Source organism: Esox lucius, chromosome 8, assembly GCF_011004845.1.
Source record: "Esox lucius isolate fEsoLuc1 chromosome 8, fEsoLuc1.pri, whole genome shotgun sequence".
Lineage (NCBI taxonomy): Eukaryota > Metazoa > Chordata > Actinopteri > Esociformes > Esocidae > Esox > Esox lucius.
Window position 1 is genome coordinate 36,963,280 of NC_047576.1, and position 144,179 is coordinate 37,107,458.

Below are 144,179 nucleotides of genomic sequence, written 5' to 3' on the forward strand. Positions count from 1 at the left end.
ACACTGAGTTTCATCTTGTAGAGAAATTAGGCTAAATAACAGTTATGTAAGCTGACCTTCAAGATGGTGTGAATTGTTTTGATTTGCAATAAGGTATTTGATCCTTTATGTGAAACAATGGTGAATTTGATTGTAGTTCTGATACAACACAATCAGATGTAATTTATATAGCAACTGTGATCTGGTTAAATGAACTGAGAATTGTCCATGAACTACTCTTTGAGAGTGGTACTTCAATGTAAGCAAACTATCTTAACTGATGAGTTATTGGAACAGTAATGGGGAATTCTGTTCTTCTGTTCTTTGTGTTGGTTGTTAAACCAACTATAGAAAATAGTGGAATTGTTATTTTGCTACACTAGCAGAACAGAAGCACCAGAGATGTTAATGTTTTAACGATACTGTTATTGATTACAACTGTTCTAATCTATTTTGACAAAGGAAGTAGAGAGATATTGGAAATATAGGGTTTAGTGTTTGATAGTGTGTGATTCTAATGTATCAGCGAGATGCAACAAGCTAACGTAATGGACATATGTGATGGAGACACTGCTGAGAGAGGAACCTGGGGTCGACGACACACGCAACAGGAGTGTGAAAGCTGTCTACCAACTCCCATTGAAGGCCTGCTGTACGACATCAATGCCTGGAGACTGGGTAGTCATCAAGGACTGCAAGAGAAAGCACTGGAGCAAGCCACGCTGGTTGGGTCCATACCAAGTTCAACTGGTCACTCAGTCTGCGGCCAAAGTTGCTGAACAGCATACACTGTAAGAAGGCTCCATGATTAGAAGATACAGCGAAAGAATAGGTAAATTGAAGTTACCTAAGGGTGGCGTGGGTTGTGGTGCTAGTAACCAACAACTCCAACACATCCTGCGACCATGGAGCCAGAGAGACAAGGACCATGGAACTCCTTCAGGAGGTCTGGAGGAATAAGATGCACCATCGGGTGCCTGCTGCTTTTTAAGTATTATCATCGTCATACCGATAGTGTGGATTTCTAAACCGCACTGTGATGATCATGGACAGATTGTAAATATGACACCTAATGAAGCAAGGAAAGAGACATTTGTACACCATGAGAAGAGGCCCGAACCACAGATACAGACTTTGTTAATCTCTTGTGACATGATGAGCTGCCCCCCGGATGGGGATTGCTATGTACTGACAAGCCCAGTGTTGAAGGATAATGAGTGGTATTGGACTCACCTGAATACAGGAGGGAACTCTATGTTCCCCTCACACCATTTTTCCAACCATGTGAATAGGTGATGTTATGATGTGTTTATTGTACTGTTAACATTTCCAAACCACTAGGAGTAATCCAGGATTACTGATGTTTCAGTACCAATGGGGGTACCACCACTTGCAGATCACCCGACTTCCCTAAAGGTAGACCCGCTATGATATGTCTCTTAACAGTTGCACGTACTACTGTAGTTCCTACTCCTGCACCACGTCGTTCTGAACCAGGTAGAGTAAGGAGAGCACTGTTAGAGCCAGACAACATAGCCCTTAGGGTAAAGGTTGACTATGCAAAACACAAGAACATGACTAATTGTTGGATTTGCCAAAACATACCAACATCTTCACGGTCTCCTATGTTAACCCCTAACCCATTTTCAGTAGCAGACTGGCAGGCATATGGTTGGACGGATGTGGCAGCACAAATGATGCCGCCAGATAGGGACTGTTATTCCCCGTCAGCTATTCCTGACAGGCAGAGCGGGGCTAACATTGGATTTGGTCTATATGGTAATGGTCCAGGGGCAGAACATCTGTGATGACTTAGGAAGTACATCTAATTGGCATGAGAGGACTTTGTAACAGTGATACATTGAAGGATGCATTCAGTAATATGTGTTTACGCACTCACGTGTCGATGCTGCATATGCCATACTGTCAATATGTCACCTGAAATCATTTCCTTTGACCTATGATTTTAACATAAAAGATTTTGTTGTACTATGTTATAATTCAGTATAATGAAAATGTGTGATCTTGGAGTTTATACAAAGGTAATCGTCTAGAAGAATGTAAATGAGGATCCAGACATTTCAGATTTGTTCCGTTCTATAATCATTAAGGGTAATAATATTGACTGGGTCATGTTGTTAAAGAGTACTGGTTTGTTGCATTCTACATCCTAATGAGTGAACTGTTTAAGGTTTGATACCAAGGTTTGACATGGTATCAAAGAGGATGGAATGTTATGGAAATTTTGAACTAAGGTGCATTTGAGAAATGTCTGTCTTTCTATTGACTGGTATGTAAGTCTGTACTTTGATTGTGACACACATGACTGTATAATATCAGAGGATTTTTAGGTATTTGGGCCATGTCCTCCTGCCTAGAAGAAGGATGTATTCTTTGTCGTCATATACATGTATGAATGAGTTACTAGTTAAAGATACCGAGAGGGGTCTGGTGTTTGAATAGGAGACATCCTTGACTGGCACGGGTGGATTAGAGGGGTACTCGTAAATCTGTATAACCCTTTAGTGTCTCTGTTGACTATCCAGACATTGTGTCTCCTCAGGAGTTGAGCAGGATAAGGTCGGGGGACAGCCCGCCCTTTGGGTAAACTCTTGTGACAAGACCGATGGCAGCATCTTCACCCCTTTTCTATGTAATAAATACGGATTGTTCATGTATGGAGTTAAAGACACCTCAGACGATTATGTGTGTGTAAGCGGTTGACGCGTCTCTCATAATAGTCTCTGTGCATAATAATTAATTAAACAGTTATAATGTACAAAGATAATTTTGTCTCTGTGTCCCTTACTCCGAGTGTCGATACATTGGAATTTCCATCACACCTGTTAGCACTAGTAACAGTCCCATGCTATCTTTGCAGTGCGATTATTGCAGGATTTTAAGCAGTTCTCTGTTTGTGGAATTGGTTTCTGTGTAACTGTCTGGGCGACATTCGAGGAAGATGTCTAGTTTTTTTTTCGACAGTAGTGGAATTGAACCCCTATGTCTCCTCGTATGACCTGTATTGTAGGTAGGGGAGATTCGGTCCCTGTGGGTTAGCAGTGAGACTTGTATTGAATTCCAGCGACATAGGGGCTGTTGCCGACAGCTAACCGGAGTTGTGAGGTAAACTGTTACGCATTCGTGTGTTAGGGCATTACCACTTGTTAAACTCAGGGGCCCTCAAAGTGTCACGGCTTCGGAAGGAAAAGGAGGAGAAGGAGGCCGAGGCAAGACTTCTTTGTGTTTTCTTTTAATAAATGTGAAAAAACAAAGGCAAAGCACAACAATGCTCCTTACAAAAGCGAGACAATTTACACACAAAGACAGGGGAAGCAGAGGGAACATATATACTGGGGGGAATGATGAGGATGAGAACCAGGTGCGCTAAACAAGACACAGATGAAATGCATAATGAGATGGGCAGTGGTGTCAGAAGGCTGGTGACGTCGAACGCTGGAGCCCGTGAAGCAGCAGAGGGCGCAGTTGTCACACAAAGAACTTGTCGGGCTAGATGTCCCCCAATTTTAGAGGCTCTAAGATGGAGTAGGGGATACTCCTGTATATAATGGTTTTCGGAAAATTTGATTGTCAATATCTGGTTGTGGTCAACCTAGTAAATGCATTTTTCCTTTTTGGTATTCCCTGTGCACAAGGGTTCCGATTGGCTGCATTTTGTATTCCTTGGTGGAATATTTGTATATTTGATCGAGATTGTTGTTAACCTGCAAGTTTTGAATTCGCCAGGTTTTGCTTTGTTTGCTGTACACTTGGGTGAATGCATTCATTGCATCGTTAATGTGATTCTTCGGCGAGGCCCACTCTTTCAGCTTTTGCCTAAGTGCCGTCTCCGCGGAATTGAAACTTGCCTTCTAGCGTTGTGCTGGTGGCTGGCACAAGTGGAGGTATTTGCCTGATAACTTAGGATTCTATACGAGAAGGATGTCCTAAATTTAATCAGAGGGATATATTGGAAATTGATACAATGATGCTTTCCTAATTTGGTGAAATATGGTCTTGTGGTTTCATTATAAAAGGTATTTTGTTTCTCTCTCCTTGTATGGAGTAGAATGAAGTACCACATGGCGATGGTCTTTAACGTTAAGTAAATGTTCATGAAGACTGGGTTCGCATCTAATATAGTCATAGCCTGCAACAAAGTAACATTTTGAATTGGGTTAGGTTAAGTAGTTCCACTTTGTTTGTATTTACACTGATAACTGGGATAATACTTGGGTTTTAAGACCAACACTGGATACTCCTTATTGAAGTTTAAATTCTGAACTGGTAAATTGTCTGATGCACAAATTCGGGGGGCTTGTAACAGTGTTTACAGGTCTCGTTGGAGTATCCTGGGGATCACTCCCTGATTGTTCCTTGATTTTAGTGACATCATGCATCTGTTTTCTGTTAACTTGGTTTATCTTGACAGTTCTTTTCCCCTGCAGTTACTGTGTTGATAAGATAAGCAGTTTATTTTACCAACAGCAACGATATCAGATGAGTGGGGTAATAACTCTGCACCATCAATTAACGTAGGATATCGGCTAAGTTGTAAGCATGACGTCTCCTACTAAAGACAGTCTGAAGACCATGTCATGTTTTTTTGTGGAAACTCCAGTTTCATGAAAATTTTAAACAATCCATTTGGCCTTTATGGCCTACCAGAAATTGGTAAAGTCCTGGGCTCCAGGAAGTGGGGCAGACCCCCTGGAATGGCCTCTACCACCCTTTCCCATTTCCTCAAAGTGGCGTATTACTACGGATTCAATTTGAGTGTTCTGATTGGTCTCACCTGTGGTAATTTCCCCAACATGAGTATATTCAGCTTTGGGATAATCAAATGTTAAGTGCAAGTTAACTGTATTTTCCTCTCAATAGCTTTCATGTTGGAATGTATGGTTTTACAACCAACTTGTAGTGATGGTAGAGACCTGGAGTCATCCCCCATTGTTAATGTTTAGTACACTCTTGGTGTCGATGCGTGAAATATGCATGGAAGTTGTGATTTTGGTTTTGGCTGACCGCCACTATTTAGAATGAAATAGCCATGCATCAAAGTTGGAAAAATTCCCTAAACTTTAGGAGGTTAATTGAGACATGATGTTTGTGTTGTTACAATGAAGTTTGGCAATTGCCAGTGGAAATGCAAATGTATATATGCTAATTTGGGAGTTGTTTCACTAGGTAAGACAACTTTTTCAATAGGTTATATGGTTTAAAATTCCCTCACACAAGCGACCATGTGGCACATTTACTGAATTAATGTTCGATTCGTCCCTAATATCGATTTTCTTTTTTTCATGTCCATCCTGCAATGGTTCTGCTTTCACGCATGGAGTCATTTTCCATTGACTCTGTCGTGCAAGCAGGGGGGGAATGTATGAAATGATTATCTATGATGTCAAATACTTGAAGAGTTCAAAGCGAATTGGATAGGTACTTAAAAGAGTTACATGAAGAATTAGATTTTTCTTTTTGCATAGTTATAACAGAAAATTGGCATCTGTTAAAATCAGCATCCCTTAGTGTCCATTCACAGTGTTTGTCTAATTTGGGTTTTTGGAAAAAGTTTGTTTGATGTAAAATCTAACATGGTTATGGTTGAGTAGAATACATCTTACCATTTTGATTTGGTTTATCTAAGAAATAACTAATTTGTTGGAATGAATAGTGACTATGAGAATGTGACTGTTTGTTTGTTTGATATTTGATTAGAAGTAATCATATTAATCTCATGCATTATGGAATAAGTGGGTAAAAAGGTGCAGGGAGCACATTTAGTTATTCCTTACATGTTTACTAAGGTTTGACATGTTTTAATTGAAACTGAGAAAGTAATTCTGCATCAAGTTTTATTCTAGAAAACCAAGTTGAGAAGTTTTACATGCAGTTTTAAAGGCGTCTAAATTGTAAAGACAGGTACAGACCCCCTGGAGTGCTCAACTAACTCAACTAACTGGGGGGCTGCTTGAAATGGGTTTTTGACTCATTTTAACTCCTTATAGAAAAACTGATTACTGATGACATTATCAAAATTGGGTATTCTAATTCGGCTACATTGAATACTTTGTGTTCATTATTCTGGTTTTGACTTGAAGGAACCGGAAATGTAAATTCCATGTTACATATTCAATGACTCTTCATTTTTTTGTAGACATGTATACCTATGTACTTAATTTCTGTCAGTAGTTAATGTAGGGTAGTACTGTAGTACAGGGGACACCAAACTTAGGCCAGCGGGCCGACTCAGGCCCGCCAACCCCCTTTGACCGGCCCCCCAGCCCCTCTGCCCCCCACTACTTGAACCGGCCCTATGAGGCAATCCCCAAAAGTCGTCATGGCCTATTTTTTTTTATTACTTTTTGGAAAATAATAACATGTCTGCATGTTATTATTAAACAGAGTTTTCAAAGAACAGTGGACCAACGATTATTTATTTGTTCAGTGTAAGGACCGTGCAGTTTGTATTATATGTAAAGAAAGTGTGGCGGTTTTCAAAGAATATAATCTGCGTCGTCACCACGAAACACGCCACAAAGAGTATACTAGCCTGCGAGGGCAAGTAAGAGAAGACAGGATTCAGAGGATGAAAGGCGGACCGGCTGCACAACAGAATGTATTCCTTCGCCAAACAAAGGTCAACCAGGGTGCTAGTGTACTGATGGGGACTTGGTTAAAGAACGCATGCTTGCTGTGGCCGAGGAGGTGTGTCCCGATAAGAAGGATGTGGTCAACGCGGTGAGTCTCTCCGCACCTACTATGACCAGGCAAATCGAACATTTGGGGGAAAACGTGTATGACCAGCTGAATAAGAAAGCGTCAGAATTCAAGTTTTTTGCTTTGGCCATGGATGAGAGCAATGACGTGCAGGACACAGCACAACTTCTCATTTTTATTTGTGGAGTTAGCGCAAGCTTTTAAGTGTCTGAGGAGCTGGCAGCTCTAAAAAGTCTCAAAGGTACTACGACAGGAGAGGATATTTTTCTCCAAGTGTGCAAAACAATGGAAGAGTTGGGTCTACACTGGTCTAAATTGGCCAGCATCACTAGGGATGGCGCACCTAGTATGGTTGGCACAACAAGGGGGCTAGTAGGGCACTTGAACAGCGAATTCGAGGAACGAGATCTCACCCCCCCACTACAAGTCCACTGTCTGATTCACCAGCAAGCACTATGCTGCAATGTTTTGAAATGGGCGTCAGTAATGAAGGTGGTTGTGCACTGTGTCAACTACATCCGAAAACATGGGCTGAAACACAGACAGTTCCAGGCCTTTCTCTCCAAGCTTGAGTGTGCCTACGAGGATGTGCTGTACTACACAGAAGTACGATGGTTAAGCCGAGGCAGAGTGTTGTGCCGTTTCTATAAGCTGCTACCCCAACACCTTCCTGCAGTCTAAAGGTGAAACGGTACATGAGCTGACCGAGCCAGAATGGAAATGGGACCTCGCGTTTTTAACTGATGTGACTGAAATGTTGAACCACCTTAACTTGCAGCTCCAAGGGAAGCTAATCAGTAACATGTATTCCCACATCAAAGCGTTCAAGGTCAAACTAGTGCTGCTTGTGCGACAGGTCCAAAAGCTGGACTTCACACATCTCCCTGCCACCCAAAGCTACTGCGCTTAGAAACCAGCTGTCCCGTTCCCAGTCGAAAATGCAAGGATGCACTGGAAATGTTGCAGGGAGAGTTCAGTGCGCGATTCCGTGAGCTTCATGTCAACGGTAAATTAATACGCTTGTTCCAGAACCCCTTTGCTGCCGACAAATGATGCCTTCCCTCTCTTCAGTTTGAACTAGCCGAGTTGCAGAATTGTGATATCCTTAAAGACGCGTTCAGCCTGACAGTCTCATTGAGTTCTATGCTGCACTCCCAGAGGAAACCTACCCAAACATCAAACAGCATGCAATGAAGATGTCCACAGTTTTTGGCAGCACCTACATCTGTGAGCAAACCTTTTCCCGCATGAAGCAAACCAAGATTCCAACAAGGAACAGACTTACAGATAAACACTTGCATCAGACATTGAGACTGGCTACCACTAGACTGCAACCAGACATTGAACTTATCACCAGCCTGAAGCAAGCACACAGTTCACACTGATACGGTAAGCACACTGATTTACTGATTTTAATTATAAATAAGAAATATGCAATAAGGTTAATTTATTAAACATTAGTTACTGTATTAACTAACATGAACTAACAATGAGCAATACATTTGTTACAGTGTTTATTAATCTTTGTTAATGTTACAAATAAAGCTGTTCATTGTTTGTTCATGTTAGTTCACAGTGCATTAACTCATGTTAACAAGATTTTAATAAAGTATAAGTAAATGTTGAAATTAACATTAACAAAGATGAATAAATGCTGTTTAAGTGCAGTTCATTGTAAAGTGTTTTTGCTACATATTTTGTAAAATGATGTCACAGAAAAAAGCAGACAACAGCACGTCTTGCCATTTACTGAATATGGTGCTTCTTGTCCCCTCCAAGAACTGCCACCTTAACGTGGTGGAGGGGTTTGAGTACCCGAGTGACCCTAGGAGCTATGTTGTCTGGGGCTATATGCCCCTGGTAGGGTCTCCCAAGGCAAACAGGTCTTAGGCGACGGGTCAGACTAAGAGCGGTTCAAACCCCCCTTAATGAAGAACAACATTATGAGTACCGTGACGTCGCCCGGTATGGCGCAGCCGGGGCCCCACCCTGGAGCCAGGCCCGAGGTTGGGGCTCGTATGCGAGCGCCTGGTGGGCCGCCCTCCCGTGGGCTCACCACCCACAGGAGGGACCATAAGGGGCCGGTGCGAAGAGGATCGGGCGGCAGTCGAAGGCAGGGGCCTAGACAACCCGATCTCTGGACACGGAAACTAGCTCTAGGGACGTGGAATGTCACCTCGCTGGCGGGGAAGGAGTTAGTGCGTGAGGTTGAGAGGTTCCGATTAGAGGTAGTCGGGATCACCTCTACGCACGGCTTGGGCTCTGGAACCACACTCCTTGAGAGAGGATGGACTCTTCACCACTCTGGAGTTGCCCATGGTGAGAGGCGGCGGGCTGGTGTGGGTTTGCTTATAGCTCCCCAGCTCTGCCGCCATGTGTTGGAGTTTACCCCGGTGAACGAGAGGGTCGTTTCCCTGCGCCTACGGGTCGGGGATAGGTCTCTCACTGTTGTTTGTGCCTACGGGCCGAACGGCAGTGCAGAGTACCCGACCTTCTTGTAGTCTCTGGGAGGGGTGCTGGAAAGTGCTCCGACTTGTTCTACTGGGGGACTTCAACGCCCACGTGGGCAGCGACAGTGACACCTGGAGGGGCGTGATTGGGAGGAACGGACCCCCTGATCTGAACCCGAGTGGTGTTCAGTTATTGGACTTCTGTGCTAGTCACAGTTTGTCCATAACGAACACCATGTTCAAGCATAAGGGTGTCCATCAGTGCACGTGGCACCAGGACACCCTAGGCCGCAGGTCGATGATCGACTTTGTTGTCGTCTCCTCTGACCTGCGGCCGTATGTCTTGGACACTCGGGTGAAGAGAGGGGCGGAGCTGTCAACTGATCACCACCTGGTGGTGAGTTGGATCCGATGGCGGGGGAGAAAGCTGGACAGACTCGGCAGGCCCAAGCGTACTGTAAGGGTCTGCTGGGAACGTCTGGCCGAGTCTCCTGTCAGAGAGATCTTTAACTCCCACCTCCGGCAGAGCTTCGACTGGATCCCGAGGGAGGTTGGAGATATTGAGTCCGAGTGGACCATGTTCTCCACCGCCATTGTCGAAGCGGCCGCTCGGAGCTGTGGCCATAAGGTCTCCGGTGCCTGTCGAGGCGGCAATCCCCGAACCCGGTGGTGGACACCGGAAGTAAGGGATGCCGTCAAGCTGAAGAAGGAGTCCTATCAGGCCTGGTTGGCTTGTGGGACTCCTGACGCAGCTGACGGGTACCGACAGGCCAAGCGGGCTGCAGCCCGGGTGGTTGTGGAGGCAAAAACTCGGGCCTGGGAGGAGTTCGGTGAGGCCATGGAGAAGGACTGTCGGCTGGCCTCGAAGAGATTCTGGCAAACCATCCGGCGCCTCAGGAGAGGGAAACAGTGCCCTACCAACGCTGTTTACAGTAGAGGTGGGCAGCTGTTGACCTCAACTGAGGATGTCGTCGGGCGGTGGAAGGAATACTTCGAGGATCTCCTCAATCCCGCTGTCACTTCTTCCATTGAGGAAGCAGAGGATGAGGGCTCAGAGGTGGACTCGTCCATCACCCGGGCTGAAGTCACTGAGGTGGTCAAGAAACTCCTCGGTGGCAAGGCACCGGGGGTGGATGAGATCCGCCCTGAGTACCTCAAGTCTCTGGATGTTGTGGGGCTGTCTTGGTTGACACGCCTGTGCAACATCGCGTGGCGGTCGGGGACAGTGCCTCTGGGATGGCAGACCGGGGTGGTGGTCCCTCTTTTTAAGAAGGGGGACCGGAGGGTGTGTTCCAACTATAGGGGGATCACACTTCTCAGCCTCCCCGGGAAAGTCTATGCCAGGGTACTGGAGAGGAGAATACGGCCGATAGTAGAACCTCGGATTCAGGAGGAACAGTGTGGTTTTCGTCCGGGCCGTGGAACACTGGACCAGCTCTATACGCTCTACGGGGTGTTGGAGGGTTCATGGGAGTTTGCCCAACCAATCCACATGTGTTTTGTGGATTTGGAGAAGGCATTCGACTGTGTCCATCGCGGCATCTTGTGGAGGGTGCTTGGGGAATATGGGGTCCTGGGTCCTTTGCTAAGGGCTGTCAGGTCCCTGTACAACCGAAGCAGGAGCTTGGTCCGCATTGCCGGCAGTAAGTCAGACTTGTTCCCAGTGCATGTTGGACTCCGGCAGGGCTGCCCTTTGTCACCGGTTCTGTTCGTAATTTTTATGGACAGAATTTCTAGGCGCAGCCAGGGGCCGGAGGGTGTCAGGTTTGGGGACCACACAATTTCGTCTCTGCTTTTTGCAGATGATGTTGTCGTGTTGGCCCCTTCTAACCAGGACCTTCAGCATGCGCTGGGACGGTTTGCAGCCGAGTGTGAAGCGGTGGGGATGAAAATCAGTACCTCCAAATCCGAGGCCATGGTCCTCAGTCGGAAAAGGGTGGCTTGCCCGCTTCAGGTTGGTGGAGAGTGCCTGCCTCAAGTGGAGGAGTTTAAGTATCTAGGGGTCTTGTTCACGAGTGAGGGAAGGATGGAACGGGAGATTGACAGACGGATCGGTGCAGCTTCTGCAGTAATGCAGTCGATGTATCGGTCTGTCGTGGTGAAGAAAGAGCTGAGCCGCAAGGCGAAGCTCTCGATTTACCAGTCAATCTACGTTCCTACTCTCACCTATGGTCATGAGCTTTGGGTCATGACCGAAAGGACAAGATCCCGGATACAGGCGGCCGAAATGAGCTTTCTCCGCAGGGTGGCCGGGCGATCCCTTAGAGATAGGGTGAGAAGCTCGGTCACCCGGGAGGAGCTCAGAGTAGAGCCGCTGCTCCTCCACATCGAGAGGGGTCAGCTGAGGTGGCTTGGGCATCTTTTTCGGATGCCTCCGGAACGCCTTCCTGGGAAGGTGTTCCGGTCCCGTCCCACCGGGAGGAGACCCCGGGGAAGACCTAGGACACGCTGGAGGGACTATGTCTCCCGGCTGGCCTGGGAACGCCTCGGTGTCCGCCCGGAAGAGCTAGAGGGAAGTCTGGGCATCCCTGCTTAGACTGCTGCCCCCGCGACCCGGCCCCGGATAAGCGGAAGAAGATGGATGGATGGATGCACAGTACATCATTAGCTTGTTGCATCTCGCTGATACATTAGAACCACACACTATCAAAAACTCAAACCCTATATTTCCAATATTTCTCTACTTCTTTTCTCCAAATAGATTAGAACAGTTGAAATCAATAATAGTATCGTTAAAACATTAACATCTCTGGTGCTTCTGTTCTGCTAGTGTAGCAAAATAACAATTCCACTCTTTTCTATAGTTGATTTAACAACCAACACAAAGGACAGAAGAACACAATTTCACATTTCTCATTACTGTTCCAAAAACTCATCAGTTAAGATAGTTTGCTACCACTCTCTAAGAGCAGTTCATGAACAATTCTCAGTTCACCTATATCATTTACATCTGATTGTGTTGTATCGGAACTACAATCAAATTTACCATTGTTTCACATAAAGGATCAAATACCTTATTTCAAATCAAACATTTCACACCATCTTGAAGGTCAGCTAACATAACTGTTATTTTGCTTAATTTCTCTACAAGATTAAACTCAGTGTGAATGTCTCCAAGTCTCTTCTTATTATCCTAGCACATCAAACACACTCTGAAATCCTGTCATAAATCATGACCCCCCCTTTTTACTCCTTTACCACCACAGGGCTCTCCCTGGAGTGGGGGGTGGTTTACTAACCTAAGGATAACAGACCCTGGTCTTGGAGGATTGTCACCTTATCACTAAGGGACACTTTTGTTATCTTGAAAAACCCCAGGCATTGACAATAGTAAATCCTCATCATTCACCTCAAAGAAACCTCTGTTAACCATTAACTTTCCAAAGATTGCCTACTAGGACAGAACTTAAATTAGTATTAGAATACCCAATTTTGATAATGTCTGTTTTTCTTCTAAAGAGTCCAAACAAGTTAAAATCCATCTCAAACTGTGTTTTGTGTCAGTGAGTGGAGTGCTCCAGTGGGTCTGTACCTCTCTTTATGCAATTTAGACTATGTAAGACTTCTCAACTTGGTTTTCCAGAAATATAACTTCATGCAGAATTATTTTCTCAATATCAATTAAACCATGGCAAAATTTTGTAAACATGTAAGGAATAACAAAATGTGCTCCCTGCACGTTTTTACCCACTTGTTCCATAATGCATGAGATTAATATGATTACTTCTAATCAAATATTAAACTAACTGAACAGTAACACACCCATCAAATTAGTTATTGCTTAGCTAAACCATTTCAAAATGACAAGATGTATTCTACTCAACCATAACCATGTTAGATTTCAAATAAAACATACATTTCAAAAACCCAATTTGACAAACTAGATTATTCACGTAACTTCTTTAAGTACCTATTTAATTTGCTTTGAACTCTAAGTTCAACTCTTTTCCACTATAGATAATCATTTCATACAATCCCCCCCTTGCTTTCAAGACAGAAAATGACTTCAAGCTTGAAAGCAGAACCATTACAGGACCGAAATCAAAAAGTTAATCGATAGTTGGGAGGAATCTAACATACATCCAGTAAACGTCGCAAACTGAATATCCAACCAAACCAACCGAAAATAAGAAAAACAAAGGAAATAAAAACTGTACCACACACACGGTCGCTCGTGTGAAGGAACTCCCAAATTAGCATATCAAAATTTGCATTTACACAGGCAACGGCCAAACTAATTTGAGACCAACAAACATCATGACTCAATTTACCTCCTAAACTCTAGGGAATTTTCTCAATTTTAGATGTAAGTCTACGTCATTCAAAATAGTGGCGGACTGCCAAAATTGCTACTTCCATGTATAAGTCATGCAAAGACATCAAATTTGTTCTAGCAATTAACAATTTTGGATGACTCAAGGTCTCCACCCTTACTACAATTTGATTCGAAATCATAAATGTAAACATTAAAGCAACCAAAAGGAAAACTTATTCTGCTTTCACTTAATGTTTTATCATCCCAAAACTCAACATGCTTGTGTTGGTAAAATTACCACGTGTGAGAACAGGCTGAACACTCGAATTTAACCCTTAGTAATATGCTACCTTGATATAATGTTAAGGGTGGCGGAAGCCATCCCAGTGGACCTGCCCACCCTTCCTGAAGCTCTGAGCTCCACACATATATGGTAAGCCATTTGCAAGGCCAAATGTTCGTTTATGGTCCCCAGACCATCCTCCCAATTTAGCCTACATCGTTCGTTAACTGAAGATTTTAGATTTAGAGTCCAACCTATCTAATATTTTCACAGTTTGTAAAAATGTACTTATCATTATCTATTCAACAAGTCAACATTATGGTGGAAATTAAGAAACTCTTAAGAATGGCAATCCAGGCAGAAAACATATGTATGACGTCACTATAATCAAGGTACAATAAGTAATCCAAAGGAAATTCAATGTAGCCTTAAACACCTTTACATCAATACCCTATTTGTTCACTAATGTACCATTCCAGAATTCAAATTCCATGAACGAGTATCATGCGTTGGTTTTAAAAACACAAGTATTATCCCAGTTATCGTTAGAAAACACCTTTATTTAACCAAACTCAATTTAGCATTTAAAATAGGACGTCTAATTTTACGGGTTTATTTAAACTGAGAATAAACTGGCTTTGACTATTTGGGGAATAAACGGGCCGTAGTCATTTTACCCTCTTTTGCAGGCTATGACTATATTTGCTGAATCCAGTCTTCAATGGAAACAGCATGTTATCTTAATACTAAAACTTTCGTTATGGTCTGCATCCCACTCCATACAAGGAGAGAGAAAACACTATTTTAACCCCTCATTACGAAACCATATTTTACCAAATCACAGAATCATCATTATACCAATTTCTAAGCTATCCCTCTAATTATATTTATGCCATTATTTTTTTAAACTCCTAAATTAGCAGGCTAACACTCCCACGTGTGCCAGCCATCAGGCAAATTCAATTTCAACACAAAGGCAAAGGCCAAAAGAGTAGGCCTCGCATAATAACCATGTTAACAATGCAATGTTAGCGTTCGCCCAAACGCACTCCAAACAAGACGAAACATTGCGATTACAAAACTTCCAAGTTAACACCAACCTCGGTAAACGAGATCCAATATTCTATCAAGGAATATACAATGCAGCCAATCGGATCCCTCGTGCACAGGGAATACCAAAATGGACAAAAGCATTTACTAGACCGACCACAACCAGACAATGACAAATGCCTGTGACTCGGGCCATAACAAACACAAGTGGCGCGTGCATATACAACTTCTGTAGCATACTGATCCAAACCATAAGCTGACTAACAATTGCGGCAATTTTACAGGAGCCTTCTACAGGCACTGAAAGTATGAGATCCAATCTCAATTGCATATTTAAGTCCAACCTAAATTGCAGATGTTCAAGCAGTCCAACCGCTTATAATCCAGCACTAATCGCAACGCAATAGGTTAGCAGCATAGGAATGGTTGTCAGGCCTAACTACAGTCGCTATTAACCAAAACACCACACTTCACAAACACACATACAGGAGCACGCTATACTCCATCACGCAGTCCAACTGCTGCACGGGAATTGGTGTCAGGACATGGAACAAAAACGACATGTTTCTAACTACAGCCGCCCTGACTGCAATACTCAAAAAAACTTCTAGTCACCATACTTACTCAAATCCATCTATCAATTTCTACAAAACCATCAAATCATCAACCACATTGTTTACTAAAGCATATGAAAACTGTATTAAGGGATAATCTCACCGGTTGATGCTCCCTCTGGTCCCCTGTCTGACCGTCCGCACCCCTCCCTCAGGCGGTTCAGCGTTCCTGCGTGTTCCCGTTGAATCACTCGCGGCAAGGCCAAAGAGATTACGGGTGTGTACACCTGGTGTGTACAACTCCCCACTTTTGGAACTTTTCTTGAAACTCGTAGACATGCTCAACACTTCCAAAGCGGAGCAGAAAACGGCCTCCAGCGGCCCACAGCATTTCCACGTTCACAACGAAAAAGTCCACAGAGCTTGGCCACGTTATGACTCCAACGATGCAGTGTCCCGAGCGGGCCTCCAAGGAGACCCACCTATCGGTCCAGCTGAACTCCGCGGGGTGGGGTGACGGGCGATCAGAGGAGAACGAGCCATCTAACCTGAGCAAAAAAAAAAACTACAACACAGATCAATATACTCCACACTGTCTACACACCGTAGCCTACGCTTTCCAAACACCTTTTCATACGTTACCACGGCCATCTACCTCCAATCAGCCCGACAGGCCGCGCATCCATCACCGAATGAAAACGCCAGTCGCCGGAAAACCTAATAACACTCCAAGAAACATTGTTCACATGTCCAAACACCATATACGTCAGTGATAATTTTTGCCGGTCCAGCGTAAACACGAGAGACCGGCAAAGATTTACTGTCGCACGTCCCCATGTTTCAGATTTACCCAGTAAATCTAATTTATACTCAACCAACCAGAAAGCGAAGTCAAGCTCGTCAGCCCACAAATGAGATTTTAAAAAGGTCCAACCTTTTACTGCAGATTTTAAACTATAAAGTCCAACTTTAAGTCTTTAGACCGTATTGCGTTCTTGCCTCCAAATTCAATTTCCGCAGGAAACCTGTACTGATCAAGCACGAGTCACAGCTCCCGTCAGGCACTCTATCTCAGCCCATCAAAGGATAAGCCTTTTCTGGACGATACTAGAATTCCAGAGCTTTCTCTGGCCGTGCACGGTTAACCTGTTAGGAAAGGGACTCAAACCGATCAGGATTAGGATCCCGGACGTGCCCCCAAATTGTGATGGCAATTTCTAAAATCCAAAGTTCTATGAAAATGGTAGGTAAGACAAGAGAAATCAATTACGCAATAAACGGTTTTAATCTTGCTTGCAAGGAGAAAGTATACAGGTTACAAAGTAACGGTGGATAGTTTCTAAATAAAAACATCATTTCGACAGTATTTATTACATAGGAAAAAGGGGTGTGGTAAGATGCTGCCATCTGTTTCATGTCAATCAAACACCTTTCCCTTTGTTCTATCACACACGTCAAATGCTATCTTCCCCCACCTTATCCTTCCTGCAATAATGTTTACCCAAAGGGGCCAACTGACCTTACTGCCCCCTTGCTGTATCTTCTCCTATCCTGTCCTAAAACCCATTGATCTGCATCTGGACAGACAATAGATGCCCCCTATGCAAATACCAGATCCCACACATTCCTGTACCTATCTTAACAGTGGGACTCCATCCTTTATACAGTCAGAATACATTGTATAAGAAATTTCCACAACAAAGTCTATGTCATTCAAAATAGGGGCGGACTGCCAAAATTGCTACTTCCATGTATAAGTCATGCAAAGACATCAAATTTGTTCTCAGCAATGAACAATGTTGGTTGACTTAAGGTCTCCACCCTTACAACAATTTGATTCGAAATCATAAATGTAAACATTAAAGCCAGTGAGAGGAAAACTTATTTAGCTTTCACTTAATGTCTGATTAACCCAAAACTGAATATGCTTGTGTTGGTAAAATTACCACGGGTGAGAACAGGCTGAACACTCGAATTCAACCCATAGTAATATGCTACCTTGATATAATGTTAAGGGTGGCGGAAGCCATCCCAGTGGACCTGCCCACCGTTCCTGAAGCTCTGAGCTCCACACATATATGGTGAGCCATTTAACAAGGCCAAATGTTTGTTTATGGTCTTCAGACTATACTATCAATTTAGCCTACATCGTTCGTTAACTGAAGATTCAGATGTGGTGTCCAACCCATCCTATAGTTTCACATTTCATTAAAAAATACATCTGCTTATCAATATCTACACAACAAGTCAACAGAAAACAGACATATGACTTCACTAAAATCAAGGAACAATCAGTGAGTGAACCCCATTATACCCCAGGCTAGAACTCTAAACGCAGACACATCAATCAACCCCATGTATCAGTTTACCAGGCTAGAATTTATAAAGCCAGTAACGGGCATCAGGCATAGGCCCTAAAACACAAGAATTAACCCAGGTATCATTGGAAATACAAATAAGAGAAACCACATTATTTAACCAAACTCAATTTAGCATTTAAAAAATAGGTCATCTAATTTTGTGGGGAGTAAACTTGCTTTGGCTGTGTAACCCTCTTCATAGGCCATGACTATATTGGATTCATATGCGGCCCTCATGGAGCACAGCGTGTCTCCTTAACGTTCAAGTCTATCACCAGGTGGATTCTTCATTCTACCACTTATACAATATATAAGGAGAGCGAAAACACAATACGATAGCCCTTTGTAAGACAACCATGAGACTATTTTACCAGATTAGAAAATCACTGTACCAAATTGTAATTCATCACTAGGTTTCAGACTACCCACTCGTGCTAGAGAACAGCTCAGCACACAACAGTCGGCTACCACATGGTGAGCCTTCCTTAAGGCCTACCTACATCGTCGTCAGACCCCCCTTGAGGCCTTACGGTTTTAAACATTATCATCAACGCAATAAATACGTTTGACTCAAAATTACATACGTACACTTGACAAAGCACAACTAAACAGGTTATTTCTTGAATACCTCTTAAAACATGGTCAAGCATGACAGAACAAACCAGGCTATTTCGAATGCCTATTAAAACATGCTATATAACATTCAAGTGCTTCTCAAACTACATGTAATGTTCAATTAAATAAGCTTGGCAGTTACCGAGGAAGGTGATCAGGTTTCCTTGATATGTTCCATTTAATGGTTAAGCACGGTACATTTTAGGAAATAAACATTTAAGAAAATCAATGATTATGAAAGCACACCTCAGTTTCTAGTATCGTCAAAGATTCCAGAGACCCCATCTTGAGACTACTGTCGTTCCCATAGTGTACCAAATTAGAGAAGCAGCATTATACCAATTACCAATCTATCCCATTTATTAAATTTAAGACAGTACTTTCGCATACACCCCAGTGGACACCAAACAAAGCAAAACCTTGCGATTTCAAAACTTCCAAGGTAACAACAACCTTGAACAAATACACATATCCCACCAAGGAACATACAATGCAGCCAATCGGAACCCCCGTGCACAGGGATTACCAAAATGGACAAATGCATTTACTAGATGATGACCACAAACAGATAATGACAAATGCCCAGTACTCGGGCCATAACCACATACAGAACAAAGACAATTGGCGCGCGCATACAAAACGTCAGTAGCATAACTACTGATCCAAACCATAAGCTGACCAATTTACAGGAGCAATCCCTACTCCCTTACAGGCACTGAAAGTATGAGATCCAATCTCAATTGCATATTTAAGTCCAACCTAAATTGCAGATGGTCAAGCAGTCCAACCGCTTATAATCCAGCACTAATCGCAACGCAATAGGTTAGCTGCATAGGAATGGTTGTCAGGCCTAACTACAGTCGCTATTAACCAAAACACCACACTTCAACATCCAAAACCATTATATACAGGAGCACGCTATACTCCATCACGCAGTCCAACTGCTGCACGGGAATGGGTGTCAGGACACGGAACAAAAACGACATGTTTCTAACTACAGCCGCCCTGACTGCAATACTCCAAAAAAACTTCTAGTCACCATACTTTCTCAAATCCATCTATCAACTTCCACAAAACCATCAAATCTGACTTACAAAAACAACCACATTGTTTACTAAAGCACATGAAAACTGTATTAAGGAACAATCTCACCGGTTGATGCTCCCTCTGGTCCCCTGTCTGACCGTCCGCACCCCTCTCTTAGGTGGTTCAGCGTTCCTGCGTGTTCCTGTTGGATCGCTCATGGCGAGGCCAAAGAGAAACCGAACTTTGGTCTCAGCCGCAAACACCGGAGATTACGGATATGTACACCTGGTGTGTACAACTCCCCCCTTATGGAACTTTTCTTGACTCAAACAACGAAAAGGCCCATAGAACTTGGCCACGTCGACTGTACGACTCCAACGATGCAGTCGCCGGGAAGGATAGGACCATGTATCGGTCCGGCTGAACTCCACGGGGTGGGGTTATGGGCGATCAGAGGAGAACGAGCCATCGAACCTGAGCAAAAAAAAAACTACAACACAGATTAATATACTCCACACAAACTTTCCCAAAGCTTTCCATCACTCCACACCGTCTACACACCGTAGCCTACGCCTTCCACCTGCAACTCCCATACGTTACCACGTCCATCCACCTCCAAGCAGACCGACAGGCCGTGCATCCATCACCGAACGAAAAAGCCAGTCGCGAAAAACCTAATAACACTCAAAGAACAATTGTCCACATGTCCAAACAACATAAACAGAAACACCGTCCCCGAAAACTTACCACAACGCTTACCCAACATCAAAAGCAGCAAAAAAAACAAACGCAGCGAAACAAACTCTATGTTCAAGTGAGATGTTCAAGGCCCTAAACTTGTCTGCAGAATTTAAATGTGCCCTAACACATACACTTGCGCCCTAACGCAAAAAGGAGCCCTAACCCCAAGTATACTCGCGCCCTAACGCAAAAAGGAGCCCTAACCCCAAGTATACACACGCCCTAACGCAAAAAGGAGCCCTAACCCCAAGTATACTCGCGCCCTAACGCAAAAAAGGAGCCCTAACCCCAAGTATACACGCGCCCTAACGCAAAAAGAAAGTGTCCTTACCTCCCGAGTTCGAAATTTAAGTCCGGGTACCTGTACTGCGGAATCCCAAAAAGTACGAGACCACAGGATCAGTAACCGAGGACGAGCACCCAAATTGTGATGGTAATTCCATGTATCGACACTCGGAGTAAGGGACACAGAGACAAAGTTCTCTTTGTACATTATTTTATTAATTATTATGCACAGAGACTATTATGAGAGACGCGTCAACCGCTTACACAAACATAATCGTCTGAGGAGCCTCTAACTCAATATAGATCATTCAACCATATATATCACATAGGAAAAAGGGGTGTGGTAAGATGCTGCCATCTGTCTCATGTCAATCAAACACCTTTCCCTTTGTTCTATCACACAAGTCAAATGCTATCTTCCCCCACCTTATCCTTCCTGCTATAATGTTTACTGTAGTGTTTACCCAAAGGGGCCAACTGACCTTACTCTCCCTGTTGTATATCTTCTCCTATCTTGTCCTGGAACCCATTGATCTGCATCTGGACAGACAATAGATGCCCCCTATGCAAATACCAGATCCCCCACATTCCTCTACCTATCTTAACAGTGGGACTCAGTCCTTTACTCAGTGAGAATACATTGTATAAAGAAATTTCCACAACAGTAAACAGGCCCTCAGCCATCCGTATGTGGTGTCAGCAAACACACCAGTGAACTTATTGGGGAAAGACTTGTTGATAAAACTGGGGGCTAATATCTTATGTTCTCCAGATGGACTAACTGTCACGTTACCAGACGGGACATCGGCGGTGTGCGGACCTGAAACCACACGCAAAGGGCAGTACCTGGTACAACCGGTAAAGGGTGAAATAGCGGAGATATACTGGGGACTATTGACACCGGAAAAGCCGGACAAACAGGGTATTTTGTCCCAGTACTTCAAGTGGAGGCCGTGGATCTCCCTCCGCGAGCCGTACTTTCCTCCGCCAGACCCCCCACATGTAACCCTATTTTATGATCGGCAGGGCGATGAGGTGTATAGAGAGGGGTTTGGGGATGTAGTGTGTGGGGACACGTGGCAGGTCGGGTCTAAATTCATATATGTAGGCCCTGAAGGGGTAGCGGCAGATGTACAGTTGACAGAGGATCGGGATCAGTGGTACATGATGGCGGAGGAGTCCGTCCCGCATGTGTCACTGGCCCTGCATCCTAAACACCAAGCAAAAGACCTGGGGCCCATGGTTAAAAGGGCGGTCGAATGCACTGATTGGACACTCACTCAGGCGCCAAACGTATTGAACTCACACAGCTGTAAGACGTAAAAATGGTTCACCTGCATTGACCTGGCTAATGTTTTTTCTGTCTCCCACTAGAAGAGGAACTTCGTGATATTTTTTCTTTCACACATAGGGGTCGACAATGGCGATACACGAGACTACCACAGGGGTTCGCGCTTTCCTGTGGCATATTCAACCAGGTACTGAGAGAAGCACTGCAGGGATGCTGCCTGCCGACAGGGGTAACTTTGGTCCAGTACGTAGATGACCTGCTGCTGGCGGCCCGGACGGTGGCCGCCTGCATCCAAGCTACAATGACGGTCCTCACCAGACTGGCTGAGAAAGGGTTCAAGGTGTCAAAAGAAAAGCTACAGCTGGTAAGGACGCAGGTCTCCTTTCTGGGCAGAGTAATCTCGCAGAAGGGAGCGGGGCTTTCCCCAGCTCACCGCACAACTATCCTCCACCATCCTAAACCCACTACTGTTCAGGAAATGCTATCATTCCTGGGGCTCACGGGGTACAGCCGCAATTACATCCCAAACAATTCAGGGCTCACAGAGCCACTTAGAGCGCTAGTTAAAGAGCAGGGAATGCGTAAACTTAAAGCCACTCTCAATTGGACTTGCCCGGCCGACCAGGCCTTCATTTTGCTGAAACAACAACTAGCCACCGCAGCTGATCTGGCCATACCCGACTACACAAAACCCTTTTTTCTAGATGTTTCTGAAACAGGTCAAGTCATGAACGGGGTCCTGTTTCAGAAAAAAGGGGGAGAAGGCCCTGAGAGAGACGAGCTAGTGAGACATCAAAAGGGGGCTTCCCCACAAGAGAAAACAATTTGGCAACAGAGAGGAGCAACAGAGACGAGCGGGCTCTGGAGAGGGCCAGACGGTAGAGTAATACTTCCACCAGCCATGCGGGGAGATAAATTTGCAGAAGCCCACGGGTTGGGCCAGGTAGGGCCAGCACAGATGTTGAGGAACTTGTGCCATTGGTGGCACCCGTTTATGGTAGACATGGTACGTAACTACACTAGGACATGCACCATCTGCACACACCACATCCCAAAACCGACGCTCAAACCTGAGATGTGGGCGTTCCCCATGACGACGAGACCTGGACAAGAGATAGTGATAGACTACACGGACATGGGGGAAACTGTACGGGGGTGCCGTTACATGTGTGTGTGGACATGTTCACAGGGTGGCCAGAAGCCTGGCCGGCAAGAAGGGAGGACAGTCAGACAGTGATCAAGTGTTTAGGGAACCAGTACATTCCCAGACACGGCTTCCCAGAGAAAATCAGGTCAGACAAGGGGACTCACTTTAAGAACAGTGATTTACAGAAGGTAGAGAGCTTATTGGGCCTAAAACATGCTTTTGGCACTGTGTACCATCCACAGTCCCAGGGAAAGGTAGAAAGGATGAACCAAAACTTAAAAAACAAGTTGGCTAAGATATGTGCACAGACTAAATTGAACTGGGTGGATGCACTGCCACTGGCACTCATGACGATTCGATGCTCGTTAAATCAGACCACTGGGTTCACCCCATACGAGCTGCTGACGGGGAAAAGTGGCCCAAAGATCACAGAGTGTATTTTGATGAATTGCGAGCTCTCGTTTCAGAATTCACCAATAGAGTCGGAGAACGGAGGGACCTGCACCCGCTGGACCAGAACCTGCCCCAGGCGGAGTGGGTGTTGCTGAAGGTCATCAAGCGAAAGTGGTCGGAGCCAAGGTGGACGGGTCCTCATCAGGTGGTGGAGAGAACGAGTCATGCGGTCCGCCTGAGGGACAAAGGAGAGACCTGGTACCAGTGGAGCCAGTGTACACTAGCGCAGAAGCCAGGGAGGTCGCTAACGGACCTCATCCAAACCGGGAAGGAGGAGCTTTCACCAGTGTGGACGGAAGGAGGACCAGCACCAGCCGGACCGGTGCCAGGAGCGGACCCCAGGACACGGCGGGACTACGAGCGAGTGAAGGAGACAAAGGACGGCGTCAGGGGAATAGACTCTTATGGGAAGGAACTGAAGAATACTGTAACAAAAGGGGGTATAGGACACCGAGTGGCTACCACTCGTACCAAGATGACAGGGTCACAGAGAAAGGTCTGAGGAGATGAGAATAGAATGAAGTGGTACATGGACATTGGTGGAATAATGATATGTGTGTTGTGTGTTGTTAAGGTCTTCATTCCCCCAGCGAAGAGGTTTGTGACCCCATCTGAGGACACCTGTTTGAGGAAATTAGAGGGTATTGAATTGGACTATGTCAAGGGGTCACATACGAGCATTCTGGGATAAATAATCCGCTGGAGGAATGGATGATCTCGATGTTCGGCCAGTGGAGAGGTTTGATAATGTCTGTTCTTTTATCGCTTGCTACATTTGGTGCTATAATGGTTACTTGTGGGTGTTGTTGTATCCCATGCATAAGAGGGCTTGCCATGAGAAGGTTCCAGGACCGCCACCAGGGATGCTGATGCCTCTACTGGAGCAGCATGACCCGGGAGAACTGGAGCTTGGCGAATAAGGGTGATCTCTCTGGGGAGAGATCAAAAGGGGGAATTGTAGATGTATTGATTGTATGAGTTAGTGAACTGTTGTAAGCTGTTATAACCAATGTAGATGTATTGATTGTATAAGTTAGTGAACTGTTGTAAGCTGTTGTAACCAATGAAACAAAATATTAATTGTTTGTAATATGAGCTGAAACTGAAGGTGCAAGTACGAGAATAGGAAACCCTGTTCAAGCGGTTGCCGGGGAGAGAAAGATTTAGTATGTCTGTCTTTTGAGAAACAGGTCACAGGTCAGAGACACACACACATAGTCGGACAGACAACACAGAAACCACAAGGGGGGCAAGGGGATACTTGCAGTTATCCTATAAGGAATAGAACTGGGAACTGGACCAATAGCACACTTGCTTTGTAACTTAACGCCTCTATCTTTTGGGCGTAGTCCATCCATCTTCTTCCGCTTATCCGGGGCCGGGTCGCGGGGGCAGCAGTCTAAGCAGGGATGCCCAGACTTCCCTCTCCCCAGACACTTCCTCTAGCTCTTCCAGGGGGACACCGAGGCGTTCCCTGGCCAGCCGGGAGACATAGTCCCTCCAGCGTGTCCTAGGTCTTCCCTGGGGTCTCCTCCCGGTGGGACGGGACCGGAACATCTTCCCAGGAAGGCGTTCCGGAGGCATCCGGAACAGATGCCCAAGCCACCTCAGCTGACCCCTCTCGATGTGGAGGAGCAGCGGCTCTACTCTGAGCTCCTCCCGGGTGACCGAGCTTCTCACCCTATCTCTAAGGGATCGCCCAGCCACCCTGCGGAGAAAGGCCGCCCTCATTTCGGCCGCCTGTATCCGGGATCTTGTCCTTTCGGTCATGACCCAAAGCTCATGACCATAGGTGAGAGTAGGAACGTAGATTGACTGGTAAATCGAGAGCTTCACCTTGCGGCTCAGCTCTTTCTTCACCAAAACAGACTGATACATCGACTGCATTACTGCAGAAGCTGCACCGATCCGTCTGTCAATCTCCCGTTCCATCCTTCCCTCACTCGTGAACAAGACCCCTAGATACTTAAACTCCTCCACTTGAGGCAGGCACTCTCCACCAACCTGAAGTGGGCAAGCCACCCTTTTCCGACTGAGGACCATGGCCTCGGATTTGGAGGTGCTGATTCTCATCCCCACCGCTTCACACTCGGCTGCAAACTGTCCCAGTGCATGCTGAAGGTCCTGGTTAGAAGGGGCCAACACAACAACATCATCTGCAAAGAGCAGAGATGAAATTGTGTGGTCCCCAAACCTGACACCCTCCGGCCCCTGGCTGCGCCTAGAAATTCTGTCCATAAAAATTACGAACAGAACCGGCGACAAAGGGCAGCCCTGCCGGAGTCCAACATGCACTGGGAACAAGTCTGACTTACTGCCGGCAATGCGGACCAAGCTCCTGCTTCGGTTGTACAGGGACCTGACAGCCCTTAGCAAAGGACCCAGGACCCCATATTCCCCAAGCACCCTCCACAAGATGCCGCGAGGGACACAGTCGAATGCCTTCTCCAAATCCACAAAACACATGTGGATTGGTTGGGCAACCTCCCATGAACCCTCCAACACCCCGTAGAGGGTATAGAGCTGGTCCAGTGTTCCACGGCCCGGACGAAAACCACACTGTTCCTCCTGAATCCAAGGTTCTACTATCGGCCGTATTCTCCTCTCCAGAACCCTGGCATAGACTTTCCCGGGGAGGCTGAGAAGTGTGTTCCCCCTGTAGTTGGAACACACCCTCCGGTCGCCCTTCTTAAAAAGAGGGACCACCACCCCGGTCTGCCATCCCAGAGGCACTGTCTCTGACCGCCATGCGATGTTGCACAGGCGTGTCAACCAAGACAGCCCCACGAAGCTCTGCATCGTTTTATTTGAGTTTTCGAAATTACACAACCAAGATTTTCAGAAAAGTTAGACAAACATTCAGATTTCTCACAGTGTTTGTTTATATACATGTTAACTTCAGAACTAAAGTTACCATGCTTTAGACAACAGACTCTTTGTTTTTGTCGCTGCGTCGCATACAGCATTCTCGTTAATTATGTATTCATCCCTGTTCTCACTCAATCTCTGTGTGATGTTCGGCTCCAACTTGAGCTCCTGCAGAAAGTTCTCAGCGGCCTTGTGAACAGCAGTCATCGGTGCGTGAAAACCTGATGGATCAAAGCCTTGACCAACACATGTTTCAGTCGTGGTGTTAAAACTGTCTCCACAATGTCATCATAATGGGTCTCAAAAAAATAATCAGGTGGTTCGAGACAAGAATGTCTTGTCTGGCTCGTGTGGTCCACTTCACATCCGATGCATGCTTTGTGTAGAATAGCCCCAACAACGTTTTCCAGAATCATACCCATTGTTTCTTTGATGATCTTTAAAACTTTTGGTACCAGGTGTTTGTCCATTTTGTGATAACTCTTTTTAGCATTTGAAATGTATGACAGATTAAGAGGACCTAGCTGATCACCAATCCGGTCAATCCAGTGGTAGTTTCTTGAAGGGTATGCCGGTGGAATCGAGCTGTCGGGGTCAAGGGTTCCGTAGAAGGCTTCAGCGTTGTCATCCCAGGTGTCACACAGCCAGTCCTCAGCCTTGGGTTCTTCAATAACTGCTTGGTTGTAATCTTGAGACATGTTTCATAAATTCTTCCGACTGCTTGATAGTCACATGCGGTCTGTCTGTTTTTATGCTGTGTTGAGGATGGTGTGAACGTAAGGCGGGGCTTCAGGGTCTTACGTCAGTCGAACTGTCTGCAGTCACAATCGACCCCACTGACATTTTCCAGGAATAGTTCCAATCTAACAGAGCCATACTATTTCAGACCCTCGACAACTTTAACCGCTTGACGCGTACGATCACACCAGTGTGATCAAGCTAGAGTGGTCCCTGAAGTGTACGATCACACTGGTGTGATTAGAACGTCTTGTTTAGAACACACCATTAGCATGCCTAGCTAAAAGGTAACAAAAGGTATTTACTCACATTTAGCTGAAACAGTGTTTATAACTTTATTTCCTGATTGTAATTGTTTCAAGACCACACTATGATATTAACCAGGTAGAAAGCATTCAAATCGGGACAAGAAGTGTTAATTACGTACCAACAGACAGCCTACACTAATACACAAAAACAAATTATATTAGCGACTACTGTAGAGCATCTTAAGATTTCCTGGAAGAGCTGACAACCGATCAAAACCATTGTAAAAACCTTCTAGAAGTTACGATACCTGTTGTATGCTTTTTATATCGTTTATTCATTTTCACTGCACTGAATTACTGGTCACGCTTTGTTAGCTAGCAGTTAGCTGACTTTGCTAGCGGTTAGCTGACGTTTTGAACACCAAACAACTTACCGCTGACACAACACTTATTTATTGCCTGGGAATTTAACATTCCGGAACCCCTTACCATTTGTTGATCATCAAACACAACCCACCTGTTATAACACTAGTCTGTTTTGCTCATCAGACGTTGTAAAACATCAGACACGGACACATCAATGTAATCATAAATCACAAAATCACCGGACATGCATACTCCTGAAGCCCCGCCCGTACACACGTCATACAGGAAGTCCCACCCTAACATACGTCATACAGGACGTCCCACCCTACAAACCGGATGTCCCACCTACCTGTCACATCAATATGGAGGTCCCGCTATTCTGACACATTATACCCTACATTAAAACTACTTCTGTCCTAGTAGGAAATCATTGGAATTTTAACGGTTAACAGATGTTTTTTTAAGGTGTGAATGCTGAGACAAAAGGTTTGCTTGCTATTGCCTAGCTGGTTTGTTTCTTGTGATAACACCACTCTGTCATGTGAGATGGTCCCAGAACAGATTGGAATGTTTCCCTAATTGATAATGGATCTATTCTTCAAGACTAGGTTTGGTCATTTTTAGGTCAGTAACCCCCCCCCCCCCCCCCCCCCTAAATAACAGTTATGTTATTTGAGCTTCAGGATGGTATGAAATGTTTTGATTGGCAATAAGGTTTTTAATAATTTACAGTGGGGAGAGTTTTTGATACACTACCGATTTTGCAGGTTTTCCCACTTACAAAGCATGTAGAAGTCTGTAATTTTTATCATAGGTACTCTTCAACTGTGAGTGACGGAATCTAAAACAAAAATCCAGATCACATTGTATGATTTTTTAGGAATTAATTAGCATTTTATTGCATGACATAAGTATTTGATACATCAGAAAAGCAGAACTTAATATTTGGTACAGAAACCTTTGTTTGCATTTACAGAGATCATACGTTTCCTGTAGTTCTTGACCAGGTTTGCACACACTGCAGCAGGGATTTTGGCCCACTGCTCCATATAGACCTTCTCCAGATTCTTCAGGTTTTGGGGCTGTCGCTGTGCAATACAGACTTTCAGCTCCCTCCTAAATATTTTCTATTGGGTTCAGGTCTGGAGACTGGACCTTGAGATGCTTCTTACGGAGACACTCCTTAGTTGCCCTGGCTGTGTGTTTCGGGTCGTTGTCATGCTGGAAGACCCAGCCACGACCCATCTTCAATGCTCTTACTGAGGGAAGGAGGTTGTGGCCAAGATCTTGCGATTCATGGCCCCATCCGTCCTCCCCTCAATACGGTGCAGTCGTCCTGTCCCCTTTGCAGAAAAGCATCCCCAAAGAATGATGTTTCCACCTCCATGCTTCACGGGTGGGATGGCGTTCTTTGTGTTTTACTCATCCTTCTTCCTCCAGTGGAGTTTAGAGCAAAAAGCTCTATTTTTGTCTCATCAGACCACATGACCTTCTCCCATTCCTCCTCTGGATCATCCAGATGGTCATTGGCAAACTTCAGACGGGCCTGGACATGCACTGGCTTGAGCATGGGGACCTTGTGTGCGCTTCAGGATTTTAATCCATGACGGCATAGTGTGTTACTAATGGTTTTTTTTTGAGACTGTGGTCCCAGCTCTCTTCAGGTCATTGACCAGGTCCTGCCGTGTAGTTCTGGGCTGATCCCTCACCTTCCTCATGATCATTGATGCCCCACGAGGTGAGATCTTGGATGGAGCCCCAGACCGAGGGAGATTGACCGTCATCTTGAGCTTCTTCCATTTTCTAATAATTGTGCCAACAGTTGTTGCCTTTTCACAAAGCTGCTTGGCTGTTGTCCTGTAGCCCATCCCAGCCTTGTTCAGGTCTACAATGTTATCCCTGATGTCCTTACCCAGCTCTCTGGTCTTGGCCATTGTGGAAAGGTGGGAGTCTGTTTGATTGAGTGTGTGGACAGGTGTCTTTTATACAGGTAATGAGTTCAAACAGGTGCCGTTAATACAGGCAATGAGTGGAGAACAGGAGGGCTTCTTAAAGAAAAACTAACAGGTCTGTGAGAGCCGGAATTCTTACTGGTTGGTAGGTGATCAAATACTTATGTCATGCAATAAAATGCAAATTAATTATTTAAAAATCATACAATGTAATTTTCTGGATTTTTGTTTCAGATTGTGTCTCTCACAGTTGAAGTGTACCTATGATAAAAATGACAGACCTCTACATGCTTTGTAAGTAGGAAGACCTGCAAAATCGTCAGTGTATCAAATACTTGTTCTCCCCACTGTACGTGAAGCAAAGATGAATTTGATTGTAGTTCCGAGACAAAACAATCACATGTAATTATATATCAACTGAGATCTGGTTAGATGATGAACTGAGAATTGTTTACAAACTACTCTTTGAGAGTGATACTTCAACATAAACAAACTATCTTAACTGATGATGCGTAATTGGAATAGGAATAGGAAATTGTGTTATTTTTGTTGTTTTATTATTTGTTGGTTGTTAAACCAACTATACAAAAGAGTGGAATTTCTGCACTGGTGGAATAGAAGCACTAGAAATGTTAATGTTTTCACTATACTGTTACTGTTTACAACTGTTCTAATCTATTTAGACAAAGGATATTGAATATTCAGGTATACAGGTTTAAGTGTTTGGAATGACAAGCTAATGTATTTCTGATTGTGTGCTGTGCAGTTGCAACTAATCTTCTCAAGGAAAATTCACTGACAGGTACAGGACACTTGAAAGCGATTCAGCAATAGAGGACTGGTTGGAGCCCAGAGAGACTGAGTTTGGCTTAAAGGACAATTGTGAGGTGGGCTGAGATAAGATGAATCTCTCACACACACACACACAGACTGTCCCACAGCTACAAGCGGATTCTACTCCCTGGGGTCCAGCGAATGTCCAGTAATGCCTGGTTCCTGTCAGTTGGACTAATTCTAGTCCTGATGATTCTGCCACGAGATGAAGAAGGCAACCCCCAACCGACGGGGGAGGCTGAGGAAAGTTCAGTTTATTGGGTCGCGGAAGACCAACTGCATGAAATCATGCCACGCAGGTTGGGTCCATACCAGGTACATCTCATCTACTGTCCAGGTAGCTGAGAGAGGAACCTGGGGTTGTAACCTGCATTTGAACTATGAAGGACAACACCTTAGAATATACATCTGACTATTACGTGTGGTTACATCGGTCTGCCAAGAAATGGTTCATAGCTGACTGTCTGATGTTTGGAGGAGCAGTACATTTGCGATGACTTTGTAAGTACATCTGATTGGAACCACAAGATAACTTTTCAGTGAATCAATTGGCATAAGAGGACTTTGTACCAGTAATAAATTGAAGGTTGTATTCAGTGATTGGTGTTTACACACCAACGTGTCGATGCAACTTGCCCCATACTGTCAGTATATATGTGTAATTTGAAATTACTTCCTTTGACCAGTGACCAGCTTTTACTGTACTATGTTATAGTTCTCTTGGAGTTAATACACAGGTCTAGAAGCATGTAAATGAGGATCCAGACATTTCAGATTTGTTCCGTTCTCTACTTATAAGGGGTTTCAACAGGGTCATGTTGTTAGAGTACTGTTTTGTTGCAGTCTACATCCTAATGAGTAAACTGTTTAAGGATTGATAGAGGATGGATTGTTATGGAAATTCTTGAACTAATGTACATTTTAAAAATGTCTGCTTTTCTATTAACTGGTATGTAACTCTGGTCTTTGGTTGTGACACACGTCTGCATAATATCAGAGCATCACTAGGTACTCTGACCATCTGTTTAACCCAATAAGGACATCAGTCCTTTGTTCCTTAGGAATGTAGGAGAGGGGAATCTGGTATTTGCCTAGGGGGCATCATTGACTGATATCGGCAGATTATAGGGTTACTCATTAATATTCCCATCTGTATAACTCATCAGGGCATCTATTGTCTGTCCAGAGGCTGTAAACCTCTCCCAGAGTTGAAGAGGTTACCTATGTTGGCTTATGGCTCTTTTGCAGAATAATAAATGACCCAAGTCAGGGGGAGAAGCGTTCCTTTTTGTTTTTTCACAAAATATAGCACATGTCTGTCTTAGATGTTCGGCCTTCTTCCGGTCTTTCTCCTCGTGGTCTTTCCAGATGTTTCTGTGCTTCTCCAAATGTCATGGTCTTAAACAGCATATATATACTAAACCAAAGACCAGCACATCCTACTTTCTGGAAGTCTGCCAATCATATAGGTGTGTTTTACATATGCATCCTAACCTTGTTTGGTATAGTGTCCCTTCTTGAGTCCTGGTGCCCCTCTAATAATAGACAGCAGCTGTTAACTATGTGCACCTCATATAGCACATACTAAACATTCTTCCTTTGTGTTGTGTGTTGTGTTCATTTAACAAGAGTATAGGACTATCATACATTTAAGACATTAGGAAAAGACATGCTTTCTCACAGCCATGTGGGGAAAGACCCCCTGCCCCTTGTGTGAAACCTAGGTAGTAATAGGAATGTGTTCTTTTGAGTTAGGTCAGCTCTGCAGCAACTTACCACACCCCTTTTAACTGTAATAAATACGAAATTTTCATGTTTCTACTTCAGAGACTCCTCAGTTGATTATCCTGTAAGCTTTTGACACATCTCTCTATTTGCAAATAAACTGTAAATTGTGCCAAGATAATTTGTTCTCTGTACTTACTACTTTAAAAGTTCTGATCGATGGAATTACCATCACAGTTTATACAGGTATTTAAAGCTGATTATTAATAATGTTAAAAGTCTACTTACTTAGGTTAGAAGGTCCAAAAATGTGTTTTCCAAACACGGTGGGGTTTAATTTAATTCAAACTAATCCAGAGATATAAAACAGACAATATGAAAGACAGCTTATATTGCACCAACATGACATTGTTTTTTACATTCTTAAAAAGTTAAAATGTGTCGTTTGTTAGCATTTATAACCGCAACACAATTCAAATCAATTCTTTCACATTAAATAATGTGTACTTACTATCTACGTGCTGGAACAACTGTTGTCTTCTGTGGAAGCTGCGGATTTAATAAGACAACCCGGAAACCGTCAAAAGGTTACACCTTTTTGTCAATAGTTTACACCATCGTTTTTCATGTTAGAACTACAACAGTTACATTGCTTAAAATTTCCTTTTGGATAAAGTTTAACTATTTGTATACGTTTGACAAGCACAGTGATGCTCTCAGTCCAGTAGAAATGCCGTTCTCATTTGTTATTGCGGCTCAGCCATGACATCACGTCATTTGTTCTTATCTATTAACAACAAACTTATCCGCTTACATATATATGCTGGCTATTTTCACCATATCGCCATTAATCTCTTCAACATTTATCAAACATAATATAAGACAATATACAACAATTAAAAATCGGATTTCACAAGATGCTTCAAGTCATTACGAGAACGCAGCACATCTTACACGGAAGTCCCAGCATCCGCACACACTAATGTAGTAGGGGGAATAAAGGTAAACCCCTTCTAATGCTACTGAGTGGACATGTAGGAAGAATTACTGCAGACTGATAATCAATGACCTGCGTGATAATTAAATATTTCATATTCTGACTCAATATTGTTTGTAAACATACGCAAACCAGAATTACCATGATATGCTGGAAGTTCTTAGTAAAGGTAGCTAATCTTTCATCACAAACCAAACATTTAAAAGATTGTATGTTTCACGGACTACATTATCTTCAATGCTCCTCATCAGTCAACTCCAGAAGACAAAGGATGGTGTAGCAACCCAGAACTCAGTGACGATCAGTTTGGTCACTTCGATATATATATGTGAATGTGCCTATATCAGTTATCATAAGCGCACATTGGGTATAGGTCATTTAACACAAACCATACAGTAAAATGGTGTGTGTTCCAGGGTGCATAAGAAAGTCAATTATGCCCAACGACTCAGTGGTAACTCGAAGTTCATATGTTCCTGGGCCTAACCAAACCACTTTGAGAATTCTAGGACTCAGGGAGTCCAATTTTGTAGCTGAGACTTACTTATGTGTGTGTAATTACCAGTAGCCCTACAAGTTTGAGTATGGAGATGAACGAGGAGTGCCGTAGTAATCTATATTCCAAAGTAACACAATTTATTCCAATCAAGTAATAAAGTTACAATACAAAACATAGTTACATACCAACACAATTCAACATCCTCCCAACTAGGCTAACGGTCTACTAATTATACCATAAATATTTAAGATACTATAGCACGAAGGTGTGCTAGGAGCTTCTGTTAAAGATAGACTCCCAGAACTAAGTCAAACTTCACTATTCATCCAAACCAGACTCCAAACTCCCCCATTGCATCTATAATAGGATCGCCTCACCTTGGCTAAAACAATGAAAACAAAGAAAATGGCATTCACGCATTTTACATATATTCAATTAGCACCATCCAAAGCTAGGCACACGCTCTTGCAAGATTCTTCATCTGGTAAGCATTTACTTGTAACAAATGATACACAACATGTACAGCTTTGAAACCTATTGGAGAGTTCATCCCTTTATGGGACACATATTAAAAGACCAAACACCAGTGCATTTAATCCAATGTGGTCTCAGGGGGTTAGGTCTCACAGCTCTGGGTTTCAGGTTAGGGTTTGGGTTAAGTTTAGGTATCACAGCACTGGGGTTAATGTTAGGGTTAAGATTTTGGTTAGGATTACAAAGAAAATCACTTCAAACATATTTATATTGTGACACCACCACTCACATTTGTGGGTCACTGGTTCCTGTTTGGAGTAGTGGGTAGCGCACCTGTCTGGGATGTGGAAGGTCTATGGGTTGAAACACAGTATAATGTTGTTTTTTTTCCTCGCTTCAGACTAACGTTATTTTACTTAAATAACCAGGTTGGTTAATCCAACTGAAGTCATACTTCTACTTAGTTGAATTTTCTATCCTCACACCTGGTTTGTCTGAGCAGATGGGGCTACCTTGACCCCCACTGTGTATGTCCGTTCCTTTCAGGATGCAAATAGGCCCATTGGCCTTAGATTAGGATGTCCCACTGAGCTGAGATGCCAGACAACACAGCACCTTCACAAACCTTCCAAAACACATATTTTATTACACTACACTAACACATACAGACACGCACAGACAGTTATTCTCAAACTTGCCAATACGACAGTTTGTAACCATCGTTGCCTGTTCTACCAATGTGAAGAGAACAATTTCGCGTTAATCCCCTTTGTACAATTTCATAATACACATTTACAAATGTTTTGTTTACCTGTAATAACATATTTTGACCTGTCAACGAATCAGTGTTGTTCATGCAAATTTATACTCTACCTTCTGGGTACGTTTGTAACCTTTTGCCATATAATGCAACTTAAAAGTTAATTCTGACTTATTTTTATTTAACAGATCATCATCGCTCATACACACACGTACCAAAATCATCTTTTTATTTTTAACAATATTTTAAACCCAACCACGATACAATTGTTAGAAAATCTGCCATTTCGTATAGTGGTTGTAATAATTATCACATACCTGTTTGTCAAGGGAGAGAGTAATTCAATTATTTAATGCAGCATTAGATAGTCTTGTTCGTGAGGTTAAGGGCCTAGTCTTCCTTATGTAACCCGCCTAAAAAAAGGGGTTAATCAGTAAATTGTATTTAATTATTATCATTAGTTATCCATACTTTACGTTTATGAGTAATGGGGGTATATATATATATATTTTGTGGGAAATCGGAAGTAGAGCGCAAAAGTACTTCCATTAGCTTAACATCGCTAAAATCAGATGGAGCACTGCTTCGGGTTCTCCTGCGAGTAAAAAAATAAACTAAGAAGAAAAGAAGTTGGAGAGCCATCCAGAAATCGGTTTTATCTGTCCTGGATTCTCATACAGGAAATCCTCTCTTGGTCAGGTCTTTTTCATGAGGCGAGCAGAAGTTCCAGAAGCTCCAGTTTTTGAATCATACCAGGTGAACCGTTGATCCATAGATGGCGAGCCTTCCCAATGAACTGTGAACCTTCACCACAGCATTCCGGAAGCCTGTGGTAGGATTGTGTCAGTTCAACAAACCGGCACCAACGAGATTTCTCTTTCGAATACTTACCCTTGACTTTGACTATCCCCCTTTGACTAACTGACTTGAACTCTGGGATCCCTAAGAACAATTTCCAAGGAACATTTTCAAAAAGGACATTTTATTTTATTTTAAATGTATTCTGGACCCATAGGTAGTGTGCACACAGTTGTTGTGAAGTGCTTGAAATATTTTGTTGAACTAAAAAAGTTTACACATTTCAAACCGTTGCATCTGTGTGTTGCTTGGTTATTACTGAACTTCTCAGCTCCTACAAACCTAGGGTGTACATACTCTGATAGGGTTACACTTACATAACCTCAATCTCATCTCACTCAATCTCTTCTCACTGTAATGTTGGTTACAAGCTGATATCTACATTGAATGGTGTCTACCTAGCAAAGATCAGGTTTCCAAGACAGTTACCCCATGCCAAATGGTCAATGTAAACATTTAATGCTCAGATTCCACACTCCCCCCTATCAAACATTTAAAGAAAAACATTATATTTTTGATAAAACATTACAAGTACAATTCAATTCCTACTGAAAAGAAAAGGCCCATACACTTATGTTACAAATGACTAAAACGAGTATCTGACCAATAAGGTCGTATTGTTCCTCAATTGAAAATGAATGAATGTAAGACAATTGACACACCACACACCGACACATAATTCAATGTATGACAGTCATCAATCCCGTCCCCACCTCAGATTATAAGGGTCGAATTGTTTTTTACATCAACAGGCCAAGTCCATTGAAGAATCAAAACCCTCCTTGTCCGTATCATGATCCATGCTACAATATCATACCTGTGAAAGATTCTACCTTTAAAATAGGGTAAACATCTACCTTTGACAGGGACCACCTATAATAGGGAACAATTCACTATCCAAACATACCATGATAGCCGTCATAATGTAGATCATTAAGCATCATAACAAAATACGCCAAAGTCCAATATTGGGATTGTCATCGTACAGTTTCCCACCTGTCTTGCGAGAAACAAACCTTCATGCATATTAAATCACCATATCAGTTCATTTAGGAAAATCTTAGATTCTAAGTTAGAAGTTAGTTAGTATTAAAGGACATTCAAGTGTCCTTTAATACTTGTCTTCAGTTTCTTTGTCTTGCATCAGTGATGAAAGTTCCCATATCACTTATTGCAGTAAGTGTGATGTAGACCCAGCAAATGGCCTGGTGGTCCTAACAAGTCAGTGTAGGTGTATAATGGAACAGTGAGTTTCCAACACTTCACTAATTCAAGATTAACACCACAACAGTGTCTTCCACTGTGTTGGGACCATGTGACCTTTCCAGTCAACTGGCCCATGGTACTCTGACCTGTAGTATGTGGAGTCCTTCAGGTGGATTCTCCTCTCATCTCGCTGTCGATGATTCATCTAGAAATGGAGTGATCTGACCCTGGCATCGTTCTGAGTGGTCAGGAAGATTTGGAACAGATTCGATCCGTGGGGTTTTAGAAATCCTTCTTGAACATGTTGCTGGTACTCACACACTCAGTCGTCTGTGTCCTGTCAGTGATGTGATGTATCATCAGAAAAGTCCTGATCTGTAGAAAGTATAACTGCAAAACAATGATTAGTGAGGTTCAATAGTCCATTGGACTTTCATCCATTGGGTATGGTTCCGTTAACTCCCACCAATGAAGACAATAGATCACCCCTGAAAACTTGTGGATCTCAGAAGTTACATCATCAGAGTGAAGCTTACACCCTATTCAGACAAGTTTCCATAAAAGTCTATGTCAAAGTTCCATCCAGAACTAGCTTGGTTGATGTTTGGTTCCTTGCGCTATATTAATGCCCAACAACAACTAGAAGTGGAATAAGATTGTCAGACTTGACTTGCTTGTTAGATTTATGCTATTCAACCATTATAATGTTAGACATTACATCAAACAAAACAATCTAAAAAAATAAACAATAAAAAACATCCTGTAAAGGGAAAATGTAAAACATAACAGATGCCAATGCTCCGTTATAACTATGCAAACAGGAAAAACTAAATTTTGTACGTAACTCCTTATAAATACCAATTTGATTTGCCTTGAGCCTTAAGCTCAACTCTTTCCAGTCATAATGTAATGAACACCAGGACCAGAGTTGTGTGGGTCCAATTGCAGAAGTGCAATGGTAGATTTATTTTACGTCGCACAAGGGAGTAGGCTAGCACACAAACGATAAAGACAGACAGAGAGTCGGAAACCAGAATATCAGTCCTTGAAGGCGAAGGCACAGGCAGGGATGAGCAGGGACGCGAAACCGAGAAGCAGGCAAGCAGGTCAGGAAGCCGGGTGATCAATCAGCGGAGGCTACAGTACAGGCTGGGAGAGACGGTAAGGATATCCAGGGGAAGGCAGGGAGGTCGGTGTTCCGGGAAGGCAGTCCGTACAGGTAACTACACAGGTAGGGTAGGCAGGGAGAGACACGACGGGGCAGACGAACAGGTCAAGACGCAGGGTTCTGTAAACGAGGAGAGAGGACGGGACAAGAGGGTAGAGAACACAACAGGCTGGGAATCAACAAAGTAATGAGAACGTGCGATAGAAGGCTTGGCAGGTCCACTGGGAACAATACCTCACACTGGAGGGGAGGTAGAGCACGGGCTAAATAGAGGGGTTAACAGGGCACAGGTGTTCAGTATTCCGGTGATTGGGATCTGGAGTGGTGGGTGCGTTCATGCGTGTTGGGAAGTGAAACGGTGGCAGGTGCGGAGCGTGGCGGGGAGGAGTTGGACCGGGAGTGACGGGAAAACCTCACACATAATCAATTATCATATCATACATCCCCCTGCATTCATTTCATTTAGTCAATGGAAAATGACACCATGAGTGAATGCAGAACAATGACAAATACGGTCACAGGAGGCATCATCCTGAACCCGCACCAGCCATCTTTTCAGGACGGACATGAAAAATAGAGAATTGGTAATAGGGATGGATCTATAATCCATTCGATAAGGAGTTGCATCCTGTTTATTCATAAAAACAATGTGAAAATGTTAATAAACATGAACATTCACTAACACCATCAAAGACATCGATGTGCAACACGGTCGCTTGTGCAAAGGAATTATAAACCATATAACCTATTAATAAATTTCTCTAACATAGCTAAACAGCTCTCAAATTTGACTTTAACACAGTACCATCATACAGGTCTGTGAAATTGGCTATCAAGCACTTACAATATCCTGTAGTTTCTAGGCACATGCCTAACTAAATTTTCGGCCCCCTAGGCAATAAGCTGCACAACTAAATTGTAGGAGTGAAAAACCCCAGCCCATGTGCAGTGGTTTACCTGTTGCAACCACCAGGGCGATTGTATTAGCATAGCTACAGCACACAAATGTAGCATTTTTAGAGGCAACGGCCAAAATACCTCATGAAAAACAGTCTTGATTAACCTCCTAAATTTAGGAAATTCACAAACTTAGATACATTTTTATTCCGAATAGTGTTGCCGGACCGCCCCCCTGTCTCAGTTCCAAGGTCTTACACTGCTATACTATTGTACTGGAGGATTGGATCAGTTCTCCTTCCCCACTACGTTCTCCTTCTCCACTATAAATCGTTGTTGATATGAGGAATGCATTTTCTGAATTTTCCTAGTCTCCCCTCATTTTAAACTTTAGGAGGACATGAGGTCCTGATCCACACCTGCGGAGTACCTGGTTTGGGGGGCCCATTGCTGTCCCTGTCCTTGTCCATCTGGTCATACTTCTGACCTAGTCTAAATTTAAATAGACTCTGGATTTAGCCCACATGCATTTATTAATTATTCCAATTGGACTCTTAATAAAACTCAATTTAACTTTAAAAAATGTTCTCCCCAATGTATATACCATCCAAATGATTTTTAACCTCATGAACAAGACTATCTAATGCTGCAATAAATAATTGAAGTACTCTCTCCCTTGACAAACTGGTATGCAATAATTATTACAACCACTATACGAAATTGCTGATTTCTAACACGATGCTGCCACGTTTTAACGATTCTACTGAACTTCAGCCGGAGAGCTTAAGGGCTCGATTTGCAATTGTGAGAAAGAAGTTGTTTTTCCCGGTTACTGGTTGCTGAGAACAACTGGACAGTGAGTCGTAAAACTACGCCTTAGAACGAACTGTCAAGATTGCAAAAAACATTAGGTAGTCGAACAAGTCCTATGACGACCCATCTAGGCCATGGTTTTTATCGTGTGGAATCTGTCTGTGTGTGCGGACAGTCCGTTTCAATTAAGTGGGACGTTAACCGGTGTGTTTCAGTGCTGAACTGTATTTCGTGTCGCCGTAGATGACACTGCATTTTCCTTTTGAGGATTAGAGTGTGATATTACATTTTTCGGCGATTATATAGTGACTAGTACAAGTAAAAATATAATTCCGTCCAGTTGAACAAATACAACAAGAGGACTGCAGCCTCTGATGCGCATGATGCGTTCATGTTTAAAAATTATGGTGCGAACAGGATATCAAGAACGAAAAGGATCATTAACAACAATATATGTCGAAATGGACAAGAAAAATAATGTTTTCCAGCTAAACAAGATGGATCCTGAGGAAGTTGTATATGGACAGATGGAGAGTGTGGTACATACGAAGAGAGAAGACAAAGGAAAGTTAAGACGGCCGAGAAAGGACAACAGTCGAAAGGCGGGAAAGGAGACTAAGGAGACAATCATAATGGACGAAGATCTTTTCTCACAGTAATGTTGGTTACAAGCTGATATATACATTGAAGGGGGTGTCTACCTAGCAAAGATCAGGTTTCCAAGACAGTTACCACCATGCCAAATGGTCAATGTAAACATTCCTGTGGTTATCAGAGCACAACCTACAGAGAGATAAACAGAGAGGTTTCTGTTGTTCTCATTATCTAGGCACATTCACTTCCAATGAAACATACATTCATATTGTAATAGTTAATGCTCAGATTCCACACAATCAACCTAGTCATAATGTATGGTCGACCCAGGTGTTGTTTGTTCCTTCTAAATTATAGCATTGCTCATGCAATGTTTGTTGACTGTAGTGCTTTGGTGGATTACAAACCTTGTGAGAAACATGGGATGTTTTTCAACCTGCATACACTACAGTTTGTACTATTGGTTATTTAGGGACCATTACTATGGGCAGATCTGATCTTAAGGTCCATCTCTCGTTAAAATAAAAAATGGGCTGAAACTCTCCAAAATCTTAAGTCTTGACCCCTTCTTTATATCTTACACAAAAAAGCAAGTTATCACATGTAATTCTGTGCTTGTAGAAAAACACCATATTACAGGCACATTGTAAAACATGGAACACCCACCGGTTCTAGGACATTTGTTATAGCACTTATGGGAACATAAAATGCTGGGGGATATAACAATGCTGAACCCTGGTGCCCTTTTGTTAAACACCAAACATCTTTCCGCTGATATAATGCCTATTTATTGCCTGGGAATTTAACATTCCGGAACCCTAAGACCCATTTGTTAAACATCAAACATATTGCACCTGTTATAACATTTGTCCGGGGTGTTTATCAATCGTTGTAAAACATCAAACATGGACACATCAATGCAATCATAAATTACAAAGTCACTGGACATGTAGACATCATTCCGGATAACAAACGTCATACAGGAAGTCTATACATCAAACTGGAAGTCCCACCCACCTGTCAAATCAATTTGGAAGCCCTGCCCCCCTTGGGTCATAAATCACCAAAGCGACAGAATATACCCTACATAAACTACTCATGCACGAGTTGAAAATATTGAACGCATGCATTACACTAAATGCACCGCAATGCAGCATCACACTGGAAACGTACCTTTTAAGATTGCTCCATTGACATTGAATGACTTCCGGGGCAACTACTTTGGTGCATTTGGTGGACATCAGGCGTAAGTCAGGGAAGGCAATGAGAAAAACGAATTTGGATCACTGCTGGCAGATTATTCAAGTCAGTGTAGCCAGCCCTCGACCACACGGTGTCAGCAGTTGAAAACAGCAGGCAGAGAAAGAAAAAAACCTGCTAGCTTCAGCACAACCACACAGCCACTCAGTTCTTAAATACTATTAATCTTAGAAACATCTAGTAATCTTCTGCTATGCTGTTGTAAATTCTTAACATCAGATGTTGGTCTACCCTTTGACAGAATTTGTTTTTTTTCTTCTAAAGAAAAACTTCTAAAATATTTCTATATATGCGACAGTGACTTTGGCACTTGAACTCTATCCAATATAACCAAACATTGCGGACTTGTGTCAAACCGAGCACACCTTTCTCATTAATCTGAAGGAGAGTCAAAGCTGTAGCCTATGGGACTGATATGTTTAAAAAATAATGTGTGTGAGAAACGCTTAGGCTTCCTTGATTGAAACTAATGCGCATATTTAGTTTTATTCAGTAGGGCCTATAAAAAAAACATACAGGCAGCAAAATAACACAAATGTCAACATTTAAAAGCGCTGTCCATGCCAACTAAAATTATGAAAAATGTGTCTGTTTCCAAACATTATAAAACCCCAAAATGTGATATTCAGTACCTCTGAAAGAGGTTATGAATGTACCTATATTTGCCGAACTGGCTACTGTACATTCAGTAGGAAAGCAGAACACTGGGTTTATGCACAAAAGCGCAGCTGTATTTTATTTAGCGACTCAGTCAGAAGAAAACAGGCATGTAGGCATGTCAATTTCAAGAGCAGAATGTCCAAACACAGAAAACCAAACAGTCAACTGGCAGAAATACATACGGATGAGGCAGAAGGGTAATTCAAAAACAGGCAGAAGTCCAAAAAAACAAATCCAAGCTACAGTACAAGGCAGGATAAAGTCAAAAGGCTTAGTAATGTTGAGAAATCAATACAGCACAAACGATAACACAGACTGATCTGAACTATAAAGGACATACAGGTGAAAAAAAAAACACTTAGTTTGTGATTTGTGTGAACTGGGTCATCATGTGTTACTGAGCCATGGCCAAAAATACATGAAGGGTCTAAATGAAGGAAACGGAAATTTAAAATTCTGTTTATTTACATATACAATGATTCTTTACTAATTATTGCTCAATTTTCCTCCTAGCCTATACTCTGTGTGTCTGGTCATGTTCTATTATGAGAATATTTATGTGTTACAAATGTTTATTTCTGGTCTGCAGGGCTGGATTATAGATGGGGCAAATGGGGCCTGGGCCCAGGGGCCTCTGACCATTAGGGGCCCTGGGCTAAAAGGCACCCCGATAGCCGATAATGGTCCGAAAATCTACTGTGAATGCAAAATGTCGATATTTAGATGTTGATAGCACTTGAATATATGGATCCTTCAGCCCATCAAGTGCCCCAACTACCAGGGCTCCACCTCCACCCATACCAGGACCCTTCCGCAACCCATACCAGGGCCCCTCGGCTCCACCTCAACCATACCATGTCCCCTGGCCACACAACCCATATCAGGGCCCCTTGGCTCAACCTCAAGAAATACCAGACCAGGGCCCCCCAGCTCCTCCTCAACTCTTAGCAGGACTACAGAAACCATACTAAGGTCCCTCCTCCACAACCTATATAGGGGCCCCTCAGCCCCAACACAACAAATAACAGCGTTTCTTAGATATTAGATTGACAACTCTGTTTCCAAAAAAGTTGGGTTGTTGCGTAAAATTTATAGAAAATCAGAATGCAATGATGTGCATATCATTTAAACCTTATATTCAATAGAAAACAGTACAAAGACAACATATCAAATGTTGAAACTGAGAAATTTTTATGTCTAATTAGGTCAACTGGCAACAGGTCAGTAACATGATTGGGTATTAAAAGTTTACTTATAAAAGCATTTTGATAAGTAATTTTTTTTCCAATTAAATTAAAGTTGATGTTTGAAAATTGTGAGTGACAAATGTCAGTTTGGTCTAACCTAGCCTGGCATCTATCCAGTAAGTAAGTTAGTGTTGTAGTTTGTTCTTTCATGGATTATGGATCAAAAGCACCGTAACAGTGGTGTTTCGCAAAGGAAGGCAAAAGAAGAAAAGGAAGGAAGTGAGGTGGTATTACAGGAAAAGTTTTTTCCACGTTAGCAATGCAGAACTCTAAGAAGACAAGGTGGAGTTTTACATGGGAAAGGCAGACGTGTGAGTTTGAGGGTTAAAGGTGGGGCCTCCATAGACCATTGTGCCCTGGGGCGTCATAGAATATAGATCAATCCTGGCCTGAATATAGATGCTGGTCTGACTACAGGACCTAGGTCATGCCTTAATCGCCTGATCTTGATCCACTCTGTTTTACAATATGGTGCCAGGAGGCATAGATTGGAATCTCTCCCTAGTTGGAAATCTCTTTCTTGCATTTTCCTTACCACTGCATGCATCTTTGCTCTTGCAACATCTCAAAATTCCAGAGAACTTTTATATTTGATACTTATACTTTAATTGTAATACTCTCTATACATATTAAATTCAGTTGTTACATAAAATAAAAATTTTCCTTGACAGATTGCTAATGCTAATATTTGTGTAAACTCTTCACTGATTATCACAGAGTAAGCCGACACCCCAGAGTGTACAATCTTAGGCTGTACATTCCAAACTTAAGCTGAAAGTTCCATTATGTACAACACAAGGGTACACTTAAATCACACACCGGGTCTTGATGAACAATATATATTAAAGATTAAAATCTTTATTGTACATTGCTTCATTTGTTTAGAACAAAATAATTTAACAACAGTCAATGGAAACCAAAATTGCCAACCGACTGAGGACCACAGCTCGACAATGGCGGTGGAGAATATGGTCCACTCGGACTCAATATCTCCAGCCTCCCTCGGGATCCAGTCAAAGCTCTGCCGGAGGTAGGAGTTAAAGATCTCTCTGACTGGAGACTCGGCCAGATGTTCCCAGCAGACCCTTAAAGTACGCTTGGGCCTGCCGAGTCTGTCCAGCTTCCTCCCCCGCCATCGGATCCAACTCACCACCAGGTGGTGATCAGTTGACAGCTCCGCCCCTCTCTTCACCCGAGTGTCCAAGACATACGGCCGCAGGTCAGATGAAACGACAACAAAGTCAATCATCGACCTGCGGCCTAGGGTGTCCTGGTGCCACGTGCACTGATGGACACCCTTATGCATGAACATGGTGTTCGTTATGGACAAACTGTGACTAGCACGGAAGTCCAATAACTGAACACCACTCGGGTTTAGATCAGGGGGGCTGTTCCTCCCAATCACGCCCCTCCAGGTGTCACTGTCATTGCCCACGTGGGCGTTGAAGTCCCCCAGTAGAACGATAGAGTCCCCAGTCGGAGCACTTTCCAACACCCCTCCCAGAGACTCCAAGAAGGTCGGGTACTCTGCACTGCCGTTCGGCCGTAGGCACAAACAACAGTGAGAGACCTAGCCCCGACCCGTAGGCGCAGGGAAACGACCCTCTCGTTCACCGGGGTAAACGCCAACACATGGGGAAAGGCCCGGCCACAACCCCGCGGCCAGGCTCCAGGGTGGGGCCCCGGCTGCGCCATACCGGGCGACGTCACGGTTCTCGAAATGTAATTCATCATTAAAGGGTTTTGAACCGCTCTTAGTCTGACCCGTCGCCTAGGACCTGTTTGCTTAGGGAGACCCTACCAGGGGCATATAGCCCCAGACAACATAGTTCCTATGGTCACTCAGGTACTCAAACCCCTCCACCATGTTAAGGTGGCAGTTCATGGAAGGGGAATTTTTTATTAACTTTCCAAAATATGTGCTGACAAAATTGAAGTCTATGGAGTTCCTTAGACTTATTGGCTTGGCTACGGCACTGACTAGCATTAAGAGAATACATTGAAACATTTATAAAACCTTGTTTTGACTTTGCAATTATGAGGTGTATAGGTTGATTGATGACTAGGAAAATGTTATCAATTAAAATCTCAGTCTGTAATCCAAAATGTGGACAAAGTAAAAGGCTCAAAATACTATCCAAAGCTAATGTTAAAAACATATCCCAGTTTAAAGGTTCTCAAACCAGTCATTAGGGTCTGGCAGACATTTCACATTCTCGTTCAATCTGATTCACTTAATCAATGGATTGATAATTAGCTCGTAAGTTAAATCACATCAGCTAGCACAGAAAAAGTTAACACCGAATGGCTACCGGTCCACATGAAGAAGTTTGAGAACCCATCCTTGTTGTTAGTAGTCTGCGCAGCCCTTTGTGTCGGACTTAACTTGCACTGTGTTTCTGACGAATTACTGCGCTAACATTTACCCTGCACATCATCTCCTGCCCTGTTGCGGATCAAAACAAATGTTTGCACAACTCTGCCTCCATTTCATAGCATGTGTTTATATCAGAAAAAAATCAATACCATTTTTAATTTTCAATTTTTATTGAGTTTTTGGACAGTTTCATTTCCAGTGTCATCCAAAATCATTTCACTTGTATGGTTTTTGCATAATCTTTCATAAGGCTAAAATGATACAGACAAGTATTAGACAGTGATGTCATATCTTTCATTAAGTGTATCTGCATCACTGGGAGCAAAATGAAATGCTATCCAGCAACGGAATAACACGATCAAACATTTATCCCCAAAGTATTACTATACACTTCCTGTTCTCCCCAGACAATGACACCAAATCTGGATCTGGTTTATATCATTCTAGATATAAGGCTGATAAAAGGGCCATTGCTATGGTTCCAGAGAAATCTGCATAGCAACTGGAAGACAAAAGGGACTGGACACTGACCCGGTATGTTGCAGGACGAGTAACACATTACATCACTAGATAGAAGACCGTTCATTGGCACAGAATAATCTGCTCTGTTGCTTCCAAAACATGACCAGAGATAAGTTAAAACCTTTGCCTCAAATGATGAAAAAAGAAAATCTATATATTGTATTCACCTCGTACGGTACTTTAGTGTGTTGGGTTGGAGTAAAACTCTGGAGCTCTGGGTCTAGTGTTGTGGGAGGGTAAAGGGCCCAATACGATCTCCAAAAGCATCTGGCAGTTTGAGTGTGTGAAATAGTATCTGTAGTGAATAAAATCCCTCAAAATAAAGTTTGACAAATTCAGAAGGCTGCATGGCACAACACACAACTACCTGCCCATACATACTCACACAAGCACAGTTCCAAGCAAAAGGAGAAAGACAGGACAGACAACTAAAATGCATCGATTTATCATAAGACGACAAATCTTAATGAGAGTACACAGATAAAGTTACATGAGTGGAGAAGAGTGGCTGAAACAGACAGCTGGCCCCCAAGTTTCTCATCAATCACAGGCAGAGAAAATGGAGATATGGGCTAACATCTTGCCAGAGGTAAGTCAACCCCTCCCCCCAGACCCTGCAAAGGCAAAGAAACAGGAAGCTCAGTAACCCTAAGAAGCTTTGCTCTGTTGCCTTAACAGCTTTGGATTTGGTAGCACATTTCAAATCACTATGAAAATGTCAAGTCTTAAACCACATTGATTGAGTACATTTTTCTACCTGAAAATAAAATTATAACAACAACCTGCCAATGTTTCCTATGTTTTTTTTGTTTTTGCAGATAAACATTACTGAACACCAGATAAAATAAATCTTACAGGTCAAAACACAGTTTGGTTGAAAGCATTTCAGACTCCCTCAGAAAATCTACAAAAGGCAGACCAAGTTACGTAGACAGAGATGAGAAGCATGAAATATTTCCAGGACTGCAGATGTTTTCTATAGGGGTCAGTGTCAGCAGCCAGTCCAGGTCCAAAAGGGGTAGGGGAGGCAATGAGGGGAAGATTGTGTCTTCGGGTAGAGGTGAAGCCTGTCTCGTCTATAGCAGCCCAACTCTGCTCAGAAGCGCTTTGGTCCCCAGGGAGAGGCCTTAGCGGTGGCTGCCACAGGAGCACCAAAGCTGGGAAAGTCCTCGGAGCTGCTCATATCTGGAGCCTGGAGAAGAGGGTAACAAGCAGATGTCAGTGACAACCTTACTGATGCAGTTCCTTTTCATTAATAAACAAACATTAATAAGCAACCATTGAACTACACAACTAGCATTGCAAATCTACAATAGGATTATAATAAAAGTCAAAAGAAACACAATGGTGCCAGATCAGTTTGGCCAACTCATTTTATCAACAATGACCACCTAAAAGGTTGTCAAGAAGGTACAAAACAGAGTGAGATTTAACAAATAATAAACTAGATATAAGATGTCACCTCTCACCTTCTCTGTGCCTGTTTGCCAGGGAGCCTCCCTCACCACGAATCCTTTGGATGGGCCCCGGTCCCGCCCTCCGTCATCCATGGACGATGCACTGCGATCACCAGGGGGCTTCATGTACGTCATCTTAGATTCATTCTCAATCACATCAGCCATCTGAAAAATACCACAGAAGTCAGTTTTATAGAATAATTAAAATTAATATATAATAGTAATAAAATGAAACAGGACAAAATATGACACCAGAAAGCAATAATGTGCTCATGCTTATTAACCAAGGCCTACCATATTTTCATATTATTTAAGAACATCTTGAAACATTCAGCGAGCCTAATCAAATTACATTTCATGATTAATCAATGTATTCATCAAACAACAAGGTGGAAGAATTCAATATCAAGAGTAAAGCTTTATTAAAACAACTTAGATGTCAGCTATAAAAAGGCACCAAACATTCAATATTTGAGAGAAAAATATTTGACTGGAGATTCTGCACAGGCTGGGTGAAACAGGTGTTTATATTGTTGGTGCGTAAACAGTTAACATTTATTGACAGGGATATGCAAACGAAGGCAAAATAAATGCCCGGCTGTGGCCAACATTTTACTGCTAGTTGCAAAGCTGGACAATAATTGGTCAAATCATGATTGCCACCACCAAATGTCACATAAATAGTTTCCAAAAAACCTTGGACGCTTAGTGAAATGTAAAAAACTGAATGCAATGATGTGCAAATCATTTAAACCCTATATTCAATAGAAAATAGTACAAAGACAACATATCACGTTGAAACAGATACGTCATTGTTGCTTGAAAAATATGCCCACTTTGAATTTCACACCAGCAACACGACAGAGCTGGGACAGGGCAGGATTCAAAATGAAAGCTGGGACAGGGGCCAGTAAGACCTATCGTCGGGCCAGTAGACAAAGACACTCACTGGCCCGTAAGGGCCAGTGCTCAATTTCACTTTTTAAATTCATAATATTGTATTAAAACATTTGCGTGTCATCTTTGTCACACTTCCCGCTTCGATTTACGCCCCCCCCCCCCCCACCCCCCCCCACGTTGTGCGTTCCTGACAAAAGATTGCTCCCTATCCTCCGGATGTGTACAAAACTCAATAATAGCGGAAAATAGACTTATTCTACAAAAATAATCTAATCGGTAACCAGACTTATATAACTTAATGAGCATGTCCCTACCCTCTCAAAAATCTTAGAATAATTTGTTTCCCCAACAACTGAACACCTTCCTGATGACAAGTAACATTTATGAAATGCTCCCATCCGGCTTCAGACCCAATCATAGTACGGAGACGGCACTTGTGAAGGTAACAAATGACCTTCTAATGGCCTCAAAGGTTCTGCATCTGGCCTGTTGCTTCTTTAGCTTAATGCTGCCATTGACACTATTGATCACTCTCTTCGCTTAGAAAGACTGGAAACCCATATTGAGCTACGTGGAGATGTTCTAGCCTGGTTTAAATCTTATTTATCTGAAAGACATCAGTTCGTATGTGTGGATGACATATCCTCTGACAAATCAAAGGTATGTTTTGGTGTAAACTCAAGAAAAACAGAAATGCTTGTTTTAGGACCCAAGAAACAAAGAGCTTTGTTGGCAGATCTGTGAACCTCGACGGCTGCATGGTCGTATCCCAAAACACTGAGAAACCTTGTCGTTACCCTCGACCGTGACCTCTCCTTTGATGAACATCTTTGGAACATTGCAAAAATCTGAAACTTTCTATCAAAAACTGACGCAGAAAAATTCATCCATGCTTTCTTTACTTCTAGATTAGATTACTGCAATGCTCTTCAGGTTACCCTGAAGAATCAATAAACAAACTTCCATTAGTGTTGCACATGGCTGCTAGAATCCTAAATAGAACTAAAAAATTTAAACATTTCTTCAGTACTAGCCTCTTTATACTGCCATACATACCTACCGTAACCTTAGATTGCAAGATGCAGGTCTTCTAAATGTACCTAGAATTTTGAAACAAACAAACGGAGGCAGGTCCTTCTCTCATAGAGCTCCACTACTGTGGAATGATTGCCAATTCAGGTTAGAAATGCAGACTCCGTGCAAGCTTCCTAGTGTCCACTAAAGACTTATCTCTTTAGCATGGTCTATGATAAAGTGTAGTCTGGCCCAGGGGTGTGAAGGTGACCAGAAGGCTTGATACTGTCCACCTTTGCGGTCTTGCCAGGTGGACTCGTCGCCACTGGGATGCCCTACTTCCAATGCCATTCCGGGGCGGAGTCACTGACTTGTCTCTCTGTTGCGCACATCATGCAATTGGGCTGAACTCAACACTCTGCCCTCATTCAGGGTGGTTGCGGTTGATGGGCGTCCCTTTAGTTGATGCTTGGCAATGTAGGTGGATTGATTTCATGCCTGTTGGGCCCTGTCCGGGGCCCCCCCCGGATCGGGCCACAGTGTCACTGGACCCCCCGTCTCAGCCCCAAGGTCTTACATTGCTATATTATTGTGCTGGGGGAGTAGGGTCAGTTCTCCTTCTCCAGTATAAATCCTTGTAGATCAATGGAATGCATTTTCTAAATTTTCCCTGTATCCTGCCTTGTTTTAAACTTAGGAGGACATTAGGTCTTGGCCCACATCTCCAGAGTACCAGGCTTAATGGACTCATTGCTGTCCCGGTCCAGGGTCCACCTGGTTGTGTTCCAGATCAAGACGATACCTGACAATTTCAGTTGCCAATTTTCTTAAATAAGGATCTCCGCATGTATGGCAGCCATTCCATTCCAGTATCTGTTAAATTCTAACACAGACATGTCATTTTAATTAATGACGTACTGATTAGGGGATTACCTGAACCAAATCTTATTTAACTAAGAAAAGTCTAAAAACCACTGCTGTGTTCATCACCATCTTCTTGTAATAGGACCAGCTGGATGGCAAAAAAAGTACAAGTAGTTCCTCAAAGGTAATTTGAATTAAAAAAACAACTATTCAGTATGACAAGAGAGAAAGAAAAGCTGAGTGAGGAAAAGGGTCCAATTCTGGCTTTACTGGCAGAGGGATAACATTTTTGTGCCAGGAGTGGCATAAAGTCACCCAATAGCATGCCAAGACACATGAAAGCTGTGAGGGTTATTCCACCAAATATTGATTTCTGAACTCTCCCTAAGTTAAAACATCAGTATTTTGTTGTGGAAAAATGAATATGAATTTGTTTTCTTTGCATTATTTGAGATAAAACAATGCATCTTTTATTGGTTATATTGGCCAGTTATTTTCCACAAATAAATACTCTAAATGACAATTTCTTTGTCTTTTTACTGTGTATACACGCTCTTCCCGAATGAAAATGTGGATTGATAAATTTGTGAACAAAACTGACCGGTAAACACAGGAAGTACCTGTTTTTTTGAAATGAGAACTATATAGGGAAAATTAAAACTATATTTTGAGGAATACAACACTGTCATGTTCTTTGAGGTAAACAACATTTGTATTAACTCGGAGTGTTTTAGTTTTCTGCTTGCAATACAGGTTTGCGATAGGGGTACGTACGTATTCATTAATAATTTCTAGGACGCTATTAACTAATTACTGACTGAGACAGTAATTTTTTTAATAACAATCCATTATTAATCTATGTGCCTGAAAGACAGTCCCCTTACTATGTGCCAGTAAGGGGATTGTCACCGAAACATGACAAACTATCGCTTCAATTTTATGACACTATACAGTAATGAGAATTGTGGTTTAATTCACCCTCTGATACATTTTAAAATCATAATGTTCTGAAAACCTTTACAGAAATTTTAAAAACTTGTTAAAATGACACTTTCTTTAAAGGTTTTAATACAAAGACCCATACAGACAAGCTAGCGTCATATTATGACCCTGGCGAAGAAGCAGATTTGCGTGTTTGATTTTTACTACATAACCTAAAAAACATGAACATTTCAGGACATCCATAATTTTTTGACCCTTGTACACCACTGAGTGGACAACAGCACTTACATACTCCTCCTCCAGGTTTAGGAGGTGGTCGATGGCTTCATCAACCAGCTCAGGACGTCCGGTGACAGACACTTGATTGGGGTCAGCAGCTCCAGGCACTGGGAACCTCAGATCAACCTAAACAAAAATACCAGAATAAAGAGAAATCCAAGACTTCACAACAGTTGAGGTAGGGATCTCTGCATTCTAAGGCACAGCATTTTAAGGCAATCCACCAGTGCAACGAATCTGGCTTATTAACCTGGATTCGGCACACTTGGCCCACCAAAGGATGTAGCAAATTTCTCAGTACTTTCCATTGTGGCAAATGAATATTTGGACAAGTTATCCATTTCACACTCAAGTGACCCTTTGTGACAGGTTGGACAAGCTCAAATTTAGTCATTAGCTAGAGTAGTGCACACCTCCAAGTACACTTGATCCATCCTACTTCCTGGTTGAGCTGACGTGGGATAAAAGCAGAATGGCTAGGCACAATGGGCTTTGGAAGAAATATCCCTATGCGTATCTAAAGACTCCTGGGGCCTTATTCACAAAACATTTTATTTTACAACTAGGAGGACTCCTAAATAGCACTTAAAGTTCCTAGTGAAGAGTTTCCTCTTAAAACCTATTCACAAAGTGGCTAAGACCAGCTTGTACTAAGGAATGGGGAGAAGTCTTAAAGAGAAAGGGCGGGGTTAACCCCGTTGTTGTGGATGATGTGATCCACAAAAACAAGCTTACTTACTATGCCAACAGTGATTAGCTGATAGGGGAGGGATTTCTGCCAGTGAATTCATCATAGCAATACTGTAGAAGGATGTGTCATTTTGCCATATTGAAATAAAGACATGTCACTGATTTAACATGAAACCAAGAATGATATACTTAGGTTTTTTCCTGCACAGAGGAATTTTGGGCACCCCCAAAAAAGAGGTTTTAGTGAGCGCTAAAGGAAAATCACAAGCACCAAAAGGATAAGAATTGAAAACAACAATACATTACATTATAGAAAGCCTGAAATAAACAAATATTACTGCTATATTGCGACTGTATCTGGTGGATTTTCGAAGTACGCATCCATGCTTGCGATTTGGGTCAGGATAGACAAACATTTGCTGGCTTAACATACAGTAGTTACGTTATAGTAAGCCTTAACTGAAACTGTATACGGTTATATTGCGACCGTTTCTGGCATGGAAAAGTTTATCTTCAGTCTCGCTTGAAATTGCTCAATTCTTATGATTATTCCTAGGAAGTTAGTAGTAAGCCTATTACTGGCTAATAAGCTGTTAAAACGTCCAGTGGCAAAAGCAATACTGTTCATAGACGCAATGGTGGAGTCAAACTTAATAAGAAACGTTAGTCAGTTTAACACAATCCTCAATGGAGTCTAGCGACAGCTGAGATGTGTAATGCCGTGGCGTAGTGGTTAAACACACTGCCTCTCAGGTGGAAGACCTAAGTTTGAATCTATCAAGAGCAACTACATTTATTATTTCTGGTAGATTCCACGATTCTCTCGTATATTCACTTGATGAAAAGGTTAGTTATTAGAGATAGTAATTGTATAAATATAATTCATGAAAGATAAAAGCACGTTGTTTTTCCATGAAAGAAAAAAATATGTTCTTATGCCATGAAATAGCTTTGGCAGACTTGCTAGCAATGGCTTAATTCTCATGACTATTCTAGTAAGTTAGTAGATACCGGTAAAGCTTTTTACTGGCTAATACGCTGTTAAAACGGCCAGTGGCAAACGCAATACATAGCCGCTATTCGTTGTGCAGGTAAACTTAGTAAGAAATGTCATTCAGGAATGGCCAATTAACTATTTGAAATGGCCAGAGGCCAGAGGATTTGTTCAGGATAGAGACAAGAGGCTATACTGACAACCAGTAAATGTACAGCTCTGTGGTGTAGTGGTTAACGACACAGCCTTCCACGGGGGCGATCCAAGTTCAAATCTCAAGATGGCCACACTTTCTATTGCAGGCTGGCTGAACTTGGCTTGCCTGCTTTATTTTATTCTGTTAAAACTTTCCCCTTAAAACCATACTACAGTGTGTGTAGTCACGTGACTCCACCCCGTCCAGCCAGCCGCATGGAAGCAACATGGAGAACTCAACAACGAGTCAACTGAGCAACTTGTACCAAAGAAAAACTGTCCATCGTCTGGACTCATTTTGGCTACAGTAAAGACGACACATAAAATTAAGTCAAATGTAAACACAGCAGAAAGAATATACCACCAATGGGTTTCAACACTTACAGCACAATCATTTTACCGAATATTTTCCAGTCGACCACATGTCAGAAATTATTGCACAGGGTCTGAGAGATATGCTTTCTGTGTGGCAACTCACAGAATAGAACCTTGTGGTCGTAACGACAGATAACAGTGCTAATGTTGTCAAAGCTGCACAGCTCAATGGACAGACACAGCAGCAGTGTTTGAAACAGGCTGCACCTTGCAATCGGTATGTGCACATCGGCTTAACAGACAATGCTGTAATATTCAATAATCTAATTGGGGATGTCTGGGTGGAAACTGGCGGCAATATTCTGTTTGTATGTGTCATAAATGATAAAGTTTGTTTTTATATTACTTTTTATATTCTCCTTTGCTGTGCTGATGTTCTTGTTAAATGTGTTTAAAAAGGTGCTATATAAATATTTTACTTCAGCACACTAAATATTGTGACAACAATAAAAACTACTATGTAGCACCTATTGCAATGTCACAAGGTAAATTTCACATTACAAAACAAAGCAAAAAACAAAGAGCAAAAAAATGGTTCATTAATCGTAATCGAGGTAAAACGTTCAATTTATCGTGATTTAGATTTTAGGTCATATAGTCCAGTCTTCTAGACTACCATGGCCTTGCCAGATCCATTTATTTTGTTAATAAAAAGGGTGAAATGCTCTGAAGCAGGATGTGACCTCAGCTACTGACTGCTTCTCCCGACCCCACACTCCTGTCCCTCGAACTCACTCCCCTCCCCCCTTCCAATGTGGTAATAAAATTATTTAACCAGTTTTGTTAATAGGGTTTCAGTTATTCAAGCATGACAGACAATTATGTTTATCAAATGGTCAGAAATAAGAAAATGCATAGATTTGTCATGAGGTAACTCACTGCCTTTACAGTACATGGACAGACCATGCTTACTGTCGTGTGTAGTCCCCCCCAAAAGGCCCATTCTGAAGCCAGGATACTGGCTTCTCAAGATACGTTCAGCTAATTGTCAGCCTCTTACATGTCTGGCAGCTCGTAAAAAAATGTGCGTTCATCTTTTGATGGTGCAATGTGCGCAATTGTGTCCCCTATCTATAGCACCAACTCCACTGAGTGGTGGAGGTATGGCCATGAAGTCGGCTTTGTTTCTTTGTAGTTGGCAAACATCATGAGGAAACCAAAATTATTTGTAACACGATATGGGGTCATCGTTTGACGTAATAGATGACCGAGATAACACGTAGTTCGTCTGTGCTGCATAACTGCATTTTCCCTGTGGCCAAGTAGCATATAGCTGTCACAACCTTGATCTCTGAGGTGATTGGGTTGTTTGTTTGGTGAAGTGACAGCATCTCCGACTAGCTCTACTATGAGCATAATACCCTCATGATTAAGGCAATACCTCAGTATCAATAAATGTTTCTAAAACGTCAAACTGATTAATTAGGTGGATTGCCGACAGCAGCCCTTTTGGGACTGTGTGTGACATGGTGTTAGTGACTTAGGAGTCCTCTTGACTACCCCTAACTTTTGACAGATTAGCTAGTTTTAACACACACTTGAAATAGACCAGAAATGCAGGAGGCCTAATGTTAGGACTGACACCCCCATTTTTGTTAGGACTGACACCCCCTGAGCTTGCCAGCATTGCTGCAACAAGATTAATCCCAAAAGTCATGAAAAAGAGGGTATCACTGGCGATGTCCAGAAACAATTAACTTTATTTTGAAACCTGGCAGTCTAGAAAGCTATTATGTGAGAACCTTCCAGGAAATTGACAATCTTGTACAAAGGTGTAATACTCCCTTTACAGAACAGCGCAAACTCTAACCAGAACAGAAAGAGCAGTGGGAGGACCCGATGCAAAACTGAGCAAGAGTGCCTACTTTGAGAAACAGATGCCTCACATGTCCTCAACTGCCAGCTTCATAAAGTATTACCTGCAAGACACTAGTCTCAAAGGAGATGTGACGCCAGAATGCAGGCCTTCTGGGCAGAGTTCGTCCTCTGTCCAGTGTCTGTGTTTTTTTACTCATCTTAATCTTTTTTATTGGCCAGTCTGAGATTCAGCTTTTTCTTTCTTTTTCACTGTTGATGTTGAGACTAGTGTTTCGCGGGTAATATTGAACAAAGCTGCCAGTTGAGGACCTGTGAGGCTTATTTAGAAAGAGATACAACAGGGCACACAGAAAACCAGTGAAATAAAATATTGGATTAGCTTTTGATGACAAGAAAAATTTCAACAAATTTCACCCAAAATGTCAGAATACCCTAATGGTCGTAGTTTGAAGCTTTCTTAAAAACAACCAGACCATTGCTTCTCAACTTAAAATAAAGAGCTCTTTTATAACAAGAAACCAGGCAAGCCTAGCTCAGCCGGGCTTCACTCATGAAAATCTAACCTGGGTCGCCCACGTGAAAGGCGGTGTCGTTAAAAGCTTATTAGCAAGTAATGACACTAGACGCCATTAATCAGTGTTAAACTGAGTAACGTTTTCTGTACTAGGTCTAATTCAGAATTTTAAGAAAATAGAAGCCCTTTAAAATGTCACTTGTTTGTCACAAATAAAAGTGTAGGCCTGTGGTGCATAATCTGAGACTTGTTGGTTTATTGCCTAAGTTTACAATTTTAAAATAAAGCCTTCTCCTGCCATGCCTTTTGTCTCTGTAGCACACACATCGCCGATCATTTGCAAGGGGTTGTGCGGATGCCTTCTCTAAAGATTTTCTTTTTAAATGTTTACTTTTTTTCACCCCTCAATAAGTTAAAACAATGAACACTGTGTAGCCTATTGGCCTTCTGACACATCAGGAGAATCCTTATAGCTGTAGAATCTGGAAAGGTCAGTACCTGGACTTAGTCAGGTCTAGAAAGTTATTTTATTTTATTTCTGGTTGTCTTGTCACTATACCTACTCATTTGTTTATTATTTCACCAAAAAATTGCTTAATGTTTTATGAAAACACAAAGGATATAATATTTCCAGAGATAAGATGTACCCCAACCCTACTCACCTTGAACTCGTCCATAATCCTGCGGATGCCCTTGCCACGGGCCCCGATGATCCTGGCATGGACACGGGCATCCAGGGTGATATCCTCAGAGATCATCTCCTCCAGCTCATCCACAATGGCTTGGATGGCATCCTTGGCTGCTGTAGCCTTGTGCTCATATCCAGTGATGGTGATCTGATCCTGGGAGGTGGAGATAGAAGGGGATGATGCATTAGGACAATATAACAAATAACGCAAACCTAAAATGTAAAGATGTTTATTAATTAGACTTGCCTGAATTCCTTGCCAGCAGCAGTTGTCACAAAGTGCTTTACAGAGACACCCGGCCTTAAACCCCAAGGAGCAAACAGTAGTGTTGAATTTCAGTGGCTAGGAAAAACTCCCTAAGAAGGCCCAATTTTAGGAAGAAACCTAGAGAGGACCCAGGCTCAGAGGGGTGACCAGTCCTGTTCTGGCTGTGCCGGGTGAGATATTAAGAGTCCAATTGGAATAATTAATACATTTATCTGGGCTAAATCCAGAGCCTATTTGATTTTAGACTAGGTCAGAAGTATGACCAGGTGGACAAGGACAGGGACAGCAACAGGCCCCCCAAACACACAAATGACCATATACTCTGACACTGACAAACAGATCAATAAAATGAAAGTCTTCCACAGGACAATGAAGAGACTGGAGACATTGTACAACAGGAGAAAAATTCTAATGGCACCGACTCATCCAAATTGCATTTTAAACATTGAAGGGGCATTGTGTGCGGTATATTGACAACCACATTGAACTCCATAACAACAAACAGTGCAGTACAGTGCAATCGGTGCAGCTTCTGCAGTAATGCGATCGATGTATCGGTCTGTCTACGTTCCTACTCTCACCTATGGTCATGAGCTTTGGGTCATGACCGAAAGGACAAGATCCCAGATACAGGCGGCCGAAATGAGCTTTCTCTGCAAGGTGGCGGGGCGATCCCTTAGAGATAGGGTGAGAAGCTCGGTCACTCGGGAGGAGCTCAGAGTAGAGCCGCTGCTCCTCCACATCGAGAGGGGTCAGCTGAGGTGGCTTGGGCATCTGTTTCGGATGCCTCCGGAACGCCTTCCGGGGAAGGTGTTCCGGTCCCGTCCCACCGGGAGGAGACCCCGGGGAAGACCTAGGACACGCTGGAGGGACTATGTCTCCCGGCTGGCCTGGGAACGCCTCGGTCTCCCACCGGAAGAGCTAGAGGAAGTGTCTGGGGTGAGAGAAGTCTGGGCATCCCTGCTTAGACTGCTGCCCCGCGACCCGGCCCCGGATAAGCGGAAGATGATGGATGGAACAACAAACAGCTGTTTGACAATTCGATTTACCGGTCAATCTACGTTCCTACTCTCACCTATGGTCATGAGCTTTGGGTCATGACCGAAAGGACAAGATCCCGGATACAGGCGGCCGAAATGAGCTTTCTCCGCAAGGTGGCGGGGCGATCTCTTAGAGATAGGGTGAGAAGCTCGGTCACCCGGGAGGAGCTTAGAGTAGAGCCGCTGCTCCTCCACATCGAGAGGGGTCAGCTGAGGTGGCTTGGGCATCTGTTTCCGATGCCTCCGGAACGCCTTCCTGGGAAGGTGTTCTGGTCCCGTCCCACCGGGAGGAGACCCCGGGGAAGACCTAGGACACGCTGGAGGGACTATGTCTCCCGGCTGGCCTGGGAATGCCTCTGTCTCCCCCCGGAAGAGCTGGAGGAAGTGTCTGGGGAGAGGGAAGTCTGGGCATCCCTGCTTAGACTGCTGCCCCCGCGACCCAGCCCCAGATAAGAGGAAGATGATGGATGGAACAACCAACAGCTGTTTGACAATTCTCTTGGTACTGTAGGGCAGAATTTACAATGACCATCTCCAGCTGTGTAAATAAATCAACCATTTACCAATGACTGCCTGCCTCCTGATCAATCTTTGTCTATAAGACCGCTACGGTGCATACTTAGTGAAAAATGATATTCAATGATTCATTATTTTATTTAGATATTCAATGATTCTTCATTATTTAGTATAAACATGTATACCTATGTCCTTAATTTCTGTCCTAATAATCAATCACTGGAATGTTAATGGTTAACAGACATTTCTGTAAGGTGTGAATGCAGGGAAAAAGGCTTGCTTGTTATTGCCTAGCTTGCTTGCTTCTCAAGCGAACACCACTCTCTTATGAGAACAGAGACCCCAGAACAGATCACAATGTGTCCCTAATTGATAAGAGGTCTATTGTCCAGGACTAGTTTGCGATCCTTTGGTCAGTAAACCAATCCTTTAACCAATGCCTTTAGTTTTGGAAATAAACCAAAGCGGTGTTTGAAGCTCTCTTGCATTTTCCTCACATCTGCCTGCATCTTTTCTCTTGCAAACATCTTGAATCTCCAGAGAACTTTTATCTTCGACAAATGTACTGTAATTGTAATACTCTTTAGATGTTAAATTCATTTGTTACATTGACTATTTGGAATTACTCAAAAACTATATTTAAGGCTATATATAACAATAGGTGAGGCTAAAGTAAAACATTTATCATCTACATCATGCGAATAAAAAAATAATACACAGCCACACAATCTAACAGTCAACAACTGTAATGTTATGTGCCAGTAGCAAAGCTGTTGCTGACTGTATCAACATCAGAAAGAAATGTAACATTTATCAACCATTGATACGGGATGTATTCATTTTTAAAAAACAGCTTGACTTGGACTTTAGTTTGTTATAATATATAATATGGATATAAAAAGTCTACTCACCCCCGTTAAAAAGCCAGGTTTATGTGATGTAAAAGAATGAGACCAAAATAAATCATGTCAGAACTTTTTCTACTTGCAATGTGACCTATAATGTAAACAATTCAATTGAAAAACCAACTGAAATCATTGAGGGGGAGAAATTTAAAATAAAAACCTTACAATAACCTGGTTGCATAAGTGCGCACACCCTCTTATAACTGGGGATGTGGCTGTGTTCAGAATTAACCAATCACATTCAAACCCATGTTAAATAGAAGTCATTACACACCTGCCATCATTTAAAGTGACTCTGATTAATCACAAATAAAGTTCAGCCGTTCTAGTAGGATTTTCCTGACATTTTCTTAGTTGCATCTCAGCGCAAAAGTCATGGTCCGCAGAGAGCGTCCAAAGCATCAGAGGGATCTCATTGTTGAAAGATGTCAGTCAGGAGAAGGGTACAACATTTCCAAAGCATTAGATATACCATGGAACACAGTGAAGACAGCCCTCATCAAGTGGAGAAAATATGGCAGAACCGAGACATAACCATGAACTGGACGTCCCTCCAAAATTGATGAAAAGACAAGAAGAAAACTGATCAAGGAGGCTTCCAAGAGGCTTACAGCAACATTAAAGGAACAGCAGGAATTTCTGGCAAGTACTGGCTGCATGCTACATGTGACAACAATCACCTGTATTCTTCAAAAGGCAAGACGGAAGCCTTTTCTAACAAAGAAAAACAACCAAGCCCGGCTGAAGTTTGCAAAAACAAACAAGTCCCCCAAAAGCATGTGGGAAAATGTGTTATGGTCTGATGAAACCATAATTCCAAAAGGTATGTTTGGCGCAAAAACAAAACTGCACATCACCCAAAGAACACCATACCCACAGTGAAGCATGGTGGTGGCAGCAGCATCACACTTTGTGACTGTTTTCTTGAGCTGGAACCGGGGCCTTAGTCAGGGTGGAGGGAATTATGAACAGTTCCAAATACCAGGCAATTTTGGCACAAAACCTTCAGGCGTCCGTTAGAAAGCTGAAGATGAAGTTCACCTTTCAACACGATAACGACCCAAAGCACACATCCAAATCCACAAAAGCATTGCTTCATCAGAAGATTAACGTTTTGGAATGGTCCAGCCAGAGACCAAATCTGAATCCAATTGAACATCTGTGGGGTGATCTGAAGAGGGCTGTGCACAGGAGATGTCCTCGCAACCTGACAGATTTGGAGAGTGGGCAAATATTGCCATGTCAAGATGTGCCATGCTAATAGACTCCTACTCAAAAAGATTGAGTTCTGCAATAAAATCTAAAGTTACTTCAACAAAGTATTAGTTTAAGGGTGTGCACACTTACACAACCAGGTTATTGTGAGTTTATTCCCCTCAAAGATTTCAGTTTGTTTTTCTATTGAATTGTTCACGTTATAGGTCACATTAAAGGTGGAAAAAGTTGTGACATGATTTATCTTTGTCTCATTGTTTATCATAAGGATCTGGCATTTTAACAGGGGCGTTTAGACTTTATATCCACTAACTGCTTCCCAATAACATTGGCACCTCCCCTATAGCTCTGTCACTCCACTGGGGAGACACACCTCACATTGAAAACCCTGGGAAGGACTTGAGTAAAGTATTCAGAGTCCAATAGTAGATGCAAACCTGTACCTGGTTCTCATCATTCTTGTCTGGGAACTGTATGTTGACGTCATGCTCAGTACGGATGTTGGTGATAATGGCCCCCTTACGGCCAATGATCTTGGGGTGATACTTAGGATCCACAGTGATGGTCAACTTGAAGCTCCTGAGAGACTGCAATGTAGAACAACATTTAATCCTGCCCTTTTAAATACCGTGGTTTGGGGTTGTAACACAAAAACAGGCAATAGAGTTAGATAACTAAGTGTACCCGATCCTCCTGCTCAGCCGTCAGCTCCTTAACACGCTCTAGGAGACCATCCTTGGCGCGGTCCAGGTGATTGGCAAGGCCAGTTATGGAAATGATATCGGACTGCAACTCAGGAGCAGGCACTTGAATATTAACCTAGGCAGTTGAGGGAACATGTGTGGATAAGAAAACATGCTTTTTAAGACATAAGGGAGATACTATATCTTGAATTTCAGCTAATCCCATTGTTGAAGTTAGAGAAAATGAAATTACAGTCACATACCTCAAATTCATCCATCATTTTACGAATTCCACTTCCCTTCTGCCCAATGATGTAACGGTGAAGCTCGAAAGGCACTTCCACCTCAGTGGTGACAGGGACCAAAGCCTAAGTAAACGTTTTAGGAAAACATGATTTGGTTATACATTTCTTGAATTTTTTTTCTTCCCTGTGCTCGAAACTGTCACAAGTAGACTCATTGAGGTTTGCATGCTATACCCATACTGTTTGTAAATGTATACGTTTAATAAATACTGTGGCAAATAAGATGTATAAGAACAGGACTGACTTTGAGTGCCTCCACAGCAGCCTCACATCGCTCCTTGCGGCCAGAAAGCATGATGATATCACACTTCTTATGTGCAGCAGGATCCACAGGTGTAGCAGCCTCTTCAGTGACCAGCACTTCCCCATTAGCCTCTCCATTTTCCTGCACTGAAGCAGCAGCCTCGGCCAGGGGAACTGGGGAACGAAGAAGGGTCAGGTTTAACCTGGGAGAGAATGACAGTCCAATATTGACAGAGGAGTTCTCATCTACAAGTAACAGGCAAAGACATGAAAAACTTGAGTGAGAGAGATACAAAGTATAATTAAGTGCTACAATGGGGGTGTGGAATTAACATCAAATCATGTTGGAGTCAAATAAAAATGACTAACATTAACAATAAAAAAGCATGATTTATTATTTGGAACTAATCACAATTTACCTCAATATGCACAGACTAGACAATACGATCTGTAAGTGAGGATAACTAAGCAGTCCTTCCAGGACACTCTGTGATTGCATAATTAAAATGCATGAAACTAAAGTAAACTAATAAGCACATTATGAAGAGATTGCACTTTGACCACAGGCCATTCAAGAGGGGTTCAAATGTAGTCCAACTGCCTCTGAAAATGGCCCTCGTTAATGCATCCCAGTGCGAAGTCAACAAGACTACAATATCTCCAATGATGTCATTGTCTGACACAAAATAGCATACATTAAGAAAGCCGACACAGCTGCATTTGTCATTGTTCCCGAAGTCCTTCCAAATAACATGCATGGCTTACATCACAAATTTGATAGTGAGTGTCTTTCTGGCAGCCTTTTGATCAGTTTTGCGGAGTTGAATTTTATTGATAATATTTTACATGCAAAAGCTCCATACCTTCCTCATGACCAAAAGGCAAAATTATGCCTAATTAAGAACAAAATTATGGCTCCCATCAATGTGCATCACGCTGGAATTTGTGGTTCTCAGCAGGGCAATACCACTTGAAGCACTTCGGCTTTTACAAAAATAATTTATAGAGGTAAATAAAGGTATAATTTAAGCCTGCTGGCCAAATGCTTAACAGACGCAATCTTGACAAGCATCTACAATCTTCTGTTGTCAAGCTATAGGCAATCAAAGTGACAAACCACAGATCTTGGCAAACATAAAAAAAAAAGCTTTGTTTATGAAAAATAAACAAAAATGTATTTTTATTGATTTATGTATTTTGTGCGTTTTTCTTTAATATAATTTTTTTTGAGTTGCTAATCAAATGCTGATCAATTGTAACAAATTTTTTTCCTTTCATCTGTAAACATTTTACAGAATGGAGCTATTGGATTGTTTTCTTTTGAATATTTGTATTGAAAATAGCTTTCACCTATTATCTGGAAATCTACAAAGGACAGAAATGAAAGACATTCAGATCTACTTCGGAGCGTTTTTTTGTTTTGGGGGAATTAAACGGTTTGTTGGGGATGAGCTTGGGGAGCGACTTCTGCAACTTTGAGTCCTTCATAGTGGGGTCCGAACATCGAGGAGGACAGGGTGTGAATGGAGGGCAGGTCGACGGCTTAGGAGAGGTTGCGGTTGGATGGCAGAAAGGGCTGGGTACTGGTGTGAACAAGAGCTGAGTGGGTTGTGCTGCATGCCTGCTTCTGGAGTACCTGCTCGTCTCCCTTATTGAGCACATTTGTCCTCACTCTGCTCGTCCCACGTTCATCTTGATGGTCATTCTGGCTACTGGGGGCCTTCAGCTCTGTCAGAGGAATCTAGTCAAGACGTACTCTATCGTAGTTTAATTTTATTTGACTTTTTCAAAAGCTTTGTGATTCTTTTCTAATAATGAAAAGCGCTATAGAAGTTAATAGAAGAAAATAAATGTACAATGTTTTTCATTGCATTTGTATTGTGTATTCTTAACTAAAATGTTCCTAAATAATTGAAAATCATATTGCATAATTTCAGAAAGGCCACAATAAAATACCATTTCTAAATCAACCATGGGTGTTGTTAATATTTAATTAACAAACAACTTTGACAGCCCAATTGGATAGTTTATTTTCTAACATGGCAAGAAACAAATTTAAGACTGAAAGAGTGGTGATGGGTTAGGGTTGTGGAGTGTCTAAAGGTAGCGCAGTGAAGACTGCTCAACTTGCTGATGTTAGACAACATGCCATGATCATCTCAAGTCACCTAATCTCAGACATCAGATTGCAAAGTGGCAGCTGAGACAATTCCCAACACCATCAAAAAAAGCACTAAATCTTAGAAATTCCGCAGAAGAATGGTATTGCATCCCACCAGTCCTTCTGGAGACTTGAATCTATGCCAAGATGCACTGAAGCACTTTTGACAGCTTGTGGCACAGCCAGAAGAGGACTGGCCATCCATTAGTCCAACTGCTCTCTAGGTTTCTTCCTAGGTTGCAACCCAATTAAAATTCTTCCTAGCTGCTCCTGTGGGACAGGTTGTGACAACTGCTGATGTAAAAACAGCAGTATAAAATAAATAGGAAAGATGGATTGATTTGAACTACCGTTGATTCAAAAACAAGAATATGGTTGATAAAATACTAGGTTAGCTATATTTACTCTATGTCAATAACCAATCAACAAGAATGACAAAACAAATCCTGCATCAACTCTCCAATGTTTATGGCAGAGAAGGATGCTTTACCAGCAGGTGCGATGGCTGGTCCTTTTCCTGGGGCATCCAGTCGCTCAGGGAACTTGATCTGCACATTGTGGTCCCTGGTGATGGCCTGGATACGGGAGCCTTTGGGCCCCATGATGGAACGGTGGAACTTCTGAGGGATCACACACTCCATGGTCACCTGGGCATCCTGGGCACAAAGTAGAAGAGGACAATCAGCCAGTCAGAGTCAAGAGGACAGGACAGTTTTCCAATCGTGTATGGAAGTCTTCTGCTAGCCCTAAAATGGGCAAAATCTGAAAATGTCAACACATTGGTAACTGAACAGAAGGGCATGATGGGTTGTGCTCAAGAAATTATATGTTTTAATATTTTTTATATTCTGTTGTCTACTGAAGCTTTTAATGGAAAGCGCCTTGTGCACCTTTTGGCTGCTGTAAGGCGCTTTACAAATAAAATTTGATTGATTGATTGAAAACAATGGCAATTTTTTTTTACTAGTAGCAGAAAATGTTTGGAGCCATGACCCTGAGGGCAAAGACAACTAATTAACAAGTCACTTTACTTTTGTAGAAATAAAGATAACTTGGAACTTTGAGGAGCTCGGCCATTTCAACTGACCATGGTCCAGGGTGTTCCCTGTTAGTAAAATCCTGTAAACTCACCAGGTCCTCAATGATCTCAAGCATGCGTTTCTTGGCCGCTTCCACACAGTCTTTGGCTCCCTTCAGAGTAACCTTGTCGCTGTTAGTGCCGGTCCTCGGGAAGCTCACCATGACACCGCCATATTCATCAGCAATGTCCCTCAGCACTTGGCCACGGCGCGCCACAAAGTAGCGGTGATGCTTTGTTTCCACAGTCATCACGTCTTCAACCACGTTATCCTGAAAGACAATACACAATTCACCAAGCGCTTATAAAATGCAAGAAGGTTTCCGTTTTATTAGCTTTTGCAAATGCAGAGTATATAAACCTAAAGCAGGGTCTCCCAAACATTCATTCAACTCCCCATTTCATCATGCGGGAACATAAAGAAGATTGAGGAAAGATGCCTTTTAACTAGGGAGATAAGGACAATATAAAAAAATAAAAAAAATAAAATACCAACACTTTCTTCAAAATACAAAGAAGCGTTTGATTCTGCTTTGAGTCAAGTATCAAACCAGATTAAGACATAATCAGAGACTTGGTTTAATAGCCTCACAAACATACAACAGAAAACAAAAACGATCGCAGGTTTCAAACTCCCCTGTTTTAACAAATATCTAAAATGTATTGATAAAGCTCTTAACAGTACCAGGCTCCTGATGAGTTCCTCCAGTTCCTTCTGGGCCTCCCTTACAGCATCCTCTGTACCCACAACTGTGATCAGCTCCTGGTCCTCATCATCAACTGTGGGGAAGATGATCCTGGCTCCAGTACTGTCTCTCACTTTCCGGATGTTCCCACCTCCCTTACCAATTAAGAACTTATGGTACTCTGGCTTGGCCTTTAGCTCAACAGTGTGACTCTTGGTTTGCTAATCAATAAGGAGAAAAAAGTATTTTAGAATGATTGAAATTGCTTGATAGAATGCTTAAGAACATAAAGGTGGGGCGTATTTCACCACCCTTCATACGGCATGCAGTCAACTGACAACCAAATTTAGGATTCATTCCTTTTTTGAAAAGGTTTAACGGCCTTCAAAGTTTGATATGTTTTCTGTGTGCTATTTTCTGTTGAATATAGGGTTTAATTGATTTGCACATCATCAACGTTTTTGGAAATAGGGTTGAACTTATGAAGCAATATAATACAGTAATAAATAATAAACGTTGTATTAGACACAAACATTCAGAATTCCATATACCAATACTCACAATGCAATTTAAATATAGTCAATCACTTATACAGCAACAATGTGCTTTATAATTGATGGTACATTTTCCTCAAAGAACATACAGAATTATAAATATCAGACTTGATATATTTTGTGTCAATGTGCAGCACATTATTATTGCATTATAATGATGAATATAGTAACACTTTGTAGTGCAGGTCTTTGACTTCTGCTAAACTGTAGAACTTGTTATTCCACTTGGTGAATAAAGCAGAGTTAGATTAAATAGTTTGATTCGTGAGGTGTCATTACAAAAATATACAGAACGCTTCCCATTACTGAAAGCAGACATTGACCACTCACAAATCAAAGCTATACAATTGAATTGTGTAGTAACATATGGTTGATTGATTTTTTTCACTTCATAGGCATTTTTTCACTTTACCTAAAGCATCTCAACTGAAAGTTTAAAGTATTCTATTACAATAATTATTCAGTACTGATGCTCACCAACAAAAACATTAGAAACAAAATCACATTGAACACAATGCTGTAAGATCCTTAAAACAATACCAGCAATTCTGAAGTACTACTGTGCTGAACATAAGTGATTTGGACTATACTTAAGGCATTATGAGTATTGCTATAAATAAGAGTATATATCAGGGTCTATAATTATACATATACTGCATTATCACTGTAATACATCGCATGGTGAATACATATAATGCATTATACATCCGGATGTTAAGTGTTACCACATTGGAATGCATATTTGCAAAGAGTTGAATGAGAACAGAACCCTTGCAGTTGTAACAGCCAATTAACTAAGCAGAAGCATACTTCACAACCTACAGCCCAGTGACAAACATTGATTAAAAGTAAGAGCTTAGACCAAAACTAACCTTCTCCTCAGCCAGAGAGAGCAACTGTTTTTTAGCCTTCTCCACCTCCTCAGCTGGGCCCCTGATGGTCACTGTATCAATACCAGACCCCTCGGTGGGAAAGTGGATATGTACACCACCACACTCCTCCATAATGGAGCGCACAAAACGGCCCTTAGAGCCAATCAGGGAGTTGTGCAGTTTAGAGGGAATGGACACCTCCATCTCTGTGATGTTGGCCTGGAGAGGATGGACACAATGCAGAATATCAGTACAGTTCACTGTAATTGAAGTGGACAACATGGTTGACTATGAAGTTCAGTGGGAAGAGAAGAGACATTTGTTACTCTAGGGTTACATGCCAAATAAATGAACTGGTAAAAGGTCAATATTATGGGTGCATGTACATACAAATTAAGTAAATGAATATCACCCTACCCAAATGTATGAAAGGCATACATGGGTTAAAATAAAAATCAGAATAAATCACTTTCCATCTATTTTCAGAACACCAGTATAACAATGCCACATTTCCACTGGTGCTTTACCCCAGTACCAGGGTCACACCAGTGATTTATGCCAATGTTGGCTCTACACTTTCCTGTTTCCACTATCAAAGTTGGGTACAAAGGACTTAGGGAGGGGCTCAGGTGGGGAGGAAGGAGTAAACGATCAACACGAGGTTCCTTTGCGGTAACAAAAAAAAAAATAAATTTGCTAAATTCTTTGGGTAGTAAAACAAAATCTAGTCAGTTTGGTTATAATACTTTACATCTGCCATTTACAAAACGAACATGAGACCTGAAGAACATAAGACTACAAACAGGACATGAGAATTGAGGCAAATGTCTACAATGTTAGCTGGTTTGGGTAATTCAGAACTTAAATGGATGGAAGATAACCGAGTCAATCATCTAGAACAAGAAAGGTGGGTTATGTTGTCCACAGCACAGTTATATATTATTTCTTGTTTTAAACCAGCTAATTTTGTATAGTTATATCCCGTAATTTGTGGGTTATACTGTGAGTGAAGGAATCTAAAATGATTTTTAAGTAATTAATTTGCATTTTATTGCATGACATAAGTATTTGACATCAGAAAAGCAGAACTTCATATTTGGTACAGAAACCTTTGTTTGCAATTAGAGATCATACGTTTCCTGTAGTTCTTGACCAGGTTTGCACACACTGCAGCAGGGATTTTGGCCCACTCCTCCATACAGACCTTCTCCAGATCCTTCAGGTTTCAGAGCTGTCGCTGGGCAATACGGACTTTCAGCTCCCTCCAAAAGTGGCTAGGCCACTCCAAGACCTTTAAATTCTTCTGACAGAGCCACTCTTTAGTTGCCCTGGCTGTGTGTTTTGTGTCGCTGTCATGCTGGAAGTCCCAGCCACGGGGAAAGGAGGTTGTTGGCCAAGATCTTGCAATACATGGGCCCCATCCATCCTCCCCTCAATACGGTGCAGTCATTCTGTCCCTTTTGCAGAAAAACACCCCCAAAGAATGTTTCCACCTCCATGCTTCACGGTTGGGATGGTGTTCTTGGGGTTGTACGCATCATTCTAGACTCTCTAGACTGAGGGAGATTGACAGCCATCTTGAACTTGAACTCCATTCTCTAATAATTGCGCCAACAGTTGTTGCCTTCTCACCAAGCTGCTTGCCTATTGTCCTGTAGCCCATCCCAGCCTTGTGCAGGTTTACAATTTTATCCCTGATGTCCTTACACAGCTCTCTGGTCTTGACCATTGTGGAGAGGTTGGAGTCTGAGTGTGTGGACAGGTGTCTTTTATACAGGTAACAAGTTCAAACAGGTGCAGTCAATACAGGTAATGAGTGGAGAACAGGAGGGCTTCTTAAAGAAAAACAAACAGGTCTGTGAGATCCGGAATTCTTAATGGTTGGTAGGTGATTTTCTGGATATTTGTATCGTGTACTTATTCTCCCCACTGTACATTCAGTAATCAGCGATTTTTTTATTGATTTTTTAAAAGGTACACTGAAAAAACAGCCAGCAGAATTGGCTGATTTCAAACTGGCACTAGCAAACTATTTCCAATAGCCACCATACACAGCTTCTTTTCTTCGGCAGTGATGTCATTAAGGTGAGCATGAACTTCAACCTCAACAAGCCATGTGAAGATAGGTTGCTCCAACTAGCTTTTTAAAATAGCTGCTAGTTTACACTCCGGTATGTTACTGCTAGATTGTTTGCTTTATTTCTTTATTAATTCTTACCACTGGGATGTGTGCCAAGTCACAAGAATTTAAATGTGCAGTAAGACGCAGTGTTATTTGGTGCATTTGATAAATACCTTTTTAACTTCTGGAATTCCTTCGTTTGTAAGTATTGATATAGACTTCTTACTGCGCGTGGATCTTGAGTGAAATACTACCCGCTATGCAATTGGGACAATACCTCTGCCTCTCCCAAGTTGTATTGCAGGACAATCAATGGAGCAACTTCGCCAACGAGATTTCCAACGAGAAACATTTTAATAAAGGAACGTGACCAATGTTCACTTCGAAGAGGACTAAAGGCGAATGCAATTCCATCATGTTAGACTGCAAGTAACACTTCTGTTTGCTATATTATAATATACAAAATACACATTGCCTATGGATATTTTGGGCAAGGGCTGAGGATTAACGTGTTCACCACAGCCCCCCTTCAGCTGCTCTCCAAGCTTCTATTTGGTCAATTCATCATCTGTGTATTACTGTTAGAACAAGTAAGGCTATATCCCCAGAATTATTTTTTTACTGCTCGCATTCAGACCCACACCCAAACATTTGGCTGTCTGAGGTGAATAGCAAAGACGAAATAGGTAACTTGCTTTCTAGCTAGTGAATACTAAATGTTCATTTACCGTGTATACACTTCTCCTGAACAAACACGAGGATTGATACAACTGAACAAAACTGACCAGTAAGGAAGTACCTTTTTATTTGAAATAAAAATGTTAGTGAAAATTAAAACTTTATTTTAAGGAATACAACATCGTCATGATCTTTAAGGTAAACACCATGTGTCTTAGTTGAGTGTTTTAGAGTAGTTTCTACTTGCAGTGCAGCTTTTTGAACATAAGTGATTTCCACTAATGCTAATTTAATTTTCAATACAGAAGTTTGGCCTGTTAAAGTCTTAAACGATCAACCTGGATTGTGAAGTTGCGAAGTAGTTCCCATTTTATTTTTTTACCTCACACCATCTGACTTGAAGAAATGGCTAACGGCTAGCAACAAAGATAGTTAAGTAACTCCTAAACTGTAAGTAACAATTGTTTCAAACAATGACACGTGGCATCTGGCTAAAAATGGGCCACCAGGGTTTCAGAAAATAATTGTACTTAGTAATCAGAACCATAGGACTTGAACAAAAATAACCTAGATAGCTAGCTAGTTAGTTGAGATTGGTCCTTTGTTTTGGTCCAATTCAAGATGGCTCCATGTTAACGCTAAACTTCACATCTGTTAAATACAAAACCTGTTCAGGAACTACTTTCGAATGCATCTCAAAACACTTACCAGAGGTTTGCTTCATCTCCAGAACTGCACCACACTCCCAGACTGAAGTGTATCACAACTCCGTACTGCTGGCCGGTTTCCCATTATGGAGTCAATGGCATCGTACTATTTAAACAGTCTTTCCCACTCTTTCCATTGTGAGTCTTAGCATCCCTGTAGTGTTGCTTGATTTTTTTAAATGTTATCACAGATCTGTATGCCAGATCTCAAGAAGCCCAACTAGAGAAGCCTATAACTTAGCGAATGATAAACTTTGCTACCTGAATAGCGTGAAGATTCAAATTGACGATTAGTTTCCTCTTCGCAGTACAACGCAACAAGGGCTTCAACCAATGACACTTGGAAAGACATGAACATGTTGCTGAAAAGTCTTTCACAAAATCAATGACAATCATTTACAAATGGTGGACTCGTCTATATTTAAAAGGTCCACACGACTAGCGTTTTCGCTGTACATCACACGCCAACCCAAGTCCTAAAGTCAGAGGTTTGGCACCAAGTGAAAGCTGGGCACTGGCCCGTGTCAATGTAAACAAACATTTCTGGACTTCAGGGTAAAACACCAGTGTTTGGCAACAGTGGAAAGGCAAAAGACATTCACCGGCTTCCATGGGCAAGTGATCCTTTTCCCCATTTAAATTCATAGCATCGTATTACAACGGTTGCTATCTGTCTTTTCCGGGGAAAATGTTTGCTTGTTCTCGCATTAAAATGCATCGGTACCAATTTCAATCAAATTGACCAGTAGATAAAAAATCAGTACAGACCAGTAGATTTCAAACCAACTGGCCCAATAGGGCCAGTGAGAAAGGTTAGCATTGGACACTGAGGGGTATTCAACTCGGGATCTTAAAGCCAGTTGCACTCCACTCCACTTTTTCATTGCAACCCTTTAACCAGGAACTTGGGACAAGTGGGTGCACTTACTGATAAGGTAAAAAAATAATACCTGCAGTAGTAGTTTTGCAGGATGAAGCACACAGTCCCAATGATTTCACATTATATTTGTAATTTTACACCCTCCTGAGTATTGCATGCAATACATTCGCTGCAGCACAATAGTTTTCCCACAAAAAGTATCCCTTGTACATTACAGGTCTTATTGTTGCTGCCCAATCTTTAACAGTTCCAGCATGACGCTCTTCGATTGTAGCTACAGAGTTGTAAAAGTTGGTTAGCATGCTTGCTTCTTATCTTTGGTTGTGGCTCAGACAATGGCTACCTTCTTTATATCAATGTCACAGCCACGTACTGACAGTTCAACACAAACCTGCGAGAGCAATGAGACAGTTTTGTTTCTTTGACCTCACTGCCGAGTTTGATACTTTGAATGTCAAGTGCAGGACATGTTCGTCCTGCTCTGATGCTGGTGCGATAGTAAACTGCACACGATGGTATACTGCACTCCACTTGAGAAAAAAAAATGTGTGGCGGTGCATCACATTTTAGCAGCGGTGGACCGCTGATGTTATTACAATAAGAGGGAAACACTAACCAATCATGCGTTCTTGCACAATCATTAATTGTTCTCTCTCTGATAAGTAATGAGAGATACTAGACGTTCCCGTAAGAGCACCTTATAAATAAATAAAAGGCACTTTTTCTAAAGAGTATCATAACATCTTTTGATACAAAATTCAATGAGCCCTAAAATCCCTTCCAGATAAAAATTGAATGCCAGTGTACGGCCACATCCAACAGGTGAAGGGCAGAACATTATGCTTGAATATAGATCATATCCCTAGTCCAAACAGATGAGGCCTGGACCCCTTTTGTATTTTTAACAAAAAGACAGGCTCCATTTCTGTGAAGGAATGGAGAAAGGTTTTACTAAAGCAAGGGAAATGTAGGGAACTATTACATTTGTGAGCCGTCACCTAAACGGTCATCCCTTTCCAGCCCACCTAATAAAAGATCACAAAAAAGTCGCCCATGGGCTTTCAAAAACTTGTAAGAGCTTGGGCAGAACAATATAGTGGTACTAGCTAGTAGTGATGGGCATTACTTTTTTGTCCCTTCTGAATTCTGTGTGCCTAAAACAGCCATCTCAATCCGAGCGATCAATCATTAGTAACTAGTAAGTGATCACAAGCAAAGTCCTTCCTTAGATATTGATTAATTGTAATACAGTGCTAAATAGTCCAAGAGACCCCAAAAATCTATAGCCAGCACAGATGAAGACGCCCTTTTCTGTAAACTGGCAAAAAAATGTACAGTCTCATACAGTCAATTTACAGTCTTATATAAGTCGTCTAAGGGCCAACTTGCATCATCTCCCTGAGCAAAGCCAGTAACTTACCAGCTCTTTTTGAATAGCCAGGATGCGGACTCTTGCTGCCTCACAGTTTTCCTTCTTGCCGGTGATGACAATCATCTCGGAGTTGCTATTCTCAGCAGGCAGGTCAATCCTGGTATTTGTTTCTTCTCGAATCTGGGAAATAAGTTATTATCTATGATCAGGGATAACAATTTTGGAATGGTAAAAACCTAAAAAAATATTGAAAAAAATATCCAAAGCAAGTTTATTAAATCCTATAAGAATATACCTTCTTGATGTTGGCCCCTCCCTTCCCGATAATGTTTTTGTGGAACTGTTTGAAGATGGGAACAGAAACAGAGAAGCCATTCTCCACCTAAAAACACAATTAATCAATGATAACATGTAAATAAACTGAAAAGGGAAAAACTAAAATGCAAGTACACTGCCAACTAACTTATTTATTGAATCATTTTAGATAACTTCTTGAAACCAAAGGAGTTTCACACCCTACTCTAAACTCATGCAGTGTTGTACCAAATGTTGCACCAAATCATACCATGTCAGCAACCATCTTGGCCATGAATTTGGAGCACTTTTCCACCTCATTCCTAGGACCACGCAGCTGAACAATGTCACTTTTCGCTGACGGGTCTGGAAAGTTGATGATGACCTGGAATTGATTCAAAATGACGTTTAATGAAGCTCATAACTTACATTTTAATAACTAATTGCATCCACCCAACTGTTACCGACATGCTTTCTTAATGACTAAAGTCTTACTCCATGGTCTTCGATGTAATCAAATCTGCAACTAGAAAGGAGATTAAACTGACGATTTACTCATATAGTTATTCAATTCTAGAAATACAAATAGACCATTCTGGGGCATCAATGAGACAGGCCTACAGATGTCACTCATCTAATTCCAGCTACAAGGGAACGACAACACCCGCCTGAAACTGATGTTATTGAAATGTTTACTGTTTTTAAATCAAGCCTGTGTCTGTTTTTATATGGCCATAATAAAACACTCAAATCAGGGGAATATTGTCATGGATTACTATGTTGCTGTGTTTGATTCTATAAACTGTCACTCAAACTCACAGTGCAGAATCATAATTTACATGTTGGATTCTTTGTAAAGTAGCCTAATACAATGTTTTTCCAACCAAACTTCTTTGATATAGTACAATATGCCACAGTAGACACAAATGAAAATAATTCTAACATAGCACGTTTACACAAAGGACGTTTTGGTTGTTAAACAGGCAATAGGCTACACGCTCAACCCATAATTGTTTCATGAATATTTTCACAGGTAAATATCCATTGTTTTTGCTGGACCACGTAAGCAGAGCCGGCCTAGAAGAACAAATGTAACTGACTGGAGGGAGTCCCTGACTGACTAGCCCTTGTTAAATAGCGCAGTGGTTAGAGAAGCGGACTACGGAACAACGGGTCCCGCGTTTTGACTCCCGTAATAGTCAAAACACATTATGCCTAGGATTTGTTCAGGACAAAGACTTCGCTGGCTATAACCTTCAGTGGCTACGTTACAGGAAGCCTAAAATAAAACAGTTTGTGGATATTAGGATTTCTTCAGGATAGAATCGTAGCCAAATGGTACCCAGGCGCTAATCACCCCTCACTGAATGCATGACATCAATGGATGAATGCACGATACACACAGATGAAAGAAAACTTAATTTGGCTATTTTTGAAACATAATACAAATAGGCTACTTATCACATGGGTTACCGTTTTTCAATAGTAGATTAATCTTAATGTGTAGGCTAATTCATCAAATGTAAATATACATTATTTTAGGAGGGAAAGAGAAACTATATCGCAGACACATCTCTTACTTTTCTGCTTATTTTACTGAAGATTAATATTTCAATGTATTAGGCTGAATAATTTTCCACAAAACTAGATTCCAAGACATATCTCGTCTTTTACTAGTAACTCCTCAGTTTTTCAATAACGTATTAATGTCACCAATAGAAAAACATCTGCCAGTAATCTAGGAGACTACAGCTAAGCATTTGTGTTGAACTGAACTCGATAGCCCCACTACAACCCACGGGAGAGATGTGCAAACACGCGCTGTTCACGGCCTATACACTTTGGACCTCGTCTTTTTATATGTATTCTTTTTTTAGTCATTGTTTTAGTATGATGAGACCTTCAATATAAACACACTTGTATTTTTCATATTCATTGACCATTTAAAACAAATTCTGTAATTCATTTATTTTTTTACTATTCTATATAGTTTGATTATGACCCAGTAGATGAACTGATGCTCTGGCTGGATGGTGATGCTGCTGAGGAGAATGTCCATGCTAAATGGGACGATTCGTATGCTAATGACGCCAAATGGTGTTCTGCTCTGGCGGTTATAGGGGGTAAAAAAGGCCTGGCGGTTCTAGTGTTAAAACAACCAGTGGCAAAAGCCATACGGCTCATAGAAGCTATTTGTGGTGGAGGTAAACTTAAACTTTAAACAGTTTAACACAATGCTTAATGGTATCTATCGACATATTCAAACTCTGCTAATGCGTTACAAAATTATCTAATGTTGAAACACTAACTCTTGGGAGATGTATAGCTCTGTGGCGTAGCGGTTGAAGACAGCCTCTCACGTGAGAGACCCAGGTTCGAGTCCAGGGAGTGCAATAACAATCATCACTTTATTGCGGGCCGGCTAAACTAGGCTTACCTTGTTGCTTGTTTTCATAAAGTTTCTAATAAAATGGTGTTTGAACAGAACATGCAATTTGTTTATTTACAATGAACTAAAGTCCACAAATAACTGTTAATTACTCCACATTATCCAAAGAAGACAGTCGGGTGACTGTCTACCTCCACCACAAATAGCATCTACGAATTGTATTGCTTTTGCCACTGGCCATTTTATCAGCTTATTAGCCATTCGTGAATGACATACAATAACTACTGTATCAATATAGGTGACGATAACTGAAAGGACGAGAGAACTGAAAGGACGAGAGAACCATGTAGCCAGCGAAGTGTCTATCCTAATAGTGCCTGTCTATCCTAATATCCACCAGAAGTGTTTTATTTTAGCCAGCGAAAGTTTGTGTCTGTCATGAAATTCAGACAATGCGTTTTGACTGTTACGGGAGTTGAATGCGGGACCTGTTGTTCCGGAGCCCGCGTCTCTAACCAGAGAGCCTGCGACTATACAAAGGGGTAGTCAGTCACTCAGTCACTAAGATACATTCGCTCTTCTACGCCGGCTCAGCTTACGCAGTCGGGCAAAAACAGTATCAGATCTATTCATCTGTAATTTCGATCATGCATTAAAGCAGAAATGTTTTGGGTCCTCGTGTGTCATTCAAACAGCAAGTCTACTTTGCACTATTTGGAATTTGTGTGAGCTTGCTGAAAGAAAAGGCTCATCATTGTTGGCATTGGATTCTGGAGACATGGATATACGACTTTTTAATCATTATTCTAAGAGCAATATAAGAAGTGCAGCTGAAGAGTAGGGCTGCACAATTAATCAAAATCAGATTGAAAATACAATTTGCACGTGCTGCAGAAAGCTGTGATTGTGGCAATATATTTTATTTTTATGCTCAATCAAAACACTTTCACTGGGGTGCCATCTTGGCTATAATCATATTTGCATTTGTACAATTTATTAGGGGTTGATTTTACTTAAAATTATCCTGATTATTAGTATAAAGGTTGGAGTCTGACAAGCAAACGGCACAATCCTGTCAGTCAACACACATATACAAGCGCTCTTGCAACATCTTACCCTACCTTTTGCTATTTGAAGACATGTTTACAATTCAAATGTCCAGCTGTATGTCCCAAATCAGTCAAACAATACAATGTATTGTTTGGATCATGCCTCTCACGCGTCCAAATTTATGAGTGATATTGAGTATTCTTAAAATATCCCAAATATTACAAAAGTAATAGCCACAACCAAACAAAATAATGCATTTTAACTGAAAGGTTAGCTTATTAATGTAGTCAAGCAAAACAAACGTAGGGTAGCTTCAACATGCATTTCTCTGGTGATCTCCCCCTTTAGTTCTAGAGAGACATACACTAAAATAATTTGTTTCACGCACAGAAAGAATGGATTATTTATCAATGCAATTGATTTGGAAAATCAGTTACAGTTGTGAAAGATTAAATTACATGACTTCCTGAATAGGTGTATTACTAGCTTTAGTAATAAAATCTAATTAATAAAATTGTTTTTTTATTAGGTGAAAAGGGCATGGAAAACTGTGTGCACCCGGGTTTATATTAGCTGACAAATGCCGGCTTTTCACCACTATCAGGTGTATTCCGGAAGATGAAAATGTCAATGGTCAAAATGCCCGGTGGGAAATATGCCAAATGAATAAATAGATGAATAGCATATTAAATAGCCTAATATCAATTGACATATATAATCTGTTGTCAAGAAAACAGTGAACCTCTACAATATATACCTCTACAATTCTACAATATAATAGTCTGTAGTTTTTTTTCAAATAACTGATCTAATGGGTGAGCAGAGTGTTACAGCAGTCTACATTTAAACGTAGACTACGTCAAAACGTACATTGTAGGCCTAAGAAAATATGCATCAGGCAGGCAATCTTGGGTTAGCAGCGGCGACGTCTTATCTTACACTGGTTAAACTTACAATTTACCGGGAGTTAGTTATTTCAAATTCATAAATTGGCTGTAAAGGACAATTGTACTGTTATTATTTGGACACTAGCAGGAACAACAACAACTATACAAATTATACAGAAACTTAACAGTAGTGAACTGTTCTTCAACATTGGCAACTATGAAATGTATTGAACGATAGCATCCAAAAACTTTTCATATTTTAAGAGCAGCAAACATTTGTCTGAGGATGACCTCTGCAAGAAAGATGATGGCCTGGACTGTGCATATTGTATCAAGCAAACTAGCATTTTGATAGATATTGGGCATGAAAAGTAATTTCATTAAACTTGACACAATGTATGAGCGTACTTGTGCACGAAGGACACTAGGTAGGAAATGTGATGCCCCATTACTGATGGGTCCCAAACACACTGTCCATACCAACTGCAAAAAACTGTATGTGACAGTCATAGGACTATCGGAATAGACCCTTGGGTCATAGGTTGGAATACACTATACAAGGGTATTTTGTAGGATAAACCTCTTATAATAGCCTGTGTAATGGTTGGCTATGAAACACTGACCGCCACCTATGTGTTCAGGCATAAAATACTTAACTTTATAATAATTGGAGAACATGTAAGAACTATGGAGGATCATCATCTTGGACTCATGCTCATTAAAGACTCTCTCCTGACTTGTTTGTTTAAAGACTGTTCATGGCTCAAAAGTGGACAGAAGTAAAAAAAAATTAAATTAAAACATCTACATATCGCTGTTCGAAGAGACCTTGACAAATTTTTTGGCCAATGTAGTAAACATTCAAAATTTTAGTTAAACATTTTGTTTTGAGGTTTCGTATTTTTATTTTATATCAAATAAGGCCCAGCACAGTTTGTTTAACATTTACTTGTTTTCATATTTTCTATTATTTGTATAACTTAATGTATAGCTGTCAATATTAATATTTTTAAATTAAAAAAAAGGCAAAGGGAAATAAAATGGAAATAAAAAAAATTGTGAAACTCAGTATATTTAGAAATTACTATTAGCCTAATATAAATTATTTTGAGATTTGACAAACGGTTTTTGGATTCATTTTTTTCTTTGATATAGTAACAAAGTTCAAGGTTTCAAAAGATATTGTTGAAGTTAAATAGCCTATGCTCAGTTTCTCACCCACTTCGGCTGGGTCTTATTGTGCTTTACAAGATATATAAAAACACAACATCATATGTACACAGACTTAAGTGTCGTTTTCACCTAAACAAAACATAAAAACACTTCCCCATAATCGTAGAAAACAGTGCATTCGAACCAGAATTCTAGCATAAACCCGAATTCTAGCATAAACATCACAGAAAGAATACATCGTCATTGGATTTTAAATCATAATTTAATTGATGATCGCTTCATAGTCAACCATTATTATTACATTCAAAATATGCTCGCCGCAAAACAAAGGTTGTTTCAATGTTCATCCAACTAGAGCTGGATGCTTACATCCAGGCCACATTCCTGTCCGTGCCCTCCATTCTCATCGCCCATCGTCCTGCTGAACATCCCGCTCAACACCACTCATTGCTCGTCCGTTTGCCAAGCATCGACTCGAGGACTCCCCCTAGCGAGGACGTCCATGTGACCGTACTAGAGAGCCTGAGGGACGTGGCCCCTACTGGACTGAGGCCAGCAAGACCACAGAAAAGCGCTGTTTTTTTTTTTTTAAATAGCCCCCTTACAAAACATGTTTCAACATTTAATAAGCAATTGGACAACATATTTATTGGCCATATGCCTACATTTTAATGCCAAGTTGGAAACTTGGAAATGACAAAATTCGACGTATTATTCGACAATATTGGCCAAAATATATATGTTACAGACGCTTGAGTGTTTTTTCCTATGGTCAATCAGAGTTGATGTGACAAATAAGCGACTGAAAAGCGTTTGTCTATTAAATAATAATGTTGTGAAATTTAAGGCTACATTATGGTGCATTGCAAAACAATTCCAAACTAGATTTGCAAAATTATCAGTTTCTCTGGTTTTACTATACATATGTTCGAGTAAAACAGTTGTTTTATTCTATAAACTACTGTCAACATCACTCCCAAATTCCAAATAAAAATATTGTCATTTAGAGTATTTATTTGTAGAAAATAACTGGTCAAAATAACAAACAAAAAAAATTCATTGTTTTCAGACCTCGAATAATGCAAAGGAAAATTCATGTTCATTTTTCAACAACAAAATATTAATGGAAATTGGGCTGGTCATAACGGTCTTAATCTAGTGGTCCTTCATCCACACCTTGATTGACCTGGCTGTGTGGCATGAAGCATTGTCTTGCTGGAAAAACCAATTCTCAGAGTTGGGGAACATTGTCAGAGCAGAAGAAAGCAGGTGCTCTTCCAGGATAACCTTGTACTTGGCTTGATTCGAGTCCTACACAAAAGACAAAACATGCCAGATACCAGCCTTGCTGAAACATCCCCAGATCACAACCGATCCTCCACCAAATTTCACAGTGGGTGCGAGACACTGGTTTGTATGCCTCTTAGATCATCATCTAACCATTAGATGACCAGGTGTTGGGCAAAGCAGAAAATCTGACTCGTCAGAGAAGATGACCTTACTCCATTCCTCTACGGTCCAATTTTTATGGTCTTTTGCAAACTACAGCCTGGCTCTTCTTTGCTTCTCATTGAAGAAGGGCTTTTTTCTGGCTTTCCAGCAGGACAATGTATAAATGCATTTCTTTTTTTTCAGCCCTGCCCCTAGGAGCCGGTTTTGAACCGTCCTCGCTGAGCACTTCACCCCCAGCTGCTGTTTGCCACTCTTTTTGTAGGTCACTTGATGTCATCCTACAGTTGAGTGACATTTGAATGAGTTGACGGTCATCTCGGTCAGTGGACAGTCGTTTTCACCCTCTGCCAGTCTCTAGCCCCAATGTCTGTTGCTTGACCGTGTTCTTATGAACCACAGTCTGAAGTTTTCAGACCGGAAGCAACCTGACGCTCACTGTATCACTCTGCCGTGGTTTTTATATTTTTCCTCATTAAATTAGATTTAGTTCAGGTAATCACTTAATCATTACCTCAAGTAAAATGAGGTGTGCCTGTGTTGGAATTTAACAGATACTGGAATGGAATGGCTGCCATACATGTAGAGATGCTAATTTAAGAAAAATTAGGAGTGGTCTCTTAACTTTTTCCAGAGCTGTATATGCTCAGTCTGCAAAGATTGTGAATAGTTCATTCTGCTGACTAGTTAAAATTAAAAAACATTTGTTGGATCACAGAGTTTGTGCTTTATTTAAATGTAGGCTATGATATGGCTATTTAAAACATATGCAGATCTTTGGGGCTGTAATTCTCTAATTTTAACAGCCATATTGGCTGTCACAAAATGTATATTGTTAACTGCTGATAGGCCTAATGCTCCATGGTTTACATAAAACAAGCAGAATAAGCACTGGTGTCCTGGATTACATAAAATATGTTTATTATGCTTGTTAATAAGCACTGAAATGGGTTTATTTTTTAAGAGAAGAATGTGTATTTTTGCATACTTATTTTTTTGATTTGCATGAACTTAATGTCTAGAGCTTGAAAGGATTTTAGTGAGGCATAGTTGTGTGCTTCCTTTAAACATTTTAACACCAGAAAAGTTCCACTTTCTAGCAGATTGGCATGATGGCACTCTTGGACATGGACAAGTTGGTGTGTGTGTGTGTGTGTGTGTGTCTGTGTAGCAGCAACAAGCTAAGAATCTATGCACATTCTTGTACATTTTTTCATATCAGTTGTCAAATTCTGTGAAACTGACACTACAACACAGCGAATAAAAACGTATTATTTTCTTCAGTTGCACAGATAGTTATGTATCGTAGATGATTGTCTTGCAATGTATCTGCCATCGTTATCATGGGCAATGTACAGTGATAGTATCGTATCATGAGTTACTCTGATTCCAACGCCTAGTACAAAAACTGTTGATTTGGCTACTCCTAAAGTTCCGGCTATCTCTCTGATGCATTTCTTTTTTGCAGACTAAGGACGGCCTGTTTCACTTGCACTGAGATCTCCTTTGAACAGATGTGGATTTACAGCAACAGCTTCCAAATGATAATGCCACACCTGGAATCAACTCCAGACCTTTTACCTGCTTAATTGATGAAGAAATAAAGGAAAAGCCCAAAACTGTCCATAAAACAGCTTTTTAGTCAATTGCCAAATTACTTTTGGCCCCTTGAGGGGGCTATATATTAAAGAGCTGTAATTCCTAAACCCTTCCTCCAATTTGGATGTGAATACCCACAAGCTGAGAGACTGCACATTAAGCCCATATTGAATATCTAACTTTAATTTGAATAGATTTTGATAAACAGCCAAAATTTTACTTGTGTCAGTGTCCAACTTTTCTGGACCGAACTGTATAAATGAACATATGCAAATAATTATGTTGGATGACAAGGTTTTCCCCCTAATAATTCTGACGTTCTCCAAAATGAATCCGAAAGCTGCAATTTTATTCACTATGTTAGTGTGGATCCTTTTGATCAGATGGCTACACTCTGAAAGGGGTAACTCACCGTTGGCCTGTAGCAACATGCTTGACTTGGCTGCTATGAACATACCTTTTATTCAAATATGTGCATGAATAGGCCACTGAGTCAGACATAGGGACTTCAGAGATGGAAAATGCAGCAAGAAAGATTCAACCTATGCTTTATTCAAATGCAGAGCCTTCTGCCGAACATCTCCTCGGGAGGAGAAACTGCCAGTTTGCTAAATTCTCTCAGAAAGCAGAACATGACATTTGTGTCTGCTTTGAGGGAAGCAGATAAGTTATCAAAACAAATAACTGAGTACTTATGATTCAGAAAAATAGCAGTACCCTTCATAGAAAAAACTGATTTAGGGTAAAGTTGAGAAAATATATATTCTTAACTATTTCGACTGGTAAGTGTGTTAATGTCCTTTTCTTTCTCAACTGCAGCGGAATGTACAAAAGGTACAACCGAGTATTCTTAGATGACTAGCGAAACCACCATCTTGTTTATTGAAAACCATGGCTATGGAAATTACTTGATCTGTCGCTACCAATCTACTGGACAAAGTAAAAACTTTTTAAACAGTTATTTGCTGTTATTGCAATAAACAGTCGCGTCCTTTATAGAACGACCAGATTTAGTGGAAAGTTGAGAAAGCATTTATCCCCATTTCTACTGGTCATTTTTTTTTATGTTAATGTTGTTGCAAAGTAACAAAAGTATAGAACTATATTAAGGAAATTATCAAGGGAACCAGTCATTTCTGCTGGTGAAATTCTGTTAATCTAATATATGCGAGGTGTAAACGAACGTGCCTTGTACAACTGAGCTCTGTTGTTACTTATGGGTGGACTACTGGCAGTGGCACCAAGCAAGTGAGACAAGAGTATTTTTCTCTGTGTTGGCTTGTAATTTCTAAAGATGGGCACAGCACACCAAACCAAAATTCTAATTCACTTGTTCAAGATTGTGTTGAGATCTTCTGTTTTAATGACAGAAATACATCACTGCTAACATTAGTGGTAGTGTAGAGAAATGCTCCTTTAAAAGGGGGTCAAAAAACAGTAGGCACTGCTAGTGTTAAAAACACATGACCCCCTTTTCATCCAGAAAACGACGTGTCAGAGTGACTCACCTCAGGGAACTTGTCACGGACATCCTTAATCTTCTCCCCTTTTTGGCCAATGATAGCTCTGTGAAAACGCTGTTCAATGATCAGGTCCTTTGTACGCTCATTCTCCTGCAAGAAGGGAGACAGGTTAAGGGACAACTCTGATATGAACGTGTGTGTGTGTGAGAGTGAGAATGTTGGGCCCAATCCCAATGTCACCCCCAAGCCCTGAACACTCGCAGACTTAATTGACATCACCTGGTGTTTGAGTGCAACAGGCTGCAAGGGCTCAAAATGCTATAAATAGTAATAAGACAGCACTTTGCGACTATCATGTAACCTTGACGGCATTGAAACATGTTGCACACTACTCCAGGTTTGGGACTTTAAATTTTTTGACTTTCTTCGTGGCCAAGGCACTTTTTTATATGTCTTGCAGGATCTTGCCCTACATAGTGGACGAGAGGTCATTGATTGACAACTATAGATTATTATTGAAATGTACTATTTTTGTTCAAAACGGCATCGTTAAGCAAAAACTAAAATAAATAGTTCAATAAACTAGATGTGTAATGATTTGATTGCATTCCACTGATTTCATGTGTTCTATGTGCCATCTTAAATCTTTGTTTATGTAGCTTAGTTTACCATTCTTCTCTTATAAGGTGGGTTTTCTAGGATTTCTCTCTCGCTTCCGGGCTACCCCAAGAAGACTGAGTGTGGACTTTGGGATTGGGCCTTAGTTTGTGAGCGAAATGTGCATGCGTATGTGTGAGTGTGCACACGTGAACAAATGCTCGTGAATTGCCTGAGTGAATTTGTGAGGGCACATGAGACAAGTATGTGTCAAGGCAGGTGGCATTTACCATTTATCCTGATCAAAAGTCATACACTGAAAAGGGGAATAGGGTGCAATTCGGATATAGAAGTCAACTACATTAGATGAGCACTAAACCACCTCAACTCAGCAGTGTCGGTCAACTGAACTACTCACCATGCGCGACGCTAGCTCAAGCAGCTCCTTACTGGCTTCCTGCACCCCTTGGGGATCACCCTCAATTCGAATCAAGTTGCTCTTCTCATTGTCAGGAGGAATACGCACAGACACCTTGTGCATATCTTTGATGCGGTTAACTAAACAGGGCGTGAAAGGAAGATTTTCGCTCCATTTAAAAATATTACACAAACACCAAATTGTGGGTTTAACTCAATATACAAAGTAGGCAGACATGGTCAAGAGGTGTAGTTGTTTGAAAAACAGAACAGGAAAGACAACATCTAAGCTGTAAAGAAAAAAAGAAATTGCACCCACCCAAGACGTGTAGCAATTTTATCAGAACCAAAAGGTCTATATGCACTTATCCCCAGGTCAGGTGACAGAATTTCAGGTCTGACTGACCTCTAAAAACCACTAATGTGGACTAATGTATCATCTCAGATGTCTAATCCGGGGATGGATTAATCCCTAAATGCACTACACCATTCACACTGAATGCCAAGCTAAAACACTACACACAGATTTGCATAATAATAAAAATAAGAATTTACTGTTGGCACCGCCTTTCCCAATCAGATGTCTGTGGAATTTGGGATCCACAATGATCTCTGTATAATCCATACGGCTTATCTGGAGGTGGGAAAGAAAACATTCACATTCAATGCCATGTTTAACTAGAAAGTTCTGAACACAAACTGGGTGATTAGTTTTGGTGTCACTGTCTTTCCACCGGACAACAAAACAAACTAGGGTGGGTTTCCCAGACTCCTTGAATATAAAGCAGGTACAGTTCAGAAAATGTAAAGAACATTTGTGTTTTAGCTCAGTAAGCTAACGGGTTTCATCCAGCTTTGGGAAATTTCCGTATTTGATTAATTAATTTGGTCATGAAGCTCCTCACAAGATCAGTGACAATGGCTTCCATCTGGCTCTGCACCATCTGCATGTCTTTGGTGGGGCCTTCCAGAGTGATTCGATCCTCACCTTCAGTAAACTCAATGTGCACCTGCCATGAGAGAATAAGCACAATCAATTCCATGGTAAACAAGACTTTTACGCCTTTCAGGGGACAGGACCAAAAAAAAGAAAGACAAAATAAAAAACTCAGCAGGTTTCACCTTCTTTGAGGGAACTATACTCACGTCACCACAAGTATTGTAACACCAGGACAACCTACAGACAACCACCCACCTTGGGCATTTGCTGGGTAATCTTTGCCAGGTTCTGGCCCTTCTTGCCAATGATAAAGCGATGAAGCCAGGAAGGAGCTACAACTGAGGAGACAGTATAGCTGTTGGCCTGGAAAATACAAACAAGTGACACTGGTTAGTTCTTACAGTACATAAATTAGGAGAACACATTAGCAACAGTGCCTGATATGTAAAAAGATTCAATAACATCAAAAAGCAAGCTAACATGTTTTAGAGTAAGCCAACCAATAGCAAAAAGGTTACAAAAATAATTGTGGAAGTCCAGCAAGGATTTGTGCATATTTGGGTGTTAAAGCAGGGGTGTAACGGTACGCAAAAGTCACGGTTTGGTTTGAAAATGTTAAGTCAAGGTTCGGTACAGTGAGAAAAAAACATGCCAAACATAAAATGTATTGATTATGAAGTTACAAACTTTGCCCACTCTAGTTAAAGCTGCACTAGGCAGGAATGTTTTCAGTAAAAAATGTAAATACAATAAGAGAGCTAGTCTAAGTCTTCTTTTGCTTCTTTGCAGTTTTTGTAGTGTATGCGGTAGCAGACAAGGGAGGAATTGGCAGTTTGTCATCCTGGTCTCTAGCTGCCATTATAGTTCCTTACAGTAAGTAACTTTACTCCCGTACTTATGTTATATATACACACACCATCCAGGTAAAATGGGCATTCACAAAATAAACCAAAGAGGAAAGCCTGCCTCGCAAAAGGCTATTGGATGGAACGGGAATGCTGGAACCAAATTGCCTGAAAAGCAGCAGCAGTCTCCAAAAATCATAAATTGACAATTCACTGGCACTGAACGGTCTGGTGTTGCTATACCACTCATCACCTTACAGCTTATGTTTATAGGGGACAAAACTTTAGTTATTTTACTGAACAAATCCTACCTAACGCAGGATTAACTGGCAAGACAATTTCTCCAAACAGGAGACCTGAAAGACATGGGGAGGGTCCTCAAGCTCTGGTTTGTTGTTTGTGTTTGCCATATTTTTTACAAAGCAGCATTACATGTTCTAGGCTACTTCAGTTGCTAAGTAACGGCTCCAAGAACCGTCTCCAGGGAGAGAGTGAGTTTAGAATTCTAGTTATTGCACACAAAGTGTGGTTAAAACTAGACTATATTCAAACCACAACGCAAACCTGACCGAACGTCCTGTACCAAACAGTAGGGGTACATGTACCGTTATAACCCTAGTGTTCAGTATGGTGCCAAATAGCTAATCAAAAATTAAATGTTCCCTGGACAATCCTCAAGGGGTTATTTGAATTTTAGATGTGCTCAAGCCCTTTAAAAAAAAATTAAGAGCACAAAGAACAAAGGGATTTGCCACAGGAAGCGCCAATCAACGTTTGTTTCTACATTCTAGTTAATAACACTCAAAGATCCTCCAAGAACCATTTTCTTTTTTAAGTGAACCTTTGCAAGTGTAAAGGTCTTAATCTTCAGGAGATATCTGCAGGATATTGCCCAAGTGTCAGACTTGAAATTCCAAGGTCTATGAATACTTTGAGTTGAGCATTGCTGTTGAGAAAATGACCAGTTGCCTTGAAAGCAATTACATCATATGTACGTGGTTTGGAAGACGGTATACGTAATATGTTGCACAACCTTGGCATAAACTTCAGTTAGCGCCTGACCCAGTCGATCTGGCTCCCCACGCAAGATGACAGTTTCTGAGCTACTGTCGGGGGGTGGGATCTCAACCGAGACGCCAGTCTTCTCCAGGATCTCCTGCAGGGTGTTTCCTTTGGGCCCGATCACATACTTGTGCTGAGACTTCTTTACCTCCACCGCAATGGTGGTGGCATTCTTCTGCTGGAAAAAGTGATACAGAGCAAATAGTATGAAATAAAGCACTGAAAGCTATGTAATATGTCCAGGACCACATCCAAATTCATTGACCATATCATTTGACATACAAGCATGGAAAATACTGCATTTACACACCTTGGCCCATAGATGTTATGAAGTTGGTAAATTAACAACAAAACAAATATAATTAGGGCAGTAGTAATTTTTCCTTGTGGCCTAATACTCCAAAATATGGTTAGAATTAAACAGATAGCAGTTCCACTGTTTGATAGCTTAGTAAATGTCAAAATTAACAGGGCTTCTAACATTTAAAAGTGCACAGGATGTCATAAGGACCAGCACATTTTCATTCCAAGGATCAGAACAGAGAACCTACACAGATGGATTTTTTTATCACTACGTCTGATGTCTACCATCATGATATTCCTTAAAAGAAAACATTGTCCTTTCTAAAAATATCATCCACATGTTGACTCGACCATTATAGCAACATGTGTCCAACTACTATGACATTAAGAGCATAGTCCTTTAATATCATCCCAAGTTTCAACCTTGGTCTTACCATCTCAGAGAACATAGCATTTTAAAATCTGTCTGATGGAAGATGGGGAGGAAATGTAAAAGGGGTGTACCAGTTCTTACTTAACCAATAATAATTACAATCATCATCAAACTAACACCGCAACTTAACGACAACAATGGATGATTTGTATGTTGAGAGTAGCCCTTGGATTGGAAGAGCCCTTAAGACAGAGGTCTCAAACCGGTTCCACGGAGGGCCGAGTGTCTGCAGGTTTTCGCTCTCACCTTGCACTTAATTGACTAATTAGGCCACTAATTGGTTCATTTCTACCCCCACCTGGTTGTTTAGATCTGAACCGGGAACCAATTTAAAGGAAAACCCAAAAACCTGCAGACACATGGCCGTCCGTGGAACCGGTTTGAGACCTCTGCCTTAAGAGCTTTTATCCCAACCCAAACTTAATTCAGATGAGATGATTCGACAAGAAACTCTTCCGCTGTTCGAGTACATATTTTTCATTCACGTGACAGAGGTTTGTTTGTTCAAGAAGTTTGTTGTGTAAGGTGTGAGAGATGTAACCTTCATTACTTCGGCCAAAATAATTTGTCTGAGAAGTCTCAGCCTAACCAAAATTACTTACTTTTGGTTAACCAGGAAAAACGAAGTATAAAAGTGGATTTCGTTATTGGGTAAAAAAATAAACATTTCACAATAAATCTGCTATGACTCATTTTTCATTCAGTCTTTGTCATCCAAAATGTGCCATGAAGCAATTTAAGGAGTTTATCTGCAGACAACAGCAGGGCCCTAATCTGAAACTATGATGGAAGTGGCATTAAAATCATGAAATTATATATACAGTGGGGAGAACAAGTATTTGACACACTACCGATTTTGCAGGTTTTCCTACTTAAAAAGCATGTAGAAGTCACATTTTTATCATAGGTACACTTCAACTGTGAGAGACTGAATCTAAAACAAAAACCCAGAAAATCACATTGTATGATTTTTAAATAAATGTGCATTTTATTTGATCACCTACCAACCAGTAAGAATTCCAGCTCTCACAGACCTGTTAGATTTCTTTAAGCGCTCCTGTTCTCCACTCATTACCTGTATTAACTGCACCTGTTTGAACTCGTTACCTGTATAAAAGACACCTGTCCACATCAGGGATAAAATTGGTAGACCTGCACAAGGCTGGGATAGGCTACAGGACAATAGTCAAGAACACCATCCAAACCGTGAAGCATGGAGGTGGAAACATTCTTTGGGGATGCTTTTCTGCAAAGGGGACGACTGCACCATATTGAGGGGAGGATGGATGGGGCCATGTATCGCGAGATCTTTACAAACAACCTCCTTCCCTCAGTAAGAGCATTGAAGATGGGTCGTGGCTGGGTCTTCCAGCATGACAACGACCCGAAACACACAGCCAGGGCAACTAAGGAGAGGCTCCGTAAGAAGCATCTCAAGATCCTGGAGGGGCCTAGCCAGTCTCCAGACCTGAACCCAATAGAAAATCTTTGGAGGGAGCTGAAAGTCCGCATTGCCCAGCAACAGCCCCAAAACCGGAAGGTCTGTATAGAGGAGTGGGTCAAAATGCCTACTGCAGTGTTTGCAAACCTGGTCAAGAACTACAGGAAACGTGTTCTCTGTGATTGCAGACAAAGGTTTCTGTACCAAATATTAAGTTGTGCTTTTCTGATGTATCAAATACTTATGTCATCCAATAAAATGCAAATTAATTACTTAAAAATCCTACAATGTGATTTTCTGGATTTTTTGTTTTAGATTCCGTCACTCACAGTTGAAGAGTACATATGATAATAAAAATTAGACCTCTACACGCTTTGTAAGAGGGAAAACCTGCAAAATCGGCAGTGTATCAAATACTTGTTCTCCCCACTGTATGTCTTTTGTATGATATTGTCGCATGGATCATGATACGGACAAGGGGGATTTTTCAATGGACCTGAGGGAATGTGTCCTCATGATGTCATGTTTTCATCAGATAGTCTGCTGAACACCGTTAACACTGATAGTAGCCTGTTGATGTCAAAATATGTATGTGTGTATATATAATAAACAATCTAAATATATATTAGTCAAACACTAGGATTTCTCAGTGTAAAAACTACATTGTGCCTAATACACTAGCTGTAATTTGCAGTGCATTTCATGAATCAACAACTGATTTCCTAACTGTTTCCCTTTCAACAAACTGAAGTTACACATCTTCAGACTACGTTCAAACTTAAGTGCATTTCGTTTTGTTCTCTGATATTCTATTGAGATATAGAGAATCCTTAGCAACGAGTAAAAAAAGAAAAAAAAGAATTATATTATTCTCTACTTCTCATCCAAAGGGGGATATGAGTAGTGTTTTTAAGTCACTGGTCCACATCAAATAATGTATTACTGAAAGTCATTCATTCTGTAAAAATTATTAAATAATATATGTATATTACTACAACTTTTAAAGAGCTTAGAACGAATCTTTAGCCCTATAAGAACTAGGGTTTTCAAATCCACCTGCCACTACCTTGACATTTTGGCTTCTAAAATGGTCATCCTTTATAGTAGAAGGAAGCGCTTTATATTCTGGCATTCTGCAGATTTTCTTTTGAAACACATGAGTAATAATGTGAAATATATTTTTTTAAAAGCAGGTGCACACATTTTGGTTTTACATTGAAAAGGATTAGTAAAATATAATCGGTTGCTTGTTTTACATTACATTTGAATACCCCCAGGCGTTCAGAATAACTACAAGTTGAATAGTTTTGAAATAATGAAATAATAAAATGAACATGGATTTTTTTTTTATTCTCATCCACATCTGTTTTTTCTCAAACTCTGAAAATCATATAAAAATGCCCATATGGGGTCAATTAACTTATTCTGTCATATTGTACTTGAATAGGGGGTGCCTTTATTTCCTTTGGAATTCCCTGCATGTGCCATATCAGGAAGAGGTGGAGATCAGAACAGGGACTTGTCCAGTCTTCCTTTGGATAGTTATATCCACAGGTGACACCCTACACTGTAAGGTCACTGACTCCGTGGTGTCAGGAAAACAACCTGCAAAGGAGGCCAGGAAACCGCTCTTCTTCCTATGCCAATTAAGGAGATTTGGCATGGATTCCAGGATACTCTCAAACTTAGATACAGATGCACTATGGAGAATATCCTGTCCGGCTATGTCACCGCCTGGTATGGCAGCTGCACAGCGCTCGACCGTAAAGCACTTCAGAGCGTAATTAAAACAGCAGAGCGCATCACAAGGTCTGACCTGCCATCCCTGAAGGATCTCTATAAAGAGAGGTATAGGAGGAGGAGCAAACAAATCATTACAGATCCCAGCCACCCATGCCATGAACTGTTTACTAAGCTGCCGTCAGGCAGAAGGTACAGGAGTACTCCATCCAAAACGAACAGGCTACGGGACAGTTTCCTTTCCTCAGGCCGTAAGGCTGCTCAATTCAGGAACCCCTCCTCCTGTCCATCCATAGTCCCATGCACACCTGTCACTTTATATCATGCTCATCTGCCAATCATATCATGCACTTTTACATTGCACTACCTTTGTACAGTTGTACAAGTTATTATTGATGCATGTTTTTTGTACATTATCTTGTACATTATAATTGTTACTTTAACTTTTAACTGCACTGTCGGGAGTAGGAAAACCAAGCATTTCATTGCCATAACTTGTTATTGCAAATTACAAACCTTTTGAACCTTGAACCTTTAAAACTACACAACTCAGTCACAAGCTGCTCAACAAAAGCCTTGGGGGCAATTATGCTGTTGGTTGGCATGTTGATTCTTCTAGAGGTCCTTGTATTTTATGTACACATTTGTCATGGCAATGTCTCTAAAGTAAAAGAACAGGGTCCTGTGTACACCTCCTGGTCTTGTGGTACACAGTGCAGTATTGGACCATTTGGTCTCATAGGTGCACACCCCGCATATTTGTCATATTAAACAATGGTTACAGGGACTGGCACTCGCTCAGGACACCTCCCTCTTTTGTTCGATTTTCACCATCTCTACAGTTATACAAAGTCAATGGTAAATTGCCCAAATCCTAACAACACAACCCATGTTTGTTAACATTTTCATTTGCAATTTGCTTCATCAAGGGAATAAACAACAAATACAATATAGCTTCCCCCTCTCTGCGCACTCAGAAGACCAAAGGCGGCTGGAAGTGCAACAAGAGTACGCTACAGTTAGCTTCCACTATAGACTTCAATCTACATAATTTAGAGGGGAAAAACTACATACCAAATAGGCTGCAGCAGTTTTTATAAACGTTACAAAGCAAATTATAAAACGTACCATTCTTATTTGCACATTGAAAGAGATAGATAGAAAACCAAATGCCATCTCCCCATAAAAGACAATGCATTTTCTGTCCAGTATCATTCCCCATTATATTCTCTCAAAGAGCATAGGCGCACTTTTAACCACTGGCTACCAAACCATTATATCAAGTTATCATACAGGCCAAGTAATTCCACTAAAACAATGCAAAATAGTAATAATAAACATCATCATAGAATAGCATTTAGGCTACATTTACCCTATTTTACAAATAAGTCGATTCCGTCCGGATACTTTTCAGCGACACTAACCTCGCTCTCCATTATCATTTATGCCACTTCTTTAGCCATGAATATCTGTTTGGTCATTTCTTTTTCCTCAAAACAATTGCTTATATCTAATGAATGAGTCTTCAATGCAGGAGCATAATGACTTTCTTGGGAGCATGGTAAGTGCGACACGTGCCTCTCCCCCTAGCTTGCACGTTCACTCTCGCTCTTTTGGGGAGGGGGAAGACATGGATAGACAAATTGGTTGTTTTACCACAGTCTGTGATTGGTTTATGCATTGTAGACTTCTAAACAACAGAATAAAATCAAGTATAATTAGTTAGGGCCGCGGCTGAAATCCTGAAGGAGTATAGGTTTTGTGATCACGATTGCGGGGCTTCTGGTTTACGAAAGTAAACAAACGAGACATTATTTGCAGCAGAATGTCCTCTTTCACATGGAAAAAGAATGAAACCTCTAACTTCGATGGTTCCGGAACAGTGAATAAATTCTTTTTTCATCAATTGAGTTTTGAGGGTTAAGAACATAAAAATTTACTTTACACCCATGCATGTTATATATACACAGGTGGTACTCCGACATTAGCATACCCCGGCAGAAATTATGAAATTTTGGCATCGATTTTGAAAATATGACTGATCATGCCAAATAACTGTCTTTTACTTAAGGATAGTGATCATATGAAGCCATTTATTATCACAGTTGTATGGCTCCTTGTTAAATCATAATGATAACAGAAATCACCCAAAAAGGCCCTGATCAAAAGTTAACATAGCCTTGAATGTTTGGCCTTGACACTGAGTCATTGGGAGCAGAAAAGAACTGCGTAACAAGGTAATGTAACTTTATAAAGATGGAAAAAGATATAAAGAGATGTCCAAAGCCTTGCAAATGCCAGTCAGTACTGTTCAATTACTCATTAAAAAGTGGAAAATTCAGGGATCTCTTGATACCAAGCCAAGGTCAAGTAGACCAAGAAAGATGTCAGCCAAAACTGGCAGAAGAATTGTTTGGGATACAAAGAAAAACCCAGAGGTAACCTGAGAAGGCTGCTCTGGAAAAAGCTGGTGTGGTTGTTTCAAGGAGCACAATACGACGATACCAGAGCAAAAATGACCTGCATTCCACAAAAAAAGCCCAGTTACAATATGCCCAACAACACCTTGACACACCTCACAGCCTCTGGCACACTAATTTGTCACAACCATAAGCGCTATGTTTGGAGAGGGGTCAACAAGACCTATAGTGAAGAGAATACTATCCCCACTGTGAAGCATGGTTGTGTCTCACTGATGTTTTGGGGGTGTGTGAGCTCTAAAAGGTGTAATCTTGTGACAATTGATGGCAAGATGAATGCAGAATGTTATCAGAAAATACTGGCAGACAATTTACATTCTTCTGCACGAAAGCTGCACATGGGACGCTCAACAATGACCCTAAGCCCAATGCAAATTTGACCCTCCAGTGGTTACAGCAGAAAAAGGTGAAGGTTCTGGAATGGCCATCACAGTCTCCTGACCTTAATATCATCAAGCCACTCTGGGGAGATCTCAAATGTGCGATTCTTGTAAGACGACCAAAGACTTTGCATGACCTGGAAGCATTTTGCCTAGATGAAAGGCAACTATACCACCAGCAAGGATTTGGGGCCTCTTAGACAGCTATTACAAAAGACTGAATGCGGGCACTGATGCTAAAGGGGAAAACACACAGTATTAAGAACTAAGGGTATGCAGACTTTTGAACGGGTCAGTTTTTTTTTTTTCTCTGTTGCCATGTTTTTTTTTTTGTGATTGTGCCATTCTGTTATGACCTGCAGTTGAATGTGAATCCCATAAGACAAACCTACAGATGTGTTTTGCCTGCTCACTCATGTTACGTATTACCAACTCTCTATGCAAACTTTTGAGCACAACTGCATTCTGTCTTGTCAAGTTAAGGCTTTCCAAAACCCATCCTTGGGCCTAGACAGTTAGTATTTCTAACCATAGTGACACCTGTTTACATTAGTCTGATGAGATGATTTACTGAATCAGGTTTGCAAATTTACATTAAAACATATTAGAGGCCCAAGGAGGTCGGTGAAACTCTATAGTATATTTTCTTCTCTCCAGACATCTTAAACATAAGCACAGTAATAGTTTTGCACAAAAGCAAGTTTTAAGAACACTTAGACAAATCATATGCATGTATACCTTCTCCTCATAGATCTTCTTGATCATAGCCACAGCAAGAGCCACCTGCTCCTTTTCTCCAGTGATGACAATCTCTGTCTTGTTGACACTGGGTGGTGGGACATTGATGCGTGCGCCTGTTTCATGCATCATCTCTCCCACCAGCTTGTTGTAGGCGCCTGTGATGAAGGGGTGGTACACCTTGTCGATGTTAACCCTTTCCACAGCACGCTTGTCCTGGGGGGGAGGGGCAAGGCAATCATCACATATTGCTTAACACTGATACATTACAGAAAACCTACCATTTCAATTGGTGTGCTTTCCTTTCAACAGTGACTACAGTATACCAACTGTCAGGGGTTGAATAAGCTTTCAGTAATTTTCATTTAAAAAAAAGTTGTTACCATATCCATACCATATATTTGACTCTAGGCATATTTAAAACAGGCCTACAGAAATAGTTGTATAGAAAGGCTTTTTGTTGATAGCCGTGCTTTTCTTGTCCATACATGTTTGGTTTTTAATTTGTAATTTATTATTTTGTTGTCATCAATCATAGTGGCCAAAACATTTACAAGAATGTATTGTGCTGCACATACAGCACTGCACAAGGAGAGGCAGAAGACGCCGCATAGAGACTAGGACATGCATTTGGCTATTGGCCTGGACATGAAGACAGAATTCCTATGTCAGTTTAAGTACAATGTGAGTTAGTATTCATGAGGATCGCACACCAAGTCAATAGTCTATATGGTTACCTGATGCTCCCACTTCGCATTGCAGGTGTTATAACATTCAATGTAAAAGCAATAGGTGTGTGTGTGTGTGTGTGTGTAATGGGAGACATGTTGAACCTGCAACACGTTTATTGATAGACCTATGACATGGTTAGCGGTTGTGCATATGGCAGAAAAAGTATAATAATAAAAACAAAAAAAGAGCAAGGAATATGATAATCTGTCCCCAGTCCCACCTGGCACTAGGATTTTGTGGAAAACAAAAATAAACTCCTGTGGCACCAAATCACCAATCTTTGTATGCTTTCATATTTCAGATCTATGGACGATGGTCACCAAGTTACATAAACCAGTATGTTAAAAAAAATTGGTCCTACTCACTAATGAGCAAAGGTGTGGTTTTGCATATACATGTATAAAACTCCTACATGCATAATGATATTATAATTCTACTTGCAAAATATTTTGACAACCACTAGACGACAAAAACGAGTGCAAGCAATTGTGGATTCTCCAGACGTTGGAGCTAATGAGGCTTCCAAATTTGCAAGCTAATGACACGCACCGGTTTGTGTTAAAATCTTGAAAAGTAATAAAGGTCGAAATACCCCCAAGGAACATTTGTATTTTAGACCCATTAATTCGGTAATGTTTTTAAAAATACATGCAATATTGTTTACAACTATGGACGAGTTAGATGTGTCCTATTGAAAAAAAACTGCAATCTGGTTAGTAATAGCTTAATGCTGAAACCAGCTAAAATGCTGTTTGCAGCTTAAATGATTATGATTATTATTATGACTCATTATTACAACACTCATTATTACAAAAAAGAAGGGTTAGAATTAAAAGACCACTGCAAATTGAATGCTTCTGTTCCTCACTCAAAAACTTTCCTTTTCAACTTTTTTGGAAAGAATATAAAAAGGTGCAGTGGTCTCTTAAATTTTTATTACAAAAAATTAATTTACACTAAAGAAAAGTTTGATCAATTGTGCTGTATATACAGTAACTATTATACCAGAATGTAACATTTAAGAGACAATGACTTCAACTGGCATGCTGGTTACCTGCTCGGCAGAGATGAGCAGGATTTCGTGCTTTGCCTTCTCCAGGCCTTCCTTCGTGCCAGAGATCTTGATATGATTACTGGGGTCATCAGGACGTGGGATCTGGATCTTTGTGGCAGTCTTGAGCTCCAGCTCTTGCAGCTTCTCCCCATTCTTTCCGATAACAAAGCGGTGGTGTTCTTTGGGGATGGCCACAGTAGCTGAAGCCTGGAGAGAAATAATCACGTCAGTTGTGTATGACAGTTCTGCACTTTTTAGGACGAAATAAACTATCAATACTGACCTGAGTCTGCAGTCGGGACACTATCTCCTTGCGAGCCTTCATCACAGCATCTAGTTTTCCAGACACCATGATGGACAGACCCTGGTCTTTAGCCATAGAGAGTTCCAGGTGGGCGCCAGTCTTGTGCATGATGTCCACACAGACCTTTGCCTGATCTCCTTCACCAAACTGGTTGATGTCCTTATACTTGCGCTCTTCCAAAGGAACGTGGAAAACCTAGGGGGTCAAGAGAGCAGATACATTCAAACATACTCTAGGTCAACATGCCCAGGTCTCGGAGAAGCAATACAGCTTCTCTATTATAAAAGGTAAAATTTGTTCCAATAGCACTATATTCAAAAGAGTATGTATTGCTTTATATAGGGAAAAGGCATGCAATATAGATTTGATCCAAATTCTTTTCAAATAAGAAAAAAACTTTTGTATTCTTTATTTGTGCATATTTACAGAAAATATAATAAACATCCTTTTACTACTGGGTATCATCTGCATTAATCCATGCCCTTCAAGAAGTAAAAATAAAGTTTGACTACTTGGTAATGTTTAAGTCAACCACCAGTCCTTTTTACTCCATGCAAATAAATGTTGGACAGCATTGTAGAGCCATCTTTGGGACCATTAGACATCTTTGGGACCATTGTCTAACTTGCTATTCTAAAACAATAGATCTGTAAATGATGGTAACTTCTTTGATCAGCAAGTCATGATCATGTCATTCACTAGAAAAGTTTTGTTAATCAATTATCAGTATTTAGGAAATTTGCTTATGTCACAAAATGTTTATCCATGTCACAAAGCATTACACATGTATAATCCAAAATAAATAAACATCATGGCATTAAAAGGAGTCTGGAGTTTAGAAGACTGCGTGATAAATAATGAATGTGTGTCTGGTATGAGCTATAGAGGAAATGCTTCTAAAATGCCTTTGCACTAGATTTAATAAATTTAAAAAAGGCAAATGTATGCGTTGCCAATAAATACAATATGTACCTTCACAAAGCCCGAAACACTGCACTCTTCTAGCGAACAGTGTTCAGATTCCCTTTGCGGTAGCCTAGAAAGCTTTGTGTAGCTAGTTTGCAGTCTGTCCATGCGATCATTCTTTTACGTTTTCCAAAATGATTTTGCTTTTAGTGTTGAATAAGTACCGTGTCTAAAGCGCCAATACCTGTGATTGGCTCGGTTTGAGAGTTGACAAGCATTCCTCTATTGTAGAGACTTAACTTGGGGGCATATCCTAAGAAAAACTTTAGATTAGATTCTACTATTGCCACTGAACGTACAGTACAACGTACAGTACAACGCAATGCAGTTAGCATCTAACCAGAAGTGCAAATAGAAGAGGGCAGAAAACTTAGAAGTAATAAGTATAATGTACGTACAAGTGAGATGCATAGATGTGCAATGAACGCAAATGCAAACGCAAATGGCAGTTCTGAATCAGTTTGCTGCACGTGTCTGGTACTCTAAAAAGTTGAACAGGGTTGGCAAGTCTGCTGTACCACCAGTACAACATGCCCTGTTCTGTAGACATGGTCTTTATTTATTCCAGTCCAATATGATTGTCAGTTGAAATAAACCCTTGTATTGTAAGAAAGCCTGTTGTTTTCATATGTTCTGAATATATGTTGATGGGTTTTGCCATAACTTGTGATTTTACCTATGTTTAACAATATCAACATTAATACTGATGCTGCAATATTCATGATCAATATCGCAATATCCCATTTTTTCAATACCGTGCAACCCTAGTTGTAGCACATACAATATAACTAAAATGTTGCCCTACAGACTGATTTTGGATAGCATTCATTTATATTTAAGGACAGCATGTCTAAATTGTCATGCCAAATTTAAAAAAAGCTGTTTGTATGACAGTGTACAATTTCCTAGCTAGGTAGTCGCATACAGTAGCACATTGTCATTTACAACACATTTACTTCAGCCACCTTGTTATGGAGGGACAGCTTATTAACATAACATGTCACATCTAAAGTTGGCGCAATTTATTATTCCTTTCAATAATTTTGTTTTTTATGTAGATCTTTTTGCATGTGTAGTGGATTATACCTGGGTGATAACAGAGGACTTGAGGGGGCGGATCTTGGAAGTCCATGCGTTGGCTGGTTCCTGGGTCCCATCAGGTGAAGAAGCCTTCTCAGGCAGTGGGGGGAAGGCATCCTTGTAGGTTGGGAGGGCCTCCTCATCCCCGGCACCACTAGGCCCTGCGCCAGCAGCTGAACCATTAGAGACCAGCCACTATGTAAACTCAACTTTAGCTTGTAAGTCACTCTGGCTAAGAGTTTCCGCTAACAGACTAATGTTATGTTCTCTGACAATTAATACAACTTAATCGTCAATAGATTCTGTTCAGTAGTTCTTATTTTACATGCTGTTAGAAGCTTTCTACATGTATTAAAATATTGTTCTGCCAGCAGTACCCCACCCAGCTGGGTGACAGGGCTAAAAATAAAAGTAGTAATAGCAGTAGAAGTTCTAAATATGCTTTAAGAGTAGTTCATCACACTAGGGGGCCAAACCAAATGATATAAATGGATATTTCCACATTCTGATTTTTCAATACAGTGACAAATAAGTGAAATGACCAGTATCCTTAGCATCAGTAGCATTTTGTTATAATTACCACATCATGAATGACAGCACATTATGGGCAAACATCATAAGACTAATCAGAAATAAAACTATTCTTCAACAGCAGGGTTATTCAACTCTGGCCCTTGAAGCCAGTTGCACTCAATTCTTCCATAGCAACCCTTTAAATCAGGGACTTAGACCTGGGACATCAGGTGGGAACAATTAATGATGAGGTGGAACAGAAAACCAGGAGGCCCCATCACTAGTAGTGGAAGAGTTGGAAGTGGAAGAACACATGAATGGTGGATATGGGCACTGAAACCTGGTGTCTAGTGGAGAGCCACATACATGCATGGTTCCAGAAGTGACACCACTGGAGCATGGCTCCGCTACCTAATGTAGAATTTCAATGCCAGACTGAGCAACCAAAAGAAACAAAAAGAGAACTCACCACCAGCCTGCTCTGCAACAAGCCCGGAACGGTGCTCATTGAAGCTTTCCTGCGTAAGTACAGCGACTGAGCTCATGGTCGAAATCCCACGTTTACACGGAGTCTGAGTGTGTCACTAGAAATGACAAAGCTTATTTTCATTATCAAAGATACAAAATAGCCTGCATAGCCAAGCCATGTCAGAAGGGAAGTATTTTAAACAGGGTATCTATATAAAAGTTACATTTAAGACTTAAGATTTTTTGAATGACACTTCGACTGACTGTAGCGCTGATATGCATTGTTAGGGAAGTAGGCTACTGCATCTCCCTCCAATGTCATTTAACTCCCTCCAGTGTGTGGCCGGCCAGTGTCCCCATCATGAGCATAATGGTTTACTTATCTCGATGCCAAAAGGGCTAGTCATCTCTGCTTCAGTCTTGAAATAGCTTTTTTTAACTAATACCTATAACAATAGGCCTACAGCCAAATAATTTTAAGAATAATATAGAAAACAAATACAAAAATATCTGCTTACCTAGCTAGTTACATTATTTAATGTAGTGGTCTTTCATTTTGAATTTAATAACATCTGTAATTTTTGGACAACATACCAAAACTAGCTTCCTCAGAGCAATGTTGTTACTACGTTACTCAACGCAAACTCAGCTGTGGTAGCTATCATGTGTTTACCCCACATGGGTGTACACACAGCAAGCAGAATTTTCTGTCAGTTCCGTTGTCGCTTTTGCGGTCTGTAAGTGCCTGTACCCCCCGTTGTTATAGCGCTAAGCCTACTGCCAACAATAAGGTTACTGACTGTACTCCGTGAGACTGCGGTCTGTGACATGACCAAACAGAACAGAGAAATGCCGGGAGAGAAATCCCATGGTACCTGCGGGAAGATTAACAGCCAATGTCTACTATATTGCTAGCTAAATTACCTAGATTTGTACTAAGCTAGCCATCTACCTCACGAACAACGGTGTCGGAAGAAAAGCGAGTAGTGTCACAGGAAAGTTAATGTTGGCTTGTTGACTGAATGTTAATCAAGCTTTGTGTCTTAAAATGAATACGACAGCAAAGCTGATGTTAGCTAGCTAGGCTGAACTTCGCCCCAAAGGCTTAATGTTTAGTATCATAATGTTAGCCAACTAGTGAAGTTAACTACCGTTATGATACTAAAGGCTTCACTATGACAGCTTGCTGCAAAACAAACTGAGCCTATTTGTTATGTTGTGTGAATCCATAGTGCAATTTTGGCAAGCCCATTTAAGTGTCTTATATCAATTGTTGACTTAATGACTGATAATTAATTCAGATCAGCATATGAATTAAACTCCAAAAGATGATAAAAGCATGCGGATATGATCAGTCAGCTAAATCAAAGCTGCAGTCTGTCTTCTGTGTAAATGCTTGTTCAATACTCACTGTTTTACCATTTTACTTAAGTAAAACATTTATTTTGGTTCAGTAAAAGGCTTGGGACTAATTTCTCTGTGAAATAATCTGACAATGTTAATTTGACCAATTAAGCCCTCATCATTTGAAGACGCATATAACCATCCAGGAAGGAAGATCCTTGCCGGATTTAAAAAGATGCACCACAGGCTGCAAGGACTCCCACTTCCCGTTCTGTCACTCAACTGTGGTTCACCCAACAAAGCTGAGCAAGGTCACAGCCCAATTAGAGGGCCATTTCAACTGTGCAGTTTTCCATTAAGGTAATGTTTAAAACATTTGGGAAATTTTAGGATATACCATACACTGATGTGTTAAATTGCTGACCGCAATGACATTACCACTGAATATTGAAGGGTCAGGAAAAGTCAAATATCAATAAAGATTTTTTTATAGTTGCTTCTCTGTCTGTCTCACTCATTGAAGGATGAAGGTGGATGGAGTGGTGTGATGGATGTCAGTCTGGATGTGGTTTAGGGAAGGGCTATTTTCATTGTTTGTTTTTGGTAAACATTCCAAAAATAATAATGTATATATAATCTTAAATCTGCCCCCAGAGTTATCCTTGTCTTGCCGCTCCAAAATTAAAAATTTCAGGGTGAGATTGTGACTGCAAAAGACATAGCAAATACAATAGGATGTAACGATATTTTTCCTGAGGGAACTTTGTTTGTGGCATCAGACACATACAAAATGTAGTATGCATACAGGTATGTACTGTATTTACAGGTATATACACAAGATGATCCACTCTACCAACATGCAGTCAATGCTGGCAGCCATGTCCAAAAAACAAAGTTCCTCCCAGCACGCCCATCCACAAAAAAGACCTGTAGGTTTTTCTTTAAGAAGCCCTCCGGTTCTCCACTCATTACCTGTATTAACTGCACCTGTTTGAACTCGTTACCTGTAAAAAAGACACCTGTCCACACACTCAAACAGACTTCAACCTATCCACAATGGCCAAGACCAGAGAGCTGTGTAAGGACATCAGGGATAAAATTGTAGACCTGCACAAGGCTGGGATGGGCTACAGGACAATAGGCAAGCAGCTTGGGGAGTAGGCAACAATTGTTGGCGCAATTACTAGAAAATGGAAGTTCAAGATCACGGTCCATCTCCCTCGGGCTGGGGCTCCATGCAAGATCTCACCTCGTGGGGCATCAATGATCATGAGGAAGGTGAGGGATCAGCCGAGAACTACACAGCATGAACTGGTCAATGACCTGAAGAGAGCTGGGACCACAGTCTCAAAGAAAACCATTAGTAACACACTACGCCGTCATGGATTAAATCCTGCTGCGAACGCAAGGTCCCCCTGCTCAAGCCAGCGCAGGTCCAGGCCCGTCTGAAATTTGCCAATGACCATCTGGATGATCCAGAGGAAGAATGGGAGAAGGTCATGTGGTCTGATGAGACAAAAATATATTTTTGGTCTAAACTCCACTCGCCATGTTTGGAGGTAGAAGGATGAGCCCCCAGAACACCATCCCAACCGTGAAGCATGGTAGAAACATCTTTCATTGGGGATGTTTTTCTGCAAAGGGGACAGGACGACTGCACTGTATTGAGGGGAGGATGGATGGGGCCATGTATCGTGAGATCTTAGCCAACAACCTTCTTCCCTCAGTAAGAGCATTGAAGATGGGTCGTGGCTGAGTCTTCCAGCATGACAATGACCCAAAACACACAGCAAGGCAACTAAGGAGTGGCTCCGTGAGAAGCATCCTGAACCCAATAGAAAATCTTTGGAGGGAGCAGAAAGTTCGTATTGACCAGCGACAGCCCCGAAACCTGAAGGATCTGGAGAATGTCTGTATGGAGGAGTGGGCCAAAATCAAAAAAAGTACAGACCTCTACATGCTTTGTGAGTGAGAAAACCTGCAAAATCAGCAGTGTATTAAATACTTGTTCTCCCCACTGTATATATAAACACATTGTTAACTTTGGAACAGTCAGACTGGACAAGCCATTGATGATCATTACAAACCAGGACCCTCTCCGCAGCCACATCCATCTCACATCACCCAAAGACACATTTCGTTACAACGATGACATGAAATTAAATACAATATAATAGATTAGTGTTTCACTTACTTCCCCAGAGAACTTATATATATATATATATATATATATATAAATAATATAGCATAGAATAAAATAATGAAATACATCACAGAATACTTATGATCGGGGAAATGACAGAACCACAGTATGAGTAGAGGATTTACACATTTAGTAGTTTTATTCCCAACAGATGGTTGAATGGTGTTAAAGGCACTAGAGAAATACACAAGCCTGGCATGTGCTTTTTGTTTTTCCAGATGGGAGTGTATATGATGAAGTAATGTAAGGGCTGCATCATCTACACCTCTGTTCCTGTAGGCAAACAAGTTGATCTGCCAGGTTATGGACTGTCTCTTGTAGTTGTAGCTAAAGGCCAGAAGTCCCTGGGAAGTCTGGGTCTCCTCTTTGGAACAATGGTAGTTTGAAACAATAACAGATGTTAGTGATCTTCCACAGAGCTGAACTGTATGTTCCACCGATGACCAGTTCACAGAAGACAGGGGCCAGTTGGTTGTAGCAGGTCTTCAGGAGCTTATTACTGATGTTATGAGGATGTGATGCTTTGCTTGACTTTGGCTCTGGTGAAGTTAAGCCCATCAGTGCTCACATTGCAGGTTTTGCATTGGCTCTCTGTAGTCCCAGACAATGTTTTGAGGCCCCTCCATGCATCACACATCTGTCCAACATTACTTTAGACCATTTAGCTTACTTAATTTGCTTACTTAAATTTACCTTGAATCAAGTTACACTGAATCTTGACACCTATGGAATATGTACATTTGTTTCTACTGTAATGTTATTTGAAGTTCTTAAATTATCCAAGGTTTATAATTAACATATTTTCAAATATTATACCTTTCTTCGTGGGTATAATTCTTACTTTTCTCACATATCCTGAGAAAGCCTCATCAAGTGTGTGTTGTCATGGTTGTGAAAATCTAGGGTCGTAAAAATGCCATCCTGAAACCTCTGGGTTGGGTCAAATACAGCCTTCCAGTCATCCAATTCTGTAGGTGGCGCTGTCGTTGCGAATAACAAGGGTCCTAGAACTGTGGTCCTGAAACTGCAGCCTCCAAAACTGCAGCATCATACTATTGAGAAAAGCAGCCAACCGTCACATCTTGCTTACATCTAACAAATCAAGGTTCCTCTGTGCACAACCAGATCTAAAATGCATTCCCAAACCACACATTTGTGTGTCACCTAGTCACAGCGCTAACAGAACTTAAATATATTTTACGACCTTTGAAAAGACTAAGACTTTAAGGCCTTTTATTTAGATAAATTTAGGACACCAAGGACCCACAGATACCTTGTTTATAGCCTGAGCCTAATTAAAACACTGATGCACTGATTGCAATTCTTTGGCCAATTCAGATTTATTCTTAATAAGAACTATAATTGACAGCATACACTATTTTTTAAAACTATTCTTTATGGACATTTTTAATTCAATTACATGTTCTTCATAAAACAGTTTAAGTAATATTTTTCCTAACACTTCATCAGGTTGCAGGAAATCAAACAAATCGCAAAATAAAGTGCTCCAGGTCAGCTAAAACTAAACTGAAGTGCAATATATGTACTTTTCAAATGCAAACAGGTCGAACAAGAACAGAAGAAAAAAAGGCAACAAGGTTGTTAGCAACATTTGACCTAATGCAATTATTTGAACATTAATGGAAAGTTTTTCTTGACAAACAGAAGCGTCTCTGCCTTGTCACCAGATAGTCGGTTTCTTCTTTCATCTACATGTCCAGCCAAGCTTAACAAGGCAACGCTTGTAAACAAGGCAGAGAGGTAGGCTCGATCAAGTCCAGGAACACAATCCTTATTGGTCCTCCAGTAGCTCAATGCTTTTTCACTTGTGCTGATGGGCAACTCGGACAGGTAACTCTGTACCTGCACAGACCAGGGCCGGCCAGCAGTTGCTCCAACCCTGAATTCTCCTACAGAATTTCTTCATGTACAGCATTGTTTCAGCAGCAGGTTCCTCAGGTGTGTGTCTGGTCTTCCCAACATCCAGCATAGTCAGAAGCACCTGTTTCACTTGATCCTTAACTTCTGCTGAGAAGTAGCAATTCTTGTACCTTTTGCATAAACAGACAAAGACAGGAAGTTTCAATGATTGTGTTTCAGATCTAGACTGGCACACAACTATTACTCTTATCCTATATATTACTTATACATATATAGCTAAGTATGAGTTATATTACTACAGTAGCATGCTAATAATCATGTTAGTTATATTGCTATAGTTATCACTATAATGCTAATAAAATATATTTAGCAGGAAGCTAATAACTTGCCTGGGATCAAGAAAAGTGGCCAAAGGGTACAGCAGCTCCTTTTCGATGTTGCCGAACCTTCTCTGCACAGCCTCCAACAATGTGGTTTTTGCAGTGCCCACTCCACGGTCTGTCAGCTCTTCTCGTCAAAAGCCATTTCAACACTGTGATGGCTAGAAAGACATCTGCGGCTGTTGCTATTGAGGAACCGATTTCTTTAGTGAGTTACTCAAAAGGTGCAAGGAGGCTTAACACGTTATCAATTAGCCCCCACTGATGTGCGTTGAGTGTAGCTGGCAGCTCATTCTCTGCAGACTATGCTCCCAAAGCATGTCCCTGCTCCATCAGCGATTGCAGCATATATAACGTGCTATTCCATCTGGTAGGAACATCTTGCGCCAATCCTCTCTCAGGCTGGCCCAACTGTTCCTGGATGTGGTGTAGACGCAAATAGGTAAGTGTTTAAAATGCCCAATAATCTTCCTTTCAGTTGCCACCACATCAATGATGCTTCGTTGCGACAGCCAACTCTCATTCAGAGCCAACTGTATAGTGTGTGCCATGCATAGCAAATTCACCAAGATGCATTCATCCAGTGCTTTGATCATATTTCTATCATCTGTCCCACCTTTGCAACATTGTGTGAAAGGTGTCCGTTAGATTAGCAGCAGTGTGGGACCCTAGCATTCCTTGACAATGTAGAAGGACTTGATGTTGCTGGAAATCTTCATCCACCCACTGAGCAGTCAGGCTCAACATTGACGACCAACTGCCATTAGACGACCAAATGTCAGTTTTAGAACTGATTGCTGCTTTGTAACCAGCTAGCAAGTGTGTGGCCTGACAACAAACATTTCTGGTAACGCGACGTCAGAAGTATCGCCTGCTTGGTAGTGTATTTTGGACTGAGGTAATTCATAAATTGTTGGAAACATCTATTCTTGACTACAGGAAATGGCTGGTAATCCAATGCCAATAATTCCATGATTTTCTTCGTAATGGAATTGTGCTTTTCAGTGTTGTTGACGAAAAATAGCAGAGGCTGTTGGCTCGTCGTTGGCTCTGCGCTCTTAGTCGCTTTAAGGTTGCTAGCTTGAAATTTGGCATGTTCACCCAGGTGATTGTTTAAGGGTCTAATAAAATGTGTTGTTCAAAATGTTTTTAAAGTTGCTCTCCCACGGCTTAGTTTAGACATGCATGTATTACAAATTGCCAACTTTCCATCTTCTAAACTCACACCGAAAAACATCCACACAGGCGACATGTTTTGGGTATGTGTGTGTGTGTGGCTGGACTGTCTGTGCAGCGCATGCATGTAAATTATATATGAGACGGCTTGGCCGTCACCAGTCATGGCCGATCAGCTGAAAATCTGCTTTCAGCTGCCGATCAATCGGTGCATCCCAAAAAACATAGCATCCATTCCTTTGGTGCAAAGTTGATGGGTGGCCTAGAGAAATGGATTCAAGACTGACCATCCAAGACATCAACACTTTAACCAGATTTTGAGGATAGCATTTTATAGTTACACCATGAACGGAGCTCAACAATAAAAGCAGTAAAGGGATAGTTTGACCTAGATTCGTATTTGGGTTAAATAATGCTTACCCGGAGTTGTTCTTAAAAGGCCCATGGAGACATGTTTTACAACAAGTCACTATTCACCGCTATCCCAGCCTGGAAAGTGTTATACAAATTCATAAATTGATACTGTGCATCATGAGCAACAAAACCAGCATTGCAAGCGGAACAGAATATTTCGACTGCATACAGCGAGGGAAACAAATATTTGATCCACTGCTGATTTTGTACATTTGCCCACTGACAAAGAAATTATCAGTCTACAATTTTAATGGTAGGTTTATTCGAACAGTGAAACAGATTTATAAATGTTTTTAATCCAGAAAAACATGTTATAAATTGATTTGCATTTTAATTAGTGAAATAAGTATTCCACCCCTCTGCAAAAAATGACTTAGTACTTTGTGGCAAAATCCTTGTTGGCAATCACAGTGGTCAGACATTTCTTCCAGTTGGCCACCAAGTTTGCATCTCAGGAGTGATTTTGTCCCAGTCCTCTTTGCAAATCTTCAAGTCATTAAGGTTTCGAGGCTGACATTTGGCAACTTGAACCTTCAGCTCTTTTCACAGATTTTCTATGGGATTAAGGTCTGGAGACTGGCTAGACCACTCCAGGACCTTAATGTGCATCTTCTTAAGCCACTCCTTTGTTGCCTTGGCCATGGGTTTTGGGTCATTGTCATGCTGGAATACCCATCCACATCCCATTTTCAGTGCCCTGGCTGAGGGACGGAGGTTCTCAAAGATTTGACTGTACATGGCCCTGTCCATCTTCCCTTTGATGCGGTGAAGTTGTGCTACAGGATCAGTCCTTCATGGCGTATTGTGTTACCAATTGTTTTCTTGGTGACTATGTTCCCAGCTGGCTTGAGATCATTGACAAGATCCTCCTGTGTAGTTTTGGCCTCATTCCTCACTGTTCTCATGATCATTGAAACTCCACGAGGTGAGATCTTGCATGTAGCCCCAGATTGAGGGAGATTGACTGTTTGTATTCCGCTTCTTCCATTTGCAAATAATTGTACCAACTGCTGTCACCTTCTCACCAAGCTGCTTAGCGACGGTCTTGTAGCCCATTCCAGCCTTATGTAGGTCTACAATCTTGCCCCTGACATCATTGGACAGCTCATTGGTCTTGGCCATGGTGGAGAGGTTGGAATCTGATTGATTGCTTATGTGGACAGGTATCTTTTATACAGGTAACAAGCTGAGAGTAGGAGCACTCCATTTAAGAGTGTGCTCCTAATCTCAGCGCGATACCTGTATAAAAGACACTTGGGAGCCAGAAATCTTTGATTGCAGAGTGGTCGAATACTTATTTCACTCATTAAAATGCTAAATCAATTTATAACACTTGACATGCGTTTCTCTGGATTTTTTGTTGTTATTCTGTCTCTCACTGTTGAAATAAACCTACCATTAAAATTAAAGACTGATCATTTCTTTGTCAGGGGGCAAATGTACAACATCAGCAGGGGAATAAAAAAAAAACAATATCCCCTCACTGTACCAACAATACAGCTGGACAATACTAAATGCAAATTCCAGGCAGAGACAGAAGTGAATAATATCTTGGGAAAAACGACACCACGGACCATCATGAACTCAAGGTAAGCATTATTTTTTTTTAGATTAGTTCTATATTTTTGGAACACCCAGTTGTTAAGTGCACTTGTTCTGTTTCTACAGACACTGGCCATTTGTTCATTCGTAATATTTTGTTGCTAATGCTGGTTATCAACGTTAGTCTAGGCAACAATGGCAAAAAAAAAAAGGCATGTACACTGCGAACATTGTTGACACCATTGCTGCAATGGACTGATACAGTACATTGATTAAACAACACATCAGAAACATTATGAAAACAGGTGGCAGATTTTCTGTGTGCTGAAAAAAAAATCTCATGACATAAGCTATAAAGCAGGGAGTAGGATGCATGTATCCAGTAATTTATATTACATCATGATTAGGTGTCCCGTACAGTGAATTTGCAAAGTATTCAGACACTTTCACTTTTCAATCTTTTTTTACTTAACAGCCTTATTCTAAAATGTATTAAATTGCTTTTCTTCCCTCATTCTACACAAATTCCCCCCAACGACCAAGCATTAAAAAAGTTTTAGAATGATGGCCACTGACAGTTCTTGAATTCCGGTATGGAGACCTTGTCAAACACTTCAGGGACACAGTACCAACATCCCCCTGACAAAAAAGGAGAAAGTATCTATAGTAGTGGAGTTCAGTGTTCAGACGATCACATTGCTAGCCATGCCTTCGAAACATGACTTAAAAACAGCTACTCACAACTTGCTGTAGCCACGGTACAGTATAATCATAGCTAGCTAGGCAAAGGTACTGACACTTATTGCTTAGTACTTGCTCCAGACCCAAGCAACATGTATTAACAATAGCTAGCTATTACCATTTTGACAAAGAAAAAGCACAAATACACAGTCACGTCTTTGTATTCTACACCAGTTTAATTGGGGCTAATGATTTTAAATTCCAGTTAAATCTAAACACGATTGGTGGTTGGATGTTTTCAGCACTGCTTTACGCCACCACAGCAAAACAATCACATTTTGGCTGAAGTGCGAGCTTACAGTTAGAGTTAAACTGAGGCATTGTTTTATTTCACTTGAGACCTTTGGGGTTGCCAGGCAACCTAGGTCCAATGCACAGTGCTAGAGTGACCTAGCTATATATTTCTCATAGAAAATGTTTTCTTCATCTGCACCATAATCTTGTGACTAAGAACACATGCATTAGGCTATATAGAAACTTTACACAGCATCCTCATTTGGGTCAAATGAGGAAAACATTTTGGCATGTAATAAAAATCCAAGTGGATTTTCAATCTACCTGCCAGAGCAGCTGACGAACCAAAGGGTTCAAACTATAAGAAGCTTAGGGCAACGCTGCTAACAGAATCCAGTAGGAAACTGGTTGGAAATATGTTGCAAAAGTATGCACATAAAGTACATTAAAGTGGTTAATTATTGCAATTTCTACATTGGGGACAATAGTTAACTTTGGCACCAGTTCAAGCTATTCAGCAGAGTAACAAGCAAGCAGCATCTTACCTAAGCTAATTAACTGAGTAGATATTCATCACCATGCTGAATTAATCAAAAAGGTGTTCAGTGGGGTCGAGATCAGGGCTCTGTGCAGGCCACTCGAGTACCTCTAAACCAACCTTGTTAAACAATGTCTTTATGGACCCTACTTTGTGTACACGGGCATGCAGGAACAACGGCCTTCCCCAAATTGTTGCCACAAAATTGGAAGCACCCAATTGTCTAAAATGTCTTCGTATCCTGAAGCATTAAGATGACCCTCCACTGTAACTAAGGGACCTAGCCCAAACCCAGAAACATCCCCGGACAACAATACCTCCTCCACCAAACAGAGTAGGCACTATGTATTCCGGTAGGTAGCGTTCTCCTGGCATCTGCCACACCCAGATTCGTCCATCAGACTGCCAGACAGTGAAGCATAATTTATCAAACATGTGTCCATTGCTCCAATGCTCCATTGAGTCCATTGGCAGCGTGCTTTCAAACACTCCAGCCAACACTTGGTTTGTGCATGTTGATGTGCCCCCTTCGTAAAGCGCCTAACACAGTTCATGTTGCTTCCAGAGGCAGTTTGGAACTCTCGCGGTGAGTGATGCAGCAGATAGGCAATTTTTACTCGGTGGCCCTGATCTGTGCGTTTACATGGTCTACCACTTTGTGGCTGAGCTGTTGTTGCTCCCAGGTACTTCCATTTCACAATTACAGCACTTACAGTTGACCAGGGTAGATCTAGCAGGGCAGAAATTTCACAAAGTGACTTGTGGCAAAAAGCTGGCATCCTATGACAGTGCCACGTTTAAAGTCACTGACCTCTTCAGTACAAGCCACTGTACTGCCAATGTTTGCCTATGGAGATTGTGGATATGTGCTGGATTTTAGGCACCTGTGAACACTGGGTGTGGCTGAAACTCCTGAACCCAATTAGTAAGGGTGTCCACATACTTTTGGCCATATAGTGTATTTATTTATTTATCCATCATTGTCTCAAAATATCCTTTACTAAAACGTATAGACACACACACAATAGTTTGTTTCTCAAAGTTATGCGGTTAGTGTACGCAACTAGATGAAAATGTTGGTGGTATTGCCAGTCTTCATTTGTAGAACTTTTCAGCTTATCTTGCAGACTGTTTATTCCTGCTCTTCATCAAATTAAAAAAGAACAAGTTCCATATTACAGAAGTGGTAGAGCCCCTCTTGGTGACAATTTCTTAATCTGTAGAAACTTACCAATATTTGCCATGGCAGACTCCTTCACTAGCAGCCCGTGTGCAAAGCAAGTTGCATTAGCTATTTCTGAAAGTTAGTAGGTGAGCTGCTAATAAGTATGCACTCATTGCCTCCTAGATGTCTGGTCAGATGTTTTAAAATTTGACTATTCAAGCACACTCACTGGATAGAGCTTGCAATACATTTTTATATTAAATATTCACCATGCAAAATTTGTTTCAATTTTCCAACATCAGTAGCTCACTTGGAGCATGCCAAGATCCCCCGCAAACTCTAATATGCCAAACAACCCAGTTTAACCAAAACAACTCTATTTATTACTGTGCAGGCTTTAGACTTATTTTATTATTCAAACATTATTTAGCAGAGAAAACGCAATGAAATGTTTTGTTCCACAATAAAACTTGATCCATTATAACAACATTGGTTTTGTACTTCATTTTATCACAGCAACACCTTGGCTAACATTTGAAAATAATTAATATAACAGCATTTTCATAGGACTATGGGCTGTGTCCGGTACATTTCTCAAATGCCCAGGAAAATTAAATGCTGCTGTTCTCATTGTCCAGCCACAAATGTAGCCAACGGAAGCCCTGTTGTAACTACATATTTCCAGTAAAATGAAATAGCCTTCGTTCTTCATTTATAGAGCCCAAGGATGTGGGCAACCAGGCCATCCATTCAATTACTTATTTGAAAAATGCGGGTTAAGACGGACTGAAGCATGGCTATGCTATAATTAGAAGCTTAGAGAGCAGTGTCACTTCTTACCAGCTAAATGGTCAGTTACCAGATAATCCGTCCTGTAAAGCTGCCTGTTCGTGTCAGCCTGCCAGCTTTTGCCTGAAAAGCACAATAAAAAAATGAATTTAAAAGATCCCGACATTTGTTAGTTGATAAATTGCTATTAATCATGTAGTATTAAAGTATAAAAAGATCAAAACAAGCATAGCCATCTAGCCAATATCGGAAGGCATTCCCCTATTTAGGGGAACCTAGAATACAAAACCAGGTATAGTAAACCTAACAAGGGCTTAGGTGCAACCTATAACCTATGCTTACGTTATAAAAGCGGAACGGGTATTCGTCTGCATTTACACCGGCAGCATATTTCCCATATTGCGTTATTTTTACTAATTGATCACATTAAAAAGGTTTTCACGTTAGTTATTTGTCCGAGCGTCCGATTGGTCAAAAGAGAAAGGGGGGGGGGGGGTGTAGTTGACTGCCAGTGTTACCGCAGTCTACTATAGCCTAGGCTTTCTTGGTCTGGTTTGGCAAATAGCTTTTCAATATGCATCTTCCATTGAGAGAGGAAACGCCTAAGACAAACTAGCATCTAAATAATCTGGTGCTAAATTAGTCATACACTTAGCTACATTCATTGAACATGCCTAGCCAACTGTGCTGGCTAGATCAACCAGGTTGCAGCTGGAAATCCCATCGAGATTTCGGCATAGAACAAACTGGCCTACTTCTGCTTACTACTGAACGGGCGAGCAAGCTACCGTTTTCAAAATCACAAGCTAGTATAAAACAAACATGGGCATGAAAAAACTATCACCAAGCAACGACACCCATCAAAGCGATATACAAACCAAGTTAATGTAGTTACTATAACGTTGTAGTTCGTTAACTTGCCAAGTCAGATTATGCTAACTAGCTAGCTAGGAGCCTATGTTTCTCGCTAGTCGACACGCAAGAACGAAATCTTTAAACTGACGGTTTTAATAAATACTTTGGAATCTAAAAATTATATTAAGCCTCGTTTTTTCCTTTGGATTAAGATACGCAAATTCAACTTGAAAATGAATGTACTGTAGCTATTATTATATTCATAGCAAGTAAGCTAATAAACTGCAATAAACTTTGACCGTGCGCGATAGTGACACGTAGCTGTAATGCTAGCGCTAACAAGCTAGCTAGCATTGCTAGTCAAGGCGGTTAGCGACCAGTGTAGAAACTACAGTACCTATCTACATTTGGAAACTTTCAGTCACAAAATTGTTATAAAACGTCCAAACTAGAACGGCGATTTACTCTTACATTTGAAACAACATGTGTTTAGTCATAACATGTTACCTCGCTTTACATGTCATCGTTAATATGCAAAGTTAGCTCCACAAGAACTCTACAAAGTCCACGTAGGCATAAGGAATACAGCTGAGCAGTGACATGGTGTCAGGCCAGAGCACATTTGGACAGTGAACATCCTCGGTAATCATCAGCCCCTTGTAGCTAGCTAGATTTTGAATACAATGCTGAAGTCATATTTAATTTGCCAGTTTACATGTTACAATCTGGAACAATGTATTTGCTAGCTAGCAACTTACTTGTGTTTATGTTCTCGTCTGCCCTGGGTGGTGCAGAAGCTGTGATGAAACTCCACTGGCGAGAAGGTGGAACTAAAGGCTGAACGATATATACCAGCACCTCCCTCCAATCGTATTCTCTAACGTCACGCTAAGAGATTCTGATTACATTTTACATTTGCCTTCATACAGAGAGAAAAACAATAGTTTAATAGAAAAGTTAACGTAAGCCAGAATTGAATTACAATTGATAGTGTGTTTAGCAAGTCTCTCGTGTCTTTTTTTCAAAACTGATCAACCTCGATCCTAATAATTTAATTGATTTTAACAGCCTTTTTTTGCTCATCTTTACCAAGGTTGTTCGATAATTCTGACTGTATATGATATACCAGTTGTCAACTGGACCACATTCCAACTAAACTACATAAGGAGCTACTCCCTGTGTTTGGCTCGCATATGTAGAACATAATGAATTGCTCCCTATTTCCCAGGTGTGTATTAAACTTGCTAAAAGAGGCAGTAATAAAGCCTCTTTAAAAAAGCCAAATTATTGTCTGGATGAATTTAATAACTATCAGACACTACTGTTCACTCCCTTCTTTTAGAGAGATTGGAAACCCAGAATGGTCTACTCAGAGAGCTTCTTGCCTAGTTTAGATCCTGTCTATCAGAGATATTATTTTATATGTCTGAATGGTCTGTCATCTGACAAAACAAAGGTATGCATTGGTGTTCCTCAAGGCTAAATTTTGGATCTATATTGAACAACTACTGTATAGACCTGTGTCAAATCTCGCTTTTATAGCCAAGATCATTTTGAAGGTTGTCTTCAATCAACTCAGCAGTTTTGCGGTCTGTTAGACACATTTCAGTCAAGCTTCCGACCTCACCACAGTATTGAAACGGCCTTGATAAAAAATTTTAACTACCATAGCTATACAGATGATACTCAATTATACAGCTCTTGAAATTAAGAGACCACTCCTAATTATTCTTAAATCAGCATCTCTACATGGCAGCCATTCCATTCCAGTATCTGTTAAATTCCAACACAGGCACACCTCATTTTAATTAATGAGGTACTGATTAGGTGATTACCTGAACCAAATCTAATTTAATGAGGAAAAGTATAAAACCACTGCTGTGGTCATCACTATCCTCTTGCAGTAGGACCAGCTGGATGGCAAAAAAAGTGCAAGTAGTACCTCAAAAGTAATTTGAATAAAAAAAATAACTATTCATCATGACAAAAGAGTTGAAAAGAAAAACTTTGAGTCAGGAAAAGAAGGGTTCAATTCTGTCTTTACTGGTAGAGGGATACAGTGAGCGTCAGGTTGCTTCCATCCTGAACATTTCAAAGACTGCAGTTTATAAGAACAAGCCAAGCAACAGACGTTGGGGACAACAAAGCAACAGACTAGCAGAGGGCGAAAACAACTGTCCGCTGACCGAGAGGACGTCAACTCATTTGAATGTCACTCAACACCCGTAGGATGACATCAAGTGACCTACAAAAAGAATGGCAAACAGCAGCTGGGGTGAAGTGCATGGCGAGGACGGTTCGAAACAGGCTCCTAGGGGCAGGGCTGAAGTCGTGCAAAGCTAGAAAAAAGCTATTCATCAATGAGAACCAAAGAAGAGCCAGGCTGAAGTTTGCAAAAGACCATAAGGATTGGACCATAGAGGAATGAAGTAAGGTCATCTTCTCTGACATGTCAAACTTTCAGCTTTGCCCAACACCTGGTCGTCTAATGGTTAGACGGAGACCTGGAGAGGCCTACAAGCCACAGTGTCTCACACCCACTGTGAAATTTGGTGGAGGATCGGTAATGATCTGGGGATACTTCAGCAAGGCTTGACTCAGACAGATGTCTTTGTGAAGGATGCAAAAATCAAGCACAAGTACAAGGCTATCCTGAAAGGACACCTGCTTCCTTCTGTTCTGACAATGTTCCCCAAGTCTGAGAATTGGTTTTTCCAGCAGGACAATGCTCCATGCCACACAGCCAGGTCAATCAAGGTGTGGATGGAGGACCACCAGATCAAGACCCTGTCATGGCCAGCCCAATATCCAGACCTGAACCCCATTGAAAACCTCTGGAATTTCATCAAGAGGAAGATGGATGGTCACATGTCATCAAACAAAGCCTGTTTGATTTTTGTGCCAGGAGTGGCATAAAGTCACCCAACCGCAATGTGACAGACTGATGGAGAGCATGCCAAGACGTATGAAAGCTGTGATTAAAAATCAGGGTTATTCTACCAAATATTGCTTTCTGAACTCTTCCTAAGTTACACCATTAGTATTTTGTCATTGAAAAATGAATATGAATTTGTTTTCTCTGCATTATTTGAGGTCTGAAAATAATACATATTTTATTTAGGTTATTTTGACCAGTTGTTGTTTTCTACAAATAAAGTCTCTAAATGACAATATTTTTATTGGGGAGTGATGTTGTCAGTAGTTTATAGTTTAAAACAAAACTGTTCATTTTACTCAAACACATACCTATGAATAGTAAAACCAGAGAAACTGAATTTTTTTTATAGCTCTTTTTCCAGAGCTGTATATGGCTCTTGAACCTTATGACAGCAGCTCAAGAGACTCATTGTGTCACTATATAGAACACATAAATACCTGGATGAACCAACATTTCCTACAATTTAACCAAGATAAAACAGAGATTGCGTTTGGCAACAAAAATAAAATAACTAGTATTTGTAAAGAGCTGGATTCTCGGGCCCTAAAAACATGGGACCAAGTGCGTAATCTTGGTGTTCTGATAGAATCAGACTGCAACTTTTAACAGTCGTATCAAAGCAGTCACCAACAGCATTCTTAAAAATATAGCCAGAATCAAGGGCTTGGTGTCCCAAAAAGACCAAGAGAAGCTCATCCATGCTTTTATCTCTAGTAGTACTACTCTAATGGCCTCTTAACTGGACTCCCCAAAATACTGTAAAACAGCTCATAAAGAATGCTGCTGCTAGAATGTTAATCAGTACCAAGAGAACAGAGCACATCACTCCAGTTCTTAAATCTTTGCCCTGGTCAGTTACAGAATAGATTTTAAAGTGGTGCTCTTAGTTCATAAATTACTGAATGATTTAGGCCCTGAATAAATTTCTGATATGTTTAAAGAATATAAACCAAACAGGGCTCTTAGATCCATGAACACAGGTCAGCTAAGAGTCCAAACTTAACATGGTCAGGCTGCATTTAGGAGTTATGATGTGCACAACTGGAATAAAATACCAGAAGATCTTGGACATTCCCCAAACGTACCAATTTTTAAATCCAGGTTAAAAACACTTCTCTTTTCACGTGCCTATGACTGAGCACTTAACCTATGACAGAGCACTTAACCACACTGTTTACGTTTTAATCCCATTTTCATTCAATTTCTATTTTCTTATTCTATGTTTTATTAATATGATGTTGTTTTGATGTTTTCATTTGAGTATTTGTTTTAATGCTATTGTATTTTTATATTTTATCTTTGTAAAGCACATTTAATTGTGCTATATAAATAAACATGTTTGCTTGCTTGCTTTGTTTCACAGCAAAATACTGAAATACATTTTACTAGTCATTCGTACTCAGTGTAATTTTAAATTACAATTTGCAACCATTTTGAAAGTGTTTGCAGATGACAATTTAAGCTTGCAAAATGTAAAATTTTTAAACTCATATTGTTGATTCACTATGTCAAGCCAACTACCCGTGATGAGCTTGAAAATGCATACATGCTTCACATAACATACATAACTTCACTTGTCATCCATAAAAAAAGATCTGTTCACTAGGGTTTACTGCCTTGCACAAGGAAAGGATGATTCAATCTAAAATCTCAAACTATTAGTTCACTTAGAAAGTATTTTATAATTTATTAAAATAAAATGTTGTCATCAATGTACCTTTTAATACCTTATAATGACAAATTGAAAACATGTTTTTGAACATTTGTGTCAATTGATTGAAAACATAAAGCTGAAATATCTCAAGTATTCAGACCCATTGCCATTACACAAATTGAACTCAGATACAGGTGCATCTCAAAATTAGTAATTCAAATCAAAAAGTGACACCTTCATATATTGCTAGCCTCAGTCCACTCCTTGTGCAGCTCCCTCAAGTCCTTGAATTGGCTATGCTTGACAATCCTCTCAAGGCTGCAGTCATCCCTATAAGCTATAAGTTGTAGCCATCAAGATTGAAACAAAAAAGGCTTGTAATGTTTAACTTTTTGTGTAATCAATCTAGAATATATGGTGTCACATTTAGATTTTAATTATGGAAAAAAAATGAACATTTCCACGATATTAAACATTTTAGAAATGCAGCTGGAGGCAAATTCAGTGGATTGGACATGATTTAGAAAGGCACCCACCTACTTGTCTATATAATGTACATTTTTGTCAGTGCAAAAACTAAGCCATGAAGTCCAAGGAAGTCCAAGAAACTCTCCGTAGACCTCATAGATAGAATTGTTTTGAGGCATAGATCTGGGGAAGATTATACAAATTTGCTAAGGCATTGAAAAGTTGCAGGAGCACAGTAGGCTCAATTATTGTGAAATGGAAGACTTTTGGCTCCACCAAGGATTTTCCTACAGCCATCCAGACAAATTAAGTTTCCAGCAAAATGGACCTTGGTTGTAGAAGTGCCTAAGAATCCAATGGCCACTCAAAGCTTCAGAGCTTCCCTGCAGAGATGGGAAAACCTACCAGGACAACCATCTCTGGTGAAGTATGGTGATGGGAGCATCATGCTATGGAGTTGTTTCTCAGCAGCAGGAACTGTGTGGGCTGGTCAAGATTGTAGGACACGACTGAAAGTAGCACACAATCAAGACAATGCTGGAGTGGCCCAGCCAAAGCCCAGATTTCAACCTGATTACATCTTTGAGGAGACCTGATGCTCATAGTTTATAGAGGCTCCCCATCCATTCTGACAGAGCTTAAGAGGATCTACAAGGAAGAAGAGTGAGCTGGTGAAGCTCCCCAAGTCATATCCAAGGAGACTTAAAGCATTGATCGCAGCCAAAGGTGTTTCCTTAAAGGGCTGAATAAATGGCCTGCATATTTATGTATATGCAATATGTTCACCAAACAAATTGGTGAACATTTCTGAAAACATGTTTTCACTTTGTCACAATTGGGTATTGTGTGTAGATTGATGGTGAAAAAATTATGTAATCAATTTAAAATTCAGTTTAACCAAGGGCTTATCTAGGACTCCAAAAATACTGAGGTCATGTATTGTAGCAACCCCCCGCAAAAAAACTTCCATCATTAAAATGTATTCATTTTTAGAGATCAAAAACTATTATATTATAATCAGTTTGAAAGTATGAGGAATAGTAAGTGGAATAGCTGATCTTTTGACAAAACATTATAACGCTTTGTAGCCTTAATGATTTCAATTATTTAAAATCAAAACAGAGGTATTAGAGAACAGCAGCTTCAGCTCTTTGCTCACTTGAATCAATGCAAATGTGCTCCCAAGATAAACATTGAAAATGTAATCACAACAGATATATACATATCAAGATAAGTCAATTTATGATTAATTTATGGGAAAGTTAAAAAGAGAGGCTGAATTCTCTGTACCAACTCCAACAGTTTTCTCCTTTTTCCTCTCTTTGAAACAGCTGTTGGATTTAAATTACATTTAAATGAATTACATTAAAATGTGTCAGAAAGAACATGAACAGCTACGTAATACATAGCTGTTATATTTCACACCTATTGCGCAATGTTTTTTCTACAAATTCCTTTTGCTCAAATTCCCACACTATCTAGGCTCTTTATTAACATAGAGAAGCATTTCCTGCGAATAAGCTCATAGTACTGGATCAGTGATATGAAGGAAAACATTTCAGAAAATATCACTCTACCCTTGAATTCCCTGGCATACAGTCAAGATTTCATAGATTAAGGCTCAACGTAAGTGTAGCTCAACTTAAATGTACCTAGTCAATTATCACCTCTGTCAACTCTAGCTTGTATAGCTTGGATATTATCCAGGGTCCTAAGTACATTAATGTTAGTGTAACACCACGACCGAGGAAACACTCTGGTGTCTTGGATGCACATGGCAAAAGGGTTTAATAAAGAAGAGAATGATAACAAACAAAAAGTAGCCATGGGCAAAACATAGGAGTGTTACTTAACAAAAGAAAACAAGACTAGACAAGAAAACAAGACTGTGACCTAGCAACTGATACCCTCAAATAGCATACTCAATTAGAGCAATGGGTAACAGGTGAGCTCAGTAAGCAGGAGACTGGGAACAGGGGAACCTCGAAACTGATAAGGACTGAGGGAAACTGGAAACCGGGATGTCGGAAGGTGTAAACGTGACCGTACTCCCCCCTCTATAGGCAGCTCCAGATGCCTGCTGCGGCCAGCTACAGGGCCGACCCCAAGGTCAAGGTCCTGGCCAATCAGGCCGTTGCTGATGAAACTCACTGAGGAAAAGAGGATCCAGGATGTCAGCCGTCGTTTCCCAGGACCTCTCCTCTGGGTCGTAGCCCTCCCAGTCAACTAGATACTGCAGCCCCCTTGCTCGTCTCTGAGAGGTCAACAGCCGCCTCAACATATAAGCCGGTGCACCCTCTACCATGAGGCGGGGAGGAGTGAAATGGGGCTCTTTTCACTTAGCGGACTACTGACCACTGGCCTAAGGAGAGAGACATGAAATGAAGGTGAAATAATGTGAAATAGGGTAAGGAGGAGGCAGCTGTAGGCAATATGTTACTCTGTTTATCCGTTTGATGATTTTGAAAGGTCCAATGAACCGGGGGCTTAGTTTCCTGCAGGGTAGTCTTGATTTGATGTGTCAGAAACGCCCTGTAATGAATACACGGTAGGGAAGGTATGGATCCAAGTGCAGAGCGCAGCAGGTTTATTTGTACAATTTACAGGAGAAAGCAGAATTTGTAGTCCAAAGGCAGGCAGCACAGGATGGAGAGGCGACGGCACAGGTAAGGACAAGGATAATAACGGAGTCTACGGGCAGAAACTGGTCAGTACACAACAAGATCAATAAACTGTAGGTGGAAATAACAGGCTCAGTAGTGTTGGCAAAAACAAACTTCACCTCTCGAAGGGTGAACTGAACATAACTAAATAGTGGAACTAACCAGACACAGGTGTGGAAACCGGTGATTAGAATGAGGGTGATTGTGATCTGATAACTGGGGTGTGTTCAGGTGAATTGGAGCATGAGGTACGTTTATAGGCATGCAAGCTAGGTCGCGGACCCAAGCTGGAGGAAGTCACATGCCCGGGCATCTAGGTTTGCAAACCAGAACCGGGTCAATTGCTTGTTCAGATCCCACAACGAAACACCAGAAGCAAAGTAAGTATGTCCACGGTATATTTTATTAGAATAGTTTCCTAAAACACCAAATACAAAATTACTGAAAATATACAACTCTAAAATCGTAAAAGTTCAATACAAGGTATTAGAAAGTGGTTTGGTTGATCACCCAGTCCTTTACTGGCATCTTGACGATGTAGAACTCTCAGTCTAGTCCATCCTCAGAGCCCTTAATTCCAGTATCCGTTGTGTTCAGCCTAATGGCAGCTCCTGCAAAAACCCTTTTCTGTCCGGGTTTGCGGGGATGTCGGATAACGTGCCTAGGCGAGAGGGAATAGAATAGAAGTAGTATGAATAACAATTTAACCAATTTGTTGTTTCTGCTAGTAGGCTGAAGCAGGTAGCACTTCCCTCTTGGAAGATGCTAGAGTGCGTTGTATACTGGTAACCGGCTTGGGTACTTAGGAAGCATAAGCGACCTGTTTTGGTGCAAATGAAAGTGAAAACCGGTGCACTGGAGAGGCAACAGCAAGACAACCCCCAAAAGGGGAATGGTTATGCATGTGGTGGCCACAGACAATTGCTCTCTCCTTATCCTTCCTTGTCCAGCTCCTCCAGGATGACACATCCACATATGCCGTTGCAAAAAGGTTTGCTGTGTCTCCCACTACAGTCCCAAGAGCATGGAGGAGATTCCAGGAGACGGCCCTTACACAAGTAGTGCTGGACAGGGCTGTAGAAGGGGATCCACCTAGCAGCAGGGTGGTATCTGCCCTTTTGTGCAAGGAGGAACTGGAGAAGCACTGCCAGAGCCCTACAAAATGACCTCCAGCGGGCTACTGATGTGCCTGTTTCTGACCAAACTGTCAGAAACAGACTCCACGAGGGTGGTATGAGGGCCCAACGTCCTCTAGTAGGACCTGTGCTCACAGCCCAGCACTGTGCAGCTCGATTGGCATTCACCAGAGAACACCAGTGTTGGCAGGTCTGCCAGTATCTCCCTGCTCTCTCCACAGATGAGAGCAGGTTCACAATGAGCACGTGAGAGAAGTGAAAGAGTCTTGAGATGCTGTGGTGAACGTTATGCTGCCTGCAACATCATCCAGACTAACCGGATTGGCGGTGGGTCAGTGATGGTTTGGGGAAGAAATAACTTTTAGGGTATTTTTTGCTATTCATAGAACTGTTCTACTGTATCACTGCAGGTCCAGGCATTCATGACTTTCCTATATATACAAATCCTGGACTAGAACATAAAATGTTTTGTAAAGCTTCACCAGACATTCACCAGACATTTTGCCTACCAGAGCAAAACCTGGTTGGTTATGTTCATCCACAGCCTGAAACATTATACAATTTGACATTAGGGCTGGATACCTATTTAGGGAGAGTCAAGACAAAGGTCCTCCTCTGTGATGTATTGATGAGTTAGGGTTGTCTTTGACTCATTACTCAACACAAATGTGAGACAAACATGGTGTGTGAGTTATGGGGTGTTCCACTCACCCTCTGGGTTGTTTGTTTCTCATGAGCAACCACAGGGCTGTATGTTGTACTGGTCTGAAAGGAAAACAGTCTTCATCAAACTTATTTTTTTCCAAGGGGTTGTATGCATTTTACAAATATTTAGTGGGATGGTCTGGATTAAGGAAATGTTGAGGTTTTGTGATCAGAATGATAGGTGGCGTGCCTGGATTAGTCCACAGTTAAACAACATGAGTCAGATCACTGGTCTGGACAGAACATGACTAAGTCTAAGACTAACTTGATAGAAAGATTGGTGACTGGGAGTATATTGAAAATGATACTACACAGTCTATGTTTAGTACTTTAGTAGTAAGAAGTGCCCAGAGCCCCCTAATTTTCTCAAGCAGCTACGATCCACCTACATCAATTATCCACAAATGTTTATATTTTTGTAATTTATCAGATGCCCTTACCCAGAGCGATTGACAAGAGTAAGAGTAAAACATTCAGCAATAGAACTAATGAGACAAGTGTTTTACCTGGTCCAAAGGATGGTGGTGTACCCTAAATAGGTGAGATAACTTCTATAGTATGCTATGAATATCAATAATGTTCACCTGCTGGGCACGATTGCCTATTGCACAGTCGCACCTGTGCCAGTAGACCAGCACAGCTCTTTATGCGAGTACATCTCCTCCTGGTGTAACTACATATACACTACCATTCAAAAGTTTGTGGTCACTTAGAAATGTCCTTGTTTTCCATGACGACTTACATGAAATTTGTTTGAATAGGAAATATAGCTAAATGAATAGGAAATATAGTTATTGACAGGGTAAGAAATTATTTTTAATAGAAATAATAATTGTGTCCTTCAAATGTTGCTTTTGTCAAATAATCCTCTATTTGCATCAACTGCAGCCTTGCAGACCATTGGCATTCTAGTTGTCAGTTTGTTGAGGTAATCTAAAGAGACTTCACCCCATGATTCCTGAAACATCTCCCAGAAGTTGTATTGGCTTGATGGGCACATCTTACATACCATACAGTCAAACTGCTCCCACAACAGCTCAATAGGGTTGAGATCCGGTGAGTTGGCCACTCCATTATAGACAGGATACCAGCTGACAGCTTCTTCTCTAAATGGTTATTGCATAGTTTGGAGCAATGCTTTGGGTCATTGTCCTGTTGTAGGAGGAAATTGGTTCCTATCAGGCGCCGTCCACAGGGTATGGCATGGTGTTGCAAAACAGAGTGATAGCCTTCCTACTTCTAGATCCCTTTAACCCTGTACAAATCTGTCAATTTACCAGATGGTGTCATGCACTCCTCCAGCATCTTTTCATTTGGTCTGAATCTCAGCTCTTCTGTCGGTCCATTACACTTTTTTCCAATCCTCCTCTGTCCAATATCAGTGTTCTTTTGTCGATCTTAATCCTTTCTTTGTATTGGCCCGTCTGAGACATGTTTTTTTCCTGGAGTCGCCTCTTCACTGTTGACATTGAGACTAGTGTTTTGAGGGGGTACTACTCAGTAAAAACAGTAGTTAAATTGAGTGTCAGTAATAACTCTATCACTGTGTTTATATAATAATCACTGAGCTGTGTTAATTTAACACTCACACTAGTGTAACAGTTTTCACTCTACCTCAGAGTTACTAGATGTACTCCAGTGGTGTTTAATACCCAAATCTACACAGTGCTTATTAACCACTACATCAGAGTGATTACATCCTTTTGAAGAGTTAAATTACAAATCTGCACAGTGTTTCTAACACATTACACCAGAGTGATTACATCTTCTGAGGAGTGAAATGGCAACTGTAAATAGTGTTTCTATAACACTACATATGAGCAAGTTTGTTGTAAAATTATAAGTAGGACCAAGCAGTGTTTACCACCACAGGCAATTAGAATTTTACCCAATAAGACTATCATAGTAAGTCCAACACCCACAACAAAAATGATTAAATACAATCACTTTTCCACTTTTATTTTGTACCGGTTCAAGCAATCTAACAATGAGAAAGCATTACCTACAGTTGTGTTCATAAATTTATATACCCTGGCAGAAATTGTGAAATTCTGGCATTGATTTTCAAAATATGACTGATCATGCAAAATAACTGTCTTTTATTTAAGGATAGTGATCATATGAAGCCATTTATTATCACATAGTTGTTTGGCTCCTTTTCAAATCATAATGATAACAGAAATCCCCCAAATGGCCCTGATCAAAAGTTTTCATACCCTTGAATGTTTGGCCTTGTTACAGACACACAAGATAACACACACAGGTGAAAATGGCAATTAAAGGTGAATTTCCCACACCTATGGCTTTTTAAATTGCAATTGGTGTCTGTATATAAATAGTCAATGGGTTTGTTAGCTCTCACGTGGATGCACTGACAGAAAGAACTGTCAAAAGACCTGTGTAACAAGGTAATGGAACTTTATAAAGATGGAAAAGGGTATAAAAAGATGTCCAAACCTTGCAAATGCCAGTCAGTACTGTTCAATCACTTATTAAGAAGTGGAAAATTCGGGGATCTCTTGATACCAAGCCAACATCAGGTAGACCAAGAAAGATTTCAGCCAAAACTGCCAGAAGAATTGTTTGGAAAACAAAGAAAAACCCAAAGGTAAAATACAGGAGAAATACAGGCTGCTCTGGAAAAAGATGATGTGGTTGTTTAACTGTGGGAAAAATGAGCTGCATGGTCGCCAATGACACAAAAAAGCCCAGTTACAATATGCCCAACAACACCTTGACAGGCCTCACAGCTTCTGGCACACTGTAATTTGGAGTGACGAAACCAAAACAGAGCATTATGGTCACGAGTATAAGAGCTAAGTTTGGAGAGGGGTCAACAAGGCCAGGGTGAACAGAATACCATCCCCACTGTGAAGCATGGTGGTGGCTCACTGATATTTTCGGGGTGTGTGAGCTCTAAAGGCACGGGAATCTTGTGAAAATGGATGGCAAGATGAATACAGCACATTATCAGGAAATACTGGCAGAAAATGTGCATTCTTCTTGCACGAAAGTTGTGCATGGGACACGCTTGGACTTTCCAGCACGACAATTACCCTAAGCACAAGGCCAAGTTGACCCTCCAGAGGTTACAGCAGAAAAAGGTGAAGGTTCTGGAGTGGCCATCACAGTCTCCTGAACTTAATATAATCTAGCCACTCTGGGGAGATCTCAAATGTGCGGTTCATGCAAGACGACCAAAGACTTTGCATGACCTGGAGGCATGACCTTTCCAAAAAAGTTGAAAAGGAAAGTTTTGAGTAATGAACAGAGGCTTAACTTTAATTTATCTTAATTTGAAGCCTTCAGTTCCTCACTCAAAACCTTCCTTTTTGACTTTTTTGTAAAGGAAAGAAAAAGGTGAAGTGGTCTCTTAATATTTTCCGAAGCTGTATATTATCAATCCTCCAAGGGTATGCAAACTTTTGAGCACAACTGTACATGCTGTCATCTGACCCATAAACATACCGCAAGTCAAAATCACTAAGTTTGATGACCATTTCATTTTCCTAGCTATAACAAACTCTGAATGCATGGTAATGTTATTCATTCAATGTTATTCTGTTATTCATGGATACACTACCAAATAGACACACTCATTCAGTAACAGAATTGAGATTTTGAAAAACACTGGGACATCATGCTTGATCTCATTGCAAACAAAAAAATCTACCCATCAACACTGACCCAGTTAGTGCAATGCTCTTTTTAATTAATTTCAACATAATCTGCAAAATTATTTAATTATTCAAGATAATCTTTAAGAGAAAACAAACACACTGGACTGTAAACTTTTCTCTGAATTGTTAGTGTATTCACAAAACATTTTATCTAACCACTAAGAGGACTCCCAAAAAACCATTAAAGGTTCCTAGCTGAGAGTTTCCTCTTAAAACCTATTCACAAAGCTAAGCTAAGTTGACCCCATTGCTATGGATGATGTTGTGTTAAACAAGCTAACTAACTATGCCCACAGTGATTGGCTGACAGGGGAGAGGTCTCTGTCAATTAATTCATCATAGCTGGATGTGTCATGTTGCCATATTGAAATAAAAATATTCAAATAAAAAGTAACAAGTGTCACTGATTAATAAACATAAAACCAAGAAAGATATGCAGAATAGTCAATATATGTTCAGTTAATTGTCAGCCTCTTACAGGTCTGGCAGCTCATAAATAAATGCGCATTCATCTTTTGATGGTGCAATATTTATTGCAACTACACAGGGTAGTCCTGCTATGGCCATAAAGTCAGCTTTGTGTCTTTGTAGTTGGCAAACGTCAAGAGGAAACCGTATGAATTGACAGATATTGTGGGGTCTGGGGAGGGCATTTTTAACTGTTTGATGTAATTTTCTACTGACAGATGACTGAGATATATGTAGTTTGTCTCCATTGCATAGCTGCATTTTCCCTGTGGCCAAGTAGCACAGAGTTGTCACAATTTCGTCACAATCTCCAGTGTTATTGGGTTGTTTCTGTTTGTTGGTTAAGTTACTGCATCCCGGACTAGCTTTACTATGATCATAATAAACCCAAGATTCAGCAAATACCTTTTTAAAAGCTCGCTGTCATTAAGTGTTTCTAATATGTTTAACAGATTACGAGGCAGATTGTCGGCAGCAGCCATTTTAGGATGGTTTGTGATTTAGTCTTAGTGATTTAGGAGTCCTCTTGACTACTCCTAACCTTTCCCAGGTTTAGGAGCTGGTTTTAGCGCTAAAACGCTTTGTGGAATACTCTTAGGCCAAATATTTAAGAGTCCTAAAGTTAGAGCTGACATTTTTTTAAGTGTAACTCCTATATCAGCAAGTTAGGTGCTACTTTTAGCCTTAAGATATCTTTTGAATAAGGCCCCTAGTGGGGCCATATTTACTGGCAAGAGATTGTAATATTCTTGAAATCATTCAGACTGTTCATATCTCATGTTCCAAGTATGCAAAAGAGGGCCTATTTTCTTAATACAAGACGGATAATGTACCATGTAATGGTGTTTTGGTAACAAAGTATGATCTTGGTACATTTTCTTAAAAGGCTGGTGGTGCATCTGAATCAAGTGCTTATGTTAATATGGTCATCTCATAAGTAAGGCTTGGGGCAAAAATTATATTCATAATTTGTAATAAGGCAAAAGGTTCTTGTGTGTATTCTCTGTGTTTACAATATCTCCAAAGATTAGTGGTGCGTTTTTACAAGACACAGACACTAAATGGAATTCAGCCCCAAATTTCGTTATAACAGTCTAAAAGGACATTTGTTGGATGGTTTTTATGTTCCAGGTAACCATATTCAAATGCATAGATTCAAGAGAGTAGATCTTGTTTTGAGATGAAATGGTCAGTCAGGTAATTGAATAGCAGCTTTAGCTCATATTGAGCAACTCCTTAAAGGTGATCATGCATAATGTCAAATGAAATGTGTGTGTGTTTCTGCCTGTCTTCTACCTGAATTATAATTTTTTGCCTGCCCAAGTTTCATTATTAAATCTGTCATTGTCCTATAGCTCTGTGCATGACGTCATATCCTAACACCATTACAATTCCAAGATTCTCTTGTGATTTGACTTATGGTATCATGCATATGAGGATATTGGCAAATGAAGGCCTTCACTTTCTAGTGTTTTTAGGTCAGCAATCAAAGGCTCCAGAATCAAATCCCTTTCAGATCTCAATCCGCGGATCCGCGGATGCAGCACTTTGTGCTCATTTGCATAAATATTAATGAAAACATAATCGCTATAATCGTCCGGTTTCAATGTGTATTGTATGTAGTCACCTTCGTGAAGCGTTCCGTGTATTGTTTGGGTTGCTATGGGGACCACAGCCTGCAGGAGGAAAACTTGTCACCAGGCAATGACATTGACCATGCATCTTAGAAAGGAAAATGTGTAAAGACTATAGGGATTACAAGGGTGTACATCGCTATATATGATGTATTGAAACATAATACATCGTTTGTATTATAAATATGATATACAAATGTTTTTCTGTCAACATAGTATGAGGATGTTTTGGGGTTTTTGGGTAAAAGTTGGTAAAAACTCTGATTTTATAAATAATAGAAGTCCAAACTGCACGTTTGGCGTCATTACATAGAAAACGGAATTTATTTATATTTTTTCTAATTTATTTTATAGTGTATTATTTCTAGGTAGAATATTTTTTTTGAGGTGCCTATATTTTTGACCTTCTATTATTTATTTTGTTCATTAGTTTTAACCCAATGCAATGTAATATGACAGTAAAGGCATGGAACTATCAGGGAATACCATTGAGACAAAACTTCATAATCCTTTCAATCAAATTTTATCATGCTGAATGTCAGAAATATTTTCATAAAAATATTTTTTGGCCTTTCCAACTGATGAGTTTTCTGGTGACCCAGAAGTCTGTTTTAATGTGTTATTATTATAGCTGAGGGTGGGGTGAATACCAGGATATGCAATACTCCATGGTATGTTACAGAAATGAATCTAGGATCCAAAATGTCCAAAATGTACAGTGAACTCATTGTCATGTTCAAGAAACCAATTTGAAATGATTCGAGCTTTGTGACATGGTGCATTACCCTGCTGGAAGTAGCCATCAGAGGATGGGTACATGGTGGTCATAAAGGGATGGACATGGTCAGAAACAATGCTCAGGTAGGCCGTGGCATTTAAAGGGGCCTAAAGTGTGCCAAGAAAACATCCCCCACACCATTACACCACCACCACCAGCCTGCACAGTGGTAACAAGGCATGATGGATCCATGTTCTCATTCTGTTTACGCCAAATTCTGACTCTACCACCTGAATGTCTCAACAGAAATCGAGACTCATCAGACCAGGCAACATTCTTCCTGTCTTCAACTGTCCAATTTTGGTGAGCTCGTGCAAATTGTAGCCTCTTTTTCCTGTTTGTAGTGGAGATGAGTGGTACCCGGTGGGGTCTTCTGCTGTTGTAGCCCATCCGCCTCCAGGTTGTGCGTGTTGTGGCTTCACAAATGCTTTGCTGCATACCTCGGTTGTAACGAGTGGTTATTTCAGTCAAAGTTGCTCTTTTATCATCTTGAATCAGTCGGCCCATTCTCCTCTGACCTCTAGCATCAACAAGGCATTTTCACCCACAGGACTGCCGCATACTGGATGTTTTTCCCTTATCACACCATTCTTTGTAAACCCTAGAAATGGTTGTGCGTGAAAATCCCAGTAACTGAGCAGATTGTGAAATACTCAGACCGGCCCGTCTGGCACCAACAACCATGCCACGCTCAAAATGGCTTAAATCACCTTTCTTTCACATTCTGACATTTAGTTGGGAGTTCAGGAGATTGTCTTGACCAGGACCACACCCCTAAATGCATTGAAGCAACTACCATGTGATTGGTTGATTAGATAATTGCATTAATGAGAAATTGAACAGGTGTTCCTAATAATCCTTTAGGTCAGTGTAGTAGGATCTGAAACGTATTCATGAATTTTGAGAAGTAAGTTGCATCATTAAAATCCTTGTAGATATTATCTTTGGATGAGGTGCCTGTTTTGATCATCTAAAATCTCAGAATTTTGGAATATGATTTCCAACATAGGCACAGAGATGGACAAAGATACATCAAAATGTATTTTAAAATAAAAGACCAAATGCCTTAAAGTGTATCAAAATAAAATACTAAATACAGCAGCCTCACTATGTATCAAAATAAACTACTGTATTTTAGTATTTTAACCAGAAAAGGAACCAGACAAACCGAGGTCAGCCAGCCTGCGATTAGATAAATGTTGTTGTCCCTGGCTGGTTTTGATCCACGGTTTTATATGTGGCAAACTGTGACTTTAACCAGTTCGATATTTAAATTGCGGGAATGCTTTTACCTCAGCCATTAAATTTTTGTGGAAAAACAGAACGTTTATTAACAGAACTAAAGTGTACTCTTGTACAAACATTACAGGTAAATCGACCTGAGAAGAGCTCTAATCAGCTAATTAACAAATGCAAACAAATGCAGAGGTTTCACAAGTATGTTAATTTATGCACTCAGTATTTGGTTGGGGCTCCTTTTGCACAAATTACTGCATCAATGCGCCGTGGCATGGAGGCAATCACCCTGTGGCTGGTGTAGCTCACTTTCCTCTTGACAGGTCAGGCAAGTTAGCTGGCCAATCAAACCAGTTACCAGTCATTTTGGCATTTTGGGCAGGTGCCAAGTCCTGCTGGAAAAGGAAATCAGCACCTCCATAAAGCTTGTCAGCTGATGGAAGCATGAAGTGCTCTAAAATCTCCTGGTAGCCAGCTGCATTGACGCTGGACTTAATAGAACACAGTGGACCAACACCAGCAGATGAGAGTCAACGTCCCATGAATATGCTTTGATACACCACTCTGTGAACAGTCAGTCCATTCGTCAATGACCTTCTGTGGCTTACCTTCATGGAGGGTGTCAATGAGTGTCTTCTGGACAACTGTCAAGACAGCAGTCTTCCCCATGATTGTGGTTGTGTGTACTGAAGGCTCAGATAGTTAATTACCTAATTAGAGCTCTTCTCAGATCAACATTTCTGTATTGTACATTTTTTATTCTAATATTTTGAGATACTGGATGTTTGATTTCCATGAGCTATAAGCCATAATAATCAAGATTGAAACAAAAAAGGCATGAATCTAGAATATATGAAAGTGTCAATGTTTGATTTGAATTTTGGAAAAAAATGTTTTGAGATCCACCTGTATATTGCAAGTAGACTAGTCTCTTTGCCCCAAATGCCGCCTTATCTGCTGATATTTAAGTAATGTGATTCAGCAACACGCTAGCTAACACTAATAACTACATAACCAACTATTAACTAAGTAACGAAATGAAATATTGATATGGGAATTCTACACTACACTGTAAAAAAAAAAAAACAGCAAAATGTCTGCCAGCAAAGTTACCAGACGAATACCGTCAAATTACAGTAAATAACCGTACCACAAAAAAACATAAACTATAAAAATACAGAGCAGGATTTACAGTAAATAGTAATTCAATTACAGTATATTATTGTTTTTAAATGTTAATAAAACTGTGGGAAAACAAATATGTCAAAATACATTAAAAACCACTACCTTTCAGGTCAATTAATATAAATTTAAGGCATGTATTGGTTACTTTAAGAAACATTCCAGTCTATCTACAGTAATTTCCAATTAAATGTTATTTGGACAGTAGAAAAAAGCATAGTCAATAGGAAATAACTACATTAAGGCCAATCAATATAAATATAGGCTATTTAGCAGTTACTTTATGAAACTGTCTACCATACAGTGATTTCCTGTAAGATCGTGGTTGCTCCAAATAAAAAAACGACAACATTGTATAAACACAAAACAAGTTTTTTTTATATATATATAAACACGTATTAAGTACTTACCTTGAAACAGAAAGGTTTGGAAATGTATGGCATTAAACAGTCATTTTAGTGAACTGTGAACTAATGTTTATTGTTAAAATAAAAATGTCAGTGAAAAAAACAAGCATAGTATGTCAGAACACATGAAAAATAGCTAAATTAAAGGCAATCTGTAAATGTAAGGTATTCGACAGTTATTTTCTACAAACCCGATAAAAAAAAAAAAAATAGATCATTTTGTAATGTCATGCCAAACATTCGCTCATTCTTGACCAGGACCACACCCCTAAATGCATTGAAGCAACTGCCATGTGATTGGCTGATTAGATAATTGCATTAATGAGAAATTTAACAGGTGTTCCTAATAATCCTTTAGGTCAGTGGTTCCCAACCAGGGGTACTAGGACCCCTGGGGGTACTTGGCCTCTCCACAGGGGGTACTTGAAAACACTCATGACACCATAGACTTACTAGTGAAATTAACATGAGGGGGTACTTCAGGGGTACTGAAAGCAGTGCAAAAACATTTTGGGGGTACAGTAACTGAAAAAGGTTGGGAGTGTTGGGAGTGTATCTTGGCAGTTGGCAGTTGATACTTACAAGTGATGAACTTGTCTGTCTGTTGGGTGCCTGTTCTACTCCGTAGACCTTGTTCCAGTGTTGATCAAAAAATTGAAGCATGTTTCTTATCATTAGCAGTTATAAGTGTTGGAAAAAGGAACGTAAACATGATTCCAAAAGAAACAGGCAGCTACACATACATCACAGGTTTGGGCCGACATCTATATAACAGCTGTCAAAGACAAGCACAAGTTGTATCATACAATTCTGTGTAGTTAAAGAAAAATGTGTACAACAAACACATTTTAAAAAGTTTCTTTATAACCTGGGACTTTCTCTTTGATGGACATGACAATTACTTGTCCAGATCATATTTAATTCACACAACTACAGGTTTGGTACCAAACTCTGTACATTCTTGCATACTAAACAGACAAATTTAAAGGTTTTTACACAGAATGCATATTACAGAGGCCATTGGATTGCAGAGCTACTTCATGGCTAAATTTGTGGGAATGACCAGCTAACTTACATCACTGCACAGTGTTACTAATCCTACCAGCCAGCATGATGGAAAAGTAATAGAAAGTAGGGATTTGTGTTCTTAGTGTTTGGGGCACAATGTGCATTTTTGTATTTGAAAGGAGACGTTTAACACTTATTTTGTTTTAGCACCACTGGACTCATTGTCCAGCTGTTTCAGGATGGGTGGCTATGACCTTAAAATCAAGATGAGTAAAATATTGTTTGATGGGTTTGATCCCTAGCTCCTGTTCCGACGCCATCAATGAGTGTGTTTGAATGGGTGAGTAAGAGGCAAAAATAAAAAGCGCTTTGAGTACTGTTAAGGTAGAAAAGTGCTATAGTATCTCACTAAAGTGAGTACACCCCTCACATTTCAGTAAATATTTGATTATATCTTGATTATATAATATTTGATTATATCTAACACTGAAGAAATGAAACTTTGCTACAATGTAAAGGAGTGAGTGTACAGCTTGTATAACAGCGTAAATTTGCTGTCCCCTCAAAATAACACAACACACAGCCATTCATGTCTAAACCGCTGGCAACAAAAGCGAGTACACCCTGTAGAATCTGAGCATTAACAATTACAATATGAATGTACGTTTCATTGGAAGTGAATGTGCCTAGATAATGAGAACAACAGAAACACCTCTGTTTAGATTATCTCTCAGTAGGTAGCGCTCTAATGACAGGAATGTTTACGATGGCCATATGGCATGGGGGTTGACTCCTAAAAAGTTAGAAACGCCCTTAATGTATAGGCTAGCTGGTAACCAACATTACAGTGAGAAGAGATTGACTGAGATGAGATTGAGGTTGTGTAAGGAAGACCAGGTCCGTAACCTCATGAACAAGACTTTCTAATGCTGCAATAAATAATATACTTTCTCTCTCCCTTGACAAACGGGTATGCTAATTATTACAACCACTATACGAAACGGCCGATTTCTAACACGATGCTGCCGCGACCCGATGGATATGTTTTAACGATTCTGCTGAACTTTGGTTGGAGAGCTTAGGGGCTCGATTTGCAATCGCGAGGAAGAAGTTGTTTTTCCCGGTTACTGGTTGCTGAAAACAACTGAACAGTGAGTCATAAAACTACGCCATAGAACGAACTGTCAAGATTGCAAAAAGCGTTAGTTTGTCAAACAAGCCCTATGACGACCCGACTAGGCCGTGATTTTTATTGCGTGGAATCTGTCTGCGGGTGCGGACAGTCCGTCTCAATTTGTTGGGGCGTTGACCGGTGTGCTTCAGTGCTGAACTGTATTCCATGTCGCCATAGTATGATGACACTACATTTTCCTTTTCGGGATTAGTGTGTGATATTGTATTTTTCGGCAATTATACAGTGACTTGTACAAGTAAAAATATAATGCCGTCCAGTTGTACAAATACAACAAGAGGACTGCAGCCTCTGACGCGCATGATGCGTTCATGTTTAAAAAGCAAGGCGCGAATAGGATACCATCAAGAACGAAAAGGATCATTAACAACGATGCCTGGACTCGAAATGGACAGAAAGAAAAAGAACGTTTTCCGGCTAAACAAGATGGATTCCGAGGAAGTTGTATATGGACAGATGGAGAGTGTGGTACAGACGAAGAGAGAAGACAGAGGAAAGTTAAGATGGCCGAGAAAGGACAAAAGTCGAAAGGCGCAAAAGGAGACAATCGAAATGGACGAAGATTCATTCTGTTTGACCACCTGGCTGACCGAGAGTAGTCTCAAGATGGAGTCTCTCTTATGGGATCCTGGAATCATGGACAATACTAGGAACTGACGTGAGCTTTCATAATCATTGATTCAGAGTTCTTAAATGTTTATTTCCTAAAAATGTATCGTACTTAATCATTAAATGAAGCTGGAACTTATCAAGGAAACCTGATCACCTTCCTCGGTAATAGCCAAGCTTATTTAATTAAATATTACATGTAGTTTGAGAAGCAATTGAATGTTATATAGCATGTTTTAATAGGCATTCGAAATAGCCTGTTTTGTTCTGTCATGCTTGAACATGTTTTAATAGGTATTCAAGAAATAACCTGTTTTGTCATGTGTACTTATGTAATTTTGAGTCAAACGTATTTATTGCGTTGATGATAATGTTTAAAACCATAAGGCCTCAAGGGGGGTCTCACAATGTAGGTAGGCCTTAATCAAGGCCCACCACGTGGTACTTGTCTGTTGCTTGCTGAGCTGTTCGCTAGCACAAGTGGGTACATCTGAAACCTATGATGAATTAGAATTTGGTACAATGATTTTCTAATCTGGTAAAATAGTCTCAAGGTTGTCTTACAAAAAGGTTAACGTATTGTGTTTTCGCTCTCCTTATATATTGTATAAGTGGTAGGATGAAGAATCCACATGGTGATAGACTTGTACGTTAAGGAGACACGCTGTGTTCCATGAGGACTGAATTTGAATCCAATATAGTCATAGCCTTAAAAAAAAAAAAAAAAAAGGGTAATACAGCTGAAGCGAGTTTATTCCCCAACATAACAATTAGATGTATTTTAAATGCTGAATTGAGTTTGGTTAAATAATATAGTTTCTCTTATTTGTATTTACCAACGATAACTGGGATAATGCTTGTTTTCAAAACCAACACCTGATACTCGTTAATGGAGTTTAAATTCTAAAATGGTAAATTGACTAATGAACAAATAGGTAATTGATGTAACCGTGTTTAAGGCCTACATTGAGTTTCCTTTGGATTACTTATTGTACCTTGATTTTAGTGACGTCATACATCTGTTTTCTGTCTGGATTGCCATTCTTAAGAGTTTCTTAATTTCCACCCTAATGTTGAGTTGTTGTATAGATAATGATGAGCACATTTCTACAAACTGCGAAAATATTAGATGGGTTGGACACTAAATCAAAATCTCCAGTTAATCAAGGATGTCGGCTAAATTGATAGGATAGTCTGAGGACCATAAACTAACATTTGGCCTTTTTAATGGATTGCCATAAATGGGTGGAGCTCATAGTAGCAACCTTTCCCATTACATCAGAGTAGCCTATTACTAAGGGTTGAATTCGAGTGTTCAGTCTGGTCTCATCTATGGTAATTTTATCAACAAAAGCATATACAGTTTTGGGATAAACAAACATTAAGTGAAAGCTAAATATATTTTCCTCTCAATAGCTTTAATGTTGAAATGTATGATTTTGAAACCAACTGAAGTGAGGGTAGAGACCAAAAGTCATCCCCCATTGTTGATGATAGAACAAAGAAAAAGCATAAAGTTGTGATTTAAGGTTTAGCTGACCGCCACTATTTGGAATAAAAATGAATCTAACTTTGCGAATTCCCTAAAATTTAGGAGGTTACTCAAGACACTGTTTTTCATGAGGTAGTTTGGCCGTTGCCTGTAAAAATTCTAAAGTTGTATGCTGTCGCTATGCTAATACAATTGCCCTGGTGGTTGCAACAGGTGAACCACTGCACATGGGCTGGAGTTTTCACTCCTACAATTTAGTTGCACAGTTTATCCCCTGGGGGCCGAACAATTTAGTTAGGCATGTGCCAAGAAACTACAGGATATTATAAATGCATGATAGCCAATTTCACAGACCTGTGTGATGGTACTGTGGCAAAGACAAATTTGAGAGCTGTTTAGCTATGTGGTAAAATTTGTTAATGGGTTATATGGTTTATAATTCCTTCGCACAAGCGACCGTGTTGCACATTGATGTCTTCGTATTAGTGAATGTTTGTGTTTTTTAACTTGTTCACTTTGTTTTGATGAATATACAGGATGCAACTCCTTATCGAATGGATTATAGATCCATCCCTACTACCAATACTCTATTTTTCATGTCTGTCCTGAAAAGATGGCCAGTGTGGGTTCAGGATGGCGCCTCCTGTAGCCTTATTTGTCATTGTTTTGCATTCACTCATCGTGTCATTTTCCATTGACTTAATGAAGTGAAGGCAGGGGGGATGTATGATATGATAATTGATTATGATTGGAAAGAGTTGAGCTTAGGGCTCAAGGCAAATCAAATTGGTATTTATAAGGAGTTTTGTGAAAAAATTAGTTTTTCCTGTTTGCATAGCTATAACGGAGCATTGGCATCTGTTATGTTTTACATTTTCCATTTACAGGATGTTTTTAATTGGTTTATTTGGAAATTGTTTTGTTTGATGTAAGGTCTAACATTTTAATGGTTGAATAGTATAGATCTAACCATTTCTGATTTGGCTAAGCAAAGTCAAGTCTGACAATTTGATTCCACTGCTAGCTGCTATCGGGCATTAATATAGCACAAGGAGTCATAAAACAACCAAGCCAGTTCTGGATGGGAAAGGAACTTTGACATAGACTTTTATGGAAACTTGTCTGAATAGAGTGTACACTTCACTCTTATGATGGAACTTCTGAGATCCACAAGTTTTCAGGACTGATCTATGGTCTTCATTGTTGGGAGTTGACAGAACCAGACCCAGTGGATGAAAGTCTGATGGTATGTTGAACCACACTAATCGTTGCTTTGTAGTTATACTTTCAACAGATCAGGACATCACAACCCCTTTTCTGATGATACATCACGTCACTGACTGGACACAGACAACTGAGTGTGAGTACCAGCAACATGTTCAAGAAGGACTTCTACAACCACATTGGTTGAATCTGTTTCAAATCTTCCCGACCACTCACATGGCAGAACGATGCCAGGGTCAGATCACTTGGTTTCACACTCCATTTATAGATGTATCATCGACAGCGAGATGAGAGGAGAACCCACCTGAGTCCTGAAGGACTCCACATACTACAGGTCAGAGTACCACGGGCCAGTTGACTGGAAAGGTCACATGGTCCCAACACAGTGGAAGATACTGTTGTGGTGTTAATCTTGATTAAGTGAAGTGTTGGAAACTCACTGTTCCATTATACACCTACACTGACTTGTTAGGACAACCAGGCAATTTGCTGGGTCCACATCACACTGACTGCAATAACTGATTTTGGAACTTTCATCACTGAGGCAAGACAAAGAAACTGAAGACAAGAACTGAAGGACACTTGATTGGAAACTAACTTCTTTCCTTACAATCTAAGATTTTCCTAAATGAACTGATATGGTGATTTCATATGTATGAAGGTTTGTTTCTCGCAAGACGGGTGGGAAACTCTATACGATGACAATCCCAGTATTGGACTTCGGCGTATTTGTGATGATGCTTAATGATCTACATTATGATGGCTATCATGGTTTGTTTGGACAGTGAATTGTTCCCTATTATAGGTGGTCCCTGTCAAAGGTAGATGTTTTCCCTATTTTAAAGGTAGAAATCTGTCACAGGTACAACAGGATATGCATAAGTCTTTTGTATGATTTTGTCGCATGGATCATGATACGGACAAGGGGGGTTTTGATTGTTCGATGGACTTTGGGGGAAATGTTTTAATCATGATGTCATGTTGAGTCTGGTTTTCTGCTGAACACCGTTAACACTGATAATGACCTGTTGATGTCAATGTTTCTTGACCTTTATAATCTGAGGTGGGGACAGGATTGATGACTGTCATACATTGAGTTATGTGTCGGAGTGTGGTGTGTCAATTGTCTTGTTTACATTCATTTTCATTTGAGGAACAATAGGACCTGATTGGTCAGATACTCATTTTGTTCTTTCATTTTAGTCATTTGTAACATATGCGTATGGGCCATTTCTTTTCATTAGGAATTGAATTGTAATGTTTTATCAAACATGTAATGTTTTTCTTTAAATGTTTGATAGGGGGGACTGTAGAATCTGAGCATTAACAATTACAATATGAATGTACGTTTCATTGGAAGTGAATGTGCCTAGATAATGAGAACAACAGAAACACCTCTGTTTAGATTATCTCTCAGTAGGTAGCGCTCTAATGACAGGAATGTTTACGATGGCCATATGGCATGGGGGTTGACTCCTAAAAAGTTAGAAACGCCCTTAATGTATAGGCTAGCTGGTAACCAACATTACAGTGAGAAGAGATTGACTGAGATGAGATTGAGGTTGTGTAAGGAAGACCAGGTCCGTAACCTCATGAACAAGACTTTCTAATGCTGCAATAAATAATATACTTTCTCTCTCCCTTGACAAACGGGTATGCTAATTATTACAACCACTATACGAAACGGCCGATTTCTAACAACCCCTAAGTGAAAATTTCCACATTGGGCCCTTCACAGGCTGCCACTGGAGTCCTCTTCCTCTCCTCCATGACGACATCACGGAGCTGGTGGATGTTAGAGACCTTGCGCTCCTCCACCTTCCGTTTGAGGATGCCCCACAGATGCTCAATAGGGTTTAGGTCTGGAGACATGCTTGGCCAGTCCATCACCTTTACCCTCAGATCTTTAGTAAGGCAGTGGTCATCTTGGAAGTGTGTTTGGGGTGGTTTTCATTTTGGAATACTGCCCTGCGGCCCAGTCTCAAATGGGAGGGGATCATGCTCTGCTTCAGTATGTCACAGTACATGTTGGCACTGTAGCTCCCTAGTGCCGGCAGGACTCATGCAGCGCCAGACCATGACACTCCCACCAACATGCTTGACTGAAGGCAAGACACACTTGTCTTTGTACTCCTCACCTGGTTGCCACATACACTTAACACCATCTCAACCAAATAAGGTTATCTTGGTCTCCTCAGACCACAGGACATGGTTCCAGTAATCCATGTCCTTATTCTGCTTGTCTTCAGTAAACTGTTTGCAGGCTTTCTTGTGTATCATCTTTAGAAGAGGCTTCCTTCTGGGACGACAGCCATGCTGACCAATTTGATGCAGTGTGCGGCATATGGTCTGAGCACTGACAGGCTGACTCCCCACCCCCTCAACTTCTGCAGCAATGCTGGCAGCACTCACACGTCCATTTCCCAAAGACAACCTCTTGATATAACGCTGAGCATGTGCACTCAACTTATTTCGTCGACCATGGTGAGGCCTGTTCTGAGAGGAACCTGTCCTGTTAAACCCTTGTATGCTCTTAGCCACCATGCAGCAGCTCAGTTTCAGGGTCTTGGCAATCTTCTTATAGCCTCTGCCATCTTTATGTAGAGCAATGTGTAATCTGAGCATTAACAATTACAATATGAATGTATGTTTCATTGGAAGTGAATGTGTCTAGATAATGAGAACAACAGAAACCTCTCTGTTTAGATTATCCCTTTGTAGGATGCACTCTGATAACCACAGGAATGTTTTCATTCACCATTTGGCATGGGGGTTACTTTCCTGGAAACCTGATCTTTCCTAGGTAGACACACCCTTCAATGTTTGTATTAGCTTGTAACTAACATTACAGTGAGAAGATAATGGAACGTTCAACGAATGACATCTGTGCGGCAATTTTCCAATAAACTTGAGCGAACTTCTCCCTCGATTTGATACGGGTTCTACATTATTTGACCACCATACGTAACCGCTGATTTCTAACACTTTGGTGCCGTGACCCAGATGGTTGGAGATTTTGATTCTACGAAAAACTACTGTTTTTGCTGGAAATCCTGAGACGAAGCTAGCTGTGTGCACCCACAAGGGAGTCAGTCTTAATTCCTGTTTCTTGTGAACAGCTGAAAAGTTGGTGAGTCTGAAATCCACATCATTTAATGAACAAATCGAGTAATACAAGAGCACAGGTAGTGATAGGAGACCTAGTTACTCCATGACTAGGCCACGAATTGCAATCGTGTAAAAAATCTCCAGGGATGGATAAATTGGAGAAGCGCTGAACTGTATTTAATTGACAATAGGCGATTATACAGTGACTTGTACAAGTAAAATATAATGCAGTCCAGTTGTACAAATACGACGGGAATAGGACTGCAGTCTCTTGCATGAGGCGTTCATATTTCAAAATCATGCCGCGAATAGAACACCATCAAGAACAAAAAGGATCATCAACAACGATACATGGACAAAATGGACAAGAAAAATAAAGTTTTCCGGCTAAACCACATGGAAGTGTGGTAGATACGAAGGGAGAAGATAAAGGAAAGTTAAGATGGCAGAGAAAGGACAACAGTCATAAGGAGGGAAATGCGACAAGCAAAATGGACGAAGATTCATTCTGTTTGACCACCTGGCCGGCCGACAGTAGTCTCAAGATGGAGCCTCTCTTATGGGACCCTGGAATCATGGACGATACTAGGAACTGACGTGAGCTTAAATAATCATTGATTCAGAGATCTTGAATGCTTGAACATGTTTTAATAGGTATTCAAGAAATAACCTGTTTTGTTGTGCTTTGTCATGTTCACTACGTAATTTTTAGTCATTTATTGCATTAATGATAATGTTTAAAACCGTAAGGCCTCAAGAAGGGTCTCACGACAATGTAGGTAGGCCTTAACCAAGGCCCACCACGTGGTACCTGTCTGTTCCGTGCTGAGCTGTTTGCTAGCACGAGTGGGTACGTCTGAAACCTGGTGATGAATTGGAAATTGGTACAATGATTTTCTAATCTGGTAAAATATTCCTACAAAAGGTTAAAATAGTGTTTTCTCTCTCCTTATATACAGTGTAAGTGGTAGAATGAAGAATCCACATGGTGATAGTCTAACGTAAAAGAGACACGCTGTGTTCCATGAGGACTGCATTTGAATCCAAAATAGTCGTAGCCTATGAAGAGGGTTAAAGAGCCAAAGCTATTTTATTCCCCACAAAATTAGATGACCTATTGTTAAATGCTAATTTGAGTTTGGTTAAATAATATAGTTTCTCTTATTTGTATTTACCAATGTTTTAAAACACCTGATACTCGTTGATGGAGTTTAAATTCTAAAATGGTAAATTGACTAATGAAAAAATAGGGTATTGATGAAACAGTGTTATGGTATACACTGAGTGTCCTGTGGATTACTTATTGTACCTTGATTTTTGTGACATCATAAATCTGTTTTCTGTCTACATCGCCATTTCCACCCCAATGTTGAGTTGCTGTGTAGATAATTATAAGCAAATTTTTACAAACAGCAAAAATATTAGATGGGTTGGACACAACCTACATCTTCAGGTAACGAATGATGTCGGCTAACTTGAAAGGAGAGTCTGAGGGCCATGTCAGATTTTTAGTGTGGGAATTTAAATTTCATATTTTAAACAAACATTTGGCCTTTTTAATGGTTGTTTAAAATAAATGGTTGGAACTCAGAGTAGCAACCTTTCCCATTACATCAGAGTAGCCTATTAATAAGGGTTACATTTGAGTGTTTAGACTGGTCTTATATGTGGTAATTTCACCAACACAAGCATATTCCGTTTTGGGATAAACAAACATTAAGTGAAAGCTAAATATATTTTCCTCTCATTAGCTTTAATGTTGAAATTTATGATTTTGAAACCAACTGAAGTGAGGGTAGAGACCTAATGTCATCCCCCATTGTTGATGATAGAACAAAGAAAATGCATAAAAGTTGTGATTTAGGGCTTGGAAGACCGCCACTATTTGGAATAAAAATGTTTGTGTTTGTCATGAGGTAGTTTGGCCGTTGCCTGAAAAAATGCTAAATATGTATGTTGTAGCTATGCTACTACAATTGCCCTGGTGGTTGCAACAGGTAAACCACTGCACATGGGCTGGGGTTTTTCACTCCTACAATTTAGTTTTGCAGCTTATTCCCTAGGGGGCCAAACAATTTAGTTAGGCATGTGCCTAGAAACTACAGGATATTGTAAATGCATGGTAGCAAATTTCAGAGACCTGTGTGATGGTACTGTGGTCAAATGTGAGGGCTGTTTAGCTATGTTAGACAAATTTGTTAATTACTTATGTCATGCAATAAAATGCAAATTAATTACTTAAAAATCATACAATGTGATTTTCTGGATTTTTGTTTTAGATTCCGTCACTCACAGTTGAATTGTACCTATGATAGAAATTACAGACTTCTACTTGCTTTGTAGGTGGGAAAACCGGCAAAATTGGCAGTGTATCAAATACTTGTTCTCCCCACTGTATGTCTTCTGTATGATATTGTTGCATGGATCATGATACAAGAAAGGGGGGTTTTGATTGTTCAATGGCCTTGGGGGAATGTGTCATCATGATATAATTTTTTCGTCAGATTTTCTGCTGAACACCTTTAACACTGATAGTAGCCTGTTGATGTCAAAATGTTTCTCGACTCTTATAATCTGAGGTGGAATGATGACTGTCATATCTTGAGTTATGTGGTGTGTCAATTGTCTTGTTTACATTCATTTTCATTTGAGGAACAATAAGACCTGATTGGTCAGATACTCCTTTTGTTGTTTCATCTTAGTCATTTGTAACATAAGTGTATGGGCCTTTTCTTTCATTAAGAATTGAACTGTACTTGTAATGTTTTATCAAACATGTAATGTTTTGATTTCAATGTTTGATAGGGGGTAGTGTGGAATCTGAGCGTTAACAATTACAATATGAATGTATGTTTCATTGGAAGTGAATGTGCCTAGATAATGAGAACAACAGAAACCCCTCTGTTTTGAATATCCCTCTGTAGGTTGCGCTCTGATAACCACAGGAATGCTTACATTGACCATTTGGCATGGGGGTTACTTTCTTGGAAACCTGATGTTTGCTAGGTAGCCACACCCTTCAATGTAGACTCACCTAAAGGATCATTAGGAACACCTGTTCAATTTCTCATTAATGCAATTATCTAATCAACCAATCACATGGCAGTTGGTTCAGTGCATTTAGGGGTGTGGTCCTGGTCAAGACAATCTCCTGAACTCCAAACTGAATGTCAGAATGGGAAAGAAAGGTGATTTAAGCCATTTTGAGCGTGGCATGGTTGTTGGTGCCAGAAGGGCCGGTCTGAGTATTT

The 144,179-nt window shown here is 40.8% G+C and overlaps 1 protein-coding gene across 2 annotated transcripts; it reads right to left on the bottom strand.

Moving 5' to 3' along the window:
* Positions 1-45,901: 45,901 nt before the first annotated feature.
* On the bottom strand, positions 45,902-114,199 carry hdlbpa (high density lipoprotein binding protein a). Of its 2 annotated transcripts, none has more exons than XM_010865313.5 (28): positions 114,105-114,199; positions 112,543-112,614; positions 100,086-100,200; positions 99,110-99,264; positions 97,037-97,252; positions 96,754-96,960; positions 94,968-95,183; positions 87,424-87,630; positions 85,801-85,908; positions 85,511-85,615; positions 85,161-85,239; positions 84,607-84,746; positions 83,637-83,741; positions 73,853-73,966; positions 73,583-73,669; positions 73,336-73,467; positions 67,529-67,747; positions 66,102-66,323; positions 65,470-65,688; positions 64,829-64,994; positions 62,179-62,351; positions 61,893-61,997; positions 61,631-61,765; positions 61,390-61,533; positions 56,977-57,156; positions 51,738-51,854; positions 47,742-47,894; positions 45,902-47,464 (listed from the first exon to the last, which is right to left on the bottom strand). In XM_010865313.5, exons 3-28 carry the CDS (start codon positions 100,159-100,161, stop codon positions 47,369-47,371), a joined length of 3,876 nt encoding a protein of 1,291 aa, XP_010863615.1. In that variant the 5' UTR covers positions 100,162-100,200; positions 112,543-112,614; positions 114,105-114,199; the 3' UTR covers positions 45,902-47,368. The 2 variants fall into 2 exon arrangements, with proteins under 2 accessions (XP_010863615.1, XP_010863614.1); XM_010865312.5 differs by having other exon boundaries at positions 99,110-99,276.
* Positions 114,200-144,179: the final 29,980 nt, after the last annotated feature.

Coding starts and splice junctions, on each gene's coding strand:
- hdlbpa (XM_010865312.5), bottom strand. CDS start 100,161: ATGAGCTCAGTCGCTGTACTTACGCAGGAAAGCTTCAATGAGCACCGT. Junction 84,747..85,160: donor TGGGAAAGGCGGTGCCAACA/GTAAATTCTTAT, acceptor CGCCCTGTTTAG/TTAACCGCATCAAAGATATG. Junction 61,534..61,630: donor CGGCTGAGCAGGAGGATCGG/GTACACTTAGTT, acceptor TCTACATTGCAG/TCTCTCAGGAGCTTCAAGTT.